The following is a 144,179-nucleotide window of genomic DNA, read 5'->3' as shown; positions in this document are numbered from 1 at the left end:
ATTTAATGATAGACTCACCAATCAGGTGATTTGTTTTGCTTATAGCGTATTGTTTAAAAGAGGGACGAAAGATACCAAAGGGACAGTCAAACTCATAAATCTAAAACAAACTGACAACGCCATGGCTAAAAATGAAAAAGACAAACAGAAAAACAATAGTATACATGACACAACATAGAAAACTAAAGAATAAACAACACGAACCCCACCAAAAACTAGGGGTGATCTCAGGTGCTCCGGAAGGGTAAGCAGATCCTGCTCCACATGTGGCACCCGTCGTGTTGTTTATGTGATTACAAATCCGGTAAATAGTCTAATTCGGTAGGTCACATTCATGAAAGGGAAGGGGATTGTAGTTACGACGTAAGAAACATATCCGATATCATTTGTGAAACGGTTATTTCATAACGGTCAACCAACTCGTGATGGCGTCCGTAAAATTTACGAAGGGATGATTTCAACTTCACCATTTGGAACTCTTGGTTTAATAGCTTCCTTGTGAGCAGTAACCCTCTATCAAGAAAATCATGATAGGAAATGCAAGCACGGGAATATCGTATCAATTGGGAGATATATACCCCGTATGCAGGTGCTGCTGGAATGTTGCTACTTAGAAATGGAAAGTTCACAATTGGAAAGCTGAAATCATCTCTTTTGTCGTAAAGTTTAGTTTTCAATCGACCCTCATTGTTTAAATGTGCATGGTTATTGATTACCTGAACATTGTTTTAATCCAGTGCTAATTTTTATTGATATATAAGATTCTCTTCTTCCGGAGTGTCGAGCTTCGAATAATGTCATTTTCTGCATACAACATAAATATAAGCCAGTCGTATTTTATTTCACTTGCTTAAAGAAGGAGACTCGATACAGCAATCATTATCATTATCAACAGGTATATTAGAAACATATCTTAATCACTACTAAATAGCCTATCAAAGACATAGAAATTGATGTCACATGATGTTCCTTATCATTTTGATCACAGTATTGCTTAACAAAATAACGAGATAATTTAAAATTATGACAACAAATATGTATTCATTTAATGCAAACATCTTCACAAATGAATATCTAGTCTTTGGTAATGATATGCACGACAACACTGAAAAGAGCAAACAATAATTGTAACTGCTGACTGATAGATTATATGCAAATGTCATGCAAGTGAGAGATTTAGCTAGCTATATAACCAGGTTTAATCCAACATTTTCTACATAAGAAAATGTGTGTACCATTTCAGGAATATGACAGTTGTTATCAATTCGTTTGATGTGTTGAGCTTTTCCACGGAGTTCGGTATATTTTTTTATTTGGTATATTCCCTATACCTGCATGAGTAAACTACTGTCGACTTTAGTTAGTCCTATTGAGAAAGTTGAAATGGATAACAGTGTGTTGTTAATATACTTTGATATACTTAATCATATATTTAATAATAGTTACTAAAAGTTATAAACATGTCTCTTTGTATACAGGTATGATACAGTATTGAGTATTAAATATACAAAAATAGTCCTTATTATCGTTTCTAAACTTCTGAAAATTGATGTCTTGGAGACTTACTAGTTTTAATCAGTTAACAAGTAATGCCATTAATATGTCTACAGTAAATAAAGGTTTGAGTACTATGATTGTGTATGGATCACAGTGAATTGAACAAATTTACCACTAAAAATTTCCTCTATAGAGAGAAAAAGGACTTAATTTGATGAGAATACATTTTATTTAGAACCTTTTTTTTGAAGGAGTAATTTGTAATTAATAAATCGTCTCAAAGAAGGAATGGCATTATAGGTCGTCCATATAATCCTATCTCAGTTAGAGGTATGACTATACTGGTTGCACGATGTCATCAGGAAAGGTAAATTAGAAGAGGTCATACTGGGATGATGATCGATCAACTTAAATAGAAAATAGTCTTTTGGAGAATAGTAAATGTACCATAAATGCAATTACATTTAACGTCGACAAAATATTTTCTTATTTCCAATATCTTAAGCGAAATTTAACAAGGGAAGGTATATGAATAATGTTGATAACGAGGTGAACTCAATTACATATGAAAAATCTGTCCGAAAAGTTTGATATACCTTTTATAATTTTTTTAATGCAGAATACACCAAATATGTACCACATTTCGCCTACCGAAACATCAACATACTTTAAGCCATATTTGGACTACTTTCAACATGTTCAAAAATATAATAAACGGTCATATAATTTGATGCATATCGGAGTTATTATTACTAACGACGTAATTCTCAAACATATTTGATAATAAAACTTAATATAGATCATTACCTAAGCATCGCAATGCACGACACTAATGCAAATATTTTGTCCAAGGGTAGAAACTCCAATATATTTATGTTCGTGTTCTTTTAAAACTTTATCATATAAATCTGTTAGGAATTGTAGACTTGAAAGCTTTTTTTGTGCCTTTTCCTATGGTGGCACGATGTCGTTTGAATATAATTGATTAGTGCCGATTTTACAATTCGTTTCTGATATAAATGATTGATCCACATGTTATTTCAATCCTTAACAAATGTAGGTTACTGACAATGATATGGCTAAAAATGCCAACCAAGATACAAACAGTGATCAAAACACATGTTTTGAAAACAAGACTCGATATTGCATTGCAACTGTTTTAATGAGTCTTGTAGAGACAAACAGTTTACCTGGAGTACTAAATTAAAAGCACTATCTCTTCGATGATTATTATACCGACTTATTCAAAAACATACAAACGCTATTGTCTTATACCCCCCTAGGCCTTTGGTATACCTTGATTGTTGTATCGTGCCCAGTTTGTCTTCTCTCCACCTTGTTTCAGTTTCAATAAATACATTTATTCTGGCTAAAATAAACAAGGACGGCGATGTCTTCCACTTAAAAAACAATTAGTTAACAAATGAATAAAAACAACAGTAGTATACCTTGATCAAAAGTCATGAATCGATTAAGAGGAAACGGATGTGGGTAGAAAACCAAAACCAAGAGACACATCAACTATAAGAGGAAAACAACGGAACAACAGAAATACTGAATTGCAACAAAACCAAAAAGTAAAAAATATGTCTTTCGAGAAATAGGGATGAAAAAAATGTTTGATACATGCACTTTGTATGTTAAAATGTATCCTCTACGTTGATTGATATAATATGTAAACAGAAAAAGCGGACAAAAACGATCAAAATCCGTTCTTGTGTTTATATGCTATTTTTATAACGTTAAACTTGATTAACTAACAGAATAGTTTTGGGGATTTTTTTTCAAGGAAAGAAATTACAAATGTCTCCGTCAAATTTGACCTCAGAAAGAATAGGGTGTTCATTTAATTTCCCATTCATTTAATTATCCGGCAACAGATCTCCAAACTTTAAGCTCTATGCGTTCCTAATAAAATAAATCCAGAATTACGAATCAAACTCAACAATTTGGAATATTTCCCATCGAATATCTTTTGAATTTCTAAGTCATGTAAATTACATGCATCCGATTTAATATGCTGTACTTGTAAATATTCATTCATCTTACAACCCTTTTTTGTCACAAAGTCAAAATTATATCATACATGTTTTGACGAAAAGGCAAAAACTTTCTATCATTGTTATTGAAATATTTCCATACTTTTAAGAGAAATAAAAAAATATATAAATAAGACAGGTACAATATATTTTAAACATTCTAAGGCTATCGATTTGTTAAATTACAGTTCCATTGTATCGCCAACAATGGTTATTTCAAAGAGGTCGACTTTCTCCCGTTACGAGGACGGTTAAAATGTATTTGAAAATTGAATGTATTCTTTGCTACGAGTGAAATTGCCAGCAGGAGATTTTTATTAAAAAATAAGCCCACGTATTAAAGGTTATTTAAATTATCTGTTTGCTTAACATTTGAATAACTTAAAAACTGAATAAAAAGATAAATTTTCGATTTACAAGTTTTATGTCAGTTGATGAGAAATTCATGCAAGTTTAACCTACTCATACCATTATTCTATACATCGAAGAAACAGTATCCGAACAACTAATTTTGATTTTCAGAAGCTTTTTAAGTTTTAATTAGAAACATACAGCACATTTTATAAATAAAAATGAAATATGATTATCAAACCTTGAAGACAAATTTACGTTCTTTTGTATAAAATTACGGTGAACTGTAAATGCTATATTTATGGGTGTGCAGTTTGATTCTGTATTTATATGTGATAAAATATGAATTCCAGAATAATTAGGGGGTTTAAATTAGAATCGAGTTATCACGGACAGAGTGGTCTGAGATCCGTGATATCGTGTGTTTTTTGTGAGTAAAAGCTTATAGCTCAACTTGAACGTGTTTGCAAAGCTGTATTTTTTTTTATAATACTTCTGTTGTTCATTCGTCCACGAATACTCATTTTATTAGAAATGTATTAGTTTCTTGTCTGACTTAAATTTGTGAAGTTCGAAAAGATTTTGTTGAATTCAGAATATGGTCAGCAATACTATGTATTTTACCAGTCCCTGTTAAGATGGCCGTATAACCTTCATCGAGCAGTAACTGTCATGATATTATGTTCTAGGTTCAGTATATTGAATGTCCACGAGCTCCAAAACGAAGTAAAACATTCCAATGAAAACACTATGTACAAACATCAAACTGACAAAGTATAATATTCAGTGACAAACAATCACTTCTGAATTACATGCTAGTGACTTGGAAATTTGGCGGGGTTAGAATTATTTTGATTTTGAAGATTTCTAAACGATTTATTTACTTGGCTTCTCAAACGTATCGGATGAAAGAAAATCCAAAAATGATTTGTCATGCGCGTTAAAATCGGTTTCATTAATCTATTTACCTATAACATATGTCATTCTTTGCGCTAAAAATGTCAATTCATTAAAATATGCAGTATTACATTACAGATAAGATTTCATATTATAATTTTACTATAGCTGTGAAGCTTGGTTTCAATATAGAATAGTTTGTGAATCAGATAGTTCAGTTAAGTAAATTGATCCTTGATTTTTGTGTGTGTATAATTCATATGCTAAATAATCAATTGTTAGTCAAGAGGATAGAATTTTTATTTTTATTATTTTATTGCTTTTAAATGTTAATGCCTTTTAACATGTTTTATCAAACTTTCATTAATTCAATCATATCATTGATATCTAAATACTTTTTGTACTTCAACCACTTTGCATTTGAGTTTTATTTTTCTTATAAATCAAAAGTAAAAATAGGTTTTGCTTTGATGCCTACATTCAAATAGATTAGTACATTCCCAAATCCGAGCATTAGTTAAAAAAGGGGTATTACAAATATGATTAAAACAGAACAGAGCGCAAATTCCTTTAATATCTTTTAATTTTTCAACTTATAAACTAATTCTTTAAAGCAATTCTGTAATTGACGACTGAATATTAAACAAACTTTAATGTTTATGACAAAACAGTATAACAAAAAATGCTGAACTCCAATGCAAATACAAAGAGGGGAAATCCATAATAATAGACAAAATCAAACGCTATCAATCAACAGAACAAATGATAAACAACTGCCATATAGTTTGAAGAAGATTTTTGGTGCAATTTTTGTTTTCAACTGTAAAGAGCAGCAACATTAGGTGCATTTTGTCTTATCTGAATCAATCTTGCATGTTTGCCTTTTCAGAAATAACGTTTAAAATTATAAGATATAATAGTTCATTCAAGATATTGTATGAATCAGTTTCCATTTGACTTCCTTTCGTACAATAAGGAATGTAGTTAATAGGTATGAAAATTACAGCCTATTACAAAATGTATTCGTGATTATGAATCTGATCCTATGATTATAACAAAAAATAAGTGCAGGTTAAAACACAATTACAGGTGTTAATTTTGTCTGAACAGGTAAAACATTAAAAAAAGTCCTCAAAAAGTGTTCAAGTATCAATAAGGACAAATTTATTACAATTCGTGTTACAGAATAAAATCAGGGGTAATTCTAGAAATATACTAAGGAAAAACTATCTTACTCTCGAATAAGTTGTTGTTCTGTGTAATGAGCCAGTAGTAGTTATGTAAAACAAGTTGTTTATTTACATATCATAATTTATAAATAAAAGCTTTAATTATACATGCACATTACTAGAGCATAATAAAAGATTGATATTTCTTGAATAATTGATTTCATTGTAAAAGAAATCCTACCTGTTATCAAGGGACTTCCGGAAATTGTCAGGAATAGAAATGTCCGAAGTAGTGACATATTCAGGTGTAAATGTCCACCTGCAGTCTGTCTGTCACCCTGGCATGATTATATTGCACTATTACATAGATAAAATCCATTAATAAAACTATACTTTGAGGTATTTCCTTCCAGTATACACCATTCCCATGAAAAATTATTTACCTATGCAAAGGTAAACGAATTATTGTTAATCCATATACCGTACGTTTTCACAAGTCAGATGAAAATAATGTTTCATTGAATATTGCCATTCAAATATACTTTGTATATTAAATTTCAAATTCTTCTGTCGAAACCTGTCGTCTGCTCTTGTCAAATGAAACGGCCAGGTGACGCAGATTTGATCCATCAGATGATAATATTCCTGTACCACGTGCACGTATAATCAATATGTCAGTTTGATAGATATTGAATGCAAGTCCAGCCTCCAAATACGGTAATAATTTAACGAGCTTGTTTTATTTAATTATTTCAATAAAATTTACTATTCTAATGGGAAATTAGCGATTGCTCTACTTCATTACAGTTAAATAATATAATTTGAGTACCCCATGCACGTGACTCGCATAATATAAAACATTTTGAAAAAAGAAAGTAGTTGTTATATGAAATACGAATTATATTTTATAACTTATAAACAACATTAATCATAAAAATATAAACAACATTTATCATAAAAATTAAACTGTTTCTGATCAGGTAATAATTCAAATCATGTTCATACTCGGTCTTGAATTGGAAAGATCAACAAGATTAAAAAGCATCGGTTTAAAATTTTAACAACGTATTCTATATTTTTTGTTTTTTTTTAATTAGAAATACATTGCATAGAAGACAAAGTCTATCAGGTAATAATTCAAGTCATGTTCATACTCGGTCTTGAATTGGAAAGATCATCAGGATTAAACAGCACCGGTTTAAAATTTTAACAACGTATTCTATATATATATTTTTTTTTTTATTTAGAAATACATTGCATAGAAGACAAAGTCTGCTGTATGGGTCATTGCGCAGCAGTTTTCTGATTTTCAAATCACATTTAAGGAATGACTGTAATAATTTTTCTATCTATGAAGAAATAACATAAAAATGTGGTGCACACTGAATAACGCGCGTAGCGGGTTATTTTACAGTGTGCACCACATTTTTTATGTTATTTCGACATAGACAGAAAAATTCCTTATAATTTAATTCTAGATTCCATATTCAAGGAGTAAATCATGAAAAAACGTTGATGACGTCACAGTCAAATGACAAAATTATGTCTATGGGCTGATAAAAAAATTCTCACAGCCAATAGGAAGAACCTAGTGTTCAGTGGTTGTCGTTTGTTGATATGGTTCATAAGTGTTTCTTTTTAACATAGATAAGACCGACCGTTGGTTTGCCTGTTTGAAATGTTTTACCCTAGTCGTTTTGTGGCTCTTTCTATCTTGCAAAGCCTCCGTGTTGAAGGCCGTATTTTTAACCTATAAATAAACTCATCATAGATACCAGGATTAAAATTTGTATTTACGCCAGACGACCGTTTCGTCTACAAAAGACTCATCAGTGACGCTCGAATCCGAAAAAGTTAAAAAAAAAAGCAAAATAAAGTACGACGTTGAAGAGCATTGAGGACCAACCTTCCTAGTTTTGTCAAATACAGCTAATTGTTTACTTTTTTTTATAGATTGTGACTGGGAGGGAGAATTGTCTCATTGACACTCATACCACATCTTCTTATTTTATAACAACCGAGTTTGCATGAACTCCAAATTAATTGTCAGCCTGTGTTTACCTTCAACTACAAAGAAAAATGATCTAGTCTTCCATGTTGAATATTGAAAACACACACACACATATGCACAAATTAATTCAACTAGTAAAACACCATCTCAGTAATGTGTAATAGCAATGAAACCAGGTCAAATGCTTTAAAACAAGGCAGGTTCTTTTTAAATCTAGCAGAGTAAAAATAGTTTTGGGTAGAAGATTATTGGAGCCAAACAATCCACCCATCCAGAGAAAATTTTACTAAAACACAAAAACTGAAAAAATGGGATCTTCAATAAGACCATACGTAAAATAATTCTAATCAACAGTTATATAATGAAATGATTTAATTATCCGGAAAAATCACTGTTTTATTATATATATATCAACTGACTGCAATATTACTGACTTCAATCCATTATACAAATATTTTAACTTTTCATTGATTTTATAGCAATCACTTTCTAGAAATGAACACCAAGAATAATTTTTGGACATTTTGTCTTCGTGAATACTATAATTTATGAGCTATAAATGTTTATAAAATAACGAATAAACACACACATATTCCCCAAAACATATTTTCAATAAGTTTAACATCATACATTGACCTCCGCGGATTTTAGACATTACAGCGAATTTTTTGTATGTAGTTAGTGCACAGATTTGTAGATATTTAGTCAGGCAAACCATTTATTCGTCATTAGTATGTTGAAAGTGACATTGTTATATTCTTGTAATGTTGGTAAAAAATTTGGGGGGCTATGACAATCTATACTTTACCATTTGTGTATGTATATGAAGACCAATACTATATGATTTAATAATATAGACACGAACATATCAATTTAAGGTATACTACTGATGCCTTTATTTTACAATTTAAGTATGGAGTAGCTTTGGAGGAGACGCTTATCCTTTCAACATATCCCTTTGCAGCTAGTCTATGATAATCCGTCATACTTTTTTATTCTTTTAGTGTCTGAACATCATTGTATAGAAAAATAACAAAATTATCGAACACTAAGAAAATTCGAATCGAAAAGTCCCTCATCAAATGGCAAAATCGGTTAAACATTTTGATATCAGTATTTTTTGTTTTGTCGCATAAAAGTTAATGTATTGAATTTCATTTATCAATACGATTCTTTCAAAGTGATTTCTTATAAAAGCCCTGATCGTTTTCTCGTTTTTGGGGGAAAAAAACTTAAAGTTGAATAATGTGTATTATTGTAAAATAATCAAATCGATTTTTTAATGACAAGTATGCTCATTTAAATGCTTTAAGGACCTGGAACAATAGAACACATCAATATACGGTTACTCAGCATTAACGATGATCATAACAATAACTCTCTTTGAAATTTCTACATAGATTTACATATCAATTCAGAGCTAATGCTTAATTTAAACCATCACTTTGAACATACATCATATTGAAAAGGTGAGATTAATATCAGAATATAAAAAGGACAAACCTTAAAGGCAGCATTGGATTGAAATAATCGAACGCTGCTGTGGTTAATAAACTGCTTCACGTTTTCGATTTTCATTTTAATTTGCAATTTTTCATTGATTTTTGGTTTTTCTTTAGTACTTAAAAGAATAAATCAAAAGTTTCGATAATTTTTATCGTTTGCTTTGTCTGTGTCATTAGTATTCGTGAAAAAAGATAAAAACTTATCCGATTTTTCAGGTTAAACTTTGTTCTGGTTCCAAGGAAACTCTAAATAGTAAAATCACAAAAATACTGAACTCCGAGGAAATTTCAAAAAGGTTCATTAACTGACATTCTTATGCTGAACGTAGACAAGAACGAGAAGACCGTTTTCGTCATTGGAAGTGAAAATAAATTAACAAAATATAAATGAATATGCAATCTTCAATAAGGAAAACAACAACACAAGTTAAAATATTTAATTTGCTTGAAATTGAAACTTTGTCAAAGCCGGATGGGTTAAACTCACGAAGAGTATGAAAACTAAACTAAAGAAGTTAAAATATGGCAACAGTAATTTATCAATGCTAAAATCACATATATCGTCTGAAAAGATAACAAATTAATTTAACAAACAAAAACTAAAAGAGTCAAATGAACTCCAAAAAAGAGCGAGAACGGGTGTATCGGCATGATATTCTGTATGGATTACAGTCCATGTCACATACGGGGAAATAACGTATCTGACCTCCACCAGCATTGGGTATAAAAGTAGCGAGAAGAGAAATTCCTTGAAATACATATTCAAGTTTCATTATCATATCAGAGTTGAATAACTGAAATATTCCTTTGAGCAAGCAGAACATAACTCTAAATGTTGTCTGTTGAAATTTAAAGAAAGTTATATTTGAAAGTCTTGTCCGTGTAGGAAATGTCACAGAGGGTGAACTTCTTTCTTAACGAGATAAGTGACAATGAAGAAGCCCAGTCGATTACCAATAATCAAGGGCATAGATATATAGCGTTTCTCAACCCTGTCATATAGGATTAAATCAATCTTAAACTCGTATTACAACAAAGGGTAGTTTTGACAAGTTTACATGAATAAACGGTCATTGTCCATGGGTGGCTGTATTTGGACTGTCTGCAATGATTTTTTTAAAGTTTGTTTTGAGATTTGGGCGTTACATCTCTTCATTGAATTGGAGAAAACTATTTACATAATTTTATAAAATCAATAGTTCGTTTTAAAAATTTGCTACCTATCGTTTTCTGACGACAACATATTCTATGTTACTCGAGAGTTCCGAGATATTGTTCGCACGATTTTTCCCACAATTTTGTCACCTGCAGTTTGGTGTATGCACATTATATTACTTTGGCACGCGACACAGGACAGGTAACACTGCTGACCTCTGACATAATTACTGTATGCAAACATTGTACAATTTACGTTTTAATGTTATTATGAGAATCCTAGTTGTGGAGAATGGCGTGGCACGTGCCATAGCTCAGTGAAGCGTGGAATTGAATTGGCCAACCTGTTGACAAATTATAAATAGGTTCAGATCTGTATGCAAGAGTCTTTAAATATCATAAATATGGATATGATTATTTTTTTGTCAATAGAGTGGCATGTAACACGAAAACATGAATATAAATATTTTTTGTAAGTCTTTGTAAAAGGAGGTGAAATGTGTCATTACGATAAGAAAATTGACACCGGCAAACAGGTGACCCACGTCAAATACCAATTAAACTACAATATTGTGGTAAATGGAAACCAAAACAAGCCACTCCGGACAACAATGTGCAAATCAAAATGGTCCTAGTCATAATTTTAAACAATTTATCTGATAAAAGAAACTTCTGTTGCAATCACCCAGAGCGTGATGTCGTAAATGTGACCATTGAAGGTGGTCGTCGTCTTAATAATGTATGATATTACAGCCATAATGTACAAATTATCACAGCTATAGTTATTCTAGTAACTTGAATTCTTTTAATATGGATAAATTATTTCTTTCGTACATTTAGATGAATAAATCTGGGTATAATAAAAGATGAAGAACACTTAGCTATCGCAAGAAGGAAGGGTCAATTTGATCTCAATCTATTTCACACTAAGAGCATTTTCCATAAAACTTTCAATCTGTTCCCAAATTCACGGTATCTTAGATTGAAATGTGTACTTCAAATTTTTAAAAACATTTTGTGTATTCTTGAAGAGGAGACTTTTAGTATATGCATAAAGATGGTTCAATACTGCAATTTTAGGCAGATAGTGGCTTTTTTCTATTTATTTATCTAAACAAAATTTATTGGTACAAAGAAGACACCTGAACACAAACTGAAATTTTGTGAGAAGTAATGCTATTCATTGTCTTTTGTATATTATACAACTGATTTTGGTTAAAGACGTCCTTTGATGCAAATTTTACAAAAACTGGTAAAAATTGCAATATTGTTTTTCGATCATTTTCATATTTGCCATATGTAACGAATATCATGTCTATAGAGTAAGCAAAATTTTAAGTTTTCAGATTTTGACCCTGTGAATGAAACAAATAGAGGTCAATTGGTCTTAACTTTTTGAAAACGTTCAAACAAAGTTTACGGATCAACGAATTTTGGAAATGAAATTATAAATTTGTTTGTAAATTAATCGAATTATTCTATATTTATAAAACGTACTAAACATAAACCTTTTTGACGGCAATGTACAATTGCTGCAACTTGTCGGTTCTTGGTGATTTTTATCTGAGTTGCTGTTCAATTATTATTATATCTCTCCTCTTCTTCATTCTTCTTCATTTATCACTGGACGCGTAAAATCAGGATTTTTTCTTCCCTGGAAATTTAGTGTACAATTATGAATGGAAAGTGTCCTATCACTTTATGTATATGATATAATTCGTGGTTTTCGAAAATCCAATTTATCATCCTTAACTACTTTCAATTTAGCTTAAAAACAAATGTTTGCAAAGTAGAATATTAAGGCAACCAGAATATATGGGTAGTTTAAACGGAAGAAACAAACTAGAATTTGACGCATAACATATCGACAAAATTGATAAATTGAAAATATAGAACTGCTTTTGTTCAATTTGTTCTAATTTCTGTACTAGTATTTTCATTATAAAACTAGCAAGACTTAGTGTTATGCTAAAATCTTCTTGGTTTGGATATAACTTACTCTGAACCTTGTAGTAGCAACCATACAATTCGCTTTCCGTCTTTACTGGTGTTGAATGTTTTTATACTTCGATGTTTTTAAATAGGCAATTATGCCAAGCACTGATTATTTTTTTTATATTTGTTTTTCGATCATTTTCATATTTTAATGTTGTGAAAGACTACAACTTATCAATAACAATAACACTCATCATTTATACCCATTATAGAACCTGTATGAGTAATGAAGCTAATCAAACTTTAACTGAAATACAATATTTATTAAATATAACCTGGCCATTTTGTCTGTGGATATAGATTTGAGTCTTTTATATTAAATAATAACGTGTTAATAAAATCTGAGCATTAATTGATCAATCAATTTTCCTTTTGTATGGGTAAATCTTGAAATATGAAAACCTTTTAAATTCATTCTGAATCATAAATGGAAGCTTTAATAAACCAATACACTGTAAAAGAATATAAAACTGATGCAATTAGAAACTGCCTTTTATTCTTTCAATACTTTAGTAAAATAGCAATAAAATCCTCATAATAAACAATATTTTTCGGTTAAAAGAATAATGGACCATTACTTTGTGAATGTTCTAAATTTTTTAACTAATGATCATATCATTTCAATAACCAGATTAACCTCGTAAGAGAGTTTACTAAGCGTGAACTTTTCACTAAACCCCTTTCATCTCACTCCTTTTACGTGTTTCATTACTAAACCTCCATCGATGCATACTAAGTAAGGTTATAATTTTATAGTACTATTATAATTATTTCCTTATATAGTTTTATCTTTTTATCATCACTATAAATGCTCACTTCAAACTTCAATGATTTGAATACTCTAACGGTGACCTCCATTTTTTACATTTTATGTTCAACTAAAGAAATATTATTTTTAGAGTATGTATAATTCCTCTATTAACATCGGAATACAAACCTGTTTTTAGTGATAGAAATTTTGCCGTGGCAATACTACACGTAAAATTTATATCACTGGAGTCGGTTTCACCAAAGTACTTAAGATTGATCGTAATTCCTAAACAATTCAGTATACTAACGATCAATCTTAGTGGTAAGTTTGTTTTTTTGTGCAATCGACTCCGGGTTTCCTCGGAAGAAGAATCATCTCATCTGAGATAATCTTTTCTAAAACAAGTGCAGTTGATATATACCAAGGATTGGTATATACGTACAGGTTGTTTAATTGTTTATAGAACATAACAATTAAATACAAAAACATGTGCTACTATAGGGTGGTGAGATTTCTATTGAACAGACATTTTAAAAATTGTTGAATATTAACAGCAACATTAAATAATACTACTTAATGAATAAAAAATGTTGTAATTCTAGGCACCATGTATTGATGTATCTAATCAGAGTTCTGGTGATCGGTTACAATTTTGTGTCTGAGGAAACGACCCGCGGTTTTATATCTTAGGATGTATAGCTACGAAAGCTACACATACATTGCCTTTCTTTTCCAGATTCCTTTTGATTAAACCCTATAAAACTGCAGTTAAAATGGTTCTTGGAAATTGTGCATTAAGTTAAAGGATTTAAAAGATTAACATTAAGTATAAAAAAGTTGTGTTTGAATCTTAATGATGTTTAATCGAGCAGACATTCTTCTTTCATCAGTACAATTATCAACCAACATTTAACAGAAACATGCAATAAAATACAGAAAGTGACACGCGACTAACGTAAGGCAAAATAGAGATCTGCTGCCGTGGGAATCTTTAGATAATACGATGTCTTTGTGCTGATTTTGTGGGAAACTCAATCCCGTAATGTCACACGTTACCAGGTGCTCGTTCTCACCAACAAACCTCTTGTCTATCATTAACATTTTAATAATGTATTTTATGCATTTTGAATTTATATTGATCCAATTTTTTTAAGAGTCAGTCAAAATAATTTAAGCATCCGGGTTAGTTCTCCAAAAAAATTAGATTTTTAATTGTTTACCTATTTTGTTCACTGATGCATACTTATAAATTTTTACTTTTATCTATTGTATAGTCAATTGATACCATAGCTTGTACCCCTAAAACTTATAAATGTTTACTTTTATCTATTGTATAGCCAATTGATACCTTAGCGTGTACCTTAAAACTTATAAATATTTACTTTTATCTATTGTATAGTCAATTGACACTATAGCTTGTACCCATAATAGATATAGGAAGATGTGGTGTGAGTGCCAATGAGACAACTCTCCATACAAATAACAATTTAAAAAGTAAACCATTATAGGTTAAAGTACGGCCTTCAACACGGAGCCTTAGCTCACACCGAACAACAAGCTATAAAGGGCCCCAAAATTACTAGTGTAAAACCATTCAAACGGGAAAACCAACGGTCTAATCTATATAAACAAAACGAGAAACGAGAAACACGTATATATTACATAAACAAACGACAACTACTGTACATCAGATTCCTGACTTAGGACAGGTGCAAAACCTTATAAATGTTTACCGTTTTAAGTATTGTATAGCTAATCGACATCATAGCTAGTACCCCTCAAACTTATTAATGTTAACTTTTAGTATTGTACATAGCGAATCGACACCGTACTTCCCATATGCTAGTGTGTGTCCCTTATTATTATTTTTAAATGTTCTCTTTAGTGAAACGAAATATTTTAAATGCTCTATTTAAATTAATTATGTTGCTGTACTTGTTCGTTAAATCGGACGTTAGACCATGTCGATTACAATATTAATAATTCTAAACCGGAAATAAGAAGCTTTGCAAATATGAAAATTCAATTTTAGAAAATTAACTTATATCGTAATTGACAGCTTTAAGTTTTATAATATTTTCTCTTTTAAATATAGTCATAATGCAATGGAATCAAGAAGGTCCCCTTTTAATCATCTAAAGATGTTTCCTTTCGAGACTTGGAACTATCACTTGTCTTTTTTCTAACAAGATAGCCGTTGTCTAAGTGACGCGTTCTTAATTATCTGCATTCCCCTTTCTGCACTAGCTGTAATATCCTTAGCTTATTTTCCATCCTTAACAAATAGTAAACAACTTGTTTTTTCCGCATTTCTTAAATTTAAACCCTGACAATTCTAATTAGTTGAACATTTTGTGTTGACCATCAATGTTACTGTTCTCTATCAATTATTAATACAACTCTATTAATGTTCTTGTTTCTTGAACTATATACACTAAATCGGACAGTTTTATTGGATTAGTACACTTTTTTCAATAGATTATTTATACATTTGCTAAGAAATTTACAACCTTAACTGTTTGGTTTAATCGTTGAAGCAAGAAACAAGTCTTTTTTGTAGCTTATTACAATACGGTATGGGTTTTGCTTACTATTGAAGTGCCCTTTTATTGTTAAAATACTTTTGATCTTTGGTGGATATCTTTCTCATTGTCATAATACCATATCTCGTTATTCATACATAAAATCCCTCTTTTATGCAATATGAAAAATACGGAAATTCCATAATCAAATGGCAAAATCAAAAGCTCAAACACATCAAACTAATGGATAACAACTAACAACTGTCATATTCCTGACTTCCAGTGGTACATGCTTTTTCTTGTGTACACCACAATCTACAGTAATAAAAATCCGGAATCCTTGTGATAAAATTTTCAGGCATATGATTGCCTGTAACAAAACACATAATATCATTTCCACAAAGATGGCATCTGATGTAATTGACATTTTACCTTTGATAGAAGAGATACCAGAGGAACAGTCAACGGCTTTATACGACAAGCCGTTTTGTAACTATTCAATATCAAGATATCTGCTTAAAAAGCATATGAAATATCTTGAAATATCGTGAAATATCTTATTATATTTAATGATGTTGGTGAAATATCATATACACTTAATAAGATGGGTTAAACGATCCTGAAATAAAAATGAAAAACAATTCAAACGAAAAGATTAACGGCCTGATTTATGTGTAGAACAATGAAAGAAAAACTGATATTATCTACAGCAACAAACGACAACCGCTGTTTAACTGATAGTGTTTGTCGTTTGTAGCTGTATATATAATATTAGTTTTTCTTTCGTTGTTCTGCACATAAATCAGGCTGTTAGTCTTCTCGTTCTCGCCAAACATGCTCCTTAAGTTTTCTTGTTTTCTTGTTTAACATTGTAATTTCGGGGTCAATATAGCTGACTATACTGTATGGGCTTGTTTCTTTGTTGAATGCAGTACGGCGGAACTATAAGTGTTAATTTCGGTGTCATTTGGTCCCTTGTGAAGAGTTGTCTCGTTGGCAATAACACCACATCTTTTTTTTTTTTATAGTTATAGCTTACATGAAATAAATGGGATTGGACTGTTATCATCATCACAGCAAAGGAAGATCTTAGTAAAGCTTGACATCCATAAAGAAATCTGGAAAGTGAGAAGTCAAAGTTTTCACCCTTCATTCCTCCATTCTGTCCCCACTGTGGTGAACCAAGGGAATGAATATCTGAAACAGAAACAATCATCACATTAGCAATTAGATGACCAGAAGCCTAGCACTATGTACTGGTATAAAAAAACAGGCTCTCAAGAGCCCGAATCGCTCACCTGTATTTTTTACTTTAATCTTTCATCAATGATTAATATTGTTTTTCCATATATATTAATGAGTGGCTTAAAAATTACATTTAAATGTTTTGAGTATCCGTCATATTTTCTTCAACAATTCGGCGGTGTTAAACTAGTTTGTTGGCGTCTAACTTGAGAAAATGCCGTAACGGTAAGAACAAACTATAAAATTCATTTCAAAAGGACATAACTCAACAGATCGATAAAAAGCAGATAAAACATCTGACAAAAACACAGACCTGACGTTGCAGGGTATGTATTCATCCCCATAACAAAAACGACACCAAGTACAGATCTGAGAGCACTCGCAGTTACTGACAGCTAATAAACCAATACAGAGTCATTAAAAACATGTATCTAATATCAGCTTATTTTATCCTTAGATTTATAATGTGGCCAACATAAAACATATCGTCATCATACATTCTTTAAAATAGGTTCTCTCAAACAAGTGAGAGGTTTAGCTAGCTTTAAAACAAGATTCAATCCACCATTTTCTACATAAGACAGTGCCTGTACCAAGTCAGGAATATGACAGTTGTTATCCATTCGTTTGATGTGTTTTAACTTTTGAATTTACCATATGATTTGGGACTTTCCTTTTTGAATTAACCTCGGAGTTCAGTATTTTTGTGTTTTTACTTTTTATTGCTTACAAGAGTGATGTTCACTTGCATGGGTTTACTCATAATAGTTATAATGGGGTACCAAAAAGCTCTGTGTGGGATTATTTTTATCACATTTCTCAAACTTATCCGACAGACTGACAGGATATAATGCAGGATATCGGAAAAGATAAACAGCGTCTATCACTTTAAAGATTTCAGTAATTCCCCTCGTATATAAGAACAGAAGATGAGAGGACAGAATAAAACTAATTCGTAATATGAAACCTTACAAGACGGAGTATAAACCAACCTAGTATCGTCTACAGGGTATCTCTCCTTAACTGGTGCATCAATTTAATTTTTTGCTTTGTTTTACAATTCCAAAATATTAAGACCTTATAAAAATTTGAAAAAAAATCGATAAAGAATAACAAAGGCCCGAGGCACCTGACTTTAGACAGGCGCAAACAAATATGTTATTTATTTATCCCTTTCGAAATATATTTGATATTTCCTACTTTATTAATTCACAAATTTCTATCATTATATCAGTATTACTTATATTTGTCACCCCTATCCATATGTGAAACAGAATAACATATGTATCTATATTTTAAAATGCATGTAACTTTTGTGTGTGTGTGTGGTTTTTTTTTCTTTATCCATTTCTTCATTGTTCTTGTTTAGAAAAGCAACGTTTAGCGTATATTTTTCGTGACCTAGATTGAGAGTTGTCGTATTGGCACTCATACCACATTTCCATATAGTTTTATAATGTCGTCTGAAAAATTTGAAACGACATAATGAAAGAGCAAGTACTGCGCCTCAGTGCCAAATGAAAGTTGATACTTTTGAAGCGAATATCTTCTATACAATGGATCAAATTCTGATATTAAAAATATCAATATTAATCTAAATCTGTGTTGAGTTGCTATCAACTTAAGTTAGCTAACACGCCAAGCAATGAATTATTAACCTTTAATAGAAGTCATATATCATAGTTTCTGTAGCAATAATTGATTCTCCTTAATTATTAAAACATTCAATTTGCTCTTTTAAAACCCAATCAACAGCAAAGCGAATTTATTTATTGAAAATTTGATATATTTGTATTAATGTGTTTCATGTCAGATTAAATGTCACAATTTTCCTCTTAAAAAATCAGATGTTTTGTCAGATATTGCACCGCAGGAGTGATTTAAGAGGGTTAATTAATTCTCCAAGAGACAATTGAGAACCACTGCAGGGTGGCCAATATAAGCTTCAAGTTAAAAAAAACACGAGTATTATAAGTTTGCATTGCAATATTTGATGATAAAAAGCCTTGGTTAGTATTCGGTTAAAAATACATGGGTTTTAATCATAATTGTCAAAAGTCTTTTTGGGATGTAAAAATCTTGAAATGTACTTGACCTCTTAAGTCATAGATTCCTTTTGATTTAATAGACGTAATAAACGAATGTAGCACACAAATGCAGCATTAGTAACACATTTTAAGAGATTGAAGAGTTGACAATATGTTTTCGGGGTAACAATCTGCTCTATTAACATCTCATCTAGTGTTTCATATCTTTCATTGATTGATTGATTGATTGATTGATTGATTAATTGATTGGTGTTTAACGTCATTTCAACAATACTGTGCAATTTCGTGTCGGTCAGTTTTTATTGGTGGAAAAATCCAGAGGGCACGGAGATAACCACTGTTAAGTCTTCGCCAAGTTGTCTTTATTTTGCGCATGTCTATAGTATATTTTAACTTCCCCTCCTACGTGTTACCGGATACATACATATTACTTCATATGTAACAGTATCAGCTCTTAGCTTTACGTAATGTTTTAATCATCTTATATTTTGCTAATGTCACATTTTATAGCGACAAAGTACATCCGCACTCACAATAAAGCAGACATCTCATTTGACTTTTTAAAACCATTATAGGTCAAAGTACGGTCGTCAACACGGAGACTTGGTTCATACGGAACAGAGATTACTAGTGTAAAACTGTAATGTTTGTCTCTCATAATTCTTTTTAAGAATGACATTAATATCTATTTATGTGTTTATGATATATGTAAATATTGTATTGTGTTTATTAATGGTGAGACGTTAATAAACTATCTATCTATCTATGTTTTTTTACCATTATTTTTTTAACTACTAGTATGATCTAACACCTCTTATGTAAAAACATTGTTTTTGGACCTATTTTTCATACGCTACTGAGTAGCTATGTTTATATTCTTCTACAATTTCGTACGCTGGTATTTCACCAGCCCTAGTAGTCAGCCCTTCTGTGTTGACAGAAATTAATATTGATATGGTCATAATCATAAATCATCTGTATACAAAGTTTTGATTCTTTTAAAATAATAATGATTTTCTACCATTGGAATTATGGACAACCTTAAATGAATTAGACAAAACTTTTTAGAATTTTTGGTCCTCAATGCTCTTTTACTTTATCTTTATTTGACCTTCTCAACCTTTTTGATTCGAGCGTCACTGATGAGTCTTTTGCAGACGAGACTCTAGTCTAGCGTACATATTTCTAATTCCGGTATATATGATGAGATTATATATAAGTATGGAATTGGGGATTGATTAAATTCATCATCGCTGTTTCCTACAATTAAAATTGATAAATTCGATCTATGTCCATAGCTCTCCTTCATGAAGTCGCTAAAGTGATACATTCTCGCGTCTCTTGGTGATTAGATGACAGTTTTAATTTTTCGCGTTCTGATGAATCTCTGTGGTGATCTCCAACTTCAGAAAGATGTCGTTAAGGTTAATGTCTTTTAATTAAAGAAAGATTGATAGTGCAAATAAAGATGAGCATGCTTTAAAGGTTTTTTTACATATTCGGCGAAGGAATTGGTAAGTGATGCAACTCTAATCTTTGTATAGATTGAATATAAAAAACAATGATTTAGATTAAGCCTATAACACTAGAATTATCCATAAAAAAAGTTTTTATTTCTATTCGGCAATCAATGGACCATGATGGTTAATTGTATCTCGTTTCACTAAACCATGTAAACTAAATGCATTAAAATACTGAACATGTTTCGGTGATTCGTTTGTTTTACTTAAATTGTTGTTATAGTAAGATCAATTGACTAAAATCATATGGGATGATAAAAAAACATGTAGTTTCGAAAGACTAACGTAACTGGCGGGAGAGAGTTAATTTTTATATAGCTTTAAATATGTTTTTACATAGCTACAAAAGAAAGATTGTTCTTAACATTTCAATGACATAAAAACACATGAATTTTTCCATCACATAAATGATTAACGAACTATTCTCTTACAAAAATCGTGTTATATAAAAGTTTCAAATGATTCTTATAATTTGTAGTAGCTTAATCTGTAAGGGTTTGATATTCATGATCGTGAAAGATCAACACCACATTGTTTGTGATCGGGAAAGAGATTGTAAAAGATCTGTTTTCGCTTATTCGTCATTTCAAAATCTAGTCTCGTGAAGGATGAAATCGCTAGACTTTTAACATATAAGTATAAGTAAGGTATGTTCCTCTGTATAAATCAGCATAGCAATACTAATTGGATAGAAATAAAAGTTTTTTCAAGGTTTAGGGAAAATGATAAGATAGCCAATTACCAATTACAACAGCAAAAACAGTACTTTCTTTTATTAAGGTATAATAATCATCAATTGGCCAAAATTTTAGTTAAAATTCATAATATGAACAAATATCGAAGATGTTAGTCGCATATGTTACCGTGCGACGTTCAACCCATCTCGTTGGACTGTTTCACATTGTCATTTCGGGGCCTTTTATAGCTGACTATGCCGTATGGGCTTTGCTCATTGTTGACCTATAGTTGTTAATTTCTGTGTCATTTTGATCTCTTGTCACGGGAGAGTTGTCTCATTTGGCAATCATACCACATCTCCTTTTTTATAATATACATTGCTTTCATGATCAACATAACGGACGCATTGCCTGTCATTTTGATTGCAAATGAACTGAATCATTCTTTTAGAAATATAATCTTAACCTTATTCAAGGAAAATATAATTTCATTTTAATGAACTGTTTAACACACACAATATTTTGCTACAGATATATCAGAATTTATTGTAATGTAACAATTAAAGATCCAAAACTTTTGTTTTCTGAAATGATTCACATAGGGTTATGCGTTTGTGTTGGTGAATAAGTTCTGCATGATTTCTTTACCGTAGTGCACAGTTTGTTCGGGAAGTTGGCCCATGTTATTCTGACAGACATATTTTTTTGTTCCAATTTTTTTCACGTTTTGATAATACAAAAGATAATTTCATAGATTTTGAAGTTGAATTGTATTTGATTGCTTTAATAAACTCAAACTGTATACTAGTATTCATTAAGAAATAATTCTTTCATGCCGTTTATTATGCTCATTTTAACATGTTTTCGGATGTCTAAAATCTGGCATCAGTATAAAAAATAACGCGATGACGTACATATTGGTGGACTAGAAGAGGTTTGACCGATTCCGCGAGGTTGTCACTTGCTTGTTGATACCACATATTTGTCTGACATCCCATTCGGTTATACCATATACCTTATGACGGTTAAACTATCAAAATTGAAAAATCCGAGATCAATAAATAAAAATATATATTATCAAGAAGAGTTTATGTAGAAACTTCTCTTGAACGAATTAAAAGTTGACTATGTGTAGAGGATTTAACTTGTACCAGTGTATTCAACATAAGTTGAATTCATCTTTGTTATCTAAAAAGGTTCATGTGAATTGATGAGTCAAGTAATCATTTATATTACACATTAAGATTTAAGAACAATTAAGATTGAAGAACAATATGAATAAGTAGACGAATTGAGTTTACACTGACATTTACACAGCAGAATTTCAACCCACTGTCCTTGCTTGAGGGTTCAATATCCGTCTCTTTTTTTTATTTTGGTTTCAATTTGTGATGAAGATTCTTTTAAGGTCCGGGGGTTCTAAGTGGAAACTCTACAGACTGCGTCTAAAACAGGAATTGCTAAAACTTTGTTCTATTCATATATTAGTACCCTCTTATTGTTAAGAAGTAAGTATTTACTGACTACAAACTAATCCTTCACGTAGTGCAATAAGTGGAATTTCTAGTCATTGACATTTTCTGTAGGATTGCCTTAATAGAAATAAATCTATGTTGTGTGACAAGACTTGTGCATATCGACACATAGAAAGTGATGTATCTTGACGTGTGGCGCCTATGTTGTGTTGTGTATGAGAGAAACGACCCGTTATTTATGACAAGTTTATATACAATGAAGTAGTTATATAAAGAAACGAAGAAACTGAACTAAAGAACCTCAAATGGTTCCAAATAGGCATCGAAAACAAAAAAATCCCACAATTGTTTTTTTTTCTATAACTGTTACAGTGACTTATGTCCGGTGATTGTCTTGAAAACATCAATATGATTCTTTAATCAAAGTTTGGCTCAGATTGGCAAAACACTCGTTACATTAATTAATATGAACTTGTTGCAATGCGTTATATTTTTTAAAGTCTATGATTGGATGTTTGGGTGTTTATCATGATGAAAGCGAATATTTTAGGATCAATCCAGACAAATGTTCTTGATAAATAAAGGCAACAGTGTTATACCGCTGTTCGAAAGTAAAAAAATAAATTAAGAGAAAACAAATTCGAAATACAAACTATACGGACTTCATATACAGGAGTGTGCTCCTTACACAGAAACTGCTCCAACAAAGTTATGAGGAGGACAGATTAAAATTGACACTTCGTAAATTTTATGGACACCATCACGATTTGGTGGATCCATACGATGTGTCGTTGACAAAACTAGCTAAGGACATTTTTACCACATGGTAGATTGTGTTTTGTCATAATGTCGTCTAATCTTTTAATTACCAAACGTGACTTATTCCCTGACTGTGAACGTGACTGTTTTGCCGAGTGTGAACTCGCATTACTATAAGAAGTGGTACGATACTTGTCTATCCCAAATTCATGTAGTTAGTTTAAATGTTTAATGTTATATTTGTAATTCTCATCGGATTTTGTCAAATGTGTTGACGTCTTTTCTATTATATTTATGTGTTATGGTAAAGAAAATTAATCACCGCCTTCTTTTATCAGATTTGATTTCGTTCAACGTAATCAGTACGATATTTTACGTTTGAAGTTAGATTCAAAACAAACCGGACATAGTTTTATAATATAGTTAATTGCTACCTTAGTTTGATATTAATAAGTATTAAAATGTGTTTTGTTATTAAATGCAATATCAGTATGTAGTTCAAATAGATAATCTTAAATCAATCCTAATTCTATCTTATTCATTCTTATGTGACGTCATTTTTCATTTTTTGATGATCTGTTTTACAAATTCAAATGACGTCATTTTTTCGTCATTTTTCAGTTTCAAATAGGACGTCACTTGGCGTAGAGGTTTAAACTTATTCGGATGTGTCTACTTTTGTGTTTCAAATGTCTGGTTATGTAAATGTATTTCAGTTGTTTCCTGTAATTAGTTAATACTTCAGTTTTATCATGTACATCTTTTGAATATTAATTTTATAAAATTTACTGTTTGCAAAAGTATGAATTATTCTAAATTATAGGGATTTTCTGGTAACTAACAGAAAACCCTTGCCGTTTTTGGCACAACCTTTTTGATCTTTTGGTCCTCGATGCTGTTCAACTTTGTACTCGTTTCGGCTTTCAAACTTTTGTATCTGGGCGTCACACGTAGGTCTTGTGTAGACAAAATACACTTCTGGCGTATTAAAATTTTGAACTTGTTGCCTTTTGTTGGCTGTTGTTCGTGTGATTCTTTGTCAATTGTGTTCTCCAATTTATTTATATTGTAGTCCTGTGTTGTCATTTTGATGTTATATTTCACATGGCCATAAAAGTGCGAAGTTTGGCATGCCACCAAACCAGGTTCAACCCACCATTTTGTACTTAAGAAATGCCCTGTACCAAGTCAGGAATATGGCCATTGTTATATTATAGTTCGTTTCTGTGTGTATTACATTATAACGTTGTGTTGTTTGTTTTCTCTTATTTTTGAGTGTAAATTCACATTGCGATAAGACGTATCACGGTACTTGTCTATCCCAAATTCATGTATTTGGTTTTGATGTTATATATATATGTTATATTTGTTATTTTCGTGGGATTTTGTCTATGTGTGTTATATTTTAGTGTTATGTCGTTGTTCTCCTCTTATATTTAATGCGTTTCCCTCGGTTTTAGTTTGTTACCCCGATTTTGTTTTTTGTCCATGGATTTATGAGTTTTGAACAGCGGTATACTACTGTTGCCTTTATTTAAATTCGAGGAAAACACATCAACTATACGAGGAAAACAACGTTACAAATTAACACTGAAGTGAACAAAAACAAAGGACAATGCAACACACAGAAACACACTATAAGATAACAACTGACATTTTCCTGACTTGGTACAGGAAATTTTAAGATCAAAATGGTGGGTTGAATCTGGTTTTGTAAATTACTTATACTTCGTTTTTGTTATATTATGTTTTTTTACTTGCTTATTATTCTTTTTATAGAATTTATATATCACAAACTAGTCAAAACATTTACTAAATTTAATCATCGGTATAAGGAAATAATTCGTAAATATAACTCAGCATGCAGACATCTTATTCGTTCAGATATTTCACATCCAATCTTTTATGGTAATATTCTTTACAAAGCACAACAATGTCAGTATTCACCTCATAAGCTTACAAAACCTTTAAACAGACTGATTAGGGATATAGTTCCGATACTGCACAGGTCATTAAAGATTGCATATTTTGGCTTTAATATTGATTCTTTTATAGGGTCTTTGCATCGGAACTAAACACATTAATTTCAAAAACAGTTGTTGGCATGACACGGGTTATGTTCTTCTCATATATTTTATGATAGTATGATACTAAACCCCTAACGGGAGGGATTGTGCCAGATATTCATATGATGAAGACATACTCTTTCAATCAGTTTAATTGAGGTCTGGAGCTGGCATGTCAGTTAACTGCTAGTAGTCTGTTGTTATTTATGTATTATTGTCATTTTATTTATTTTCTTTTGTTACATCTTCTGACATCGGACTCGGACTTCTCTTGAACTGAATTTTAATGTGCGTATTGTTATGCGTTTACTTTTCTACATTGGCTAGAGGTATAGGGGGAGGGTTGAGATCTCATAAAGTTAACATGTTTAACCCCGCCGCAATTTTGCGCCTGTCCCAAGTCAGGAGCCTCTGGCCTTTGTTAGTCTTGTATGATTTTTAATTTTAGTTTCTTGCATATAATTCGGAGTTTAGTATGACGTCCATTATCACTGTACTAGTATACATATTTAAAGGGGCCAGCTGAAGGACACCTCCGGGTGCGGGAGTTTCTCGCTACATTGAAGACCCGTTGGTGGCCTTCGGTTGTTGCCTACTCTATGGTCGGGTTATTGTCGCTTTGACACATTCCCCATTTCCTTTCTCAATTTTATATATGGACAAGATACGTCATTATGCGCCATATTAATTGATTTATTATGTACAAAAAAGAACGTACATCTACGAAATGTAAGGAATATTTGCCTGTACCATTAGATCTGTCATGAATAATTGTTGATGTTTCGACTTTTTTTGTACGTATTGTGTCATAACATCTTATTTTTTTCATATGAAAAATTGTATCGATATGGAAAGTTTTCATAATAGAAACATGTCGCTCTTCTATTAAAAAACCGTTGCAGTCATATATGAATAAACTCATCATAGATACAGGGATTGAAATTTGATATTTGCACCAGACGCGCGTTTCGTCAACAAAAGGCCTCGAACAAAATAAAAAAATGGTTAAAAGGCCAAATAAAATACGAAGTTGAAGAGCATTGAGGACCAAACATGCCTAATAGCTTTCCCAAATGCAGCTAAGGTAATCTATTTCTGAGGTAGAAAAGCTTTAGTATTATTTCAAAAATAAAATTTTGTAAACAGTTAATTTATAATTATGAACATATCAATGACAACTCAAGTCAACACAGAAAATATAGCATTATTTTCCTATTACGAGTGATTATTTGGTAGAATGCAATACAATAAGTTTAAAGGCCATTACACTGTCTATGGTACCTTATATTCATAGTATTTCCCCCAAATGCATCTCATTTACAAAAAAAAATGTTGCTACACCACATGAGAAACAAATTCGGATTGAGTTTATACTGACATTTACAGGAGAGAATTTTAACCCACTCAACTCTCCTTGGTTAATGTTCCGGTATCAGTCCGGTTTTTGATTTCGGTTTCGACTTATGATGAAGATAAAATTGAGAAAGGAAATGGTGAATATGTCAAAGCGACAACCACCCGACTATAGAGCAAAGATGTCTATTAGGGTCAGGGGTTTCCACATTGGATCTAAAAAAAAAAGCATCGCTATAAATTGTGTTCTATATGTATATACCACCTTATTATTAAGATGCAGATATTTGCTGAATAGAAAATAATCCTACACTTAGAACAATGAGTTGAATTTCAAGTCATTGACATTTCCTGTATGAATTACTTTGCTACACAGAAACTAACTTTATGCGACTAGACGTATACACATCGACGACATACAAAATGACATTGTTCTTGATGTGTGACATATTTCTTTAGAATTGTCTATAAAAGCCACAAAAGCGGTTTTCATTTATAATAAGTTAAGATGCGCTGACATAGTATTTTTTTCTAGAGTACAATTTTTTCATATATATATATCGAAAGATGTAATTGGGTCAAGATCTTTAATTGTTTTTCCGTAGGCGGTAATTGTAACGTTTTTTCCTGTAGCTCAGTCCATATCGTTATTTTGCATATGTATGATAGCTCGTTTCGAAGCTGTGTTATTTTAACATATGTGGTTAAATTTTTGGGGCACGAAGTGAGATTACTTTTTCCGTAAATAAGCATAATCCCAACATCCTTTCGTGATGCGGCTCTTCGTGGTAAAAATCTCTTTTTTTAACACAATAAGTTCTTTAAAAAATTATACTTTGAACACATAAAATAATTTTTTACACATTTATTCTATGTTCCTATACTTTCATAATCACCACAAATGATTAAGCGCAGTCATTTGTAAAAAATAGAAGCATGTCCAATATCACTACACAGAGATTTTTTCTTTACACATAACTTTTGAGTTTCTCATTTCGAGGTGCATTAGGGATGTTGACCCAATCATTCCAATGAGAAAGGCTATAATGCCCGAACCTTATGGTAAAACATTGTGTTAAAGTTTTTAGTATAATATATTTATGACGAAATTGTACTTTAATAGTTTGAATGGTTCCTAATAGGCCTCGTAAATTAAAAAAACAACACAATTGGTTCCCTCCTATAACTGCTGCAGCGACTTGTTTCCAGGTGATCGACTTGAAACCATTCATATGATCCTTTAATCAAAGTTTTGCTCAGATTGGAAAGAAGATCGTGACATTTAAATAAGTTTGTCGTAATGCGTTGTTTTTTCAAGTCTTTGATTGGAGATTCTGGTGTTAATCATGATGAAACGGTAAAGTTTAACATCAATCCAGACAAACTGTCCCGATCAGTTACTTATACTTTGATTTTGTTCTATTATGTTTGTTTTCTTACTTATTTTTTTTTATGGAAACAATATCTATGGTTAAAATATTGTAATAATACTACCACATTCAGAAATGTGACAACGACAGAATAAGTTGATCAACATTTTAGATCATAGCTGTCCAGAAAACGACTATAGCAGGATCGCTCAGCGCTCCATTCATTGTGGAGTCAGAAAAACGTTTGTCAGTACTTTTTTCTTCTTCATAATGTTGTCTAAAAAAACACTTTCTTCAGATTAAATTAGCTAAGACATTCCAGATTAACGCTATAGCTTAATAGATTTTGCTAATTCAACTAGTACTGACATCGACGGACGCAAAATAGCTCAACAGCAAATGCTTAATTTAGTTATGTCCATACCGAGAAAACAAATTAATAGTGAATATAATTTTGCTTTCCTTTAACTATAAATACGAGTTTTTATATTTCCGAGTCTTGTCTCACATGTTTTTATAGCGAAGGATGACCTTAATGGAATACGAATGTTTCCTGTATTATTCTCTGGCTTTTTATAGCTGTCTATGTGGTATGGGCTTTGCTAATTGTTGAAGGTGGCTTCAAATTGTTAATATATCTGTCATTTGGACTATTTTGGTGATTTTTCTTATTGGCAATCATATCTCATCTTCTTTTTAAAGTGACCACAAGAATTTGTGCACTTCTTTATAAGTGACATTTTATTTATGGTAGCGTGTCTAATTCATATTATAATCACGTAATTATGGATCGTACGTCACGCAATATTTTTATTGAATTTACACTTAATATTGAAGTGTACTATTATATTGATATTATCTAATATAAACATATAATACTGATCTCAGTACGAACGACAATGGCATGTGTGGCCAGTTATGAGGGTATAAATGAGGTATGTGTCATTCTGTATTCTTTATATCTTTAAGGTGGCTTTGGTGTCTTCCTCCATCTTTGATTTTGAAAAAGCTGATAACAATTAATCTAGATCTTTAATGACATGGTCACATTTTAAAAGAGTTGTATGTTATTCATGTCCAAGCTTTAATTTGACTTTGTGTGTTGAAATAGAAAAGTAATCGTTTTATCAGAATTAAAAAAATAAAACAGAACTGTTGTTTGAATTTTGTCATATAAGGGGAACTCAGATAAAAGGAAATATAACCCAGATAAAGTAATTTTCATAAAAGAATGTGTTGTTAATTTACCTTCTTTATTGTGAAGCAAGACAATGAGTCCGGTGGGCTTTGCTCATTGTTGAAGGCCGTACGGTGACCTATAGTTGTTAATGTCTGTGTCATTTTGGTCTTTTGTGGATAGTTGTCTCATTGGCAATCATACCACATCTTCTTTTTTATATTATATTTTCTTTTGTCTTATCTTAAAGCATATTATTAGACCTATCTTCTCATATCTTATCTTTAAATTCTATGTTTTGTTTTCTTTTTATCACACAAATTGTTTTTTCATACGTAATCTATAATACAAAATCTGACAATTTTGTAGCATGAATAAAAGTTCGGTGACCCATACTTTTATTTATATTTTTTATAAGAGGCATAACATCCATTATATGGGTTTTAATTTAGACCCCCCCCCCCCCCCCCCCATTTTCCACCCATCTACCCTAAGTTCTATTTTTTCATTGTACTCTAATATTTTTTTATTAATACTTCACCACCCTTTTCTTCTCTATTCATAACGTTTGGCCCATTTTTAATTCATTATAATATTGCTAGTTATTCCGTAGTCTTGTTAGCACCTTATTATTCTCTATTCGTTATTTAAGCCTGTTTTATCTATACTATTCTTTTCTTTTCTTATCTTATTCTGTTCTAAAAAATTCTATTCCTTCTGTTTGGGCCAATCATTATGTATTTTTTAAACCTTATCAATACCCTCGGCTATTACAAAACTTAACGTCTGTGTAATGAGACTCAATTATACATAATCAGATAAAAAGACCATCATAAACAAATATTTGACAATCACAATTAATATTGTGAAATTGATGTTTATGTCATGAAATGCATAATAAAAAGGTTTTTTTTATATTTAGTGTCAACTTATAATTGCAAGCATACTTACACTCTGTTACACCTGTATCAAGTTATCTAACAAAACAAAAGAAAACCCATTATAGGTCAATGTACGGTATTCAACACGGAGCCTTGGCTCATACTAAACAGCTAGTTATAAAGGGTCCCAAAAATTACTATAGTGTAATACCTTTCAAACGGGAAAAACCAACAGTCTGATCTATATATAAAACGAGAATCGAGAAATACTTATGAACCACATCAACAAACGACAACTACTGAACATCAGGTTCCAGACTTAGGACAGGTGCACACAAATGTAGGGGGTTAAACGTTAACCAACCTTTACTCTTACCTGAAAAAAAAGTGTAACGTCAAAACATAGAAAGACAAGTTATAAAATATCAAATCGCAATCAAAAGACATATCAACACAAGTGAACATTAACATAGACTGAGCGAATAAACTTGACAATGCTTGATCTATAATACAAATCATTAAAATACGGGGTTAATGAATAAAGGTAACAATAGTATTCCGCTGTGAGATGTTAAATAATTTCAGAAAGTCAACCATAACATTGGACAAAATGCAGCCAAATATATTAATGTACACAGGTAAATGACAATAATTTTGTTGTAAGGTATACAGTATAAATGGAAAACAGAAATATGTTTTACAAAATAAACATTTTTGTTGTTCATAGTACGAGAACAGAAGTGAACATTTATAGTCATACTAAACACTTATCAAAGCTGGTATATATCAATAATATCAAAAAATAGAGAGACGAGATATAAACCTAATCAAGTAGACATTAAATAACAAAAAAACATTACAAATTGAATCAACAGGTCAAATCATCAAGAAAATACGATTTGAGAATACTCGTAGTAACCGATAGCTAGTCAAAAGCCAAAAACAATTTAAAAGCATGCATCAGAGACTCAAAGCAACTAATTTAAAACACATCCCACGGATTTATTATTGTTAGGCCATGGATAGTCAAAGAAGACATGCCTTGTGCAATGCCAAAATATAAAAGTATCGACAGGCAGGATAGATAGGAGTTAACCTCTAAGTAGAAAAATGAACGTGTATACATCCCGTTTCAAAAAAATTCATAAAAAATGCTGATGACAAAATCGAAAGTTGTGTCAATGTAAAGCAAGACTTTGGTTAGCTTGCTTGCTTTTTTTTAAATATTGGACAGCTGTAATTGGGATAATGTCCAATCAAATTTAAAATAAAATTTACAGGTTTGACTATGCCTATAAAAATTGTTTGAAGATGGCAATCTTAACTTCAAAGCTAGAGTAAACACTTATTGTGAACTTTCCATTTCTAAGTAGCAACATTCCAGCAGCACCTGCAAACGGGGTATTATATATCTCACAATTGATACGATATTCCCGTGCTTGTATTTCCTATCATGATTTTCTGGATAGAGGGTTGCTGCTCATAAGGAAGCTATTAAACCAAGAGTTCCAAATGGTGAAGTTGAAATTATCCCTTCGTAAATTTTACGGACGCCATCACGAGTTGGTTGACCGTTAAGGAATAACCGTTTCACAAACGGATATGTTTATTACGTCGTAACTACAATCCCCTTCCCTTTCATGAATGTGACCTACCGAATGAGACTATTTACCGGATTTGTAATAACATAAGCAACATGACGAGTGCCACATGTGGAACAGGATCTGCTTACCCTTCCGGAGCACCTGAGATCACCCCTAGTTTTTGGTGGGGTTCGTGTTGCTTATTCTTTAGTTTTCTATGTTGTGTCATATGTTCTATTGTTTGTTTGTTTGTCTTTTTCATTTTTAGCCATGGCGTTGTCAGTTTATTTTCGATTTATGAGTTTGACGGTCCCTCTGGTATCTTTCGTCCCTCTTTTATATTATTCACACAGTCATTTCCCCGATTGCTGACAAATTAACTTTCGCTGACATGCGCATTGGAAAAGCGCAGTACATGCCCACCGGTGATGTAGACAGATTGGAGCATTGCGTTCATCTCATGATAAGATAAGAATAGTTCGTCTCCATACTAACAATATGAATGAGAAATATTCTGTAAAGCTTTGACTACGGGGGTGTTTAACGACTGCCTATCCAGTAACAAAAGATTGCAATTTTTTTTTTAATTTTCTTGATCTGATTTTAATCCAAATAAAGGCAACAGTAGTATACCGCTGTTCAAAACTCATAATTCTTTTTTTTATATGAAAATTGACATATTTAATTTTAAATCAAGTAGTTTATGAGCCATGATGTCACATTTCTATAATTATGAAAAAAATTTAGAATCATTTGCGTGTAATTTTCGGAATTGCAAAAAAATAAAGAAGGAGTTTAACGGAAAAACAATATTGGTCCTTAAATCCAATGAATTAAAAAAGTTAAATCATGAGAACAATAGTAAATGTGTATTAAATAACAGCATGTCAACAATAGACAGAAGACCAAAATAATTACCAACTTCATACAATAAGAAAGAATGCATCACAATACTACTACTTATACAAGGAGGTAATATTGAAACCTGTGACCGGGAGTAGGATGGTGTATACACAGGCAAATTTTCTCACATGAATTTCACATGAATCTCACATGAATTTAAATTTACGTGAAATTGATGTGAGTGAAAGAAGTATGGCCAATTTCCCCTCAATTCTTTTCATTCGATAAGATAGTTAAATCATGTTAAAAATAGCCCGATAGATGCTAATTATAGTACATTAAAATATGTCAGATCATCTATGTTCATACCTTGAACAGGTATTCCAACAAAAAACAAGGCCAAGACTATTGTTTTTGTTATATTGATTTTATCTAATTGTTAACACCCTTTATGCGCACAAGGTACCATACCACGTAAATTGTCAAGAAGCCAAATAATATTGAACAAATTATAATGGGATGTTGTTTTTTCTCATTTTGAATATATGTATATCTGTATTTGTCCTGGTCTTTTAAGGTTTTATCGTCTGAAAGATAAGATAAGATAATATATATTTTAACCGGAGAACATCTTACATCAGCTGGCCATAGAACACCTTGTGTTACTAACACATGTTATATGGCCTTTTCTGACATTTTAACAAATCGGCCCTAAGTTGTGATACAGATGTAACAGCTTCTTGATGTTTTACCTACAATCACGATTTGTAGTGAAATTAATTTGTTCTATGGTGTTGTCTTATTATCTGATGACTTAGGTACCGGTGTAGGACGGTGGTAAGAATTTCAGTACTAGTATCTACACAGTTAGTGAATTTGCGACAAAACTGATTGCTGTTGACTGCATTTTTAAAAATTTAATATAAGAACACAAAAATGCAAAAAGTCTGAGCGAAATTCGAACCCTAGCTTGAAAACTATCTTTCAATTTAGTGGTTGTCGTTTGTTTATGTGTTACATATTTGTTTTTCGTTCATTTTTTTTTTACATAAATAAGGCCGTTAGATTTCTCGTTTGAATTGTTTTACATTGTCTTATCGGGGCCTTTTATAGCTGACTATGCGTTATGGGATTTGCTCATTGTTGAAGGCCGTACGGTGACCTATAGTTGTTAATGTCTGTGTCATTTTGGTCTTTTGTGGATAGTTGTCTCATTGGCAATCATACTACATCTTCTTTTTTATATTTCATTTGTAGTTCTATGCTCTACTGATTGAGCCACCGCGATACTTGACCTTATTATTCTTAATAAGGAGTTATATCGGTACAATTTATAGATGTTACACACTAAACCAATTTCATTTTTGAGAGAAAATGTAGTAAAAATTGCCACAGTCACGAAAAACCTAACTTTTGTTTGGTTTGAAATGTCCTTCTTGGGGGATTCCCTGTTTCCCCCACCAAAAAACACCCTAAATTCCGCACAATGGACTTTTATCCTTTTTGAGGCTTAAATTAAAAATTTACCACACATATCATAATATATGTTATTCGAGATATTGATCAAAAAGCATTTTTATTTTTTGTTTTTATAGTAAATTTTATTCTGAATGCACTTTTTGAAATTGGCCCTTCTGTGAAAAAAAATCAGGACAAATCGGCCCTACCTCAAATTTGCTTGTGAAGTGTGCCGAATGTGATAAATGGCAACATAGGAACTGTACTCACACATGAAATTTCATTCGAAACTGTGTTATCAAATGTATTATACAGTATTATCATAATCTAAAACATAGATAATCCCAATCATTTGACAAATTGTGTTTCTCACTTCTGTCTGCACTCGTAAATTGAAAATTAAGTCAAGCTTATAAACTTCTGTCAAGCATATTCTATAGATTAGTCTAGTCAATTTTACTGCGCTTAATTCAATTTTTGTCTGAAATTCAGGCCAAGTGTTATCCTACTTTTGCTTATATATATATTTTGCTTTTGTTTTGGTTTCTACATTTCACATTATAATTACTGCCATACATCTTTGTAATTCAAAAACACAGATTATTGCATGAACACAGACCTTGCTCATTTTTTCGATAGTATTACAGTATCACAAGATAAGTGATATCTGATATCATCAACATCTGTTATTTATTAATGTTTCCCTTTTGTATATATGTTCTGTACATGTATGTTTTGTTTTGTACTTTATCTCGTGTATGTTTGAGTGTCCTGTTAATTAATATATACGTCAGCTTTCGGTTTCAAAGATCTCTCCAAAGTATACATCATGTGCTTATGTTTCACTATATATTCATTATAAGTTTTGATAGTTTTGACTGATCAATGTTTTTAACATTAACCTGTAAATTTGTAAACTATACTATTATTCATAACATAAAAAGTAAATTCACAAAAATACTGAACTTAGAGGAAGATCAATTGGGAAAGTCCATAATCACAAAACCTCCCTATAATCATAAAATTTTTGTTTTGTCCTCAGTAGTATAATACAGTTTTTATTACTGGTTACTGGAATTGAGCAAAATCCAGGTCCAGATCAGAGTAACAAAAAGAATTTGAAAATAGTACACAATAATGTGTGTAGTTTACTTCCTAAGTTAGATCTCATTAACAATGGATTACATGAGTATGACATTATTTGTATATCAGAATCTCATCTTGACAAGTCAATTACTGATGACCAAATTAAATAAAATGGGTTTCATAAACCTATTAGGTTAGATAGAAATAGACATGGTGGAGGTGTGACCATTTATATAAAAAAAAAATGCTTACATTTTATTATACGGAATGACATATCTGTAAGCAATCTTGAATTATTTTGGGTTGAAGTGAGGAATTGTAGTAATGAAAAATTTTTAGTTGGTGTTTTATACCGTCCTCCAAGCTCAAATTCTAATATAAGGGACTTATTTAGTGAGTCAGTAGATAAAGCACTTGATTGTAATTTGCCAATTTTCCTTTGTGGTGATTTCAATTGTGATATGATGTCAAACTCTAGTAACTCTTTTAAAAAGTTACTTAACCGATTAAACTTGGAAAATGTTGTTTGGGAGTCTACCAACTTTACAACCCAAACTGGAACTTGTATTGATTTATGTGTGACTAATCGCAAAAACATAATTAAATCAGTAACTGTACTTACACCGATATGCAGTTCTCATTCTCCTGTTTCAGTCGAAATTTCATTTAAAACTTTTAAACAACACTCGTTTAAAAGACAAATTCGAGATTTTAAGCGTGCAGATTATGAAGGTCTGAAAAACCAGTTGAATGATACTGACTGGGACGATGTTGTTTTTAATTCAAATAATATAAATGATGTTTATATGAACTTTGTCAAAACATTCGAAAGTACTGTCAATAGATATATACCTACTAAAACTATTACAGTTAGACCAAATGATAAACCATTTATGAACAACTTGATAAGAAACAAGATAAGACATCGTAATAGAATTCACCACAAAGCGAAAACTTCAAATAATCCATATCTCTGGAAAAAATTTAGAGAAATTCGTAATGAAATTACCAGTTTGGAAAGAAAGGCAAAAGATGATTATAAGTGCAAACTGACATCACAACTTATTGACAAAGATATTTCTCCTGGTAAATGGTGGCGCATTGCCAAGTCTGTATCAAATTTTGAACAATCATTTTGCTGATATAGCTAATATTGATATAGAACCAGAAATTCCTGATAATAATGAGCCTCCTCCGTGTCATTTAAACAAATTTGTCATCACTGAGAAAGAAATTTTAGACCAGTTAAAAATTTTGAATGTTAATAAACCAGCTGGACCTGATGGTATCAGTCCTAGAATTTTAAAAGAGGTTGCTGGCTTTATTTCTAAACCATTAACTAAGTTATTTAATATGTCTCTATCAGTTAAACAGGTTCCACTGTTATGGAAAATTGCACATGTTAATCCTATTTTTAAAGGGAAAGGTAGTCCACATTCAGCTCTAAACTATCGTCCAATATCTGTTACTAGCATTGTTTGTAAGATTATGGCTGCTTCTTTGACTGATGACTTGGATGTTATCTCAAATTGGGCAAAATCATGGGCTGTTCAATTTAATTCTAAGAAAACTAAAAATATTGTATTTACTAGAAGGGAAAGGGAGCATCCACCTGTATTTTTTGGGATAAATGGCGAAGAGGTTGAGAAAATAAATATTCACTGTCATTTTGAGATAACATTTCAGTCATCACGCACACGCATATTGATATTATTTATAAAAAAGCATGCTCTCGTCGCTTCGTCAAGTCAAACACTTATTAGATAGGAGTTCACTTATACGTATTTATTATGCTTTTATTAGACCTATATTAGAATATGGTGATGTGATTTGGGGCAATTGCTCCCAGCATGAGACTGAGCTTCTTGAAAATATTCAGATAGAAGCTGCTAGAATTATTACAGGATTACGACGTAATTCCTCCAGACAAAAACTTTATATTGAATTAGGTTTAGAAACTCTGGAGAATAGACGTTATAAACATAAGCTTATACTATTCTACAAAATAGTAAATGGGATGACACCTGCATACTTATATGAGTTAGTCCAGCCATATCTTCCCAGACAAACCCCTTATACTTAGAGGAATGAAAATAACACTTTTCACCCGCCTCTTGCTAGAACTAGCTCTTATTTTAATAGTTTCATTCCTTCCACTATAAGACTTTGGAATAGTCTTCCTTTGAGTTTACAAAAATCACCAAGTGTGGGTATATTTAGAAGTGGACTGGATAAGTTTTATAGGACTGATGATATATTTAAACACACTTAATATAAGTCATTGTCAACTCAGAAATAATGCTAGCAACCTTAAATCTCATTTGTTTAATCAGTTCTTATCAGAGAACACTTTTTGCACAAACTGTAACCATCCTGTTGAGGATAACCAACATTTCTTTTTTATTTACCCTAAGTATAATGATGTAAGACAGATCCTTTTTGATTCCATCAACTCCATTGTTGATAATGTTGACATAAATATTATATTGAATTACTACTTTTTGGAAACAGATTATTTTCATATGATATGAATATTGCTATTTTTAAATCTGTTCAGAAATATATCAGTGACACTCATCGTTTTGTTTGAAACTTACTTAATTTTTGTTTCATCTAGTTTCATTTTTTTATTTTTTTCTACACCCCAATTCATTTATTCCACTAAGCATGCTTAGTGTGACTCTTTCAAGCCATAAATATATTTCTAATGACTTATAATGGATATTTGCATGTTTCAAGGTACTTTAAATAACTGATGATTAATTGCCTTTATCTTAAAATATACTTTGCATTTAGTAAGTAACACTGTTAATATATATTTGCTCGTGTGTGCTCACAAGTAGCATGCAAGTTCCACTATATTGCATTATTTTAAATACAGTTGTTGTGATTGAATTATACCTTGTACATGTAATATGGAGAGAGCTTTTATAGGCTGTTCCTGTTGCTCAATCCTTTTCATATCTTAATGAATAAAATATGTTTAAAATCAAATCAAATCAAATGTATTTAGTCGACTATTATTAGCAGTCCGAGACTCAAAACACAACCATTAACTTCAAGCAATTTTTAGTAGAAACACCAATTATAGCATATTTAACTTTAATGAAACAAGGAACCATAGAGTACTAACAGTCAAATGCAGAAGCATAAAAGACGAGACAATATAATTTAAAGCATCAATAAACTACATCATACCTGACTTCTTCTGTGGAAAAGAATTCTTGCTCAAATGATAAAAATCAGGAAATAACAGCACTAAAAATGTCCCAGCTGATTAAAAGAACGATAAGGGAACACTTAGTGGGGAAGTCTGTCCTCTTACACAAAGACACCATGTCAGAAGAACAATCTAGCCTAGACACAATCACTGGTCACAACTTGTGAGAAGTAATGAAAAAAATTTTACCTTAAAAACCAGGTGCTCCGCAGGGCGCAGCTTTATACGACTCCTGTGGTTGAACCCTGAACAGTTGGGGAAAACTTTGGTCACAATATTCAAGCTTGATTCTGTCTGAATTTGGATTGTGATCAAATTTTTGACATAATACAGGTTTTTGTTACAAAATTAATGTGGTCAGAGATCTAACAAATCTATTGCACAATAATGTGCAATTGAAGATTTCTTCTTGAAACTTTTAAAAATTCAAAAAAAAGGAAGACCCTCCCCCCCCTCCCCCAACTTTTTGAAACCCCCTTGGAGCAATAACCCTTAAACTCAATCCCATGCTTTCCATTGCAGTATTGAACCTTGTAGTACATTTTCAGAGAGATCCATACACTTAAACACATGAAACTAGAAACATGCTTCTTTTTGGCCCTTTTTTGGCCCCTAATTTCTAAACTTTGGCCCCATAACCCCTAAAGTCAATCCAAACCTTCTACTTGTGGTTTTAAACATTGCGGTATGATTTCAGAGCAATTGAAATACTTCTACACAAGTTATTATCCTGAAAATAGAAAAATGCTTTTTTGGGCCCCTTTTGTGCCCCTAATTCCTAATCGGTTGGGACCATCATCCCCAAAATCAATCCCAACCTTCCTTTTGTGGTATTGAACCTTCTGAAAAAATTTCATGAAGATCCATTTACTTAAACTAAAGTTATTATCCGGAAACCAATGTGTCTTCGGACGACGACACAGACGACGCTGACGACGCAGACGACATCATACCATTATACGATCCCAAAATACTCAAGGGTCATTTTACAAGCAAATTATAAAATGAAATGCTTAGATGACTTATAACTATCTTTACGAAAGACAGTGAGTAGACACACGTGAACCATTTTAACTAAATACTTTAACTGTGTTAAGTTCCGTATATTAGGAAGTTCCGGACTTTGGTTTTTAGTCAGACCAGCAAGTGGCGGGAATTGTTATTCTTATTGCACATGGAGTTCGAGCAGGGCGCCCGACAGATACAGACACAACTTGGTGAGTCCATTACTATATAGAATTGACTTTTAATGGTAGCAGAGCGTAGCGATCATAATGGCAACAAGTTTTAAGAATCCACCTACGTTTGACCCGAGGTCAATGACGTACGAAACATGGAAGAATGAAATTTCCGTCTGGCAATGGTAACTGATTTGAAAGTTGACAAATAAGCACTTGCTGGTTCACTTACACTTACGGGAAATGCACGGGAAGTGGCTATGGATGTCCCGGCTGCCGATCTGGCCAAGGGAGACGGCATGGCAAAACTGATAACACAATTAGACAAGGCCTTCTTACGAGATGATAAGGACAAAGCATACGAAGCTTACAAAAATTTTGATACGTTTGTAAAAACTGAAAATTTGTCAATGTCAGACTACATTATTGAATTCGACAAAAGATATAGCAAATCTAAAAAAATATGACATGACACTCCCAGAAGCTGTCCTTGCTTTCAAACTATTAGATAATACTGGCTTGTCTTCCAGAGACAAACAACTAGCCTTAACAGCATCTAGTGATGTAAAATATACCTCTATGAAGTCGGCATTGCAACGTATATTTGGTGAACGAATGTCTGGACCTTCAGAGATTACTGGTAATGTTCCAAGTATAACAATTAAACAAGAACCAGTATATTATACACAACATAATAAAGGGGGTAAATCAAAAGAAAAGGGCACTAATCCTTTAAACAAGTTTGGAAAAAGAACAAAATGTGCTATCTGCCAGAGTGTTTTTCGTTGGGGTAAGGACTGTCCTGACAAAGTAAATTCTGTTAATTTTGTTGAGTCTGAAAGTGAAATTGTAGAGAATTGTAACATAACACTTTTCACAAAAGAGCAGCCACCTGTCAGTGAAATATTTGTACTTGAATCAGCATGTTCAGCGATCATATACACTGCATGTACTCGGTACTGTGTGTTGGGAAAATTGGTTTAAACAGAGAGAACTGGGGACATTACTACAGTGACAAGTAGTAGAGCATTTAAGTTTGGTGATGGAAAAGGAGCTAACACTTTTATGCGTGCCACTATACCTAGGCCTGCTCAGACAGGAAGTTCCAATTGCAAAATTGAAACTGAAATTGTAAAAGCTGATATCCCTTTGTTACTCAGTAAGGCATCATTGAAGAAGGCTGGTACTGTACTGGACTTAAAGAATGATAGGGCAATCATGTTTAACAAACCAGTGGAATTAGAGTTCACATCTAGTGGACATTATTGCGTAAATATTGTGAAAACAAAACCTGAAATACAAAATGTAAATGTTAACATAGAGGAGAATGTACTTAATATCACAGATGACATGAGTACTGCAGAGAAACGTAAGACATTGGTTAAAGTACACAAACAATTCGGACATGCCACATTTAACCGTTTAATCAAACTTCTGAATAAGGCTGGAATGACCAATGCTGATACAATAGATATTTTACGATCTGTTTGTGAAAATTGTGACATTTGTATGACCAACAAAAGACCAAGTTCTAAACCTGTGGTTGGACTGTCATTGGCAACAGAGTTTAATGAAACAGTAGCGGTTGATCTGCATGAACTAGAACACAATGTATGCTATCTTTATATAATTGATGAATTTACACGCTTTAGTGCAGGGAGTATAATGAAAACAAAAAAAGGATCAGAATTTGTCAAGAAATTTTTGGAACTTGGATTTCAATACATGGTTCACCAAGACGTCTTTACAGTGATAATGGTGGTGAATTCAATAATGATGAAGTACGAGATATGGCGGAGAACTTTAACATTGAAGTGAAAACTACTGCAGCTTATAGTCCTTGGAGTAATGGGCTTCTAGAAAGACATAATCAAACTCTTACAGACACCTTACTCAAATTGAAAGCAGATAATAATTGTGACTGGGACATAGCTTTAAGTTGGGCTCTCATGGCAAAGAATGCTTTAGATAATGAACATGGGTATAGTCCATACCAGTTAGTTTATGGACGCAATCCAAACCTACCTAGTGTTTTAACAGATAAGCTGCCTGCCCTTGAGGGTACCACCATGAGTGAAATTGTTGGAAAACATATTGAGACCTTGCACTCAGCTAGAACAGCTTTTACCAGAAGTGAATGTTCTGAAAGAATTCGCAGAGCATTAAGAAAACAAACTCGTCCGAGTGGTATTATTTACTAGACAGGTGATAAAGTTTACTATAAAAGACCAGATAACAAAGAGTTGAAAGGGCCTGGCGTTGTGATTGGACAGGATGGAGCTGTTGTTTTTGTAAGACATGGTGGTATGCTTGTAAGAGTGCATCAGTGCAGATTAACAAAGGTATCAACAATACCTGAAACAGAAGAAAACAAAAATACTGGTAATTTTGAACAAGAAAAAGAAGCTAAGAAGTCAATGCCAGTTCATGAAAACAAATTTGTAAATTATTGTGACAGTGACACTGATAATGAAAATGACAGTGATAGTAATGTTGAAACGATTGAAAATGGTAATAATGAAGGACAAGATGAAAATGCAAATAATGAAGGACAAGACGAAAATGCAAACAATGAAGAACAAGTAGAAAATGCAATAGCAGGAACAGAACGACCCAAACTTGCAGATATGAAAACAGGACAAACCGTGAAATATAAAAATGCTGAAAGTGGTGAACAGTGTGTTGCAAAGGTTACTGGACGCGCTGGAAAGGCAACAGGAAGTAATAAAAACTGGTTTAACCTGCAATACTTGGAACCTATCACACTAAAAGGAGCAGAAATTTCAGTTGACATGAGTAAGTTTAAGGAATTAGAAAATGTTGCTAGAGAAGTAGAACTTCCTAGTTCTGATGACGATAGTGTTATGATTTTTGAAGATGTATCATTCAGGGAAGCTAAACTAAAAGAACTAAATTCATGGAAAAACAACAGTGTTTATGAAGAATGCACAGATACCAGTCAAAAGTGTATTTCTACGAGATGGATATGTAGTTTGAAGGACACCTCAGAAGGAACAATACATAAGGCAAGATTAGTTGCGAGAGGATTTGAAGAATTTAACAGAGATGATATACCGAAAGATTCACCCACTTGTGGATCAGATTCCCTAAGATTAGTTCTAGCTATTCTAGCTCAAAGAAGTTGGAAAACACGAACAATGGACATTAAAACTGCTTTTTTACAAGGAGCTGAAATAGAAAGAAAGATTTATGTCAAACCACCAATGAAATCTCAGTGCAAAGATATTATCTGGAAACTTCGCAAATGTGACTATGGTCTGTCAGATGCCTCTCTTAGTTGGTATAATAGAGTAAAAGAAGTTCTTGAACAATGTAAAGTCAGTGTATCCAAGGTTGACCCAGCTGTGTTTTTCTGGAAAAACAATAAAGGCAGCGTAGAAGGAGTACTTACTTGTCATGTTGATGACTTTTTATGGGGGGGGGGGGGGATCAAAAGAATTTGAAGAGAAAGTTATAAATAGCATAAGATCAACATTTTGTGTTGAAAAAGAAGAATTAGAGGAAAATGGGTCATTCCCATATGTTGGAATAGAATTATCAAAACATGAAAATGACTTGCATTTAAGACAAAACACTTATCAAAATAGTCTCAAGTTTATTCCTATTGAAAAAAGTCGTTTTACAATCTAAAATTGGACAAATACTTTGGATTGCAAGACAAAGTCGACCAGATGTGATAATTGATGCATCAAACCTTGCTTCATCTCTTAAAAAGGCAAACATACAAACGTTAAATGAAGCAAACAAAATAATCAAGAACCTTAAATCTGAAACTGTCACTTTGAAATTCAAAAAACTTGGAAATGATAATGCAATTAGACTTGTAGTATTCAGTGATTCTTCCCTTGGTAATTCATTTGATGGAGGCACACAAGGAGGACATTTCATTGTGCTTGTTGGTGAAAATGGACTTTTCTTGCCTATAACTTGGCAATCAAAAAGAATAAGAAGAGTGACAAGAAGCACTCTAGCAGCAGAAACTCTGGCTATGGCTGATGATATTGACAGTGGTATTTTTATAGCTTCGCTGTATACAGAGCTTATGTATGGTAAAGCTGATCCAACTCAATTGCCAATAACTTGCCTAACGGACTGCCATTCATTGTGGGATGCTATTAAATCAACAAAACAAGTATCCGACAAAACATCAACTTGCTGATTGCTTGACTAAAAAAGGAGCTTCATGCCATAACCTGCTCAGGGCACTTCAAGATGGTGTCTTAGGGAACAGGTGTTTGGATGAGTAACTTTCTAAAGCCAGATTTGTAAATAGTGTACATAGACTATGTGCATTGTATTAATGAGTTCAAAGGAATTGAACATCTATTTTTATTGACAACATTATTGAACAGTTAGTTCCTTCAAAAGAAAGAAGGGGAGTTTGTTAAGTTCCGTATATTAGGAAGTTCCGGACTTTGGTTTTTAGACAGACCCGCAAGTGGCGGGAATAGTTATTCTTATTGCACATGGAGTTCGAGCAGGGCGCCCAACAGATACAGACACAACTTGGTGAGTCCATTACTATATAGAATTGACTTTTCAAACTGTACCGATAGAAACTATGAATCAATACCAGTCTCAAATAACTGAATTGACAAGGGATCCAAACTAAAACCATGGAAATAAGTACCACTGTTCAACTTATTCAATTGCACAAATCATCGTAAATAACACAAAAGAAGTGATTACCATAACAGCAACAAGATCAGACAGATACACGATATAGAATAAATGTACAAGAAATGCTAAAGGAATCCTTAACAGCAAAATCTGCACCAGAATATGCAAAAAAAGCAGCACCAAGACTAACAGATATATCTCAGACATCAATAGACACTGAAATACTGCCTGAAAAATGGTCGATGCAAAAATCTACTATGTATTCAAAAATTGAGGTAAATACACAGCTGACTATTACAGACCAGTTTCAATAACTTATATATCTTTCAAACTAGAAGATTGGGCAAACAACTTAGGCAGGCGATTCTATGCTACATCCTGATCATTAAAAGCAAAAGCCATAGATATCATGCGCTTACTGAATACAAACTCCATTAAGTTAAGAACAACACATTCCATTGAATGCACATATCAGAAGATTGTTGTGGACCACATACATAGCAATGATACTTGTGAGCACACATAACAAAGGAGCATCAATAGCAAATTGAACTCTTTTTCGCAGAATCTAAATCATACCCACAGTAATGGAAGAACTCAGCACACATTTTAATTGTACGACCAACATAGGATCCACACAGTGTAGTGATCTAGACGAGTATACAAAATTAAAAAATAAACTATAAGCCCTTCACAGCAAGAAATTTCGATAACTTAAAATCTTCAAAAAATTTAAAACAACAAAGGAAACACTATGCGTTTTGATATGCGCATCAATCTAACAAAACATTCACCACTCTTTCATATATCATCTGCAATACCACTCAATAAATAATACAGAACCCATTTTGGTTTTTGTTTGTTGGTGTTTTACAATATAGCCAATTGTCATACGATCCATCAATGTTAAAATAAAAAGTCTCAATGAAGAATGTTTTATATGTTTTGTTTATATGCATAAGCAAAGAGGGACGAAAGATAGCAGAGGTACGAAAGATACCAGAGGGACAGTCAAACTCATTAATCGAAAATAAATTGACAACACCATGGCTAGAAATGAAAAAGACAAACAGACAAACAGTAGTACACATAACACAACATAGAAAACTAAAGAATAAGCAACACGAACCCCACCAAAAACTAGGGGTGATCTCAGGTGCTCCGGAAGGGCAAGCAGATCCTGCTCCACATGTGGCACCCATCATGTTGCTCATGTTATAACAAATCCTGTAAACAGTCTAATTCAGTAGGTGTTGATTGTTAAGTGATCCTCATTTTGTTGAGACATACCCAAAACTCTTTCCATGCATTATTCATAATTCACTTAGTAGAGAGATCATAGGTGTAAATGTAGTTAAGAACATACATCATTGTTTTTTCAGATTTCTAGACAAATGTGACATGTGCTATCAAACCAGTATCATATGTTTCACCAGAATCATGACATCAGAACTTACAAAAATGTAAGTATAAATGATTTGTGGTTTCATAATGCATGTATAAATAAAAGAAAATATCTCCAAGAACTGTTTAATATTAATAAATAAATGTAACTTTTATCACACAACTCAATATATAAAATGTAAATAAGTTATGGATGGAATTGTTCAATACAGAGATCATTGATAAAGTGGACGGTTACATAGAAACTTGAGGAATGTTTTAAAACTAGTTTTCATTGATGCATTACTTCATTTTTTCTGCATTTATACCTATATAGGTAATTTCTATCTTGTTTAACACATTTATATGCTTGGTTCATCTGCCCTCACAAATATGGATGAAAACCAATACCACCTGAACAATAATGAATCCAGAGTATGTTATTTATAATCAGTCATAGAAATTGGGGTTTAGTATTTACTATACATATCCAAATTGATGATTCTTCAATTTTTTCTCAGGAATGTATTACAAAATTAACAAAAATTGACAGAGTATATTTTTCTGGACATGTCGTATCTGTCCTGTGCTAAAGGACTATAGTATAAATTTGAGAAAGTATGCCTTAATATCTATGAATTCTGGTACATCACTATCAATTAACATATCAATTTTTGCCATATTGTTCTCTTACCCCCCCCCCCCCCCCCCCCTCCATGCCCAACACACTGGGCCATTCTAGTCAACAAATAATATTCTTGTGCAAGTATTAATAATTGATGGAAAACAAAAGAGGGGGAGAGAATAAAAGCAAAGTTCAAAATGAAATATATAAGTTTGCATTCAGTTAAGACTATGTGAAAACTTGTTAAAAACAACTAACTATATACTGAACAGTGCAAATCATAAATACAAAAATAGCATAGGAATAAAACAAAAACATACAAATAACAATCATTAATATATACTGGGTTTAATGTCTTGTCAACATGACAAAATTACAGTCAATATATAGCCATTTTAGTGATTTTTTTTGTATTAAATAAAAAGAACATTTAATTCAAAAATCCATTCAATGTATTATGAAAACAAATATAAATTGAATTCAGATCTCAATATTTAAGAATTATGATATATAGTTTAAAATATGTCAGACATTGAGTAAAATTTTGACAACAAACATTATTTTTTTAAATTTCAGTTCACAAAATGTTCAATACCACTTAATTCAGTTTACTTCCATCTTTTTACTTTCTTTCAGCAGTTTTACTATGGAAACTTGGGTAATTGTTATACGTTAGACAATATAATTCAGAACACATGTTGCTTTGAAAGTAAGTTAAATCATGAGAAACATTAAAATGAAACACAACAGTGTTTATAACAGTACACATTGTTATCAGCTTATGAAAGCTTTCTACCAGCATAGAACATCCTGTCAACCTACCATCATTTGGAATCAATTTCATGCACTTTAGGTTGTCGCACCCTGAGATTTCTGCTAACACCATAGTATTATTACAGAATATAATTTAAATGATAAATACAATACCACTCAGCAGATTGTCTAATGAAGAGTCTGTGTAAGCAAAGGATGGATTGGAATACAATTAAATCATATAGTTTTTAAGGATTGAAAATGCAATATATCATATGTAGCAGATAACGATAAAAAATCTATTCTGAGTACATTTAATTGTTATCCTTTAGAGGTTTTCTATGAAGGAGATTTATGTGATAATCTTTCCTAATATTATTTACTATACATTTCTTTTAAGGGACAAACCAATGCACTAAAACATGAGACTGACTCCCTCTCCCTTTCTTAGCTGGGACATAATAATTAATTTTTTTTTTCTCTTTAATGATTACATCATCATCTAACAAAGTTTTAAGACCACAACAATTTCTAGATAACTTCAAATTGTAAAAAACGTCTCCATGTTTGATCAATCTCTTAAAAAGTTCCCACAAATAAAGCATGCATATAGCTAATATCATTTTAAGTCATTCATTAACACTAGGTAATACATAAAAATGTTGTATAAAAATAACTTTCAAATAATTTATTCCAGAAAAATAAATAATTATATATAAATAAATTATATCACAGAATAAACAACAGGTTTCTTTGAGATGAACAGTGTTTGATAATACTTAAGCATACTGAAATAGGTTTTCATTAAATATGCAAATGTAAATTATATTTTAACATAAAAAAAATAAAGTAATACGATGTACAATGCAGTCAGTAAAGATACAATAGAATTCAAAAGTGGTATTTTATGTGAAATTACTTCAAGGATTATTTACACTGTACTAGCGAAAACTCTAAAGGAGTGTTCACTGTTTCTTAGCTTATAATCAGAATAATGCATTTCTTCAACACTTGTCACATGAACTTAAAGCAAAGCAGTTAGCAACAAATATCCTTTATTTTCTTATGGTTGTAATCAGTTCTATATATATCTTCATAACCTTGTTTTAAGTTTGCTTCTTTAAATTCAGGAACCATCAATTTTCTTTGCTTTAATTATTTACCAATTTCTAGCAATACCACAAAAATATTTGGTAAAATTTTAATAGAATTTTATCTGCAATACTGTGGCCTTTGTATTAACAGAAATGTGACTTTATTACTGCTACTTCTGGTAATCAATATTATAATTGTACATAAGGTTCATGACAGGAATTCAATAACAAACATAACTTTTGAACATATTATGACGAATGTATGATAAAAACGCCTGATTTAATAGCAAAAGACAAAACAAAAAAACTTTAATTCTATAATATTTTCAAAAAGAATCAATATTAGGGACGTCTAGTTTTCAAATTTCTTGGCATTCAGTATTTTTGTTGTTTTACTTTTTACTAAATAAATCAGAATTTTCAAAAATACTACTGTGGATTTATTATTATTCGTTGGATACCAATTTTCATGGATATCTTGGTTGGAAATAAACCACAAATTCACAAATGTTCAACAAAGTATTGACTTTCTATAGGCTTGTATGCAGGGATGGGGTAATCGTAATCTGTAATCGTAATCGATTGTAATTGATTACATTTTTTCAAGTAATCGACAGTAATCTGTAATCGAAGACATTTTCGATTACATGTAATCGTAATTTAATCGATTACAGCAAAAATTTGGATGTAATCATCGATTACTTTTCGATTACATTTCGATTAAATTTCGATTACTTTAGTAAAATAGCTTGATGAAAAATAACCTATTTCAGAGAAAAATATATATGTTATCCCTTTGTAGTACAGATACAATATTATGCATCAACAATACTTGAGAGTTAAGCAACTGCCTTATTTCTATCTATTGTCTCAAGCTGCATTATGAGCAACCAGATCCCCTACTTAATTTAATTTATATCTAGCTTTGGAAACAAATGGATGTACTATGTGCTTGTCAATAATTCAAGAGTTTTGATATTGAAATAAGAAAATAGATTTGAAATAAGAAAATAGATCTTAAATAAGAAATGTGTATGTCTTTCGTTAAGTTCTGTACTACATTTTTAAAAGTAGTCAGCTTATTTGTATTAAATTTCCTGAAAACATCATATTCAATCTGAACACAAAATTCTTTTAACAATGAACCAATAGCAATGCATTGTAATTCTTTTAAGAAATAGATACATGTATCCTTTTGACACTATAAATATATTTTGTATATAATTTTATTGGAGAAGTTAACTAATCTTAACAACATTCTTGCCTTTACTAATGAGATGATCAAAGTCTTCTAATCAATAACAAACGTACTTTGTTTTTATTTCAATTATCTTATAAATGTTATACCTAATAAAGAAGGAAATTTACAATATTTAGCCCCAGGTTATAAATTGTACTCCAGTGGCAGTTAAATAATCTGTAATTAGGGTGGTTATCCAAACAAAATGTTAAAATCATGCATGTCATTATAAAAATAATTTTTTATCTTAAAAATTAGCTGAACTAATTAATTATTCTACTTTTTTTTGTATTTCCTTAATCATTATAATTAACTATGCAAAAAAAAAATGTTTTTTATTTAAAGAGTAAAAACAATTTAGCCAAAGTAACTCAGTAAGAAAGCAAAATTTTTGAAAAACAATTAGTTACGAATAAGTGATTGTTGTAATGGGATGACATCTTTCATTTATGTTGAAAGTCAAAATTTCAAGATTTTTTAAATATTTCTAATCTTCATTAAGAGATTTGATCTAAAAAAACAGCTATTTACTTATAATTAAATTTAGAAGCAATGCTTTAAATGATACATTTGGTAAATTTCTTAATTTCCACTATACAAATGTTGAGCAATATAATTGTGTTTTACTCATGTTATTTTTTTGTTGAAATGTTGAAGCATGTAATTGACAGTAATCGAAAAGTAATGTAATTACTTTTGATAAAGTAATCGATTGTAATCGATTACATACTAAAATTTGAGTAATCGATTATTAATCAATTGCACAAAAATTCTTCATGTAATCGATTAATAATCGATTACATTTGTCAGTAATCGTGCCCATCCCTGCTTGTATGCAAACTTTAAGAAAACCACAAAATCAAATATCAATAAAAAACAATTTTCCCCCAGAGTCCACGAAGATTGATATCCATGAAAATAAATGAGTCCACAGTATTTGAAAATGATGGTTTATCATGGGTCAATCTATCGACCAGGATGTTTCCATTCACCAATATTTTTTTATACTCCCATTCATATAAATTGTTCTAATTGAGATGAGAAAAAGCCTTTGATGAACTATGAACTGTATGTTATACATACTTTTAGTTGAATATATGTGAATCACCATGCATGTATATTAGAATAAAGAGGTTGTGGTATGATTGAAGACAGCTATTTACCAGACACAAAACAATGTGGATGTAGGCAGCTATATATCACTCTACAGCTTTCCACAATGATCAAAACTTATACAGTTTATTAAGTTTATACTGTCCAGGCATGACAAAATATGAAACAATTCAAACAACAAAAACAGCCTGGTTTATGCTAAAACAATTAGTGAAAAACAGTAATGCATGTCTTCTGGTCGTTTGGATATGTATAAAAGAACCTTATACAGCGAAGTAAGTAAGATGAAACACAATCTACACTTTGCTTATGTACAATAAACTATTGAAATCACTAAATAAATTGTAATAAAATTCAAATCTAAATCAAAATCTGCTAAAACACTGATCAATAAATATGATATGAATTGAGTCTAGTGAAATGAGTTGAAGTGTTTAGTGTTTCAATAAATGTATGCAATTGTGCAACCTGTGTAAAAAAAATTCACTCTTTTTAAAAATGAAAATGCTAGCCCCACCCCCTCCAATTTTTTTTTATAACCACAAGATAAACATCTGTAAATCCTTTTTCAGCATATAACCAAATAGTTTTCTAGCCCCGTCTTATTATGTGGAATGATGTTTTGATAATATTTCACATTGTCCTCCAGGAATCAACTTGTCAAAGAAAAACATCAACATCTTGTGAGCCTGAAAATATAAAACATAACTTTATGTGTCATGAAGTTCAAAGGAATGCAAAACTATATTATAAAATGGTCATACTACTCTTACCTCGGTTTTACTCTACAGAAAACTTCTTTTCTCAAAACATTGACCTCCAGAGAGGAAACTGATAATAAGTTTTTATCAAAACAAATTCAACATTCAGTTACTTTTTTCGGGTTCTTGAAATACATATGGTTGCGGGGTACAATTCCAAAAAAAGTTTTGATAGAAATTTGTCCTAGGGAATCTCCCAATCCATAGCTTCTATGCACCAAAATTATTATTATCTTATCTTCCTAATCCATTATACTGTTTTTTATATTGTCATGAACTGCATTTTGTTGTATTTTCTTTTGTGTACCTTTTGTTAATCCACTGTTCAAGATTAAAAAAGGGACAGGGTTGAAATCTTAAACTACAATATGAACACAAAGAACACAATGCATTATTCATATTATCCCATTCAAATGCACAATGGACAATTAATTCTAAATCGCAACACATGGACAATGAATTCTGAATCGCAACACATGGACAATGAATTCTGAATCACATCACATGGACAATGAATTCTGAATCGCAACACATGGACAATGAATTCTGAATTCCAACACATGGACAATGAATTCTGAATCGCAACACATGGACAATGAATTCTAAATCGCAACACATGGACAATGAATTCTGAATCGCAACACATGGACAATGAATTCTGAATCGCAACACATGGACAATGAATTCTGAATCGCAACACATGGACAATGAATTCTGAATCGCAACACATGGACATAGAATTCTGAATCCCAACACATGGACAATGAATTCTGAATCGCATCACATGGACAATGAATTCTGAATCGCAACACATGGACAATGAATTCTGAATCGCAACACATGGACAATGAATTCTGAATCGCAACACATGGACAATGAATTCTAAATTGCAACACATGGACACTGAATTCTGAATCGCAACAAATGGACACTGAATTCTGAATCACAACACATGGACAATGAATTTTAAATTGCAACACATGGACACTGAATTCTGAATCGCAACACATGGACACTGAGTTCTGAATCACAACACATCTTAAGTCTAAATTCCCCAAAAAATTAAATCATAGCAAAAAAAATTCTCAATTTATATTAGTCTCCTTTTAATAAAGTCACAACTTTTAAAGATGTTAGAGCTGGACACATGTCTTTTTTGTAGACCATGTAAAAACCAATATATGTCTTTAAATTTATCAGTTTTGTTTTTGGTCCCAATCCAATTTCCTTAGAAGGCTTTTGACAAATTTCTTTCTTCTTATATTTCAACAAAAATCTATATATATGTACTTGTAAAAACAATTCTGATAACCTTTTACCAGAGATACTTCATTAACAAAATATGCAATGTAAGACAGATTTCTATGCTTTCATAGTTGTACAAGAGGATGTGTGAATTTTTTTTTGTAAAAAAAAAAACACACTCTGATTGCTTGAAAACCAAAAACTTTTGAAGCATGTATACTTTTCAATATCAACTTTAATATTATTCCTGTCATTAAAAAAATTAGTAAAAATAAACTAACAATGACAACAGTTATCAATGACAAGCAGTTTTTCTTGTTCAGCTAGAATTTAATGACATTGAAACACCCACATTTATATTTATAAATAGATTTTTTTATATCAATGTGCATTGAGCTTGATTATGCAATGTGTAATCCCATAACAATAATTTATCATTCCAAACGTAGTTTCAAAACCTTACATTTTTTACAGAACATTCACAAAACAAAATTTCAAAAAGTATATTCATAGCAACAAGTTTACTAATGAATTTCTACAAGTTCATCAATAACCATAGATCCCATGGTATGTTTTAGCCATTTTTCTCCTATAGGCACAGCAATAATAAATCTATTAAAAGCTTGTGAAGATGAATTAATGTGATGAAAGCACTATATCTGGATGATGTTTGAACTGTAAATTCTGTCATTTTTTATTAGTTATTGTCACCCCTGAGGGCCTGTGACCAATAAACCAATCATATCCAATCTATTCAGACAGTAAACAGATATCACATAGGATATATTATTAGATTATTTACTCGTCACTTCACGTCAGATATGTTTTCATTCATCATATGATTTGGAGAATAATAAAAATGAGATCTGGCAAAGCATGAATCCTTCTACAACTAACAATAGGTGGAAAGAAAAGTAGATAAACTAGAGGCTCTAAGGAGCATGTATGTCGATAAAGGCCATTTTATTACCTATCTAAATTATGTAATCACCTTGTTTTGGATGATATCAAAGGGTTCTTGTAGGGTATTTCAACCTGCAAGAACCCTCTGATATCATCCAAAACAATAAATAAAGAAGGTATGCTTACTACATGGATTCATCATTATTTGTTGGATATCACATTTTTGTGATTTTGTGAATTTAAATGTTCATTGAATTACAGATACTCTATAGGCTCGGCATAACCAAGAAAATAGGTATCCACGAGAATGCAAGTTTTCCTTTATCCACGAAATTTGTAGCCTCAAAAAAAATTAATGCCACTTTTTTGGTCCCCTGGAATCGAAAATCAAATAATATTGTAATCTAATCAATAGAATCCTTATGATGATCCTGATAGTTGTGAAGTTTGCCTAGTGTATATATTAAATATGTATGCATTTATACTTCAAACTTTTAAATCTAGTTCAAATCTACAAAAACTGCAGAAATTACCTCATTTTGAGATTTTGTCATTAACAAAATTGTGCAAAGGCTATACCCAGAAAAATATTTTGCTACATTTTTTTGTTTTTAAAAAGGTGTTCATGTTTGTAGAATATCTTCTGTGTCCGACCTAAGCTTAGACTATTTGGAAAAAAATATGTAAAACATGCTGATTTTGACATGTTTAAAACATCTTAGTGAGACCATAAGTGATCTTTTTACACAAAACTGTCCTATTCCATACTATATTGATCACTTAATTTGTCCATAACATTAGCATTATTTTGGAAGTCTTGTATAATCTGATTTTTTTTGGTAATACATGTATCAGGGGCCACTTAAATGTAGGCTCTTATTGTACCTCCTCTTTATTTTTGAATTATTACCAATGTTGTTCAAACCCCAGGGGCTGGGACAATGTTCCATCTCTGGTGGATATTCCGCAATCAACAAATTAAGATATTACATTTTGTATATTCATCTTTTTGCAAGTACATATATATTTTTATTTAAAAATTTGGAAAACAAGATTTGATGATTCAGCCATTGAAAAATTGAATAAATAACTAAGACAATTCTATATTTTGTAAAAAAACCCAAACTACTGATATTGAAATAACACTGAGAAGAATAAGGGGAATACTTCTTTTCCAAAACAGGCAATTTGACCACCCTGTAAGAAAGGCTAGTATTTGAAAGAAATTTCCATATCTTTTATTATAGGGAGATTTCCACTGATATATATCTGAACAGTTAACACCTACTGTAAAGTCAGAAATTATGGCATGCATTTATTATTGCAATTTTTGAAAAATTAACAAAAAAAAGTGTGATTTTAATTGTTGCGATTTAAGGAAAAGCTTCTTACAGAATATGTATTTGATATCAGAATGCCAATTGTAATTATTGCAATACTCAAGTTGTCACAGTATTCGCATTAAAAAACCTCACAATAATTTCTGAATTTTCAGTATTTACGATTTGACAAAATCATTTTATTTAAATTTAGTAGTTTCATATGATATTTTACGTGACCTTGTACCTTATTTATGTTATGTCTAGTCTACAGAAACTGGGTTTGTATTAAAACAAAGAGTGTTGTTTTTTTATCACAAAAATTGTTGTTTTTAATTAATTCTCTTTACAAAAACAGGAAAATGTTATTCTGTAGTACCCATTAATCATAAGATATTATGGAGTTAAAGTCAAGGTTGATAAAAAATAGGCTTGGGAATTATCATGAATTCTATTTTTATTCAGACAATACCTGATCAAACCAGAAAAGTAAAACTGAAATGTAAGTTAGTGTCCATTTTTCACATTTAAGAGTGAAGCACAGGGACTGATGCATACAAAGCAAATCATGTTCATGGGTTGTAATAAAGGATTTTTAAAACCCCAGCACTGTTTTTAGGTGGACAGTTTCATAGATGGTGGACAACTAATAATTTTTGACACAAAGAATCGTTTTGGAATAGCTTATCTTATTCACACATTGATGAAAATTTTAATCCTAGCAAAACAGATGTTTCTCAAGAAATATTTTTCTTTAACTCTTTCCTCCACTGATTTTTTTTTTTTTAGATACTTGATTCACATAGGATTTTTTCAATATAAAAAAAAATCGTCAGATTAAAAGTTTTAATGTATTGGGAAAACAAATATTTCATCAATGAAATTCCAGTCGTATATTCTCATGATTCATGATGAATATCCTTTTTAAATTAAATGCAAATTTTTATTAAGTCTGATACAGATTTTTTGTAGGAGAATGTTTTAACTGAGGCACTACACAGGTGTCAAAAGGCGTCATTATGGAGTAAAGGGGTAGTGTCAAAGGCGTCATTATGGAGGAAAGGGTTAACAAAAGCTAAGTTTTTGACCACAACTTTGACATTAGGGAACAATTTGGAATGCATATCATACCTGAATATTAATTTGTGTTCAAATCATTATACAAAAAGGTGTTCTCAAAATAGGATTTTTTCAATATAAAAAAAAATCGTCAGATTAAAAGTTTTAATGTATTGGGAAAACAAATATTTCATCAATGAAATTCCAGTCGTATATTCTCATGATTCATGATGAATATCCTTTTTAAATTAAATGCAAATTTTTATTAAGTCTGATACAGATTTTTTGTAGGAGAATGTTTTAACTGAGGCACTACACAGGTGTCAAAAGGCGTCATTATGGAGTAAAGGGGTAGTGTCAAAGGCGTCATTATGGAGGAAAGGGTTAACAAAAGCTAAGTTTTTGACCACAACTTTGACATTAGGGAACAATTTGGAATGCATATCATACCTGAATATTAATTTGTGTTCAAATCATTATACAAAAAGGTGTTCTCAAAATGGATTTGTGTTTCAATCATAAATTTTGGAGTGTGAGGGCCATAATATAAACTCTGCAAACCAAGAAATTTAAACTTGATCTGTAACTTGCCATTGTAAAACTATATACCAAATATCAAATCAATATCTTCAAGCACTAAGAGAGAAAGTGTGGAAAACTGATTTAACCTGTAGTGCCTTTGTGTAAGCTGATTACTGGCCGGCCATTTTCAAGCCCTACATTTAGCCAATAAAGTAGCTGTTGTAAAACTTCCAGGACACTTGTTTTCATTTCCCTTTAGGATGTACCCAATTATTTGATCAATACAGTTGTACCAGAAGTAAGAAGTAATGTCTGAATAGCATATAAGACTTCTAACTTTCACCAATTACAATAGCATAGGGTATGATTTTAATCTTAATTTGACAATCAGAAAGCTTTTTAAAAGTGAATAAAAATAATTTCTTCCTTTTAGAACTATTAGACTACAAATTGTAAGATAATTACAATGTTTTTCCAATAAAACATTTGTCTGTTCATGAAGACAAATGTTTTTCCATGTTTTATCTGCCCAATCTATTACATGAAGGAAGCATGTTAATTAAGCTTACTCTAAGTTGTTTTTCATAACTATCTGAGTCACAAATTCTATTGGAAATCCTGTTTAATGGTCATATTAAAACTGGGTAATATTACAACAGTGGTTTACTATAATTGGTTCTTATTTTCCAATTAACTAATTCTTTACACACTTATCTCTAGAATTAATATAATTTGTAATTAGACTGCTAAATTGTTTTCAATTGTGGTTACAATAATAATACCAGATATATTGATATTAATTGGAGACAAAAACAAGATTGGTAAATCTATTTCAAACATTTATTTGGATCAGAGCCAAATAATGCAGAAGCTAGTTAGAATTATGCATTGTCTTTTTTTCTTCTTTAAAGGAAAGGGTGTGTTCTTATGCTGTGTTGTTACTTAACTGGCCATTATTAGGGGAGAATTTGGCACCCGCAAACACATTTTACCCTGCCACATTCTATATATACCTGTCCCAAAGTATGGCACATGTATTTCAGTGGTTGTCTTTTGTTGGTGTATATTACATTCATTATTCATTTTTTGTTTGTTAATTACATATAAAATCAGGTCATTAGTTTTCTTGTTAATATTGTTTTACATTTGTAATGTTGGGTCCTTTTATAACTTGTTATGTGATATGAGTGGAAAGTTGTTTTATTAGCAATGATCATATCACATCTTCTTATACTTTTATTGCATATAGCCAAATAAAAAAATACAATGTATCAAATAAGATGTGTAAGGTTTAATACATTTAAAGTCAAGTTACAGTAAATGAGCTATGTAACAGATTTTGGTAAAATTTTGAATACATCTGGCCATAAAAAAGAATAGGTTTGTTTGCCCAAATGCTACCTACCAGAAGAAAACTGCCTACTCAAATTCTTTTATTGTCCTGATTTGAAAAAGTTTTTTTTTTAATCAGATATGCATGAAGACTAATAAACACCCGATACTTCAATTTCTCTTTTAGAAAAAAAAAAGAAAATATCTACCCACTGTCTCAACCTTTGGGTAGGGTTTGGGCAAACCAAAATATTTTTAATTGTGGCCTCACTTTGGTTCATTGAACAATAACTGAAAATCGAAAAAATAATGGATTTATCAGGAAAACCATGAAAGATGTCAAGGATAAGGATATTGGAACACCTGAAAGTGAATCATTCATATCTTGATTTGGTGTCCAGGGCAGTAAAGTAGGATGATTTTCATTCCATCAATTCATTTATATGGGTTCAGTTTCCTAGCAGTGATACCTAGTAATAGATGAGGAATGTCTAGGGACTTTGGTGTATGCAATACTCCTTATTATAGCAATAACATTCTAATGGAAGTTAACTAATTTCCTTATACAGGATGTTGACTAGACAGAGATTAAGGAACAGAAACAGAATACATATATAATAGGTCTATGAAGTACTGTACATAGTTCTTCCAAACACCCAAAAGCTTGTTGCCTTTTCATATTTATTCATATAAATAAGAAAGAGATTCAGAAACATATACAACTCATACAAGTTTTATTTTAAATCTTCTCTATGCATTAACTTTCACATCCAGGTGCAAGTGAACACAGTTAGTTTTGGAAACAAAAACATTGTTCCATTTTCATTTCACTTAAAATAATTTAATTTCATCAGTGAAGATATGATTTTGAACAAACTAATCATTCATTGCTTAAATAAATAGTTGTGAAACCAGCCAAACATGAAACAACTTCATAATGACTTATTGATTGATATCCAGTATTTGTTCAATCAGGTCAGATGTACACTACCGTGCCAAAAGTGAAGATGATTTTACGACGTCATGTCAAATGTGGGTTGGAAGTGACAACTTTAAAAGCCGTTTTCTGTGTAAATAAGTTGGAGTTATCTCTCTTTTTGCACAATATGAAAGTTGTGAGGTCAATCATTGACCTGATACGTCACCGGAAGTTTGGAATCGTCTGCTTTGTTTACATTTCGAATAGTTTTGAGAATGGCCCCAAAAAGCAAGGAACTGTCAAGGAAAATTGTTACAATCACAATATACTTTAAAGCATTTATATATCATTGTTGGCAATTTTGTTTGGCCTGTTATTGCTTGTCAATTCCCCAATGACAATTACATATACCAAGATAACAATGCCCCAGTTCACAGAGACAAAATTGTGAAAGAAAACTTAGAACAAAATTAACTTCATGGTATGGCATGGCCAGCACAAAATCCAGACCTTAATATTATTGAGAATATGTGGCGTAAAATTAAAATTGAAATGCAAAAACATGCATATAACATCACTACAAAGACACAAATGGAGACAGCAATTCGGAACATATGGACCTTGGTTTTATGGAAATTTCTTGTTTCAAAAGGGGTCATTGTACAATAATTTAAAAACAAGAATGTGTCCTCAGTACACGAATGCCCCACTCGCACTTTCATTTTCTATGTTCAGTGGACTGTGACATTGGGATAAAAACTCTAATTTTGCATTAAAATTAGAAAGATCATATCATAGGGAACATGTGTACTAAGTTTGAAGTTGATTGGACTTCAACTTCTTCAAAAACTACCTTGACCAAAAACTTTAACCTGAATCGGGACAGACGGACGCACAGACCAGAAAACTTAATGCCCCTCTACTATCGTAGGTGGGGCATAAAAAAAAGAGTAAAAGTTTAATCACTCCTGTAAAATCAAACTGAGGTTATAACATATGAGAATATGAAGACAAATAATCATACCAAGTATGAAAGCTTTATGTCAAACGATCACCAACTATTTTTTAGAGGGAGAAAGGGTCAGTTGGAGACCCTTTCAACTTAAATACAAAGCATTTTTTTGAAGCAATAAAACAACCTCACAAAATAAAATAAATTCTTACCTGTTTTGTGTCTGCTGGTCTAAAGATCATCTCACCATATTTACCTATCAAAGATTCTGCACCATAATCACTGTAATAAAGTAAGGTTTTAGTTAACATATATACTGGAATATCTTATTTTGGATGTAACAAGTCCTCTAATTGGCTGAAAGGTATTGTCTATCAGCTCATAGATATAATTTTGTCATGTGTCTGTTTCCCAATTAATGTTTTTTCAACCCTTCATCCTTAAAAAACGTTATTTTGAAATAAATATTAAGGAACGATTTTAATATTTTTATGTCTAATAGAAATAACCTCAAAAAGTGTGCATTTTTTATGTTATTTCTTCATAGACAGAAAAAATATTAGTCATTTGAATTTCTTCATTGCATTATACAAAAATAAATCTCATTTACTTTATTAAAGTAAAAGAATATTGATATTTAAGCCATAAAAAAACATGAGACTAACTAAGTTATGGACTGTTTCAGAAAATACTATGGTAGTCACATTTTATGTTAACACGACCACCCACAGAAGATAATTAAATTTTAAAAAACAAACACCAACAGAATTTATGTTAAGACCAACAACCTATGGAATGACCAATGCCCATTAATTATTTCATAAAGGCCATTAACTTTTCAAATTACCAAAGATACAGAGGAATTTAAAGACAAACAAGAATGTGTCCCCAGTACACAGATGCCCAACTCGCACTATCATTTTCTATGTTCAGTGGACAGTAAAATTGGGGTCAGAACTCTAATTTGACATTAAAATCAGAAAGATCATATCATAAGGAACATATATACTAAGTTTCAGGTTGATTGGACTTCAACTTCATCAATAAACAGCTGCGCCATGAGTGCATGATACGCCCAACGTCTTGTGTGGAAGTTTTATGCAATAATCATAAATAGTTTCTGAGAAAGTTTTGGGCAATTACCATTTATTGCTTTTGAGGCACGGCGGGACATGTGAAACCCCCCCCCCCCCCCCCCCACCCTGTTTTTTTTTTTACAAATATCACTAAAATAAAATTTTGAGTCATCACCAAAAAGTATACAGATCTTTAGATTAATATAACAAAGAAGTGTGTACAGTTTCAAGCAATAATCATAAATTGTTTTTGAGATACGGCGCGACATGTAAAAAAAAAACTCCCCTTTTTTACAAAATACTCAATAACTCAAAAATAAAATTTTGAGTCATCACCAAAAAGTATACAGATCTTTAGATTAATATAAAAAAGAAGTGTGTAAAGTTTTAAGCAATAATCATAAATCGTTTTTGAGATACGGCACGACATGTAAAAACCCCCTCCCCCTTTTTTACAAAACACTCAATAACTCAAAAATGAAATTTTGAATCATCACCAAAAAGTATACAGATCTTTAGATTAATATAACAAAGAAGTGTGTAAATTTTTAAGAAATAATCATAAATTGTTTTTGAGATACGGCGCGACATGTAAAAAACCCTCCCCCTTTTTTACAAAATACTCAATAACTCAAAAATGAAATTTTGAATCATCACCAAAAAGTATACAGATATTAAGATTAATATAACTAAGAAGTGTGTAAAGTTTTAAGCAATAATCAAGAATTGTTTTTGAGATACAGTGTGACATGTGAAAAAAAAAACACCCCTGTTTTAGTTACAAAGTGCTGTAACTCAAAAAGTTTAAATCTTATTTAAATTTTGACGGGCTTATAAAAACTACCTCAACCAAAAACTTTAACCTGAAACTGGACAGACGAACGAACAAACGGACAAACAGACGGACGAACTGAGCCACAGACCAGAAAACATAATGCCCCTTTACTATCGTAGGTGGGGCATAAAAATACAGAAATATGTGTCAGAAATATTGACATCACATTCAAATTATCTAGTTTTATAGCAATAAATCATGTTTATTTGTCTCAATATTTGTAGCAACTAAAGTTTATTATGCTCTGAAGCAAGCTTAAATTTTAGAAGTCATTGATGATTATGGTCTATATACTGAGGCCCTGAAAACCATTCAATAACATGGCTGACAAATTGTATTTAACATGTCCATTTCAATTATGGAAAGACTTTTGCCCAATATTCCTGAACTGTTGATCAGCAATAAATATATACATGCAATAACTTTCAATTTTTAGTATTTTATCAAGTAGGAAATCCAATTTTACATATGGTTTTATTCAGAAACTGTTTGAGTTGGATATGCACTTTTTATCCTTTAAAAGAAAGATAAGTCATCTCTTTTTTCAGCTTTTTTTTCAATGATTTTAATCCAATAATAAAAAAATCATTGTATGTATGTCTGAAAAAACTCTAAATGCCACCTTGAAACTTTAATTTAGAAATCAGTTGCTAAAAGTATACCTATCATTGAAGGTAAATAAACCAACTTTTTGCTAGGAAATACATTTTTTTTTTGGGTATAAATTTATACTAATGCAAGAAACTTCAGTGTATAAACAGTTAGCCTTTGAGTTGATTGTACTACTCAGTGCAGAAATTGCTTATTAAGAATGACCTTGAAAAAATTCCAAGATACTGTTAAGGGAGCTTGAGGGTATAATTTTTTTTTTCAATATAGTATCTCGCTATTTTTTTCTATAATGAACTTTATCATATACTTAATAGAAAAAATAAAATAAAAAAAAAGGGGTCACCCTTCATTTATGGTCACACAATCTGCCTTCGAAAGAAGATTGCATTTTTGTTAAGGTGCTTTTTTCTGTTGAACTGATAGGAGAAATAGAGGTAATACTGAAATAAAAAAAAAAAAGTAAATTACAGACATCTCCTAAATTTTACAATTGTTTAGTTTTAGTACAGCTTATTTGAAAATAAATAAAAAAGATAAGTGACTGATGAGTTAAAAAAGATATTTCAATTTTAATGCAAAAAATGCCATTTTTGCCCATCTTCGCTAGCCAAGGGTTACTATCCACTTCTCTCCTCTCCACCCTTAGCGGACTGAGATAGAATTTAGGAGACACAAGGTAATGATTTCCATTGGTTGCAGTCGAAACTCGCTGTATCCAATCAAAAAACACCTATAACATGCTTTTTGTGTAACAAGTCTTTACATCCCTAAACATACGACTATATTTAGTGACAACTTGAATGTTTTTAATCAACTAATAGAAGTTCCTGTGTATGTTTCTTGCCCAAATGCATGAATGTCAACGTATATTTTCGTTTCCTACTTTACCAAGTGTGTAGAATCTAGATGCTACCGTTTTTTTTAACCTCCAAATTAAAGTTCAAATGCTACCATTGGTCAAGAATACTGTATTCGGAATAGGCGTGACTTTAATCTACCGATAGATGGCACAACATTGTTACCACAAATGTTGGCTTAATCTGCCAAGGGTGGAGAGGAGGGAAGTGGATCGTAACCCTTGGCTAGGGAAGATGTGAGCCTCCTTAAGCAGGATTTTAAATAAAGCCTAGTTTCAAGAGCATTGTCGATTACAAAAATGTATTTCTTGGGTGAGTAAAGAGAGTGCTGTGAGATTGTTTCAATCTTTAAATGATCATCACATTACTATTTTTCTACTTGTTACTTACCTTCCCATGATAGAATCAAAAGCCAGGATAGCATTATCTCTCTGTAAGCTCAATACAATACATGGTCCAGAGGTTAGCAACGGTACCTAGAAATTAAAACAAAATTGTGGAATTTCATATGTATATTCAAACTAAAATATAGTTTTGGGATAGAAATTAAAACTTTTCAATCTAGAATAACACGTTGATTTCTATGGACAACAGTGTATGTAACCAGGAAGAGCACCTTTACTTATTGCTGTTAACAGTTTGCTAATTGTGGAATTTACATCTAGACTACCTTTTTATTACATTTCTGTCCTTTCGAACATCAAAAATGAAAGTACTACTGCAACCCAAAAGCTTTTATATTTCAGTCATAATTCATCAAAGTGATTGACTAATACAAATACATTAATATAAAACATAAACCTGTAAAAACTAATAATGCTAGTTATACAGACACACATTAAAACTACCTGTTTAAAGCTGCCAGCATCTATAACATGTAAGAAATGTTCTGCTTGATCCTGAGTAAACCATACCATTCTACAGCCATATATTTCAAACCTAAAATAAATTTACATAATTTCTTAATTACATGCATCAATAATTAATTTCTCTAAATATCAGAAAAATACTAAATTGATATCTTTTTAATCAACAATTTCATTGATTCAAAGGCAGGAATATATATAATATAAGAGAAAGGCACATACTAGGTTAGTTGTACATATATAACTATAGATTCTACCACTATATCAAGTGTTATATGATACTTATCCATTCGAGACAATTATGTTAGGCTTGCCAAAAATTTTAATTTTTTAAATTTAACTGTTGAGAGAGGATAAATATCATGTGGCACAAAATTTGGTGGTGAATCTGTTTCTCTAATGATTTTTAGACAATATGCAAACAATCTTAATCCTTCTTTTTGATTGATATGCAAAAAGATGTGTTCTTTTCATGTGACATCATTAGACATGTTTTTGTTTTTTTCATGACGTCAAAATAGGAAAATTCAGAGGAAAGCAGGAATATTTAATGTCATAATCAAATTTTGAGCATTGAATAACTGAGATGAAATGAACCACAGGTTAAATCAAGTAAGTATTAGAGAAAGATACACAGGTTAAATCAAGTAAGTATTAGAGAAAGATACTATGGATTCAGGATTTTTCGTTGGATACCAACTTTGTGGTATTCATTTGGAACAGGTGAACCATGAATTTAAATGTTCAATTAAGTTAAAATTTTCCAAAGACTTGTATGCAGACTTTAGCAAAACCAAGAAATTAAATGAATCAAATCATTAAAATTGCCACATACTGAAATGAAACAATATGATATTTACCCATGAGTAACTAATCCTTCAATAAGGTCAGCATAGCCATAAGTACCATCTCTTTTGAATGTGATTAGTGGTGGTTTAAATACCAGGCATGTTGTCTCCATCAATATGTAATCAGGGCAATCTAGAAAACAAATGGCAGTTCTAGATTTATAGCAATAGTAGCTGATTTTTTTTTTGGATGTCTATAAATAATTTTAGTGCAAAATTTCGCATGTTTACATTGGTAAATTACCAGTTGTAATAAGATGAAAGTTTTGATAAATTTTATATTGTAAATAAACTGCAAATTAAATTGATTGTTTCAAAAGAAAACAAAGCAAGACAGTATTAGTTTGTTAATATATAAGAACTTTTATTCAAAGGGAAATAACTCTATCAGATATAAGAAGTAAAAGGGAGGTTATCTCCCATTCAAACATGTTCTAATAATAATATTCTAGCCGAATGTTGAACATTTCAAATTACACAGAATGCAATTGTTAAAAAGAAATGATAATATATTAAACAACTCTTATTTCTCCAATTAATCAAGTTGATATCACACACACTGTTAACAAGTAGGTATAATATACTTTGCTGGTGTGGATTTCCTACCTCCAAATTTTGGGAGAAATAAATCAAAATAACAGAATTATACCTGGATGTTCTGAGGGATCATGGACAACAATTTCTCTATTCAACTGATATTTTATATCTAAAATACTGTCTTCAGCTGGGCAGAGGATCTGAAAACATAAATTTACATATACTATCAAAATGTTAATGATATGCAATATTTTCATTGTTCAATTTTTGTTTTGACATATCAAATCAAAATAGATATATACAGTTATTAATTGGTTTATGCAAACATTGCAGTATTCCAAGTTTTATACACTAAAGAAGTTTGTAAGACATTTCACTTTGCAGTTGTGTAACAATGATACATTCTTTAATTTTGCATCAATAATACTTTTACTTTCTTTATGTTACTTTGTAACAAACAACACATGGTTTGATCATATATAGACCTCCATTGGTTAAAATTAATTTGACATTTGTACTTTTGCCTTAGAGACAGCATAAAGAAGGTACACATAATTGGCTTTAGAGGATCTGCTCATAACAAGAACATATTTGTCTTTTAGATCTAGTAAAAGACAAAAAGAACTTCAGAACATAGAAATAGAGCATTTTCCAATCTTTGTAAACAAAACATGAACACTGGATTTGTGTTAATAATCCATATTTTTATACCTGTTCACTGTCTAAGTATTCTGATGATTTACAACAAAGTCCATCTGGGAAGAATGTCTTCTGATCTTCTAATGCTTTGATATAGTTCATGGATCCTTATAAAGAAAATCAGCACAATATGAGTATTCTAAAAAGTGAGTCACACAATTGTGTGCATTATATAAGTACACTAAGCAAAGATATTGGTTATACCAATAATCACTTGATGTATAAAGTAAATAATACAAAAATGTAAAGCACTTGGATGATTTGGGAACAACAGAAAAGACAGTATGACTGCAATCATAAGAACATTATATTACTGCAGGAATCATAATCAAAAGAGTTATTTTACAGATTACTTTACTTTTCAATTAGCAATATGTATCATCTCATTGTTATCAATGGCAACCCATTTCTAGCTGCACTTGCTATATCTTATCAAATCATTATGTAAATTATTTGAGGCCTTGCTGTATCAAGTCAAGGTTATACTTAGGATACTACATCTTCATAAGACTACCAGTACAGTCAGCTAAGAAATGTACCAAGAACATAGTAGATATTCAAATGTTAACTGAAAGTAACTAACATCTATTCCTTTAGAGATGAGAATTCTAAAAAGATTGTGAAAACAATACTAAGGGTTTATAGTAATACTAGATAAGTTTTTGTTGTGCAGAAACTAAGTGAGTAATTTTACATAACATTCATGTAATAATATAAACAAATATTGTATATTATACCATTAAAATACATTTGAACTGATCAAGCAGTAACAGTTATATTAACATACATAAAAATATATGTTTTATCCTACTAATAATGTGGATTCATTTATTTTCGTGGGTACCAATTTTGGGATTAAGGAAAACTGACATGTTTGTGGATATTTTATCTTGTGGTTCCTCTGTACCAACGAAATATACAAAAATTGGTATCCAAGGAATAATAATGAATCCACACTACATTAGATTCAATGTTTACCATGGAATGCATTATTGACTGTATCTACACCAAACGTTCCCCTCCATAAGAACTGACTTTGTCTTCTGGCACTGGACGGATCTGAAGGTCCCAGTAAGTCTAGCAACTTCTTCACAGCATTCTCTCTTTGTAATACTAAACATAAGCTTGGTCCAGATTTTAAATAGTCCACGGTCTTATCTGCTATTTCTGAATCCTATTTTAAAAAATAAAATTAACTTTTTATATTAATTTAAATTAGGAAAAGTGAAAAAATTAATTAAATACCATTGAAAAAATTAACTATTGACAATAAAACATGGCAAAGGCCTAATATGGAAAAGGCCTATTTTTAGTTTCAATTATTAAGGTTGCCATTTCCATTTTTTCACTATTGGATATCAATTAGGAATAAACATGAAAAATGTTTCCTGGCAATCTATATATCACATGATCTGAAATTGACAGAAACTCAATAATCAGCTGATTTTGTTTTCAAAACATTAGCAACCTATATAACAATAAAGAAATAAAGTGACAATTATCTTTTTTCCTTAGTCAGCTTAGTTGAATTCCTGCTGACACATCTAGAAATGCAAATTAATTTCTCTTTCATCTTTCAGTGAAGAAGTAACCTAATATTATGTATGGTTACCAAATTTTCATCAGTTTTCAGAATATAATGAATATCCTCATCCAGCAGAATCTGGAACTTCATTGCTATAACTCTGAATCCCTCCTGTATTATTTTCTTCACAATTTTTGGTAAGTGACGTTTGACTGCTCTGGGTTTAATGATGAGGTGTGTGGTTATTAGCTGTGGTCCTGCTGTCATCACATGGAATATAGATTCCTTCAACGCTTCTGACCTGGTTATAATACTGTCATTTGATGCCCTAAAATAATACATTTCTAATCAGTTATAACTGTAATAAAACTGTAATTATTAGACCATTGTTATACAGCAGACACAAAATATGTTAAATTTTCTTAAAAGCTAGCAATCTTATTTTCATTTTTGCAAATAAATTTCAGGGCTGGATTGTAAAAATCTCAATAAACATTAAATGATGTTTAAACTTAAGGTTTTAAACAAATCTATTGTCTTTCTAAATGATTTAGTCGAAACTTAAATTCTAATGATGTTCAAGTTGCTACCATGATATCACTGTGTGGAAATTTTGACCCTGTTTACTTTCCACCTGTAATCATAACGCATTTGATATGTGTATAGGTGTATATAAAAGTTGTTCTTTTATTTGATCTTCATGTGCAAATGTTCATGTGTAGGATGTTCTTTTGCACAGTTATGGCTCTGTCAACTCTGTCTGTATGTACCTGATTATCAAAACTCCTCTGATTTTTTTTTTATAGATATACATGATAATTGATACATTTATAGATCCTCAGATGTACATGTGTTATGTTCTGATGAATTAAGATTCAGCCCCTTGAACAGTTTTTATAACAAAGATTTACACTTACTGTGTATGGACAACTTTACTAAGGGGTAGGTATGGTAACAATGGTCTAGAATGTGGATCTCCATACAGTTCTTTGTCAGTATAGAATGCTCTTGTGAAGGAATAGGCCTCCTCTGCTGTTCTAGACATTAGATAATCCATGTGTCCTGACTTAGGGTCTGGTCGTGGAATCACTTGCTCCATTCTTTTAAATGCATTAATGCCTCTCAATACTAGGACCAATGCAGGTTCTGTAATGAATAAGGTAAAATTTTGTTATAACATTATGTTTTCACACAGATCAATAATAACAATTTTATTTTAAAGAACTTCAATGTATTCAACCAAAAAGCTAGTGACAGAAAGTATGAATCTGCATAGTTCTACAATCCTTTATTACAATTTCCAGTGTTGTACATACTAGGAGATAATACATACCAGTTGTAAGAGTATGAAGATTTTCCTTCCAACCTCTGTCTCCTACTTCATAGGGTGTCACATCTTTTGCCTGAGAGATGGATAGGGATGGTACCCATTTGATTCCCAGTAATTCAAATCCTTCTTTAAGTGGTAATACTGTGACTGTTTTACTGTATGGCACCATGTGAAGTAATTTTCCTAAAATATAACCAAATGTTTTCTGTGATTTTTCATTTTTTTCAACCAAAAACAGTTGACAACTTTAATCATGATTAAACCTATAATACTGATGTGTATAATGATCAGAATACTTAGTCTTGTCATGTGAGAAATAATCTAAAGCTTTCAATATAACAGGAATAAAAAAAAAATCTGTCATACAAGTGGTAGGTTTAGCTAGCTATAAAACCAGGTTTAACCTTCTAGTTTCTTCAGAAAATATCTGTAACAAGAAGGGAACATGTCAGTTGGTTTTCACTTGTTCTGTTAATTGATTACAATTGATTTGGTCAGTTTTAATGGAATCTGTCTTTGAATTCCGTTTTTTTTGCAATACTTTTTTATTTACAAGAAGTTTAAATATAACATTATAACTTTCTAAGATTAATTTTGATGTGATATTTAACTTGTGTGATAAAACCAACTTACCAATAAACAAACCACATGACTTCAATATCTGGTTACCAAGCAACAAAAGGACAACAATCTGTTCTACTTCTGGATTGGTGTACAGTTTAGGAAGAATACAACTAGGGTTTACTTGTACATCAAAATCAAAGCACTGAAAAAGAGTGTGTACAATTGTTATACAAATTGTTTTTTATGACGTTCACAATGAACATTTGATTTATTTTGGCATACTAGTATTTCATGCTAATTTTTTTTTTTATTAATTTTTCTTTTTTTTTGGAATAGAATCTTTGGCAGACTTTACCCCCGAAAAAAAAATTAGTATGCATATCTTTTCAGATAAAAAGAACCTTGATAAAAAATTATATTTAATTTTGATTTGAATTCAAATTTTGTAATAAAATAAGTAAAACTTGTAGTTCATATTATTCCTTTTTATCTGTCATATCTAATCTTCTGTATGTACATGTTTTGTTTTGTAATCTAAATCTAACATGTGTTTTTCTTTCGTTACACCTACCTTAGAAAAATCACCACCCAGTTGAGACAGAAGTGAATCAGAGTATCTTGCTGCATGGAACATATGTTTTGAAGATAAATATATACTGGCTTGTTGTTGTATTGTACCTGTAAATAAAGAGTTCATATGTCATGTTTTAAAATACTCATACATGCGATCTTTCAGAATAAAGATGGTTCTTATAGTAACTTAAGCAGGTAACTTTGTAAATATATGTATACCTAAAAACTTTGTCAAGCTATGGTGATCAACAGAAATAATGATAAAGTTACACTTCAGAACTATACATCTATATTCAACTTCAAAATTACGATGATAACTAATGCCATATAAGTCTTACCCATAACACCTTGTAATGTAAGTTGTACCATACAGGCCTCTATCAGACTGGCCACTCCATGTGAAGCATTTTCTTTCTGTAGTAAGATCAGTGTACAGGGATATACAGATTCTATATGTTTACATTGGTCTGTGACTACATCATTATGTAAAGCTCCAGGACAAAAGGTGGGAACAGTTTCTCCAGAAATACCTGTAATAATATCATAATATCTGTAAATATCTACAATGAACTTACAATGATGTTTCAAATGAGCTAACACAAAAAAGTTGTTACAATAGTTCAATAGAAGTTTTTTAAGATTTCAGATTTCTTCTCTGTGTTATGTTACAGCAAAAACCATTCAAATGCTTTCTTAATCTTCTACGAAAACCTTACTTCAAAAACATCACAAACTCAAATCAAATGTACTAAAAAAAACTTGGCAAATCTAAGGCATAATTACAAAAAAATTAAAAAAACTGTAGAATTTGAAAAATGATTGGGTTTCAACAGCAAATAATGTTTAAAAAAACCTATTGAACAATTTAAACACAACAGGCTTTCTCAGCTTTCTTCATTTTTTTCTGTTCTACAACTTGACTATAACTATAAGATCAATTTAAATCAAGACTCAGTCTTACCCAGTAAATTAGCCTTCTTTGAGTTAAGTTTACTCCTCCTCACTCCTCTAATCTGGTACCCTCGTCTCTGACAGGTCGACAACACTATACCCATACATTTAGGTGGCACATGTGGTGATAGCACTAAGAAAATGTCATTTTTGGTTGTAGCTGTTAATGCCGCTGGTGGCCTATGTATTGTAGCATTTATATCATTGTCTTTAGTGTCTGATAAAGAAGATTTTCTACCTTTTCTACCCTTGGGACTACCACTTCGATATGTATCTCTACGAGTATAGGGCGTGCCTACATCTACACTGCCACCTGGTGGAACACGTCCCCCAAACCATCGACTGAGTTCAGTCTGAACACGAGAGGCATTTCTAGGACAAAACAATAAACACTCATCTCTAGATTCTCCCCCAAATAATGCACAAAGAGAATTAGGATCAGTCCTTCTTGCCAAAACTGGGTCTGAAGGTCCAACAGCATCAAGCCATATAGACCTTGAAAATGTTCCTCGTAAACTTATAGCTAATACTGGTCCAATACTGTTTAAAACATCTGTTTGTGAATTGTCATTAGATACACTTGGTCCTGAAGCCAGACTAATCAATTCTGATGTAGGATACAACAGTCTGACACCAGCTAAATCTAATCCTTCTTGTAGTATCCTGTTACATATTCCCATCATAGCCCGTGGATCATAGAATATTTTTCTGTATATTAACGACATTGTCACTTGTGTGTCGTAATTAACCTCTCCGACATTTTGATCACAGAATGCTTCTTCACTATCAATGGTCTGCCAGAAGAAACCGACGGAGGAATTGAACACTTTCTGAGCAGCCTGTTGATCTGGGTTCACCTGAATGAATGTTGACAATGGTTTCGTTGTAATGTTAGGTAATGGAGGACGATATACATATGTTGGTTTCTCGGTGGTATTATCCACCTGTGAACAGGGAACTTCTACTGATACCATATCCACTAGCCAGGGACACACTGAATGTAATGTATTGGTAGACAGAAACTTGGTTATAAAGTGTTGGAATGCAGTACAACCTTTCATCTCATCCTTAACCTGAAAATGAATACATTTTTAATTGTTTTTTTAATATCTAACATTTATCATATATATAATTTTTTTATAAGCTATAAATTATTCCAATGATGTCTATTAAGTCTTATTTGATTGGTGACCATTATTCATGGAATAAATCTGTTTTGTGATGACATGAAATTGAATTTCGAAACAGGCGAAAAACTTTTCAAAATCACATTTTTTTTTTATCCATACAAAATTTTCAGTGCATTTCTTTAAAATTATAAGTATCAAAATAAAGGTTACTCTTATGGTGTGCATTAATGTGTTAATTCATCCTTTCATTTACATCATGTACATATATATCTAAATATCTTTAGAACTAGGTTCTGTTCCACTTGAGCATTTTCAGTTTGAATAACTGCAAGTTTGATAAAGACCTCTTTTATCAAACATATAATTGTCTGGTCTTAAAATTAGGTAAAAATCTGTATTTTTATTTGCGTTTTGGAAAAAATTGAAGTCAATTAACCATTTTTTTTTCAATCTATTAATTAGAAAAGTTAAACAAATGACTTTAATGTATCAAAAAAGAAATACTAACTTTTTTAGCTTAATTCATTAGCCCAACCTAACAAAATACTAACTTTAGATTTTTTAGTTTTGAGATTCATTTGTTTATCATAGTCTCTTGGTGCTGCTACAGCTACTTGTAGACACAACTGTTCATCCATACATTCCTGTTGTAAACCAAGAACATAGAATGGTAGCGGAGTGTTATCTTCCTCTTCTTTCTGGAGGAACGTAAAGTCATGTGGTACCAGGGATAGTAACCATGACAATAATACTGTATAACTGGCAGAAAGACCAACACCTGTAAATCAATTAGGAAATGAATATAAAATTTGTTTCCTCACAAAACCAATAAATTGTAAGTGAATAGTTTAACAATAAATATACAGTGTAGAAAAAGTTAAGTAACATTTTTTGACAATATCAAGTTACACATTAAATGGATGGACAGAGGTAAAGCAGTGTACTCCTTCATGTATTATATAAAGCACAATTAAAAAAAATTCTCTAATTCTAAAATCTATAACAAACCTGTATCTGCACTTCTGCTTTTACCACGATGCAGAATTATCTCCCCATTACTAGATAAATGTATTGTCAATAACAAACATTTATGGTCCTGTCCAAGTGTTGGTGGCAGAGTTCTTGGTGCAGGCTCGTAAGAAGCTTCCTAAAACACAAACAAAACCTTATAGAACAACATTCTGTATAACATAGTCAAGAAGCTATGTTTCTCTCATCAACTAAAAAAAGTATGAAAAAGTTAGGAATTATATCAAATTTTGATTGGATAAAGATCTTTTATGAAGACTGTCTTCATAAAGAAAATCATGTGACCTTTACCTTTCACCTCTGAACTTCAAATTTACAAGGAATTCATTTTATCATGATCAAATATTGTACAATATCTATAATAGATTGTCAAATACCTGATCTATTGCATCTATATAAACTTTTTATTTCTGTATACTACAACCTAATGACTCTACTTGAAAATAAAACAAGATTTATTCTTTATCCATTGTACCAAATTCGATAAACATGCTATTTCAAATTTCTTTAATGACTTAAATATTATTGTTGTGCTGTAAATATTCCTTTTTGTTTGGCAATAATGTACAGAACCTATTTCTCCTTTGGAATTTTGGAATTGGAATAGCCTTGGTTAATGTATTGTTATTAAACAGGTGGACTTACGATATCAAAGACGACTGGTGTACCCTCAGCACTGTCTTGTTTACCACTGACAGCTGCTGAAGGGCGAAGGGCTTCTAAACGTTTGGATAACCTTATCCTGGCTTGTCTTTCTGCTTCTCTCTGTTCTCGCCGTTTTCTGTAAACAGTTATAAACATAAAATCAAATTTTATAAGCATTTCTTAAAGCCATACTCTGGATCTTCACATTCACCTTAAAATTTAACAAAGCTCTTTTTTTCATTATGCATGGTATTTTATTATTGTACCAACTTTCATAAAAATTTTATCCATGTATAAACTTTCATGTAAATGTGATATAACTCTATCCTTATCCAATATTTTCTCTAAAATTTATGCTGTTGATATCACGCAAACCAATACTTTTTCCTTGATATTTAATTCCTTACTGTAAATTCTAAGACTGCACACACTGAAATGTCTTGCCTACTTTACTAATCATATATATTATGTCCTAAATATAAAGTTATATTACAACTGTCATAAAAACTTAACATTAACCAAAAAAACTTAACTTCGACCACTGAACAATGAAAATGAGGTCAAGGTCAGATGACACCTGCCAGCTAGACATGTACACCTTACAATCATTCCATACATGTGCCAAATATAGTAGACCTATTGTATAAAGTATAAGAAAAACAGACCAAAACACAAAAACTTAACTATAACCACTGAACCATAAAAATGAGGTAAGGTCAGATGACACCTGCCAGTTGGACATGTACATCTTACAGTCCTTCCATACACCGAATATACTAGACCTATTGCTTATAGTATGTGAGATATGGGACTTGACCACCAAAACTTAACCCTTTTCACTGATACATGAAATAAGGTTGAGGTCAAATGAAAACTGTCTGACTAGCATGAGAACTTTGCAAGGTATGCACATACCAAATATAGTTATCTTATTACTTATAATAAGAGAGAATTTAACATTTTTTTTAAGTAGTCACTGAACCATGAAAATGAAGTCAAGGACATTGGACATGTGACTAACGGAAAGTTCGTAACATGAGGTATCCATATACAAAGAATGAAGCATCCAGTTCTTCCACCTTCTGAAATATAAAGCTTAAAATAGTTAGCTAACGCCACCGCCGCCGGATCACTATCCCTATGTCGAGCTTTTGTCGCAGGCTCGACAAAAAATTGTGAGGTTTTTATTATTGCCAATAACGCTGCATAAGTAAAAATAAGAACCTGCAGTCAGAATCTGATGCACATTACAAAGGAAGATTTTCTTGAAATACATATAAAAAATCTTGATTATTTTTGTTCTTTCTTCAAAAATTGCAAAAATAAAGGCATGCAATAATTTCTGAATTGACAGATTTATTTTTACAATAATCAACACAGATTGTAAGCTAATGAGAGTGAAGGATCTGACAGAGTATTTGTTTTACAGATTATAATCCAGAATTTCAGCTTTATAATATTCCCATATTATCAACATTATGACATTCTTGTTTCTCTATGCACATATTTTCATTAGCTCTCAAGATTAAATATACCGGTACTTGTATGAACACTTATTACTCCACTTAACAAAATGTACCTAGCCTCTTCTACTTTTCTGTGTTTCTCTTTTTCCTCTTGTTCAGCCCTCAGTTTAGCTTCCATATCTTCCTCTGATAATTGTTCTGTTTCTATGACGACCTGTGGTGCTGTCCTTGCACGGCTGTCTATTACATGGTCAAGGTTTAACACTCTCTGTGGCTTCTTTATAGGTCTGTCAAATAAAACCAAAAACATAAGATTATTTAATTCTATCTTAACAATATATGATATTTTTGTTTTAAAATGAGTATTCATAACTTATACATCATATTCATTCCTTTCTTATTATGTTAATATCACCTATATTCTTTGATTATGTCAACTTTAATACAATAAACATCTATCAGACATGTAAGAGATTTAGTTAGCTATCAAAATAATGTTTAAGCAATCATTTTTCTTCAGAAAATACCTGTACCAAGTCAGGAATATGATAGTAGTTTTCATTTTGTTCTGCTGAGTGTTAAATTGTCTCAGGATTTTATAGATTTACCTATCTTTTTTTTTTTTTTTTTTTTTATATACTTCAAGTTTTGTATTGTTGTTAATTCATTTTTTCACATAATCAAAATATCAAAACTATGATTAACATACCCATGAGGTGTTGGCTTGCTTGGTAAAGCCTCTGCCTGAAGACCTTTCGATTTCAATGATTCTTTCATCTTCTGTCTTTGTTTCTGCCAAGTATCTACCTCATCATCTGAATCATCACTTGAGTCCCTGTGGAGATAAATATACAAACTAGTCGGGGAGGATGATCAACTTCTTTTGCTTTTATGTAATAGGGGCAAGTAGATATTTATTTTCTCTTTTAATCTTTGGGACTTTGTCTGCCACAGACGGCTAATAACATTAGGAATGGATTATACTGTAAATTATATACAATGTGAACTATTTCCTTTTAATATCAGCAGAGCAGTTATTGCTATAGAAAAATTATCCAAATTACATGTTTGTCATTACTTCTTGTATTACTTACAAATTGTAAGAAAGCAAAGCAAAAAAGTATTGGACTGCAAAACAATGTTGAGAAATAATTACTTATAAAATGTCATATTGATAGAAGTTTTCATATCGAAGTCATAAATTTATAAACCAGTTTTCCTTACACCTTTGTAATAGGGTAGTTGTCCACTTTTTCACACTTCACAACACAACACAGACCATTTTTTTCTGGAATTGCACTTACTTCATACTTACAACTTTTTACAGAAGAAATAAGCTAAAATTCTTTACAAGATGATAAGTTGATTACAAATTAAATTGCAAAGAATTCCTCTCAAGCCAATGCTGGATGGATATCCCATATCCTTTGTTTTTATATCAAATGGCAATTAGGTAATTAATCTAGCAAATTTGTATTGAGAGAGGACAAAGCCTTTCCAATATGATGTCATGAGAATAAAAACTGTATAAATACCTGTCACCAGATACATGAAGTATTCTTTGTACTCGTTCTATACTTTGTTGTTGTTCCTGTCGGGTCTTCTCAAAATCTCTCAGATCAATAAATACTGTACTGGATTTATGGGGTTCTTTCTTGACAACTATAATATACATATTAAACTAGGATTGTTAGTGCACTCACAAGAAAATCATGATAGTCCCTGTCTCTTGTTAATATTGACATATCAAATTTAGGACATTTGATTATCTCCCCTTTAACAATGTTAAATGTTTGACCAGGATTATATTTCTTCATGCATATTATCCTGAAGTATTAAATGTTCTATAACTTTGTAAAGTTTGAAATTCTGATTAGGGCTCTTCTATAAAATCATACATGGGACCCAGGGAAGGCAACATAAATTTGATGGGTGGGTGCGAAATATTGTGTTTAATAGGCTTTAAATGTATGCAGGACTCTAAAATTGCTTCTATTGGAGGTCACTGTGTTTTTAAAGTGCCTTCCCTGGGTACCATGTATGTTTTAATGGAACAATCCTTAGTTCCAAAATTGAGTTGAGAATTTTTTGTTTTATGTGTTTGAGCTTTTGATTTGGCCATATGATTAGGGATTTCTGTTTTGAATTTTCCTCAGAGTTCAGTATTTTTGTGATTTCACTTTTTTTTTGGAAAGGATTTATCTCCCCCCCCCCCTTTTTTTTTAATCTTTAAACTGTTTTTCCTTGTAGTGAATATTTTTAGTGATTAACATTTAATTTATATGTAGTTTTGGGTACTAATTGAATAGATGGTGTATTATTATAAGGAAGGAGTTAAGTTAGTGTATGTTTCAATATTTCAACAATTTATCTTGAGTTATGGCTATTGATTGTAAGTTTTTGTGTAAGTATTGAATGACTGAGTGGGGTGTTATAGAGAGATGTTTAATAATCTTATAGTGTATTACAAAATTACCTGTAGGTTTTGTGACTGGTCTAACAGTTGGTGTAATAATTCTAACAGGCATATCACTAGTGTTGGTTCCACAACTAGATGTCTGCTTTTTCTCTGGCTCTATTGATTAAAAACAAAATTAAACATCTAATTAAAAGAAATCATGCTCCACACTATCTTTACAAATAATTTTTTGAAGTTTGGTATATTTTTTTTAAGATGAAATGCTAATGATTCTAAAGAAAGAAATGTCAAATATGAACCAAATGTATTTTCCAATTTTCATTATATTCAAAGCGCAAATTTAAAAAAAATTATTTGAAGTGCTACTGTTGACTCATTACTATTCGTTGGTGGATTTAGTGGGTACAGGGGAACCACAAATTTAAATGTTCAACGAAATACAAATTTTCTGAAGGAATGTATGTAGACTTTGCCAAAACCACGAAATTCAATATCCATGAATATGCAACTTTTCCTCTATCTAGGAAAATTAGTACCCACGAAAATAAATGAATCCACATTATATGGGGCAAAAAATAAAGAGCACATTTAATATTCCTTCAGCTAAGCATTAATTTTATTTCAGACTTGAGTTAACTAGAGGCTCCAAGGAGCCTACATTTTCCACCTCTTGTTTTTGCAATAATTAGAAACAATGCAATAAAAATATTTGTGTTGAAAGGAAAATGTGCTTTAAACGTATTATACATGCCTGGCTGTGATGGAGGAATAGGTTTCCACTTATTAATGACCTGAGGAGCCTCCTCTATAATCTGTTGTTGTTTAACTCCAGTCATAGGACAGACATCAGTCAAATCTTCTCCTGATACTCTGGTGGATATCAGTGCTAATCTTTGTATCAAGGACAAATTCTGATTTTGTTCTGTTAGAAATATACATAAACAAATCAAAACTCTGACTTTAAAGTCAGTCACATTTTTTTTCATAAACTATATAGTCAATGTACCAAAAACATAAATTTTTGGCAATTTAATGTTATTTTCAGACACCTGCACTGTTCAAGCTACTTTACCAATATATTGAGTTTTGTAATTATTTTTTTTATGATAACCTGAAAAAAAACATGCTTTACCATTCCATTTGCTACTGTTTCCAAAGTTTGTGTGTGAATTTGTTTTCTGTATATCTTATCTTTCAAGATTTTTTAAACATACCAATAAATTTTGTATGCTATTTTCAAGTTATATCAGTAAGAATACTCTTAATTTCATACATTTTTTAATCTCATCAATTTAAAAGAAAGAATTACCATTATTTTCAATTTGATTTCCTTCCCCTGAAGCATACAAAGCTTCTAATCTTTGCTGATTTGATCTGTTGATAGGTGGGGCAAACTGATTATCTTCATTTAACTGGTTCAATAATGTATCTGAAAGAAAAACATCTATTTTTATAATATCTGAAATAATTTATAAAGAAATCATAAATGTGTCCATCAAAATTCATAAACAAATAATGTGTCTGACAAAATTCATATGGAAATCATTAAATTGGCTAAATAAATCATAAAGAAACTATCTTTAGTAAAATATTTGTATAAACAGTATGATAAAATTCAACTGTTTCTTACTGCATGATGATCACAAATCATTGAGATAGGAATCATCAAAAAGATTCACATGTTTAATACAATTTTGATAATCATGATTAAAGAATGTTTTCAGAATTAAAAAAAAGAATGATAAAAAAATACAGCTTACTTTTATAAGTTGTAAAATGTTTCAACTATTAAATTAGGTTCAATTCAGAACAATATAAGGTAATAGGACATGTGGAGAGGTCTCAAGAAAACCTATTCTACACATGAATATTTGTTACATATTAGTTTGATAAAAATTATGAGATACCGTAAATACTTGAATGAGTTTATAGAAAATTATTTAGAACATAGAAATACCAGACAGAGCATGTTATTACCTATATTAGAAGGATCAAATCCTGGAGGTACTAATGTAGGAGCTCTAGGAGACAGTATGCTATGAGCTAGTTCTCTCTCTTCATCTCGTCGTACTTCCTTCCTCAGCATACTATTCATCTTCTTATCCCCGACATCTATCGCCTCCCATGTAGAACTTTTCTTTTTCTCCGTCTCAGCTGTTGATTCTCTTTCATGTTTTTCATATGAATCCTGCATCTGATTATTTAGCAGTTCGTTTTCCATATTTTTCAGAGCTTCGTTTAAATTCAAACCCTCCCCATTATCAGGACCACAGCCTACATCATGTGAGGTGACCTCTTGTTTATCAGGGGGAGTAACTTCAGGACGATTCTCAGCTTCCATCACTATTTCAGTCCAGCTTGAAACTGTTTTAGTTGGAACTGGTTTAGGTGATGATTTCATCACTGCACCTTGTTGAAGCTGAAAAGCTAGATCATTGTCATATATATCTGTTAAATCAGCAGGTTCAAAAGAGACACCACTTAATGAAATAATGTCTGGATCATCAAGGCTTGTATCCAAATCTTTGTCATCATCAAATATGGACGATTTTAAATTTCTGTGAAATATGATTGGTTCTTCATTATCAGAACTCACCTGAAAAAGATCAAAAAAATGCATTAATTCGTGTGCACTAAATATTACAGTTTCACTCTTTGAATCACTATGAAAATGATGAAAATATCAAACAAAACAAAAAAATTGTATAAAACTTGAATTAATACTTTTAAAGACAGAAAAGGTATGATATACTTTATACTGTTTTCATATGTACATGTAGCTTATAAAAAATCATAGACTTTTTATTTAAATGTAAGATGAAAATATGAATTTTTGCTTTAAGTGCTTAACAAACACTATCAAAAATGAGCTGTCTTAATAAAAAAATACATGGTATCCAGAGAAAGCACTTTCAAAATTGGGTAACAAACTAAAGCAATTATAGAGGTAATTTTAGAATTTCACTAATATATTTTTATTATACAATGCCATTATACTTTAATATGATTATAAAATGCCTTGCCTGGGTACGAGGAATGTATAAAGTACAGTCCTAAGTATATGTTAAAGTAAATAATGTATGTTGGTCAGATAGAAATTCAAATAGATGTTCCAGTGAAAAAAAAATCTTACATCTGAAAGGTCAAAATCAATGGAGGGTAAATTTTTCTCCACTTCGGCAAAGATGTCGTCTAACTTTGGTTTGAGTTGTGACTGTCCTAGAAGAGAAGACATTGTGACTTCACTGTCACCTCCCCCGTCATCACTTAACTCCATCATGGTATTACTATTTATTAATCTGGAAAAAAAGAGAAATAGTTTATAGCTTATATGGTAAACATGGTAAAGCATGGTATTAGTTTTCTTGTTTGAATTGTTTTACATTTGTCATTTTAGGTCCTTTTATAACTGACAATGCGATATGGGATTTGCTCATTGTTGAAGGCAGTACGGTGACCTATAGTTTTTAATTATTGTGTCATTTGGTCTCATGTAGAGAATTGTCTCATTGGCAATCATACCACATCTTCTTTTTTATATGAAAATATAACTCAATTGAGATACATGTACAACTTCTAATCATATTATATTGAAAATTAATTGTAACACCATAAATGATAAACTGATTAAAAACATGAAAAATAACTTCTATTCTTTTTAATTGAACGTGAAAGGAACAGATATCTTGCTTATATACATGTACATGTATAATATCTCTTTTTATGACAATTTTTTTTAAATATTACTGGTTATTTGGTAATCATGGTAATAGGCATTTCAATTTAGATTTCAATTCTACTCTATAGGTCTAACTCAAATAGCAAGATGACCTACTTATATGGGCATCTTAATGCCTATAACTTACAATCTACAAAGTTTTGGGGATTATATATGTCATTCAAATATTTTTTTACAATCTAGCTTTTCCTGTTAGACTTTATTGTATGAAATTCTTATAAACATGGCATCCAAAACATTTCGAATCAATGTAAAATTTTTTCAAATCTCAGACACTAAATGGACTGGGAAAATCTTTTATTTCCACTCTGGAATATTGCAATAGATCTGGATTAACCACTTTTTGGTATGTATTTTATACTGAGAATTGGGAAGGGGGAAATACAAGAAAATATTTGCAGCACTATTTACATGTATTTTATAAAATATAAACTTAACACACAAAACAAATTTACGTCCCTTTCTCTATTCAGTATCGCTTACCTTGCATTAAAGTTAAAACTAATTGTGGTCCATTTATATATTATATGTAAGATATCTTATTTTGCTATGACCTCTGTATTTGTACATATATACAATGTACTAGATTTTGACAGGTTCCACTGGAAGTGTGCCAGGAAAACTTTTAACATGTGTTACGGTTTAATAAATCAAAAAACAACATATTGATTTAAAAAAAATGATAATCAATGCATTTTAATCCAAAGATATCCTTATCTCCAAATGATTTGATTTAAAAAGAAAAAGCACATATTAAACAACATGAACAAGGACCATGGATTAATGGATTGTGAAATTTTTTATACAGTTTCAATTGCACTCTGTATTAACATGATTAAAGTATATCTACATGTATCTAACTTTTAATTGGAAAGATTCAACATTTTTATACATGCTTGCTAAATATTTTAGAATTGAATAGTTGGACATCATGTACATTTTATCCGGAACAGCATTCATGTATCATTATTTAAATAGAGAATGAGACACTGCACAAATCTCACATAATTATTATTCAGTCCTTTGCAAAGTCATCTTGCTAAGAAAGGGAAACACCAAACATTATTTGGACCATTACACAAAAGAGGAGGTGCACAATAACATAATTTTATGGTGAAGATTGCAAGGAAGTTGCAATAAACTGTACTAAAGGGGTGTAGAGACAGTTGTTGATATAAAATGAGTACCCACCAAATAAATCATTGGAAAAGTACATGATTATATATAGCTAAGGAAAACTCCAAAAATAATTTGGACCAAGCATAAAAAAAGACGTGCACAATAGCATCACATGGTTAAGATTGTGATTTTTTTTTTATTTGACCTTTTCCCTAAAGCCAGTGTCTGCTCGTACCCGCAGGTGGGTAGGAATAGTAAAATTGCCGTTTTGCAGGTTACGCGTACTGACATCCGGTTTTATAATAAAATGCCATCGGATCGGGAATGAAACGTGAAATATATACGGAATTTGTCGCAATTAGTGAATAAATATGATTAAAAATACTCAAAAGTTTTATTAATATATATAGGTAAGTGAACAGTTTTTTTTTTTTCAGTTAAATATACAAAATGTACATGTGGGGAAGACATTTCATAGTTATCATGAATTAGAACAGTCGATTATTTTTATACAATTGAATAAAAGAAACTCAAAAAAAGAGAGTCAATTGCAGCTGCAGAGAAAAGAAAAACTGGAAACACAAAAATTAAAGAGGAATTAAAGTTTAACAGAATATATTTTTCATGTATTCACGGAGACAAAAAATTCCAAACAAATTTGATAGGAAAAAGGCCTAATACAAGGTATTAGTTTTAAAGTGTAGTTTTAAATTGAAATTGACGTGTTTCATTTATTAGTCAAGTCTGAGACTACTATGTGTTATAGTAGTCTCAAGTCTAGTTTTTTTTTTTATGTCGATTACTTCTAGTTTTCCTAAAAAAATTCCGATTTTGAACTTTAACTGGACTTGCAACCAGAAGTAGTCGTTTCCTTCACGTATTTTGATAATAAACACGATCAGTTGTTCAATTTTTGAAGTTCGTATTTTAGCTCCAAATGAATATTAAAAGTGAGAAACCTGACAATCAATAGTCCCAGATTGAGGAAACATGCATACACTTCGAAATAAATGGCATTACGATGACCTCCAAATATATGGAGTGCCATTAAAGCTTTAGATTTGGTAGATCATGATATTCTTCACTGGGGTAAAGCTGATGACCGTAACTGCATTCACGGTCATCCCAAGATGTCAGCTGAAAAATTAGGTCAGTATTTTTATTGTCTGTTAAGGTGTTTCTACATCATTTTCTTTACAAAGCATACTTTGATACGATGTAAATTTATAAAAGATTTACACGGAAGTCACAAATCTCTACCGAGGAACGTGTATAAAACGGGAATTTGGATTTGAAAAATTCGCTAGGATGACCGTAAATCGTAATCGAGATGACCGTAACAGGGTTAGCGATTCATAACAAGGCTGACCGTAATTGGTTAAAAGATGACCGTAAATTGTTAATGATGACCGTAATTTATAAAGAATGACTAAATTTAAAAGGATGACCGTCAATTGAAAGAAATATCCATATTTGTATGCATTGTTTTTGTTGAGTTTGTCGCAAGAGGGGCTCGGTTAGTTCTTTTTTAACTATTTGGCGTATTTTGAGTTTATATGAAAATGATAGTAAATAGTTTAATCGATGTTGTGAGTAGTTTTGATTTAAATGGACAATAGATGGACAATAGACACCTGCAAACAATAGGTGATTTTAACTGTGTAACTGAGTGGACCGTATCAAATGAAACTCGTATGTCTGTTTATTTTGCTATCTTCTGTATATTAAAAAAAAAATGCAACTCAAAAACCAGCTAAGTTAGTTTTTTTTCTCAAACCGCATGATAGACTTTATATAACTTTTACATATCTAAAGGTCCTGCCATGCTTTAATACTTTCCTAGATGCATCAGTGTCTGTTCTCTTAATAGAGATGTGTGTGTAAAAACGGCTATATTTTTCAATTCCCTCAGATGAACCGTAAACATTATGAATATCCGGTAATTGAGCCCATGTGTATGGTTCCAGAGAAGCAGAATAAAATCTTGATTTGTCTTGATATATAAAAAAAAACAATTCTGTTTTCTGTTTATACAATTTACAAGGCTCCCCTTTGAAATTCGCTATTCATACAAGACTATTTTAAGATCTATTTTGCTGGAGCTCACCTTCACTAGTTTGGTCGGAGTATTTTTAAAACATTTTCTGTTATTTTACTTACAAGATAAAATGGAAGACCAATCAACAGAGACAATGGATGTGGTAACTCCGAAATGTACGGACCGATATGCAGTATGACCAGTGTTTTCATCCAAAACTTTCTTCCTAAAACTAAATGTTTGTGGACCAACATGATTGTCTATAGTGTGTATTAAAATGCTGTATACATTAAATGAGGTGAACTTGCAAGTGGAAAATTGATAACACATGTACGTATCTGAAATAAAAAAAAAAAACCCATCTGCAATGGTAGTTGAAACGATATAATATAAATGGGTGTTCATCCGTTGCCTTTTTGGCATTTTTAAAAAGCTGTATTTATTATATAAAATTAATAGGAATCTCAGAAATAAAAAAAAATCCTTTGGCTTGTAGTTGGAAGCTACATATGACGAACCATGTATTTGAAGCATGTCTTATTTTTGTCTACCTTTAGGATAATGTTGTCTTATAAATACGTCTTACACCAACACGATTAATTATTTGATACAAAAAAGGTAATACAAATACGGATATTTCTTAGAAATGACGGTTATACTATGAAAGGTACGGTCATCCTTTATAAATTACGGTCATCCTTTCGAAATTACGGTCATCATTTTGCCAATCACGGTCATCCTTATTATATGTTACGGTCATCTTGAAAATATTTTAAAGATGATTTACGGTCATCTTATCGAATTTTTAAAATCTAATTTCCCGTTCTATACACGTTCCTCGGTAGAGATTTGTGACTTCCGTGTTAATCTTTTATAAATTTATATCGTAAAAATGTATGCTTTGTAAAGAAAATGATGTAGAAACACCTTAACAGGCAATAAAAATACTGACCTAATTTTTCAGCTGACATCTTGGGATGACCGTAAATGCAGTTACGGTCATCAGCTTTACCCCAGTGATTCTTTGTTTAAAGCTTAAAATTTATGGATTTAGTGAGGCTTCTTTTAGTTTTTTCAAGTCATACCTCAATAACAGAAAACAGCAGGTAAACATTTGTAATGTTTATTCTGAACAACAACATGTAAAATTTGGTGTCCCCCAAGGTTCTATACTTGGTCCCCTATTGTTTGTACTATTTATAAATGACCTTCCCTTATGCATTGAAAATTGTGAAACAGACCTATATGCTGATGACACCACTCTTCATAAATCTGGGGAAAACATAGAAAACATACATGATGATGTTCAAGAAGATTTATGCAGGGTTGAAAAGTGGTGTAAAATGAACAACATGTTCATTAATGCAAATAAAACAAAATGTTTGGTTACTGGAACAAAACAGAAACTATCAATTCAGACCTGTAATTTGTATGTGAGGGCCTCAGGGAAGATTAGTTTATTGTAACTGAGTATACCCTCTTTAAATAAAGAATTTATTATTATTATTATTATTATTGATGCCAAATAACGGTGGTCTGGTTATGGCCGTAATATAACAGCCCCTGCATTACAAGGGTTTATATTAAGGATATGCCTACTTTTGATACATTTCAAATAGAATTTCCTTTCCACTTGGCGTGACTAAAGATGGACAAAACCTGATTGCGAGGGAAGAAAAAGGTTTATTTGATCATCATCATCTTCTGTTTTACATTTTACTAAAAGATTATTTTAAAATCTCATGGGTATTTTTCAAATTCAGTAAAATTTAATTCTTTAAATTTGCATATACATTTTATAAAAGTATTAATTTTAATCATGTTTTTCTTTTTCATAGGGACTGTACAGTGTCATTTTCCATCAGTGCATTTATTTCAGAGTTCACAAAAATAGTCGGTCCTATCGGTCAAAATAAGGCTCGGACCAGGATTTTGAAAGCAAGTGCCAGTCATGATGACTGATGTAAAAACGGCCATTGCAGTGCTTTTTTTATTGGTAATTAGTTGTACCGCAACTAATTTTAGTACGTAATTACATAGGTCATCAGATGAACCTGCTGCTAATTTCCTGTACTGGTTTCCTAATATAAACAAACTAAAACCAAATTGACTATGATCTACACGTGGCTTGCTTAATTTGTTCATGTGACATGTAGCCATCCCAGGCAAACAATCTGTGAATGAACCTTCGATCAGGATAACAAATTCGGAGAAAGTGATTCAGATGATGAAATGGATAGCGAAGATGTCTTTAAATAAGAACAATCAAAAGAACAGAAATGGTCCTATATTACTGTTAATTTGTCCTTGGCTGTGAAAAATAAAACCGTAATATCAATAAAGTTATTTTTCGATAAAATATGTTACTATTTTTATTTCAGTATCAAATTGACAGAAGTTTTAGGACTGGCTAAAATTTTGTAGGACTGACAAATATTCTGGCTTTCTCGGTCCCATGACCAACGGGTCAAAAAGTGTTTTTGGGAACTCTGTTAATTTGCAATGTTTCTTATGTATTATTACAATCAGGGGTACTACTTGTACAAGTTATTTTCAAATATACACATAAGTAAATAAATAATGTTTGAATAATCTCCCCTTAATTTTCTAAAAAATTTACTTGTAAAAGTAAATTTTTCTTACAATCCCATGATAGTTGTCAAGTTTTGAGATGTAAATTCATGCCTTTAATGATTTTTCCCAGGTTTGCTAAATTTTTTTTTTTAGAGTTCAATGTTTCATCTCATTAATTTAACAAAGAAGCTGATTGCGCAAAGATCTTAAGTATTTGTGCAAGGCCTTCAAAAATTGCTCCTTGGGGGCTTGTAAATGAGCAGTGTTTTGAAGATAACAGACAAATGGGATTTTCATTATCCATGAAATTACACTTAAATGATTATTAAGACATCTGCAAAGGGCAGGTAATTTAAAATTCTAGTAGATCAAAGAAATCATAAGAATTCAATAAAAGAAGATAGGATAACTTTTTTACTTCTACAAGTAAAAAAATCTGAATGTCTAAGGGACATAACTCAGCCAAGTTTTTTTTTTACCTATACAAGCAAATAAAATTCACTTGTATAAGTATCCTACAAATTTACTTATATAGGTATATTAATATTATACTTCTTCAAGTAATTAAAAATAACTTGTACAAGTACATTGTAGTACCCCTGACTGTATTATTAAACAAGTACAATTTCAAAATATAATTTTTCCTACTCTTCATGCTCTTCACTCATTCTACACAAAATTCCCATATGATCGATAATTTCCGCTTATGGTTCATCATATCAAATGGACAAATATGGCCATATTTTCAACTCAAAAACTACTCTGTGTACAGACTTACCTGTGCTGTTTGGAAAGATTTAATGCCTAGCATCCACTAGATATAAAAAAGTTAAATGCATTTTGTATTTAAGAAAGTCTTTTTTTGTTTTTGATGGGCATTTTTTTTCCTTTCTGCAGAAGGTGTAAAAATAAACAAACATCTGAATTACTTTGATACTGTCCACTCACTGACTCAGATAAACTCTTTAACTCACCTATAGTTGTGAAGATACCTTTGGTCCATGTCAATTAAGGACAATAAAAAAAATACAAACCGTTTTTTTTTTTTACCTGAGAGAGCATCTCATAGTTGTACCACAACTTAGGTAATTTTCACACCTTAACTGTGACACAAAATGCATTTAACTTTATTATATCTAGTAGATGCCAGGCATTAAAACTTTTCCAACTTCACAGGTAAGTCTGTATTCAGAGTAATTTTTGGCATGTAAATACAGCCATATTTGTCCGTTTGTTATGATGAACCTTATATTTTACGTTTCATTCCTGATCCAATACACCTTATCGCTATTCCCGGCTGACCCGTCCGCTTGAACTTTTGACGTCAACAACAATCACTTTTCCATTGTGGCGTCAGACATTTTGTTTTATGACGTCAAAATTTTACGGGAACCTGTGTGATTTCCAGCAATGGCGGACAAATAGCGATAAGGTGTATGGCTTACGATGGCAATTTGACTATTCGTACCCACATGCAGCTACACGCAGACACAGCCTACCCTAAAAAAAAGGGGGGGTATTGGTAAAAAACTTGTTCCCAAGCTGACCTGTTCAAATGTTTGTTATCATGTTGATCTTGTTTATTGTTTATTGTTATGCTATTTTAATACATATTTTCTATGTTTAATATAACGTTTCGTTAAAAAATAAAAGATCCAGTTATTCGTGAATCCATGGTAATTGTGTAAACTATGCAGACGCTCCGTGGAATATCATTGGGATAAAGTGACATTGTAGTGCATCGCACTCCCTCTCATACCAAAATGATAATCTGCAATTTTTTTATAACTTGATAGCCATCGTTATTGAAAATATAAGCTGATGTCAATTCAAGAAGGCCCTAAACACGATTTTTCGTGTTTCGGCGTTCAACATTCTTCCCCATAACAGTTTCCCGGATGTCTACTGGTACTTCTGTAATTGTTTACCTATTTCCCCCTACCGAGGATATTCCATCCAGAAACAAGTTACCAGATAAAGAAAGCTGTGTTTGGTTTGTTACCTGAAAGAATGCAAAAAAAAATACAACCAAATACTAAAAGTTCTTCCAAATATTAAATAACCCACAACGTTCAAAAACTAACAACAAAGAACTTAGGAAATTTTCAGCTAATACTCAACTGATTACATAAATGGAGGAGATAAGAGTCTTTTCAATGCAATGTAAACTGCATTTTATATTTCAATCGAGCTTATATTTAACTTGTGTAATCGTATGTGACTCTTTAATGTACATTGTTGCGCTCTATTGATGCTGAACGATATAAATTATGTTTATATCTTACATGTAACTGTCGGTTAATAATCTTGCTAGAACTTTATTAATATTTTTCGTTCGATTACATCCCTTGGCATTAGGAAACTTGGATTTTTCTTCTTTTAGATTGTAAACAAAAATGGTAATGTGTTTAATCATAAATATTCCTGATCAAATAACATAAAATCTATTGGTATATGAACTGTTAATTGATTATGAGCTCGAGACTGACCCCCTTTTTTTTCTAATTTTTCTGTTTTGTGTTGGATAATAATATTTTATTCAGTTAATATTCTTTTAAACTGTAACATGTTTTCACTTCTTTGACCGAATTAGGTGTTTAAATCTTGCTGATAGAACTAAAATTTGCTAAGTTGGTCTCATTGGGGTCTAAGCGTTGCACAGGATTGCCGAATTTTTGTAAGTATCCTCCACTCCCCAAAGTTCGTCCACCTAACGAATATCGCGGTGCATTTTCAGATACGTTTCTCGTATATTCCCGATAATTTGCAGTAATAAAGATTCAATAAAATTCTAATCTTTGGCATGAAAAAGAATCAACAGAAGACCGTAGTATAACGGAAATGCAAAAGTGAACACTTACTTGAAATCAATGCCTGTTCTACTTTCGCCCCTCAAGTTCGTCCACCAGATGTACAACCGTGTTACGTCACACAGGTTAGGCCAAACACATTGCATTTTCGCATTTTTTGTTCAAAGTTAATTTAAAAGGGTAAGTATTGAAAAAAATCAACAAAAATTAAATAATTAACAATAAAATTTTCAACAAGTAATTATAACAAGAAAATTTGGCAAAATTGTCTATTCCATGTCCTTGCAATGCATGCAGTAAAACTTGGTATTTCTCCTCACAGCCCTCAATTCTGTACAATATTTCAGATGTGTCCAGTGCTTGCACCTATAATTGTCACACTGCACCCATTTGGTACTTAAAGTTCAACACCAACCCCAAGTCTAATTTGTTTTGGGGTAAACTGTTTACACACACAGCATAATTCGACTTCTGGAATGTCTTCATCGTCTGTATCGCTGAAGTCCATGGAATCATCAATGTATATGTGACTAGGTCCTGGTTTTGGAGACTTGTGACTAGGTCCTGGTTTATTAGTTATGTTGCTAGGTCCAAGTTTGGTGTGGCTAGGTCCTGATGTAAGTGATGAAGCAGAAGTGGACGTATTCTTTTTATTTTGTTTTCCAGTTTTCTTACAACTCTGGTTGCTTGGTTTATTTTTTCCTTGGTTTTCAACGTGCTGTTTAACCTTTTCTGCTACCTCACTTTCAGTTATTGGCATACCAGAGACAATCTTTCCAAGTGTTTTTCTTTCTTTCTTGTCATTTTCGGACTTCATTTTTTTTAGTTTGTTTATTCGTTCCGCAAAGAAGTGTGGTACATCAGTATCATGGTCTTGCATATCTTCAACAACATCAGTCACAGTCACAGCACTTTCAACAGCTTCTGTTACTTCTCTATTCATATCAACTTCGACTAATTCGACTTCTTGCATTTGGATCTCATCTGTTTTTGGTTCATCTGACCAGGAACATATATATTAACTGGACTTGACACTACCTAATTATCGCCGGTTTCCTTGTCGTGTAGTTAATTAATAAATGACATGATACGGTAACGGACATGTGATAAATACGTATTCGCTGTTATGGTTGATAATTAACGGCTCTACATTTCCTATTTGAATCAGCTCAAAACTATCATGACTATTGGTTTGGAAACTTGTATTTCTTCATTCATTGAAATAGGAATATAATGAATCACTATTATAAATATACAAATAATTAAAAAAGAGAAATATTGGATAAAAAATGGCAAATTATTGTTATAATCGTCCTCCCTATTCAAATTAAAAACATTCAACAATTAAATAACATGAATAAATAAAGTTTTTTGACACGTTTTTTTTATAAAATAAAAACAAACCTCTTCTAGAAAATCGTTTTATCTTGAAAAATAACTTTCTTGTTCTTAAATGATTTATTTTAGTTTCCAATTGTTAAATTAAAAAGCCATGGATAATTCTTTTAAATAAAGAAGCATAGTGAATAATTACAAATAAAGCTTGACATGCTTGAGGAAAGCATAATTCTAGTGTTTGAATAAAAAACGTATCTTGTTTATACAAGTCCTCATTAAATTTAAGGTTCCAATATAAATAATTGTTTTCATTAAACTGCTTTTTTAGCTGATTAAAATGTAACTTCGAAATTGATTGTGGATCAAAATATTTGATTAACGCAATTAAAACAATTATTTATCGTAATTAAAAATGATGAAAATATTATGAAAAACACACCAAGCCGACCAAGAAATCTTGCTTTGATCATGATTCCTCAACATTCATGACAAAATTCACACAAGCCTACAACATCGAGAATGAACTTTGTAAATCCAAATAATTCATTTGCTAGCCATGTACGACACAGAGAACTTCTTATCTTGGTCTGATGATATCAACCTTGATGCTCTACTCGAATGCTTCACAGAGTCTGAAACTGCCGAGTTTTCAGATAAAGATTTTGAGCCTTCACCTGCCTGAGTCAATGGTAAAAGTCTACAGATTGCTTAAAATCAAGGAACATCTCAGATTCTTGAGATTGTCTTGCTTTAAATGGTATAAAAAACAAAAAAAATGAATTCAAACAACTTTCCAATAAGTATAAAAAAGAAGATGTGGTATGATTGCCAATGAGACAACTATCCACAAAAGACCAAAATGAAAGGTTCTTCTCATATAAACATTCATGTTTCCATATTTCCCTTGACTTGTATGCGTGTTTTTAACAACACGGAAAATCAGAATTAAGCAGTATTTATATTTAGTGTTTTTATAAATTTAGAAACACGTCAGAGGGAATTCCCCAGTTTTGATAACATGCAAGAGTTCTTTGAATTCCAATCGATAAATCTATTTCTGTCATATAAGAACTGAAGTGGTGTTTTCTTATGTCACCGTTACTGATGAAACTGATATTTGATATTGTACTTCCATAAAGAAATGGAGGTCGTTTAATTAAAATTTGATTTACGTTTTTACTACAAATCACAAATCCAGGGTTTGTTTATGTACATTAAGCATGCGCAGGCGTATATTTTTCTTGACTTGTAGGGGTATCAGATTGAATGGTTGCTCTGGATTCCCCACTCCTGGCATTGATTAATTTGAAACTCACAAGATCCTTTCTATTGTCTTGTCTGCTATTGAGGGTTATTGTTGTTGCATAATTTAAATCATATGCATTATTTAAATTAAAATAAATGTAGTCCACAACGTAAAGGTTTAACTAGAACACCCATTCAGCCAAAATGGAGTCTTCCATATTATCGCTTCGAATTTGTCTTCCTTCCGTAAGTAACTTTCGTCAAACGATATGTCGAGAAAAATTAACTTGTTCTGTCGATAGACGTCGTATTATATTAAAACCGATCGCAATTTAAACAGAGGAATGTGTACGGAGAGGAGTCATGCCCACTGACCCAAAGGAAATTAAATATTTAAAGAGTTAGAAATGGGGTTCCACCTAGAATTCATGTAGGAAAATAGGTGATAAGGTACAAAGTGAAATACCTTCTCTCACTCTCAGTGACTGCTGTGGAAAGTAAACTTGGAATTGATAGTACAAAAATAAAACATAATAATTGCATTGTTCATACACTTGTATCGAGGATTGGCTTTTTTAAAGTTGAATAACTATTCAGATTACGTAAACTACATTTTACGAACATTTTACATGTGCAGTTGAATTATTTATGAAAACAATGGCAATCGTGTCCCTCAGAGCAATCTGCTCTTTGATTATTTTATAATGGTTAAAGTCAGGAAATTATCCAAAATTTTGTTGGCCAAAATGTATGAAATGTGGATACATGAGCATTTTAAATTGTTTCTTTCAGGATTTTTTTGCCATTTGGATAACCTTTTTAGCATGTTATAAATTAAATATCAGAATTTTGTTTAAGTAGGTGAATTTGATACCTAATGTTTTGCATTGTTTAATATTTATTTGAACATGTTGAAACTCATATACTTTCCTTTATTTTCTAAATAATTTAATATTATATATTAAATAGATGTAACCATGACAACAACAGATGCCCAGTTTGAAGCATCAGATGAGTCCTCAGAAAATGAGCTGTTAGAACGTAGTTTATCTGTATGGCATGGCTGGGATGTCAAAGATGAATCATCAATACCTCTAGATCTTCATACAGCCTCTAGTATAGGCCATTATGACAGTGTTAAGTCATTTATATCCAGGTAATCTCAATACAGGTACTGCTAGATCTTATAGATATAACCATGGTGGGTAAAAAACTAAACTTATCACCTGGATGGACCCTTAACATAAATTAATCAACATGCCTGGAATCATAAGTCTACTCATTAATATCAGATTTTGTACCCCAGAAGGATGATACAGTGCACGTGTATTACTATATTTGGTATTTTTCTGCAATTTATTTGAAATATACTCAAGCATGATGTCATTGTATAAAGTATGCAAAATTAACAGACTATTTGGAGCATTTTGTTTTATTACTTTAAAGATAATGCCTGTTTCAATCTCAAATAAGAATTAATGTATTTTATTTTAACATCAGTTGGAAATAATATTATATAATGGATCTAATTGATTTTGGGCTGAAATTATGTTGATGAATTTACTTTTATTAGAAATACCAGAGACAAACTTTTCTATGAGCAACAAAAGTGGGTTTTTTAAATTTTTGAAACAACATAATTATCACTGAGAGTTTCTAAGAACATGAAGGAATCGATAAAACAAATTAAAGCAAGGCCAAAGTACTGTTTTGGAGTAAGGAACAAGTGTTAAATATTTTGATTTCTTTACATTTACAGAAAGGTTGATTTAGATAAGAAGAACAGAGGAGGATGGACACCATTAATGTATGCATGTTACATTGGACATGACAATATAGTCAACCTTCTGCTAGAAGCCTCTGTTGGTGTCAATGAACAAAACAATAAAGGACAAACTCCACTCATGTTAGCTGCTAGCTGTGGAAATGAAAGTGTTGCTTACTTTGTTTACCAGGTAAGATAAGATCCAAGATTTGTTAAGTAATTAAATGCTTCAGAATACTTGTGAATAAAAGAAGAGGCAATGTCAATTTTGTGATTAATGTTCTAAAACAACTTAGTTTTTAAGTGTCACATTTTGGAAGGTTTATTTATGAATGCACAGTTTTGTATACATTACCAGTATTCTCGGGTCATAAAAATATTTGAGAGAAAGCACTGTTGTACAAAAAAACTTTTTAATTAATTGATTACGTAAAGTTATTGAATAAGGACTTATAACTGATATTTACATATTGCAGCAAGGAGGCGACTTAGAGGCTAGAGACAGAAAAGGATGGACAGCTTTATTTCATGCAACATATGCTGGACATCAAAATGTGGTCAAATTTCTCTTAGAACAAGGAGCTCATATTAATGCTGTGTAAGTTAAGGCTGCCTTATCGAAAATACAAAATACAGGTAACTGTTGTTGTATCAAACGCTGTTGACTCTAAAATTTCTGATGAGTATAAGTTTTCCTGTGGTCCCTAACTTTGTTTCATATAAATATAAGTATTTAGACTTCTGACGAGCTGAAATTGGATGGGTCTAAATTTTGGTTTACAGTCCTAAGGGTAAACACATGCATTCAAATTGCATTATTTAACAGGAACTAATATACATATGTTAAAACAATTACATATGTATGAAAGTTTCTTGATAAATAATTGTAATTACTAATTCTTTCTAAGATGTTTAAAACAACTTGTACTAATAATATTTTTATGCCCCATTTATCATGTTTATGGGCATTATGTTTTCTGGTCTGTGCGTCCGTTTGTCCTTCAGGTTAAAGTTTTGGTTAAAGTTTTTGGTCGAGGTAGTTTTTTTTATGAAGTTGAACATGTTGAAGTCCAATCAACTTAAAACTTAGTATACATGTTCCTTATGATATGATCTTTCTAATTTTAATGCCAAACTAGAGTTTTTACCCCATTTTTCATGGTCCACTGAACAATTTAGAAAATGATTGGGCATCCGTGTACTTGGGACACAATCTTGTTGTCACTATCAAAGTTACCTTTAATCTCTATCGTTCTCTTAAATTTAATGTACTGCCCCAGACTTATTAATTTATGTAATGAAATGATGTAAAAATTCATAAAAACTATATTTTGTCCATGCTTCTTATTGATTACTTTAATTATCTTTAAAACACAAAATTACTGATATAAGTAACTAGAAAACAAACTTGTTTGAGTAACGCCACTGACTGAACTAATTGGTCCAAAACCTATGCAAAATAGCCATTTTTGACATTTTTTGATCTTCAGAGTGTCAAGATTATTTTACCTTATTCATTCATCCATTCAATTAACATGATTTTAAAAGAATGGATTTTATGCAATTCCAGTGGCCAAATAATGGCTCCTATCATCCCTTCTACTTTTTTCAAAACCATATCTCATTGTTTCTTTACAGAGAACCAATTCATGGATTAACTCCCTTTATGGAGGCTGCAGCTGAAGGCCATGAAAAGATTGTACAGTTATTTCTTCAACATGTATGTAAAACTTATCATAAAGTTTCATACCAGTTAAGAATTGGATATCACTTGATACCAACTTGAGTTAAATTTTGATATAAATATAAGTCTTCGGCAAGTTAATAATCATTACTTAAATTGAATAACCATTGTTGATATCAAGTGATAGCCAAAATTTAAAAGTTGTCAAACCTAATTCTCTTATGGTCAACACTCACATTGTGTTGAATTAAAAATTGTGTGAATTGTTAATCTAGCCTTTTTTCACATACTTGTATGCTGTCATTTGTCCTGTTCCTGCATCTGTCTTTAACATCAGACATTTAAAAAAAATTGAATGCTTAAGAATAAAAGAATTTACAAAAAGAAGATATTCAGGTGAAAATTGTGAGTTGTACGTTGTTGTTACCTTTCATAGTTGTCATTGTTGTTACAAATAGACTATGGGTATGTTGTAATTCTAACTCAAGCCATTCAAATAAATGCAAATTTTGTATCACTTTTTTTTGTATCACACTTTGAACTGTGTGATAGGAGAAATATTGTTTAATGCAAGAAAAAGATAACTACCCACAACAATAAGAGAAGGTTAATTTCTGTATAGATAAGAACACTGATGTGTAAAGGGTTGCATATGCAGGACTAATTATAATATTATAAGCTAGGCCCTATTCATTGGAAACAAAAAAGTGTAAGCCTTGTCCATCCCTATTTGACAACATTGGTATTCATTCTTTATCTTAAGTTCGACTAGTTTAGACTTATTTGTTAAAAAATTTGAAATGCTGTTCAGCAGAAAACAACACAGTTGAAGCTGAATTTGACAAAATTTTGACGAAATTCAAATTTATAGCTTCATCAAAAAAAAATCTTCCAAATAACAAGGAAAATTAACAAATTTCAGGTAAAGTTCTAATCTTGACATATTTTCACCACTCACTTCATGTCTTGGATTTGTACTTGGTCCCAATTATACAGGTCAGCCTCACTTTCATAAAAAATCTTTTCAGGCATTAATCAGTGCTAAGATCAACAATTCAGGACAGAAATACATACAACCAAATGTATAATATGAACTTCATAACCTTTTTTATGGCTCTGCTTTGAATACCTTTTGATTGTTAATTTCTTTCAGTATAAATTTTAACTTCAATATATTTCAGAGAGCACATATAAATGCCAAGTCCTTTAAGAATGAAACAGCAAGATCATTAGCAATGGTATATAACCATGTAGCAATAGTCAACTTAATAGATAATGCTATGCGCCCTGGAGTTTCATTACGTTCAGAACCAGGTAGGTAGATAGATAAAAGTTTTGGAGTTTCATTACAATTTAAGCCAGAGAGGCAAATAATTCTGTATCACCAAGTTTCATTACATTCAGGCCAGGTAGGTGGATAGATATGAGTCTTTGAGTTTCATTACATTCATTAGCGAGACAAATAATTCATGGAGTTTTATTACACTCAGAGCCAGTTTGGTAAATAAGGCTATGTGTCCTGGAGTTTGATCTACATTCAGAATTTCAGACCCAGGGAGGCACATAAGGTATTATGATATGTTCAGAGCCTGGTACACAAAATTGCTGTAATAGTGTTTTGGGGTTTTATTTCCTTCAAAGCCAGGTATGTATAACACATTGTATGAAATTGGTGTTTTTAGGGGGGCATTAAGTTTTGCCCTTGTTCGTATCGATGTTCACAGGTACCTCTGCCTCTATTCAAAATGTGAAAAATCTACACAATACTTATTACCACCTAACACAGATTAGTTGAATTTGAGTAGCCTCATTTTCACCAATCTTGTGGTATGTTCCTTTATAAATGGAAATTGGTGAATTTTAGTAAGGTTTACAAGCAGGGGCATCTGTATACCATGGACACATTCTTCTTTTATGTTTTCTCAGTTTTGCTTAAGGGTAAGACATATCTGATTAACAGTTCTACAGAGTAAAATGTCTTATGAGAATGTATAAGTTGTAAAATTCATATTATTTTTGTTAAAATATGCAGCAGACTTTTAATCAAACACTTTTTTTCAGGTTTGGATGGAGATTTAAGTTCATCTGATGACAATTTGCCTGATAGAAGAAGACGTCAATCTAAAAGGTCTAATAATAAAGGAGGTCCAAGTATACGAGATGGACCTGAGGCAATAGCTAGGCTGATAGACAGATCTCGTAAACCTCCAACTAGTACAGGTGGTAAGTACAATTATAGTATACTGTATGAGAGATGGACCTGAGGCAATAGCAAGACTTATAGACAGATCTCATAAACCTCCAACTAGTACAGGTGGTAAGTACAATTATAGTATACTGTATATGATATGGACCTGAGGCAATAGCTAGGCTGATAGACAGATCTCGTAAACCTCCAACTAGTACAGGTGGTAAGTACAATTATAGTTTACTGTATGAGAGATGGACCTGAGGCAATAGCTAGACTTATAGACAGATCTCGTAAACCTCCAACTAGTACAGGTGGTAAGTACAATTATAGTATACTGTATATGATATGGACCTGAGGCAATAGCTAGGCTGATAGACAGATCTCGTAAACCTCCAACTAGTACAGGTGGTAAGTACAATTATAGTATACTGTTTATGAGATGAACTTGAAGCAATAGCTAGGCTGATAGACAGATCTCGTAAACCTCCAACTAGTACAGGTGTTTAGTACAATTATAGTATACTGTATATGATATGGACCTGAAGCAATAGGTAGGCTGATAGACAAATCTTGTAAACCTGCAACTAGTACAGGTGTTTAGTACAATTATAGTATACCGTATATGAGATGGACCTGAAGCAATAGCTAGGCTGATAGACAGATCTCGTAAACCTCCAACTAGTACAGGTGTTTAGTACAATTATAGTATACTGTATGAGAGATGGACCTGAGACAATAGCTAGACTTATAGACAGATCTCGTAAACCTTCAACTACTACAGGTGGTTAGTACAATTATAGACACAGATTAATCACATAGTTCCTACCACAGTCTTCACCAAATCTTTTTCAGCTACTAGTCCGAAGACCAATATTTGGACATTTTTCTTATTGCTCCAAAAAAGTTTTGAAAAAACTTACTAGTCCAAATGAAATTTTACTAGTCTGGGACATCATACAAGTGGCTAACTGTGCAGACTGCTAGTCCGAATGAAATTTTACTAGTCTGGGACATCATACAAGTGGCTAACCTTGCAGACTGCTACCAGGGGCCTCGGTGGCCAAGTGGTCTAAGTAGTTACTACTGTAATCACTGAGGTTGTGAGTTTGAACCCAGCTCGTGCAGGTGCACTGGACTCCAATCTTATATTGACTAGGATTGTCAGTTTTCCTATCAAAGGTCAGTGGTTTTCTCCAGGCACTTATGCTTCCTCCATTAGTAAAAACTGGCTGCCATGAAATATCCCAAAAGTGGTGCTAAAAAGTGGTGTCAAGACACAGAAAGTTTAATCATAGTTTATACCATTGTAACATACTGGTAGGTCTGTTATTGAAAAAGGATGAAATACTTGTGATGGGCCTTAGTTTACTTGTAGATAGGAAAGTTAATCCTTGTTATTTCCATGGTTGATGTATTTTCTTACACTCCAAATAATGTCATGTATTAATCTTTCTGTTAAAGAGCTTGTATGTATCACTTATGTACATTGTTTAGTCAATATATTATTGTGATTTGACCTTTGTTTCATGTTTTATGTTTTGATTTTTACAGTTTTATGTGGAACTGTAACTTATATTGACACATTTGTCAGCATTGTTGCTTTTCAAGTAATTTAATAGAAATGAATAAACTCTTGAGGGCTTATATTTCAATTATTCATTTCACCTTGAATTTTATTATAGATACCTGTGTACCCAAAGGTTATGTTACTTTTCCTCCACCTGCAGAAGAAACAACACCACAGTTATCCTATAGAGATGTAACCTCTCCTATCAACATGCAAGATTATGCTCTGGATAGTTCTGGGGGTCGAGGTAAGGTTCATACAATGCTTTTTTAAGTAGTATTTTACTGATAAATGTACTCAGTAAATTGTAAAGGGGAAAAGTAATTACAACATCAATGAATAGCTAGTATTTATATCTTCATTTTAATTTCCTTGAATGTAATGAATATTGGACATAATCAAGAATTACATCTGAAGATGGAGAAAATGTTGATTATTTCATACTGACAATAGTAAATGCAAGAATTGCTTAAACTCATGTGTGTTACTTATAATTTGGTACGCTAGAAGTGCTACATAAAACTCATCAGTGAATCAAAACAGTAAGAAAGCAAAATCAAGCAATGCTTTTAATGTACATCATTATCCTTTTTAATTTCTGTTTCATTCTTATGTTCATATATATATAACTTGACGGCACCCAAATTGCACCTATTTTGACAGTTTTTTTCAACTACGTTTTTTTATGATCAAGACAAAAATTTCCATTTTGTGTTTATTTTGTAGCCGTATCCTTCTTTATTATATAGGTATACCAATTTGATTTTCAATTCATATGAAAGTCATAGAAAAATTGGTCTGAACTAACCTCCAAACCATCAATGATTCTGTAATGAGGAGTACCAAAATTGCATCCATGCTTAAACTAGCATCGTCAAAAGTCGAATAACAGAGCTTTTTGGTTATTTTTTTCAAGTATTTTGAACAATTGGATATTTGTCCTTGCTTACTCTCCTTTTTTAAGATAAGGATACTTGAAACATATTGTTTTTGCTAACTTTTTATTAGATGACGTTTTGATGACGTCGCATGGCGACGTTTCGATACATTTTTCTTTTTCAGTAAACACTTCATCTGTTGATAGATATAACTGTGAATGTTTTGTGTATATCTAAATATATTTACCTATGCTGAAAGACGTGCATAGTATCAAATCATAAAAATACAAATTGTTTAGTCTCTAGGAGATCTTGTAAGATTTTCGCTGCTATTTTTGCTAAATAGATGCAATTTGGGTACTCGTTGCAATTTAGGTACCGTTACGTTGTTATATATATAGTTGCTATTATTGTATGCATTGTGATATATATTTTCCTTCAATTTTATATGTTAAGCGCTTAGAGTATTATGTTTATTAGATAGGCGCTATATAAAAGCTATGTAACAATAATAATAAAAATCAAATACAAAGATGAAAGTTTAAGAGCATAAAAATCAGGGTTTATTTTAATCTGTGAGAACATTTTGTTCAAATCATTTGTCCTAAAAAAAAATTTAAATTCCAGATGTGTTTAAATGCATCTTTGCAGGTTAGTTATTTTTTCAAGTCAATTGCTTGAAAAAATTGCAGCTCGAGATACAATTTTCCCGAAAGCTTTCATTTTTGATAGAATTTACAATCTTGCCTGGAACTTCATTTAAATGTGTGCAGTTTTGGAAGACATAGATTTTAACATTTTGGGTCACATGAGTCCTAAACCCAAAGAAAGAACAGACTTGTGTGCTTGTACGAATGTATATTTTTAACACAAGTATGTCGGATTGATAACATTCAGAAGGAATTTATACTTCTATGAAACCATACAAAGTCGGAAATATTTGTGATATGACATATAAATCTTGTGTTTTGTATTTTCTAAATTTGTCTTTGAAACAAACTTTCTTCTGCAAACATCTCAAATTTTTGAGAAAATATCCAAATTTGTAGACTGTTATCGATGCGTGTCATATGCAGTTATGTAAAATGAACAGTAAAGGAAATGCTCCTATCAAAATCAATACAATCTAATTTTATTTTCCAGATTCTTGTGATAATGATCCTGACGATGACGGAAATGCTTTCTCAAAGACTGGTGCCCTGACCATAAAGAGCAGCTCTGGTTCCTCTGGTGGCCTCATGTCAGCGTTAGGATTAAGTCGTGATAATAGTGTTGACAGTGATGACTACCAGCCTCACAGCAGTATATCATCACATGATGGTAGTATAGGGGGCGCTATGGGCAATCTGTCACTAGGAGGCAGCACTGGTAGTTTAAATGGAAGTGCTCTTTCACCAGCTTCAAGCATTAATTTTGATCTTCAACAGAGTAAAGATGTCAGAACTACAAATGTATCTCAAGATAATAGTGCATATAAAATGACACCTAGTGATATTCTAGCAAATCAGGGGAAGACAACTTTGGATAATCGAGGCAATGTTAAGCCTAGGGATATTGGTATAAACTACAGCAATCAGAATGTTGTAAACAATGGTGCTACTATTGATGATTATAATAAGAAAGGATTTCCTAACATTGGTGCAGATTTTGGCGCTCAGCTTGGGCAGTTATTTCCACAGAATCCTGCTGTCAGGTCAGACCAACCATTCTTCAAACAGCAAGAGGTAAAATTAATTATGGTCATTTGCAAAGTACCTGAACTAGTCAAATTATAATTCAATGTTGCCATCTAAATTTGTACATTATAAGTCTAGAAAAAGAATACAGGTTAAATATCTAATGTATCAATTCCAATGGCAACATTTTTTGACGGGTATAGGTCTTTTGCAAATAGCCATAAAAGTTGCAACCTGTCAACTACAAAAGTGTACATATGTTGTATTTAAATAATTGGGCCTTAGAGGCAGAGTTGTCACAAGCCTGTCTAAAAAAAATATAGTTTTTTTCAAGTAAATGTGTGATCTTTGACAAACTTAACAATTATAGACCCTAACTGGGAACATTATTAAAACATTTAAAGGGACATTAGCTACAAGATATGAAAACAATTAGAATATGATTTAATTTGTTTGAATCATTATTGAAAGTGAAATGAGGAAACAACAGTTCACTTTTAGTAGCCAATTTGGTTAAATTTTGTCAAAATAAACAAAGAAACATGGCTGTGGAATTATTCACTTGCAAGTGAGTAAGTGAAACTCATTGAATGTGTATTTATGTGACTATTATTTAATCCATTAGCAAGTGATTGGTTACACATGTTTAAATGTTAAAAGGGAAAGAGTGTCAACATTGAAAGTGAAACCATTTTGTTGACTGATTCAATAGAAATAAATAATCTTATACAGGTAAAAACAATAAGTAACCTTTTTTTTAACCTATAACATTAAATCAAACAGACATAAAAAAAATCTGATTGCATGAGGTCCCTATCTATATATATTTATGTTTACATTGTATTATGTGACTGTCATCAGTTTTCTGAGGTCATCACTATAGTTAATTAGATGGCTTGTAGACTGAAATACACACTAAATTCTGATAAAAATGATTGAGTACATGTATTGTTAACTATTTATTTCAGACTTGCTGTAACTTGGATATACATATATAGTGTGTTTTAAATCAAATATGAGAATTTAAGTCAAATGGGTGAAAATGACAGCTAATGGTCTTTAAATCTGACTAAAATTTTGACTTTATATCTTTGTTTCAAAAATTCCAATTGGGAACACATATTACATTATTCAATATTGACTTTATATCTGTTTGGTACTTTCAGGGTAATAACACAGACCATCCAGAAGATTTACATACTTTATTAGAACAGCTGACTTTGACTAAATATTTACTTTGATCTTTCAGGGTAATAACACAGACCATCCAGAAGATTTACATACTTTATTAGAACAGCTAAGTCTGACTAAATATTTACCTGTATTTGAAGAACAAGAAATTAACCTGGAAGTGTTTCTGTCCCTTACAGATAATGATCTCAAAGAAATAGGTATACAGTAAGTATGAACAAATGCAGACATGTTTACCTGTCAGGTGCACTTAGTAACATTGATATTAATCTATAGCAAACAAAAGTGGACTACTTATTTTTGCGATACTTTGCCATTAATAAAATCCTTGCAATAATTTCAAAATTTACAGTAATTGAAAATTCTTTTTATTTGTATCTGTATATATTAGTTATGGGTTAAAGGTATTTCTCACTGAAACATATTAATTTTTTAAACAGCTCATTTAATTTTGAGTTTCAATAAAATGTTTCCATAGTAACTACAGTGTATTCTGCCTGATCTGACACACTGTGGGACAAGAAAAAAAATGTCGGAATACTCGGGTATATTCGGCAAGGATAGACATATTTTGGGACCATGAAAATGTGTCAGTTAAAGCAGGATGTTGGAATACTCAGGTGTCAGATTAGGCAGGTCACACTTTATACAGAAAGGCAGTGAAAAGTAGTGATACAAAAACTACATTGAATTTATATTGTGTTAAATGTAAAACTAAAGAGGTGGTACCTATTTTTTCATCTGGAATTTCAACCCAGTATGTTTACTGTTTAATAACATTGACAGGTTATTTGGACCAAGAAAAAAATTAACCAATGCAATAGCCAGATGGCACAGTCAGGCACCTATGGCTATAAGTAACCAATTAGAACAAGCCTATGCTGATAGACTAGAAGGACAATTACAAGAAATGGCTGTGCAGTTACATAAGGTAATACCATAAAATTCCTTTGTACATAAGTGGTGTCAGTATGTGAATAAAATTACAAGTGGAATAATCATAAAAAAAATTAAGAAATCAGCCCATGATACGAGTCAAGCAAAATAGATGTTTAAAGGTCCCTGTACAGCATTTAGGAAAGGACATGTGCTGGTAATGTAAAAGAAACTCTGAATTGTCAGAATCAGACAATACAAGTAAACTTAAGTCAACAGGGTTTGAATAAATAGGCAAGAGACAGTGGTAAGATTCCTTGGACAAACAATTATTTTTTGGCAGTCATCTTTACACATTTACACTGACATTAGCAATTGGAAAGGAGAATTGTCGAATAAGCAATGAATAAAAGATGTGTTTTATTATTGTAGGCTTATGAGCAGGTTGAGACTGTGAAAGCTCAGGTTTTACAAGAACAACAGATACGTAGTGTTACAGAGACGTGTTTAACTGAAGAAAGAGCTGTCTGGCATCATGTACAGAGACTTATAGTAGATACTCGCAAAAAATGTGAAGAAATGAAAGAGTCGTTACGGAAATTAAAGTAATTAACAGTTAAAGATGTCAGATCTTCTTGTTTGGTTGGAACTTCCAAATTTTGGCTTGAAGTATCTTATTTTTAATTTAAATTTCAAAATAATTTGTTTTCTTTGGCAATAGTTTTTTAAAGGGTTGAATGCACCCAAAAAAAATGTTTTTAATAAATAAAGTATGATTTATAAAATATTTACTGTTACTATAATACGGTGTTATTATCAAGTGTGTAAGCAAGGAATTCAGGACAGAGGGATACAGTTTTGAGATGATGGGCACAGAAGTGTTTCTTACTCAGATAAAAACAAAATTAATGCATTATCTTAATTTGCAGTAGTTTGAATTTTTTTTATATGTACTTGAAATTATTATTTTTTTGCATTAAAAGTGATGATTTCCTTCAAAATCGCTAGATTTATAGAGAAGAAAGCTGCATAACAGCTAAGATCATACATTTTTTAATGTGAAAGATACTTATTTTATGAAAAATCATGCACATAAATATTTTTTTTTTAACTAGTATACGTATGAATCAGTGTTTGAATAGATGCTATATTCTTTCTTTCAGACATATTCAATGTGATATTAAAGCCAAACTTTTACCTGATTGGAGGGATGACAAGAAATCTCAACAAATAGTACAAGGTGATATAAATTCTAGTGACCAAAGTGCAATAAGAGACAATTTTTCATTGGATGATAGGACTAGAACTTCAACCAATGACAGAGCAAATACTGAACTGTTGATAAAGAAAACAGAACAGTATACTAAAGAACTTCAAAAAAGTATATCATCAGTTACCATGACAACAGATAGATTACTTGGAGGAACTTCACAAAATAGGGAGGGAGGATATACATGACATAAACCCAATTTTTAAAAGTATGAATAATTAGATAATCAAAATTTTTGAAAAATATTCACAATGATATCGATTATTTCTACAAAATGCAGATCAAAATTGAAATTGGGTGGTGTCACTTTTACTGTTCTTGATTTATGCCCTTTTAATAAATGCAAAAAAACTATCACTCATAAGGATTGTGTATAGGTTTCATTATTTTATATAACGGTCAGGTCTGAACTACGTGAATCCTGCATCTGTATGTGGAAGTTGACGCATGATTTACAAGTGGGGGCATTTGTGACCGATTAACACATTTTCAATTTAATTGTGATCTTGTACATGAAATTTTGATGACCTTAAATATATCTCATCTTTTAAGTTTAGGTAAAGTGTAATGTATATTGATTGGTAAATGCTATTCTATTAAGCAATTGCATTCACCAAAGTTTCATGCAGGTCATGTGTAATTACTTGTTTAGCAAAAACCACTTACAACATATACAATGGGTATAATTCCTTGCTATATTAAGGTAATGTAAACTTCATCATAGTGAACTGTAAAATATGTACCATTTAACAAGATGTCCAGAAATTTTACATTACAGCAGAATGCATTGAGTGTGTAGTTAAAGGTTATATCTTTGATAAGCTTGCTTACTAGCTGAACTGAGAAGTCACCATTATGTTTAAAGTAAACTACCCTCCTTTAAGAGTAGACTAGTCCGACAGATAACCAATCTATCAGTCTGTAGAACTAGACTACTCTGATTACATCATGATTGAATGTTCTGCTTGCAAGAATAACTATATGGCATAGACCCAACTTTTTCATTACATTTTATAAACTGTGTAGCCGTCCAACTTGTTTTGTTATATTATTTACTTTTAAGTATTTTATTTTTTATGTTTTTAAAATTTTACAGTTTAATGGGTTTAACAAATCCATTTTTTGAAGAAAAAAGTACAATGAATAGCAGTATTTACCTTTTTTCACTGACGAAATATTTTTAATTACATGTAACTCATGTTTAACTCTTCATCATGTTTTCACTGAATAAGAAGCAAAAGGCTTATTTAATGTTGAATTACATTTTTTGTTGAATATCCACTGTTTGATATGTGTAATCCAATAGATGTGTATCAACATCTATATTCATTTCTTTTTTAGTTGCCTTATAGACATTATATCTGTTAACATTTTTAGAAGCTTTTATTATTTACAGTTACATAAAAATTATTTTAATCCTTATCTATATACTATTCTTATGTTGTGAACATATATTTAACAATACTAGAACAAGGATTTGTATAGTGACATAGTATAGTGTATAAACGGCAGCAGTCCTTTTGCGCCAATTACTGTTTTTCAGGGGTATCATTTGCGACAAATTTTGTTTTCAAAATGTATCAGTTGCACCAATAATCGGAAGTCATTTGCGCCAATTTACCTGTACACATATCTATCATAAATATTAACGATTTAATATTTATTCTTATGTTTGGCTTAAAAAGTATCATACGTTCGGAAATATTTCACCATGAAGATGAGCATCTGGAGAGAAATGACTTGAAATGCATTAGACAGTCCATGTACAGAGAGAGAGAAGAAAACATATTGCTTTGCTGAATATTTAATACAAGATATGCCAAAAGAGAAGAAAATAGAAGTTTTTGCTGAATAGGTTTTAGCCACATATGTTGATGACACAGTGATGTGTTCCCACCACCCGTATGGGCTGAAACTCTATCTATCAGTAATGAAACAGAAGCATTCCACAGGAATTATTATGAACTGTTTATGCATTTCATCCTTTAATGTTTGTCTTTTTGGACAATAAAGTGAAGTTGTTACAAGCTACTACATACATTAAATTGGGAAATACTCATGCAGCAGCAGTAAGAAGAAAGTATGTTTCAGAAAAGGAAACATTTGCAGTGTAAACTGCCGGTTATCAAGACTGAATAAAGGAGGAGGGAAGTTGTTTTTCTTCTAATTGGCGCAATTGATGCCATGTAATTTTAAAACAGGTGGCGCAAACGTAGCATTGGAGAAACAAGTGGTTGTGCAAAAGGACTCATTTTTGGCGCAAAGGGATCTCTCCTGTATAAAAGCCAACTGTTCCTTTTGATCGATTTAGGTAATTATCACTTTGTAATTTAAGAGAAATAAGAATTATTTTATTGGTAAGTCTCTACAAAATATCATAAATAGACTGTAGCTTACCATAAAGAAAGAAGTTAGTGTATGTTCATAACATTGTCAACCAAGCGATAAAACAGGATATTTACACATACAGGCGAGAATGCAACTTTTCATGATACCCGCAAAATAACAAGATACTGCGAGATTCCAATCCTTGTCACTATACAAATCCTTGACTATAATTAATCATTTTTGGGCAAAGGCATATATACAGTATACACAGTATATTTCTCAATTCAGAAATTTTAGTCTTCAAAAATCATCATTTTAATCTCTTATAAAGCAATTAGTTTTAATTGACAAAAGAGGATGGAAATAGTTATTATTCTGAATGTTACACTAAAAAAACTTATAACCTACATGCAATAAAATAATAATATTTTTGTTAATCTTATAATTAAATGTTCCCTTAAAACCATGACATCTTTTTATATGGTTACCTTGCCAGGTTATAGTACACAGAATTCACAAAGAGAATATTTTTTTGTAAGATGCATTTTAAACCAGTGTTCTTGTTAATGTGTTATTGTTTATTATGTAGAATGTTGAATAAAATATTAGTGAGAAAACAAGTTTTGTGACCATTATTTACTTTACTGCATTGTTACTGTCTGATACAAAATACATATTATATATGGTTCATACGTGTGGCAGTATCCACTAAAGATCTTATTATAAGTGGTTCATACGTGTGGCAGTATCCACTGAAGATCATATAATAAGTGGTTCATACGTGTGGCAGTATCACCTGAAGATCTTTAGTCAACTAAAGACTGAGAGAGGAATCAAAATTACATTAAAGTACATGTAAACTCATTTAAAACTAGATTTTCTAATAAAGTTCACTAATGACAAGTAGAGGTATCCATTAGGTCCTCTTGTGCTTAAAATACCTCATCAATTATTTAGTTTTCTATTTAATTATGACATGAAAACTGAGCATAAAGGATTTAACATCCATCACAATTTCATGATGAAATTTCAGAAAGTTTTTTTCATACATGCTAGTTACATTTGGTAAAATGGTTTTAGCTGACCAAGCACTATTGTTATTAACATGAGAACTAAGTTAGAAAGCTAGAAACATTACACAGTTAAAATGATTAACAATACAAAATATGTATTATTTTGAGGTGAGAGGTTCATGCTCTTAGGAACCTCTGGATTTATAATCCATAGACGGTTAATTTTTTAAGTACTGAAGAAAAAAAACAAGAAGAACCGTTGGTGCTTTATTTTGAGTGTAGGAGGTTTTTTTCATGAAACAAATAGGTATTGGTGCTTCACTGCCAACACACAACATAAAAACTGGTTGTCTCAATGACAAGTATAATGTGTCTTGGAAGAAGAGATGTCTTCCTGCATACTGTTAAACTAGCAGGTTACAGGTCAGACTCAGTGTGTCTTTTCAGCTGGTTTCAGGTACTACAAAAAGGTTGGTAAGTTTTTTTAATTTTTTCATCGGCTGAGTCTACCTTCTCATCAATTAAACAACCTGGTGGTATTGTGGGAGCATCTTCGCCTTAAGTGAGATAGGTTGTGGGTTTGAACCCTGGCATGGTCCAAAGACTTTAAAGTTGGTATTTGCTGCTTCTATGCCTATTTTACATGTTAAAGTTTGTGATTCTTTCAGTTTTTATACGACCGCAAAATAATTTTTGCATCGTATAATGCTATCAATCGTCTGTGTCGTCGTCCGAAGACGCATTTAGTTTCCGGACAATAACTTTAGTTTTAGTAAATGGATCTTTATAAATTGTTACCAGAAGGTTCAATACCACTAAAGGAAGTTTGAATTGATTTTATGGTTATGGTCCCAATAGTTTTGGAATTAAGGGCTAAAAAGGGGCCCAAAATAAGCATTTTTGTAGTTTTCAAACAAATAACTTGTGTTTTAGTGTATGAATCTCTCTGAAATTATACCACAAGTTTCCATACTATGAAGGGATACTTAGTATTGATTTTGGGGGAATGGTCCCAATAGTTTAGGAATTAGGGGCCAAAAAGGAGGCCCAAAATAAGCATTTTTGTAGTTTTCAATCAATTACTTGTGTTTTAGTGTATTAATCTCTCGGAAATGATACCACAAGTTTCCAAACAATAAAGGGATAGTAAGTATTGACTTTGGGGTGTTATGACTCAAAATGTGTTGGAATTGGGGGCAAAAAAGGGGGAAAACTAGGTTTTTCTGATCAATGGACAACCCATTAAGACAATTTAAAAGCAGAGTAAGGGAGGTAATTCAAGAAAATTTAACATACAATGTTGTGTATGTTCAAATTAACCTCCCTTGCACTACTTGTAAATTATGTATAAAAAAAGGTCAGGTTTTTGAATAATTGCAAAAAGAGGGGTTGGTAGTAGTTTTTTTTCCAAATTTCTCAAATTTCAAATTTTTGAAAAGTTTGAAGGATAAATCTTTAATTGCACAATATTGTGCAATATATTTGTAAGATCTTGACATTTGTTTTGTGTAAGAAAATCATAGTATGTAAAAAATTTGACCACAATTCAAATTCAGAGCTGTATATATATCAATCTTTAATGTTGTGTCCATACTTGCCCCAACTGTAAAGGGTTCGACCTCTGCGGTCGTATAAAGCTACGCCCTGTGGAGCACCTGGTTAAACGTTGTATCACTGATGGTAAGTCAATGATAGTTGGTATGCGATTGTATTACCATTTGTTATGGCACATCCTACTTCCATGAAGATTATTTGACCATTTCCTCGCAGTCATGATCTATATATCGACTTTGAAACGTTTGTATAGTTTACAAAGATTACTTTTTTTAATTCAACATTTGCATTTTACTATCAAATAACAAGAAAGCCATATCTGAGCCCATATCTCGATTTGTCTAATGTTTATTACAGTTTAGACTTTTGTTGTACTGTTTCACCACTGTCTACGTAGACGGTTAGGGGAAGGTAAAGCAGCACAGGCACTTGTTTCTATCCATACGAAATTTATATGGATAGTCGACCTTCGTATGGATAGAAACAAGTGCCTGTGTAAAGCAGTTACAAATATGGTTAACTCCGCCAAATTTATTTGTATGTGCCAGTCAGAAACCAGAAGCCTTTAATCCAGTGGTTGTTGTATACAATATGCGGTTTTGCTGTTGTTGAAACATAGACCTAAAGTTAGCATCGTTGTCCTTTGTATATAATGGTAAGCTGTATTATTGACTATCATACTAACAAGCTATTTTATATCCATATACGAATCATATTAAACATGATATTCTTCTGATTATTTGTGTAATATTTGCCACTGGACATTTCACAGCTATCATTTTATCGATTTGTGGTTAAGAATTCAGGTCCGAATCCTTTTAACTCGATAAAGAAGAATCTCAATGTTGAATAGAGCAGTTTTGTACAGAATATAATATTCAGGTAAATTTTATACGATCTTTATTCAAAGGTCAAACTGAGATCAATGGTTCTAAGTAAAACTGAGATCAATGGTTCTAAGTAAACCTTGAGATTTGAATAAAATACGCACGAGAATAAAATATGTTAAGGTCAATGATCAGGAGTAGTGACACCTTCTTCAATAGGTATAACTAGCAACCAAATCTACTTTATGAATCTATTTCATGTAATTACTGAACAAATTGTAAAAATATGTCAATTTTTTTCGGTACATGTATATGTCTTCATCTGTCACAAACTTGTCAATGGAATTTATTTTCATTAATTTATTCCTTTAGATGATCTTCACTTCGTTCAAAGGAAAATAAGTGTATATGAATATCAATTAAAAGTTGTTTCAATAGATTTCATTAGATGATTATTTTTTTTATTCCTTTTCACTTTTTTCTTCCTTTATTTAAGGTTACTATAATAAATCTGCATGCTAAATTATTCTGTAAATACTGTTTTAAATTCAGATCAGCAAAACATGAATTTTAAAAGCCGTAGAAATTCAGTATTTTCAATTAAATTTTCTTCTTTTTTCAGATTTTACAAATAATTATTGAGAACGTGTACACTAAATAACTTGAAAAAGCCCTAAAAAAAACCTATCATCAAAGTTAAAAACATAATCTTAATAAAAAGATCTGTGCCAATTCAATTCACATTTTATTACAAAGTTTACTTGATGTTATTTTTTATTACATTCATTGGTAGGAGTAAGGCAAAGCAATCTGAATACAGTAATGGTTTGTGGCTCAAGGACACATCTTACAGAGCAATTGATACTATAATCAGCAATGTCGTACATACAGTTAGTTAAAAAAAAAAGCAAAAGGAATTGACCTATAAAAACCAAAGACTGGAAAGAAATTCTTCTTATTTTTAGAAGGAACACAAATATTTGAATATCACAAAGATGTACACTAGTTATCGTGATGTACAACCGTGTCATTTTATTTTATTTATTTATGTATTGGCTTACCTTGTTCAAAGGGCCAGTGTAACAGTTTGCCACCATTACAATATGTCAGTAGGCGAAGTATATATATATCATCCGTATACTTTAACAAACATATTCTCTGGTTTGAAACCATAAACGGTCATTTGCACCAAAACGTGTCCACAATCATAATTTAAATATCTTGTTAAAAATGGTTATGAAACTGGCTGCCATCAAACATAGACCCAATGAAAAAAAGAGCATGGGGTAAATTGAAATTATTGTATACCGGTATTATCGTTATGGATAGAACAGACCGGACACGGCTGAAATATTCATAATGTAAAGATCTGCCAACTGCATGTTTTTTTTTAACCAAACTTGAGTCAAAATGACCGAAATACCCAACCTTCTCCTCTTCAGTTATTGCCTATTAAAAACATTTTATTTCTCACATTCGCAGCGATACAATAGGTTCTGACAGGTTAAAATTGCGAAAAAATAAGAGAAAATTGTATATATTCCAATCAACAGTATAGAGAGAAACTCAGTAACTAGCAAATCAAGATCTACAAATAATAACAACTGTGTGACTAGCCTTTTTCTAATACATCATGGAACTGGTCGCTGCGAATTAATACTCCCTCGACAATATTTTCAAAAGCTTACACCAAAAACTTTATGATATAATTAACATATAAATATAACGTTATCGACATTGGATATTTAACCAATGATAAACAAGATTTTGATTTTGGTGTACGTATAACGAAATTTCCCACTGTACATCCTTAAAATTTTGAAACGGGAACTTTATGGACGGACATCAATCAAGTCCATATCTAGAATGTCAGTTGACCTTTCATACATTGATTCTAATGAATTATCATTACACGAATATCGATTCTTAGGCCTGTCCGTCACTGCATGTCAAGCAATACACAGGCAAATTTCACTCACATCAATTTCACGTGAATTTAAATTGATGTGAATCTCACGTGAAATTCACATCAATTTCACCTCAAACGAGCTTATACGTGAAACTCACGTGAAATCAGTTTTTGTGAGTTTCACGTGAATCTCATGTGTATTTTACGTGAAAATCGCGTAGATTTTTTTCATGCGAAATTCACATAATTTTTTAAAATAGAGTATTTCAAATAATATCTAAATTTTCAAATTGAATTAAACTAATGAAAAATATCAAAAATATTTTTTGTAAATTTCGCATGAAATTCATGTGAAAAAAATCACACCAGATTCGTGTGAATCTCACTTCACGTGAAATTCACATGAACATTTTCACGTGAGTTTCATGTATAAGCTCGTAGGTAACAGTGTAATTATAAGTATCATGCTAGATATTATAACAAATGTTGACTGCTGTATCCCTGTTTTGACATTTTATCTATTATGTATGTTTGTTTTGTTCACACAACGTTGTCAATAAAATGGAATTTTATGCGATTGTCATACAAGTGAGAGGTTTAGTTAGCTATAAAACCAGGTTTAATTCACCATTTTCTACATAAGAAAATGCCTGTACCATGTCAGAAATATGACAGTTGTTATCCATTCGTTTGATGTGTTTGAGCTTTTCATTTTTCCATTTGATTAGAGACTATCTGTTTTGAATTTTCCTCGGAGGTCAGTATTTTTATGGTTTTACTTTTTAGCAACAATACTCTAGTGATAAATATTTCCGATTTTAAAATATACGAATTTATAAAATTTTAGAATGTTGTGATTCTGTGGTCAGTTTCGTTATCGGACAAGGCGTAACAATAAGTACTCACTAATTGGTAACTTTAAGGCTTTTTTTTTTATAAATTTTTATTCTATAAACGTAAAAATGATAACAATTAAACTTTTAACTAAATCATGAAAGTACATAAACACTGGTTACAGCAACATACTATAGTGTCCAATACAGAATACAAATACATATTCGTCCCATCCAATATCAGGAGATAAATATTTTTATATACAAAAGTAAACAAAATCTCTAGCCACTCCCCCCCCCCCCCCCCATAAAACGAACAACTATTGGTGATCCCCTAAACATACAATTGAGTGGTCTTGTCAAGATGTCAAAACTGACAAACCAACAAGATATTACAGAACAAACAAGTGCTTTCAATTAGCGTTATTGGTTGTTTGTTTTCCACATATCGACTGATCATTCCTTGTCGTTGTAACACCTTCCACATATCGACTGATCATTCCTAGTCGTTGTAACACCTTCCACATATCGACTGATCATTCCTTGTCGTTGTAACACCTTCCACATATCGACTGATCATTCCTAGTCGTTGTAACACCTTACACATATCGACTGATCATTCCTTGTCGTTGTAACACCTTCCACATATCGACTGATCATTCCTAGTCGTTGTAACACCTTCCACATATCGACTGATCATTCCTTGTCGTTGTAACACCTTCCACATATCGACTGATCATTCCTAGTCGTTGTAACATCTTACACATATCGACTGATCATTCCTAGTCGTTGTAACACCTTCCACATATCGACTGATCATTCATAGTCGTTGTAACACCTTCCACAAGAGGATACTCAAAACATTCATCAACAAAGAACTGTACGCCAAGAGTGCGGGATACGCCCGTCAGGGAATCAGAAATTTATAAATCAAAAGGGAACTTATGTCAATACATAAACAATTCATCAAAGTTAAAGAAAATTGCTCAAAGCATTTTAGCTATAGTCAGAAAACTGGAAAAATGTCCAATCCACATTTTGTATATGAATAAAATCCCATAACTCGGAAACGTAAAATCTGAATTTAAAAAAAAAACGAAAGGGAACATCTACAATTCACCAATGCTTCATATGACGAACAGACGAACGGAAAGAAGTTCCATTTGAACATCGATTTACACTATGAGCATGATAGGTTAAAACGCGGAGATCCATGGATTAATCTTCACAACTTTGAAATATATTCACAGGTGACGTGATCTTTCAATCGAGAAAAGTAATAGATGCAATCGACCTAGGAAAGAAGGTGTGTGCTGGTGCCTTTGATGGTATTGTTTGTCCTGAAAAGGGTATCCCAGACTGTATAAACTTTGTAGTAAATTTCGCCTTCGCTGGGCCTAGTGGTGCTTGATTGTACATCCCGACGGCTGATATTATTGTTGGTATCTTTGCACTCATCTTCCTAAATAAAAGAAGACCGGGAAATATCAAGGTATATATATTCCGTCATATTGCACCGCTTAGCTGCGTTAGAGGTAAGGGATATAAAGAATATGTTCAGCCTGTGAAAACTTTTATAAAAAATGTTTTACATTTATATCTTGCCAAAATTATGTGCGTTTAGTTTGTACATTATGTTTGTGAGAGAGAGCTAGAGAAAGAGAAAGAGAGATATGTCAAATCCCTTATAATATATTAATGTGAATTTTTTAACTCCATGACTTATTTTTCAGTAAAAGATATATGGTTATAAGACTTACATGGCCGCTAAAGCTTTTGCTACACCAACACCAATCCCACCAATAATGGCTGCTGTAGCTGCTACCCCAGATACTGCAGCAATGTAAACGGGTGTGTTATCTGAAACTAAAACGAGAGGGATTTTCTTATCTTACTTCTGATATTTTAATAACAAACAATATTTTTTTTTAGTTTTGCTTGTTAAAAATGGAAAATTTAATTGAGAATGGAAACGATGAATGTGTCATAGAATCAATAATCCGACCTAAAAGCTGAAACACTGAGCCTAAGGCCACCAACGACAAACAAGACTTACAAAACCAGAGCTTCCTGACCTGGACTGACCCAAAACTTAGTTCAATATCTGTTGTGAGATGTCAACCTCCCCTTAATAATGTGAGCCAGTCTGGAATAAACAAACACACAGAATTACGATCTGCAGGAACAATTTTATGATAGAAATGTGACTTAAACCAAAATAAAAGTTGAAAGTACGACAAATATGAAAGAAGCAAAACATATCCGGTGCATCAAGTTTAAGGACAACTATAACAGTGTTTGTTTTGAATATAAAGAAACTGCATGTTAACCAATATCAACATTGGATTGAGCATACAATATATATATATATACCTGTCCCGCTTGTGTCTTCCTCAGTACTGCTGGTATTAAACACCCCACATTTATCTACTGCTGATTCTAGTACGTTACTGTCTACAAATCAAATGAATACGGTATTAAATAAAAAAAAATAATTGCAATAGAATGCATGCCGCTTTTTCAATTTGAGACTCGACTCTGTTTCGTTCATACAGCATGGGAACATTTCGCTACGGCGTAGCAAACTTGTTTTAATATCAATTGTGAATGTCCAAACGCAAGTTTTCAATTTTGGCCAAAGTTACTGACTAAAAAGTTTTGTTTGTTGCCTTAAAATGTTTTGCAAGAGTTGGTATATTTAGAAAAATACTGAAAGACGAGATAAGAAAAGATAACTAACTAACGAAGAAAATGAATTGATCACAGTACCGACGTCGACGATGTTTAGATTTTATTTGTCCCTGGCAGTTTCATACCAGTATATATAATAGAAAATAAGTGTTGTTACACTATATGACAGAAAGACAAAGGACATAAAAGTAATGTTGAAAATTCCCGTTTTTGACTTATTCTAAAAATAAATACCTAGCTTTACCACCAATTCTGGTACAAGTAAACACAAATTTGAGAATGTTCCAACTGTATTAACATAGTAAGAGTCTGGATCTGAAGCAATAGATTCTAGTTCTGTCATCGATGAAGTAACAACTGAACCAATGCCAATGGCATACACTTCAATCCCAGCATTTTGTAGTATGCTGGCTTGTGTACTCGTTTCTGCCGTCTCGGTTGATATTCCATCTGTTAAAACAACTACAGCTTTTGGCACACCGCTTCGAGAACCATGACCTGACGTAAAGGATGAACTGTAACAAAAGTCGAGAGCATCGTGTGTGTATGTTTGTCCTCCTGGTGATCTCGATTTTACTGCTTCAATGGCATCCAGGAGATCAGATTTTGATGTATAGTCATATAAATCAAATTCTTCTGTAACTGTATTTGAAAATGTGATCACAGAAATTTGAAGTTCGTCAGTGGATGTTCCAATTGTCAACCATTTAGTAACATTGTAAAGAAAGTCAACAGCTTCGTAAAAATCTTCGTAATAGATGCTGCCGGATCTATCTAGGACAAACACAACATCTACAAAAAAAGTAAAATAATAAAAATAATAAACTCCGACGAGGAAAATTCAAAACGGAAAGTCCCTAATCAAATGGCAAAACCAAGCATTCTAAACATTGATAGTTCTTATTGTTTTAAACTTTAAAGAAAATGGTACACAAACGCTGCTATATAACAAGTTCAAAACAAAGTAAACAAAACAAATACGCTTTATTTATGTGTGTATGTATTTGTTTCTTTTTATTGCTATTATGAATTGAGATGTGGAACATACGCCAATTAAAAGAGACAGAATGACAAACGAACGAATGGATGGAGAAGAGGGAGTATAAAATTAGGAACGTCGTAAGAAATAATGCTTTTAGTCACAGTAAACAAGGTGAATACTGAAATCGAGCCTTCGTAAACATTGTTTCTTGTTGGAATGCCTCATTCAAATTATAAAAACGGGAAATCTTACAAAGCTCATGTGCCACTAGTATCATCCATTCTTAAAAGACCAAAAAGAAATTCAATTTTGGAAATGCGTTGATAAAGATATAAAAGACACAAATACGCATACAATTAAAACAACAAACGTAAAACACTAAAACATTTAGTCTACATATTTCATGTGTTTTTACCTCAGTTTTTTCCATCAAATTATTACGTGTTTTCGGGTTATATTTTGCCCTGGCTAAGTTAACAAGTTACTAGCATACAATTCTTTTGAAAACGCCTATTGTTTTAAAAAAATAATACACTAATTGATTTAAGTTACCTCTTGTGTCCGCTGTGGTTCTTTTAAAATGAAATAATACAAGAAGTATGAAAATTTGACAAATAACATGTAATCTCATAACAGAAAATATAGAATTCACATTCCTCTACATTATAGTTATACCACACGGTACATTTAAAAAAAAACACCTGATAATATGCATATAAGCCGTTTTAAAATTTAATCCTTTGCGAATTGGTTAAGCGACTTATAAGGTTAAACAGGGGATGGGTTGTCATTAAACAATGTCACTAGACCAAAACTCAATCAGTCCAAAAAGGACAAGTAAAATTCATTGATCATAATTTCCGTTCGAACACTTTTACATCATTAAATTTCGTTCTTGTATAAACCCAGTCAATTTATTGATAGGAAATAAAAAAAAAGAAATGTGCCGGATATGGGCGCTGCAGAATTTTAATTTTTTTCATATCAATTTCACTGAAAAGAAATCTGGTAACTTCATGAAGAAAAAAAATAAATACAGAGGCATCATGGTTTTAGAAGACATTTTTGTTTTACTTTGAATATTTTAAGATACCACTAATTACTTGTTCCTTGTATGAACTTGTATGGTATCTTGAAAAATTATTGCAATCAGCTTATAATAGATTAATAGAGGGTAGTAATGGGGGTACCTTCATGGCGAATAACGGTAAAAAAAAATCTCATCAAATGATGTTAACGGTAATTTATGGTGCATGACGATAAAATGTACTCTTTCTTCAAAGGACATTATTTTTTTTGAAAATACAATGCAGTTTTCAAAATTTCAATCTAATTGAAATTAAATCTCTCACTCTCGCAGCGACCAAGAATAAAAAAAATAGCGAGTGAGAGATTTAATTTCAATTAGATTGTCAAAATTTAAGATTAAATATAAACATTTAAGACTGTTTCATCTCTTTGTATCAAGGATGTACTACAGAATTGTCAATAGAATATTGAATAAATGGATTTTAAACAGCCATTTTATAAAAGAACCATGAGAATTTTAACCTGGGAACTAACATATTTATGTTCCTGTTTTAACTCGCTGGTTTGTAATTAAAATGACAAAGAAACCCCCAAAAAACATGATAGTCACATGTATTGAAGATTTGGTGTCTGAAAGGCGGAAAATATAGCTATACTTCATCACGGTAAACCATCTAATCACATGTTTTCTCAACAACTATCAGTCTATAGTGATACGTATTTTTGACATTAAATAAAAATGGCTGAATAGGTTAATATAATTTATTGAGTTCATATGTCTTTAAAAGCAACTTTTGTCACGTTGTAGTGTTGTTGTTCCAAATATAGAAACCGAAAAACACGCCACAATGCACGCGTGTGCAGTGGAAACCAACGTCGAAATGTGGTTGATACGAAAACATATGACACGACGATACTTATTGTATCTCAGTAAGAAAAAAATGCCTTAACGTTTTAGTATTCTAATATTTTTTGTACAATGATAAAGATTGATTAGTAAAAAATACTCAAATAAATGTAACGTTAGTCATATATCACTATGATTCTTTCATTTTTTTTAATTCTCATATGAAAGCCAGTGTCACTCTCTTTTTTCTTTGTACAATTGTCTGTTTTATTGTCTATTATCATAAAGTCCATTTATGACTGCTTGGCACAGTTGTGCATCATGTCTTAAACATTTATTGTAAATGTGAGCTAATAAATAGTGGGTATTGTCGATGAATAAATCTTTTGGACACTGAGAACTTTCAACTTTGTATATGCACATACATTTCATAGATATGTACATTTCTGTAATTTTATTACGTTTAGGACATCGACAGGCACGTGTCTCAGATTTTTTTTTCTATATACCTTAATTTTGTATCAGAGACATATTATACAATTATATTATTGTATTATATGTCTCTGGTTGTATTAAGGTATGTATAATAAAAAAATATTCTGAGACAAGTGTCTGCGTCACCATGGAAGATCATGGAAGATTAGCTACATAGTTAACTGGTTTTTTTTTACACGGAATTTATTTTTCCGTACTGGTTCAAAAATTATAATGTTCATTTCCGGCATCTTGAACAATGGCCGACGATTTACAAACAAATTTGTCTACGTACAAACTGCAATTACAACAGGTAATTAGGCTTTGAAATGCATAAAAAAAACATAGATTTCTTACATATTTTATATGTGAATAAATTAAAACTAAGTGTTACTAATAAATGTACGATGTTGACTGGTAGGCCGAGGTCTCGGATATTTTTTTTGCATGATCACGTTTGAAAATTATTTTGTGTCCGGAATGATATTCTGATTTGGCCGTTCCAAGAGGAATCAGATTTTCATCGCAGATCGTATGCTTATTGATGTTTCTAAATTGCTTGTTGGCTGACAGTCTTGATCCTGTCTTATTTGTGTTTCTTACAGCTTTAAAAAGGGCAGGGTATTTTTTTTTCTCAGAAGCGCAATTGGCTACATTTTATGCGGTAGGTCTTTTCACCAACGAACACCACCACACACTGCTGAACACTACCAATATATTAAAATACCAACTTACACACCTAAATATATTGTATTCATAGTGATATTAGTGTTTCCTACAGCTTGTGAAACGGGCAGGGTAATTTTTGCTCAGAGGGGGATCCTAGTGCGATTGGCTACATTTTAAAACCTTTTGCGCAGAGGACTATTGACTTTTTTAGAGCCCTATTGTCATAGATATTAAGGCACGTTAATGGATAGGGATTAAATTGAATATACATGAACCTTCTTCTTCAGTCAGAGCTCAGACATAAACAAGTCTATTAGCTCTGTTTTTGACTTAAAGAAGTCAAAACATGTACATGTATTCTTTATAAAAATGTGTTTTCAATTTTAGACTTATCTAAGTCACAAAATGACAGACTTGTTTAGGTCTATTTATGTTGATGAAAAAACTTAACTTGACTTGGTGGCCAAACTACACCACCTTTGACAGTAAAAACCTGTCTGAGAGTTCACAAGGACTTGATCTATCTATATTTAATTATCTAATTGAACATCCTTACTAAACACAGATGTTTTACCTCATTAAGTGTGGATCCAGGTGGTTGCATTGTAAGGTTAATTAACATGATCCCCGATTTTTCAGACTCTCATTCATATTTTTCTTTAGAAGACAAGGCATTGGCTTTCAATGTTGTCATTAATATTTGATTTAGATGCATGACCTTTTTATAAGTATGCGTGGGTCTTGAAGTTGACCAATTTTGGTAACTTATCGACTTGTAGGAGTTGATATTTGCAACTTTTTGATTCTGGTCAATCATTTCTTGCTTAACAATATTTGACTTATTTAAGTCGTATTTTGTCTTGCATTAAAGGGAGACAAATCCTAAAACTTACAAATTTAGACATCTATAAGTCAAAAGCAGATTCAGACTTATTTATGTCTGAGCTCTGACTGTTCTTGTGTCCGTATAAGCATCCTTTATAAGGATCACCACCATAAGTTATGGCGTATAAAGGAAGCATTTGGAGCCTGTATCGGTACAGTTTAATGTGAGCATTTGCCTACCCAATTCCCCAGCCGGGCCGTGACGGGTCTTATTACCAGAAAGTTAACCGTCCCTAAACATAATAAAATATAACAAAATAAAACATACCAACTCACACACTCACCTGATTCGCTCAGTCCTCAAAGTATAAAAAGTGTATTTTTTCTATGTATCAAATATCCTTTTTAATATCTGTGTTTTAAATGGGAAAGGGTCACCCCGGATGCCCCACAAATGCCTTGGCAAAATACGTCTAAGGTAATAACGAGGATCTATCAAAACTGACACTACCAAATGCCCTGCTGTATCAAGGTAGAGGAAAGCCGAAAATCCTACTGAAAAGGATCTCGGAAAGAAACTACCGATCCATTAGGAGAACAGCAAGAACTCTCAGACTTCAAATGATAGGTCTTATAGTTTCCAATGGAAACTACTAATGGATCCCATATGGGCAGAGCACATGTCTCAAACATACTGAAAATATCTGCAGAGGTTTTCCTCAACAAGAAAATAATGACCGAAATTGAAAGTATATAATGTATGGATGATAAAGTGCATCCAAGAAAGCAATTTAGAAGACTAATTTGGATGATGTTGATGGATTCTCTCTGCAAAAATTTCACGTCCGTTCTCATCGACACCCACCGGCTCACCCTTTCAATTACCATTGTGTCCTACTTATTGGTAAGAAATGAAGATTTGTGTATTACATTGTATTAGGTTCAATCTGTTTTGTTTTCTAGGTTGAAGCATCATTAACTACAGATCCAGATAATGAAGATCTATTGAAGCTCAAGAATGATTTACAGGTGGGTTGTTATACTGACATCTATTGTATAGTAAGAAATGCCCTTTTTCATTGAATTTATACATTAGACATGTTAGATGAAATTAAAAAAAATATAATTTAATATATTTGAATACTTATCACTATTTATGTATTCTTAAATTTCAGCAATTAATTTGTATTAACATGAAAAATATTTTGATTGAAGAAAAACTAAATTCCTGTACATGCTGTATGAACAAAAATAATTGAAAAAATATCATAAAACATAATAGAAATGTAAAAGTTGAAAACGTCCAAGCATTACAACAACTGTCAGTGTTAATGTGTGTATAGATTTATATTTTCTAGACAAGACACAACAGCTCAGCTGTACAAATGTATTGCAAGAATAAGTTTGGATCGTAAGTAACAAAGACACGCACACCAAATAGATATACAGGCTGTTAAAGTGGTAAAAATTGATTCAGGATATCTTTTTTAGTCAGGTTCAGGATTATGAAAGAAAGCTTAATTGATTCTTTGATTTTTTTATTATCATCAACTGAAATAAGACAAAAAATTAAAGGGTAAAAAATAAATTTGTAAAATTTTAATTTATTATTACTATTAGCATACAAGCATTTTATAAACTAGATTCTGTGATTGTTATTAAACAGAAACTAATCTGGCACAAATGACTTAAAAAAAGGAAGCATGATAAGGCTATCACACATGTTCACACTTTTTTTATATAAGCTAAAAAATACCCTCAGAGTGGACAATACCTATATAAAACATATTGGGAATCATTCATCAGAGATGATCCATATTTGTATTTGACGACAAGTTTTAGAGATGTAATATCTGATTTGGTACATGCATGAAATGTTCTATGCACAAAAAACATACAGTATTTGTGGACGTATTGGGGACAAAAGTGTTATTTGCATATTAAAACTATGAATTTAGGATTGCTCTATATAGCTAATATTACATGTAATGTTCTATGCACAAAAAACACACAGTATTTGTGGACGTATTGGGAACAAAAGTGTTATTTGCATATTAAAACTATGAATTTATGATGGCTCTATATAGCTAATATTACATGTAATATAAAACTATGTGCAAGTTTTTTTCACAAATTTGTATTCATCCATATGTCCTAATATTGTGTGAAAAAAGCAAGTTATTTATCTTTATGAGTGTTATATTCCTTTTTACTCAAATACGCTGTATTTGTATATTTAACAGGAAGTTATAGACCTGACTGTGGACTTGATTGGTACCAAACTACCTCCTGAGGCAACAGAAGTACTCAAATCTGACGCACCAGATGTATCGTCCTATAATTGGAAGTCAGGTGATCCATGTATGGCTATCTGGTCAGAAGACGGACAGTAAGTCACTCCATTACACAGTCATTTATAAACTCTGTGACAACAGGGTCTATATGTTCATTTTATATGTTTTAAGTGACCAACACCACACATTTCAGAGCCTCTTTTTCACAGAATCATTTAAGGGGTGTTAAGTTGTAAACATCAAGGCTGGTTGGAATATAAATGCAAGTAAAAAAATCGATCTGAAATGTTTTCAGCATATTGAAAGTAAATGGTGACTGAAAAAGACTGATGATTGCTGGCAATGGACTGAATTAGATAGATTATATGTCAACTCTTGCTTTTTATACGACCGCAAAATTTTTTTTAGTCGTATATTGGTATCATGTTTGCGCCGTCTTCTGAGTCGTCGTCATCCAAATACTTTTAGTTTTCGCACTCTAACTTTAGTAAAAGTGAATAGAAATCTATGAAATTTTAACACATGGTTTATGACCACAATAAGAAGGTTGGGATTAATTTTGGAAGTTTTGGTCCCAACGTTTTAGGAATTAGGGGCCAAAAAGGGCCCAAATAAGCATTTTCTTGGTTTTAGCACTATTTCTTTAGTTTAAGTGAATAGAAATCTATGAAATTTTAACACATGGTTTATGACCACAAAAGGAAGGTTGGGATTGATTTTGGGAGTTTTGGTTCTAACAGTTTAGGAATGAGGGGCCCAAAAAGGGCACAAATAAGCATTATTCTTGGTTTTCGCACAATAACTTTAGTATAAGTAAATAGAAATCAAAAAAATTTAAACACAAGGTTTATGACCACAAAAAGAAGGTTGGGATTGATTTTGGGAGTTGAGGTCCCAAAAGTTTAGGAATAAGGGCCCAAAGGGTCCAAAATTGAACTTTGTTTGATTTCATCAAAAATTGAATAATTGGGGTTCTTGGATATGCCGAAGCTAACTGTGTATGTAGATTCTTAATTTTTGGTCCCGTTTTCAAATTGGTCTACATTAAGGTCCAAAGGGTCCAAAATTAAACTAAGTTTTATTTTAACAAAAAATGAATTCTTGGGGTTCTGTGATATGCTGAATCTAAAAACTTTCTTAGATATTTGATTATTGGCCCAGTTTTCAAGTTTGTCCAAATCGGGGTCCAAAATTAAATTTGTTCGATTTCATCAAATATTGAATAATTGGGGTTCTTTGATATACCCAATCTAACTGTGTATGTAGATTCTTATTTTTTTGTCCCGTTTTCAAATTGGTCTACATTAAAGTCCAAAGGGTCCAAAATTAAACTAAGTTTGATTTTAACAAAAATTAAATTCTTGGGCTTTTTTTATATGCTGAATCTGAACATGTACTTAGATTTTTGATTATGGGCCCAGTTTTCAAGTTGGTTCAAATCAGGATCCAAAATTATTATATTAAAGGGATAATTCGCGATTTTTCACTTTTCATCTTATTATGTTCAGGTAGCAATACACAGTTAGGAAAAAAACTTAAAATTGACACTCATAATTTTTAAACACCCTCTTTCCCCTCCTGTCTAACAAAGAAGGCTTTATATGTGTGTTATGCATGTATATACTTGTAGAAAGAAAATCTTCCATAGATTTGATTTCTAATGGTCATAAGGGTGAAATATAATCCCTTTTGGGTGTAACAATGGCAACATTCTGCATTTCTTAGATACAAAATATAGCAAAAAAGGGGGGTGAACATGTCACAAAAGTCTCCAAAATTTAGTCTAAAGGAAAATTTCAATGAATTACAGTGGTACCTTTCCTGAATCCATAGGTTTATATCTATCAAGTGGTCCAAAAAAAATCATATGCTTTCCTGCTCGTTTTTCCATAAAATTGAATTGAAAAGATCGAGCGCAAAATCTTTGTTGATAAACACTACAATAATTTATGGACCTATGAACGGTACGGATAGGAAAATACGGACTGTCAATCATAGAAATGGCCTATAAAACATGTTAAAATCAATCTAAATGTTCATATAAACCCACTAAGAAGGCTGTATTATTCTTCAATTATCTAAAAATCAATTTTATTGTACAAAAACTTTCATATTTAAAAAATTCACAGGGGCCATAATGCGAAACTAAACTTCTAACTGTGTATTGCTACCTTAAGGATTAACATTTTTTTCCCCAATTCCACTTTAAATGGATTTCTGTTTTCTACTAGTTAAAACGAGCATTTTCGCCTGCTTGTTTTGAAAATCGGTTCAGAAATAAATATTTTATGAAGGTTAGCAGTTGACACTGAAATGCAACAAAAAAGTGATTTTATGAAACATGCCATGTCAAAGTGCAGTTTCTCCTTTTTTAGTCAATTTTCTAAAACTATACCTTCTTACCCTGTCTTTTCTTGTTTAAAAACTTAAATTAACCTTAAGAGTAGACAACTTTTACAAGTTAAAGCTATTTTAAAGCTCTAGAATGTCAATTTTGTTGTGTATTACCATACCAAAGCCTTGGTTAAAATTTAGAAAATACTGAATTTATCTATAACAGCGGGAAAAAATTTCGGCTTAATTCATGCTAAATTGTGACTTTATACTTGCTAAAATAATAAATTTTATTTAGTCGCATGAAAAAATATAAAGCGTTCCCTTCTAAGGTTTCTACATAACGCGCAATCTTCTTTTCCAAGGGGTAGCCAATAAAGTATCAATTTATAACGGAACCAAGTCTTTGTGTCAAAATGTCTATATTGGTTGCGAAGGACAATAAACAACAAAACTAACATATATTGTCATACTAAAGGTTGTTTCTCCCTTAGAATTGTATCTATAACATAAATATCAATAGTTTCGTGGTATGTTTGTCTAAAAAAACAGCAATTATTTGCTTTGTCAAATGCCATAAGGTAGCAAATACACAGTTAGGAAAAAAACTTAAAATTGACACTCATAATTTTTAAACACCCTCTTTCCCCTCCTGTCTAACAAAGAAGGCTTTATATGTGCGTTATGCATGTATATACTTGTAGAAAGAAAATCTTCCATAGATTTGATTTCTAATGGTCATAAGGGTGAAATATAATCCCTTTTGGGTGTAACCATGGCAACGTTCTGCATTTCTTAGATACAAAATATAGCAAAAAAGGGGGGTGAACATGTCACAAAAGTCTCCAAAATTTAGTCTAAAGGAAAATTTCAATGAATTACAGTGGTACCTTTCCTGAATCCATAGGTTTATATCTATCAAGTGGTCCAAAAAAAATCATATGCTTTCCTGCTCGTTTTTCCATAAAATTGAATTGAAAAGATCGAGCGCAAAATCTTTGTTGATAAACACTACAATAATTTATGGACCTATGAACGGTACGGATAGGAAAATACGGACTGTCAATCATAGAAATGGCCTATAAAACATGTTAAAATCAATCTAAATGTTCATATAAACCCACTAAGAAGGCTGTATTATTCTTCAATTATCTAAAAATCAATTTTATTGTACAAAAACTTTCATATTTAAAAAATTCACAGGGGCCATAATGCGAAACTAAACTTCTAACTGTGTATTGCTACCTTATAATACCATAAAAAACATATTCCCAAAGTTTTATTTCGATATGAAAAGTAATAAAGGAGAAAATTGGGAATTATTAATTTTATTTTATCAAACTTCCTGACTTATGTGACGTAGTTTAAGTCTTTGAGCATGCCGGGAGTGAAATTAATCTCATTTAAGTCTTGTTCGTTAACCATCTAATAACGCTATTTAAAGCGCATCGACGACTTTTGGTGTAGCTATTAACCAACGAAAAGTAAGTGACAGCCATGCAACTTTTTAAATTAGATTGTAGGATTCATGTGTGGATTTTATATACGAATTCTAGTAATTAAAGTAATAATAATACAATAAAACATTTTTTATGATTTTTTTTCTTCAAATACTTTAAACAAACATATGAAACTGACACGATCGATAGTGTATTAAAAAATACATGTTTGTATTCTGAACTTTTTGCTTCATTCCAGAAAACATTTTCACTTGCTTGTACTGTGGAAATTAAATGTGTATTAATTTGTGACACTTAGTAAATGTTGAATGCGTAGTTAAACTCAAGGTAATTAAAAGATTAGCATTATGTAATTCTAATCTTTTGATCTTCATTCAGTGACACCTAGGCGTCACAGTTCAGCATTTCAGGTGTGAACAACATTTCGTATGAATGATATACGGGAGTCAGTTATAGTTATAGACACAGAAATGTAAGAAAAAGAATTAAAATGAATTTACGGGAGAAATAAGGTCGCACAATAACTGGATAGCTGTTGTATATTTTTATATATTTTGCATAAGCTCACTTTTAAATGAATTATGACTTCTGATTAGTTTTGTAACGATAAAATACTGAATTATTATACCCCCGCTTTAAAAAAGGGGGGGTATACTGTTTTACCTCTGTCTGTCAGTCCGTCCGTCCGTCCATCAGTCCGTCCGTCCGTCAGTCCGTCCGTCAGTCAGTCAGTCCGTCCCATGAAACTTTCGTCACATTTTTCTCAGGAACTACACATCCACCCTTTCTGTAATTTGGTATCAACATTTATATATGTCAGCCACACCGTGTGATGCGTTTTCAGATTCATCACTTGACAACTTCCTGTTTACCGAACACTTGTCTGATTTTACACATGATAGCCAAGTTGAAAATTTTCGTCACATTTTTCTCAGGAACTACAATACAAGGATTTCTGAAATTTGGTTTCAGGATTTATATTAGTCAGCTATACCGTGTGATGCGTTTTCAGATTCATCACTCGACAACTTCCTGTTTACCGAACACTTGTATGATTTTACACATGATAGCCAAGTTGAAAATTTTCGTCACATTTTTCTCAGGAACTACAATACAAGGATTTCTGAAATTTGGTTTCAGGATTTATATAAGTCAGCTATACCGTGTGATGCGTTTTCAGATTCATCACTCGACTACTTCCTGTTTACCGAACACTTGTATGATTTTACACATGATAACCAAGTTAAAAATTTTCGTCACATTTTTCTCAGGAACTACAATACAAGGATTTCTGAAATTTGGTTTCAGGATTTTTATAAGTCAGCTATACCGTGTGATGCGTTTTCAGATTCATCACTCGACAACTTCCTGTTTACCGAACACTTGCATATTTTTACACTATTAATATTATCCACTTGTGGCGGGGGTATCATCAGTGAGCAGTAGCTCGCAGTTTCACTTGTTTTAATTGAATAAAGTTATAAATAAAAATAGCCTTCTAAACACGAGTGTGTGTACCTTTTTAAATTAAAATCGCCAACCTCTTATATTTCAAACAGATTGCAATTATATAATTTAGACCATCCAAAGCGATCTTTATTTACCTATTTATGTTCTCATCAAAATATTTTATATCTCACAACGCATGCATGAATACTTCAGCTATTTGAAAAAAAAGATGTTTTAAAAAATTGACAGGAAATTTAAGGATCCTCTTGGAATGGAATCGAAAAATTACGAATAGAAATTCTTTTCAAGTGTGAAAAACGTCAACCAATTTATTCATAATCGGGAGCGTCCTTATATTAAAATAGTCTTCTTCTCACAACGAATAATACTTTAGCTATTTGACCAACGATGTTTAAAAAAAAAAGACGACGAATTTAATGTCATCTTAATATCCCTATTTTTGAATGTAATTATAAGTCTGTTCAACTGGCAAGAATACCCCTAAAGCAGACAAGCAGTTTATTCTTTAAATTGCTGTCATTGAATATCAAGAAAGAAAATAAATCCTGAAATCAATTTGAAACTTTAATACTCAAATGTTTTCCTAGAAAATATTCACATCCCTTGGGGTTTATTAGTGTACGTCCAGTTGCATATGTTTTACATGAATGTCGGAACAATTGTGATGATGTCGAATTTCTTCCTTTCATTGGAGAACGATCTAATTGATATATAAATTTGTGATTTTACTATGTTCATAACTTCGATGAACCGAAGCAAGTTATTATATCGACCTGTATTTAAATCAAATTGGTCCTCTTCTTCTTCTTCTTCTTCTTCTTCTTCTTTTGGTATACAATAGTCTATGGAATTCGATGATTACATACTGTTGGCATACGTGGACTAGTCTATTTACAAAACTGTTACCCCAATTTACCCAAAATGTATGTTTCTTTCTTATGTTCAATGTATACATGTAATAATTTTAAATTGCGATATAGCTCCATAACTTTCTATCCAGGCGTAGAAATGAATTGTCGACAAGTGCGTACATTTTTTTTAAATCAATATTTCTGGTATGTTCCAATCTGTCCTTTACTATTGACAACGAGTATATATTACATTTTCCCAAATTAAACCTTGGAAAAAAAATGTAAATAGATTTTTATTTTATCAAATCTTTTTTTTTTTGGTATTATTTATATTTTTATAAATAATATTCTTTACACCAGTAATGTTATATATAAACAAGCGTATGAGTTTAGTAATGACTAGTATATTATATCACTTTCGGACACGCAAGACAGAGATGTATATTATACACCTGATAGTTCAAAATGGAGAGTTATAAGTTATAGGCCGTGTACACTGATCAATACCTACAGAAGTGAAACGATGCATGAACTTGCAAGCCTGACAGGAAATCGCTTGAATACCTGGACGTGTCACCTCACACCCCTCACAATACTTTTGGGAGTAATACCTTCAGTCATGCTGGTGATCAGATGAGGGAAGATCCGAATTTATTTGAATAAAATTTATTACTTTAAAGAATTATAAACGAATTAGATTTACGAAAACAGTTTTCACGGAACACTTATTTATGATTTAAACTTTGACTTTTTAACTAATTCCAATATTAACAGTTTAAAAATAACAGACTATGGTTATTTAAAAAAAATAAGAACATTTTCCGTATCAAGTTAGTTTGTCAGATAAAACAACCGTACGATTGACAAGATATCGACACGCAATTACGACTACATCGGTTACTGTAGTTTTGGTCCTTTGTGGTTTATAGACATATCGTAACTTTTAATCAGGGAAGACGACAAAATGGCGGAACGCAGAGAGTTGATACTCTAAATTTAAAATCGATGGTGATCTCTTATCTAGCGGAATAAAACTTTAATATCTATAAATTTGAGCATTTCTATATAGAATGGACATAATATCATTTTTGATTTTTTTGCGAAGTTTCCCTTTAAGTATTGTGCAATAGCAAGAAATTTTCAATTTCACAGTATTCAGCAATAGCAAGAAATTGAATAATTGGGGTTCTTTGATATGCCCAATCTAACTGTGTATGTAGATTCTTATTTTTTCGTCCCGTTTTCAAATTGGTCTACAGTAAAGTCCAAAGGGTCCAAAATTAAACTAAGTTTGATTTTAACAAAAATTAAATTCTTGGGCTTTTTTGATATGCTAAATCTAAGCATGTATTTAGATTTTTATACGACCGCAAAATTTGAAAAAATTTTCGTCGTATATTGCTATCATGTTGGCGTCGTCGTCTGCGTCGTCCGAATACTTTTAGTTTTCGCACTCTAACTTTAGTAAAAGTGAATAGAAATCTATGAAATTTTAACACAAGGTTTATGACCACAAAAGGAAGGTTGGTATTGATTTTGGGAGTTTTGGTCCCAACTTTTTAGGAATTAGGGGCCAAAAAGGGCCCAAATAAGCATTTTCTTGGTTTTCGCACTATAACTTTAGTTTAAGTTAATAGAAATCTATGAAATTTTGACACAAGGTTTATGACCACAAAAGAACGGCTGGGATTGATTTTGGGAGTTTTGGTTTCAACAGTTTAGGAATTAGGGGCCAAAAAAGGGCCCAAATAAGCATTATTCTTGGTTTTCGCACAATAACTTTAGTTTAAGTAAATAGAAATCAATGAAATTTGAACACAATGTTAATGACTACAAAAGGAAGGTTGGTATTGATTTTGGGAGTTGAGGTCCCAACAGTTTAGGAATTAGGGTCCAAAAAGGGACCCAAATAAGCATTTTTCTTGGTTTTCGCACCATAACGTTAGTATAAGTAAATAGAAATCTATGAAATTTAAACACAAGGTTTATGACCATAAAAGGAAGGTTGGTATTGATTTTGGGAGTTTTGGTCCCAACAGAATAAGGGGCCCAAAGGGTCCAAAATTAAACTTTGTTTGATTTCATCAAAATTGAATAATTGGGGTTCTTTGATATGCCGAATCTAACTGTCATGACTGTGTATGTAGATTCTTAACTTTTGGTCCCGTTTTCAAATTGGTCTACATTAAGGTCCAAAGGGTCCAAAATTAAACTTAGTTTGATTTTGACAAAAAATGAATCAGTTAGGTTCTTTGATATGCTGAATCTAAAAATGTACTTAGATTCTTGATTATTGGCCCAGTTTTCAAGTTGGTCCAAATCGGGGTCCAAAATTAAACTTTGTTTGATTTCATCAAAAATTGAATAAATGGGGTTCTTTGATATACCAAATCTAACTGTGTATGTAGATTCTTCATTTTTGGTCCTGTTTTCAAATTGGTCTACACTAAAGTCCAAAGGGTCCAAAATTAAACTTAGTCTGATTTTAACAAAAATTGAAATCTTGGGGTTCTTTGATATGCTGAATCCAAAAATGTACTTAGATTTTTTATTATGGGCCCAGTTTTCAAGTTGGTCCAAATCAGGATCTAAAATTATTATATTAAGTATTGTGCAATAGCAAGTCTTTTCAATTGCACAGTATTGCGCAATGGCAAGAAATATCTAATTGCACAATATTGTGAAATAGCTAATTTTTTTTTTAATTAGAGTTATCTTTCTTTGTCCAGAATAGTAAGCAAGAAATATCTAATTGCAAAATATTGTGCAATAGCAAGATTTTTTTTTAATTGGAGTTATCTTTCTTTGTCCAGAATCAACTTAAATCTTTGTTATATACAATATACAATGTATATTCACTTTTTACTACCAACTGATAAATTAAAATAATCTTTACCATTCAGTGATAACAAGCAGTTTTTTTACATCTTAATATTTTATGATGTATTTGAATGAGTAGTTATTGTTGCAAACTCCATTAGAAATTTTAATTGAGATTAGTTTTGGAATAAGGGAAAGAGGGATGTGATTAAAAAAATTGGGTTCAATTTTTCTCATTTGAAATTTCATAAATAAAAAAGAAAATTTCTTCAAACATTTTTTTGAGAGGATTAATATTCAACAGCATAGTGAATTGCTCTAAGAGAAAACAAAAATTTTAAGTTCATTAGAACACATTCATTCTGTGTCAGAAACCTATGCTGTGTCAGCTATTTAATCACAATCCAAATTTAGAGCTGAATCCAGCTTGAATGTTGTGTCCATACTTGCCCCAACCGTTCAGGGTTCAACCTCTGCGGTCGTATAAAGCTACGCCCTGCGGAGCATCTGGTTGATTATTGGCCCAGTTTTCAAGTTGGTTCAAATCAGGATCCAAAATTATTATAATAAGTATTGTGCAATTATCAATTTCACAGTATTCAGCAATAGCAAGAAATCTTCAATTGCACAGTATTGTGCAATAGCAAGAAATTTTCAATTGCACTTTTTGCGCAATAGCAAGAAATCTTCAATTGCACAGTATTGTGCAATAGCAAATATTTTCAATTGCACAGTATTGCGCAAAAGCAAGAAATATCTAATTGCACAATATTGTGCAATAGCAAGAAATTTTCAATTGGAGTTATCTTTCTTTGTCCAGAATAGTAGTTGAATCAACATAAATCATTGTTTTATACAATATACAATGTATATTTACTTTTACTACCAACTGATAAATTAAAACAATTTTTACCATTCAGTGATAACAAGCACTTTATTTTACATTTTAATATTTTATGATGTATTTAAATGAGTAGTTATTGTTGCAAACTCCATTAGAAATTTTAATTGAGATCAGTTTTGGAAAAAGGAAAAGGGGGATGTGAAAAAAAGGGGGGGTAAAATTTTTCTCATTTCAGATTTCATAAATAAAAAGAAAATTTCTTCAAACATTTTTTTGAGAGGATTAATATTCAACAGCATAGTGAATTGCTCAAAGGCAAAAAAAGATATTTTAAGTTCATTAGACCACGTTTATTCTGTGTCAGAAACCTATGCTGTGTCAACTATTTAATCACAATCCAAATTTAGAGCTGAATCCAGCTTGAATGTTGTGTCCATACTTGCCCCAAATGTTCAGGGTTCAACCTCTGCGGTCGTATAAAGCTGTGCCCTGCGGAGCATATGGTTATATATTTTAACCTTTATTGTTTCAGATACTATGGCAGTAAGATAGATGAGATTCTAGAGGATGGAACTTGCACTGTAACTTTTGATAGCTGGGGCAACACAGAAGTCACCAATGTACGGCAAATTATCTTCTTGCAAAATTCATATACCATGTGTAAAAGAGAGCATCATTTAAAATTTGTTTGATTCCTCTCTCCTGTGCTTTTTTTCAGACGAGAGTAGGCTGTAAGAAAAAAATATATTTTTATGGTCCACAGAATTTAATTTTACCAGGTGACACAAGTTTGGAATGTTATACAAATCTAACCCTATTACTGGCAAAAGCTTCAGCGATATGTTAAGGGGGTACCCAACACCTTCACTAAAATAATTTGGCTCGTTTAATTTTCATAAAATTTTGACAAAGTATTTACTTCGACCCTTTGACAAAAATATATAAAAATTTCAAAAAATTTAGATCAACCATTTTATCCAAAAAATTACGCTGGTTATATATAGCAGTTTGACAAACACTAATTTTGATCATTGATAAGCTTAATATTACCTTCAACACATCATTTTAAAACGTTTAACTGATCTTACAGAGTTATCTCCCTAGGTACCACCTTAACAGACCAAAATTTGATGCTCACAACTGCAAAATTCATTTTATTTCAGTGGCAAATAGAAAAAAAAACCTGCAGTAAACTAAACAAAAAAATGATTAAAATTGTAATCAGGAACACAAATCCTATTGTAACTACCATACTAATAGCTTGTTATAAAGTGTGCATATTTGATTTAAAAAGATACAGACCGTGCAAGGCTGTATGGTAACCTATAGTTGTTAATTTCTGTGTCATTTTTGTCTCTTTTTGAGAGTTGTCTCATTGGCAATCATACCACATCTTCTTTTTTTTTATATGTATAGCCAGTCAAAGTCATTAAAAACTTCCATCGTTGTAAAAAAGATAGATATACAAGTTTTAAAATAGTAGGTATACAAAGTCCATAAAGTGAACCAGATTTAGGAAATAATAATTACTTTACACATAAGTAGAATTCATACATTATTACAACATATTATTAGCTCACCTGGCCTAAAAGGCCATGTGAGCTTTTCTCATCACTTGGCGTCCGTCATCGTCGTCGTCGTCGACGTCGTCGTCGTCGTCGTCGTCGTCGTTAACAATTTTTCAAACATCTTCTCCTCTGAAACTACTGAATGGATTTGAATGAAACTTAACATGATTGTTCCTTAGTATATCCTGCACAAAATGTGCGCTTCGATTTTTGATCCGTCAAAAAACATGGCCGCCGTTACTTAAAATAGAACATAGGGGTCAAATGCAGTTTTTGGCTTATATCTTAAAAACGAAAGCATTTAGAGCAAATCTGACATGGGGTAAAAATGTTCATTAGGTCAAGATCTATCAGCCCTGAAATTTTCAGATGAATCAAACAAACCATTGTTGGGTTGCTGCCACTTAATTGGTAATTTTAAGGAAATTTTGCAGTTTTTGGTCATTATCTTGAATATTATTACAGATAAAGATAAACTGTAAACAGCAAAAAAAATCAGCAAAGTAAGATCTACAAATAAGTTAATATGACCAAAATTGTCAATTGACCCCTTAAGGGGTTATTGTCCTTTAATGACAATTTTTCACAATTTGTTCATCATATTTGCCAACTTTAAAAAATCTTCTCCTCTGAAACTACTGAATGGATTTGGTTAAAACTTAGCATGATTGTTCCTTAGATTATCCTGCACAAAGTGTGTGCTTTGATTTTTGATCCGTCAAAAAACATGGCCGCCGTTACTTAAAATAGAACATAGGGGTCAAATGCAGTTTTTGGCTTATATCTCAAAAACAAAAGCATTTAGAGCAAATCTGACATGGAGTAAAAATGTTCATTAGGTCAAGATCTATCAGCCCTGAAATTTTCAGATGAATCAAACAAACCATTGTTGGGTTGCTGCCACTTAATTGGTAATTTTAAGGAAATTTTGCAGTTTTTGGTCATTATCTTGAATATTATTATAGATAAAGATAAACTGTAAACAGCAAAAAAGATCAGCAAAGTAAGATCTACAAATAAGTCAATTTGACCAAAATTGTCAATTGACCCCTTAAGGGGTTATTGTCCTTTAATAACAATTTTTCACAATTTGTTCATCATATTTGCTAACTTTAAAAAATCTTCTCCTCTGAAACTACTGAATGGATTTGGTTAAAACTTAGCATGGTTGTTCCTTAGATTATCCTGCACAAAGTGTGTGCTTTGATTTTTGATCCGTCAAAAAACATGGCCGCCGTTACTTAAAATAGAACATAGGGGTCAAATGCAGTTTTTGGCTTATATCTCAAAAACGAAAGCATTAAGAGCAAATCTGACATGGAGTAAAAATGTTCATTAGGTCAATATCTATCAGCCGTGAAATTTTCAGATGAATCAAACATCCAATTGTTGGGTTGCTGCCACTTAATTGGTAATTTTAAGGAAATTTTGCAGTTTTTGGTCATTATCTTGAATATTATTATAGATAAAGATAAACTGTTAACAGCAAATATGATCAGCAAAGTAAGATCTACAAATAAGTCAATTTGACCAAAATTGTCAATTGACCTCTTTAGGAGATATTGCCCTTTAAAGACTTTTTTCACAATTTGTTCACCATGTTGACTTACTTTAAAAAATCTTCTCTTATGAAACTGCTGTATCAATTTCAGCCAAACTTAGGCTAAATGAGTTTCAGAGTTTCAGAGTATCTAGTATAAATTTTATATTTCATTTCCTTGTATGTCAAGAAACATAGCTCCTATGGCTAAAATAGAACATAGGAGAAAATGATTTTTTTTTGCTTTTGAAGAAAATAGGACGATTCAAAGAACATTTAAATAAATTGAAAAGCCAAAATAATCATTGATGAGAGATTAAACCAAAAAAATTCAGGTGAGCGATTCAGGCTCTTGAGAGCCTCTTGTTTAAAGTCATAAGAAACGAGTGACCGGTGAAAAATAATGTTCTTCCAATTCTTTAACCAATGCATACAAACATCATAAACTCAGTCTTCTGTTCAAGAATTTTTCATTTTTTTCGCATAAATTTCGTATAATCTTCAATTTTTTTTCAATCGGTCAGTTTTGTTGCGAAAATATGGCAGGTAATTAAAGTTCGTGTTTTGAAGCTGAAATTTAACGATTGTCACCTGTCAACAATCACCAAAAAAGCATGGAAATTGAGCATGTGTTTAACATGTAAATTCATATAATAGTTTATTTTAAGGACATCCATGCGTATTGTGATCACCGGATTTTTACGAGATGGGTCACACTGAGGTCACTTTGCATATGGAAAATATGTCGGGGGGAATTGCTTCCTGGAAGGAAACAATTAAAATAAAGTAAACTTCTTCTAAATATGAATGAATTAAAGAATTTTCTTCAGAAAAAAGTTTATGTACATAAGTTTTAAAATAAAAACTATCCATTGAGTTTTAAAAAAACATATGCATTATTTTTTTAATTTGAGGTTTCTTATGACTTTAACACAGAAAACGCAGTGAGCTACAAATAAAAAATCTTGTCTTGTTGAAGAATGTATCCAAAATAAAAAATAAACAGACAGTTCATCAATTGGTCAGATGTGTTGTAAAAATTTATGTAATTTATAATTACAGTATATAAATGTGATGTACAGTGTTCTAATAAAAACAATCACACACCTGCAAAAATGTCTTTCTGAATAATAAAAAAACCACCTATCGAAAGCATAAAATCAACACATTGTTTGGTATTAATGTGGCTAGGCTGCTGAGAGTCAGCATAATTTGTCTGAAAATGGTGATATCTCTACTTGCAGACTAGCACCTTGTAAGCTTACATGTTTAGAAATTTTTACTTATAAAATATTGGGTATGATGGAACAGGCACATACTTGCAGAATGTGGCAGATTAAACATATAAGTGAGATCCCAACCCTCCCCTAACCTGGGACAATGTAATAGCTTGTCAGTATGTCAGTATAGTAAGAAGGGTAAATTTATCATTTGTATACCTCATTAACATGTTATAATGCTGGACATTAAGTAGCCATCAATCAATCCTTTATTTTGTTTACAGGTTACAATATTGAAGCCCATTGACCCTAATGCAGTACCAGGTTCATCTGATGACAAACACAAATCAAAGTAAGGCCAGGGTTTTTTAATTTGTTGGTTTACGGATTTTACCAATGAAAAAGTCGGGTCGGTCGGTCGGCAAAAAAAAAATAAAAAAATATGCTTTTTTGTCATCATTTCTTAGATTTTAGTTCGATGAAATCAGCTGTCATAAATATCGCATGACATTCTAATAATTTCCCGTAAACAAAAAGTGGACGGGGACTGCACGGAGATCGTCATTTCACAAACATGAAAAACAGATTCGTGTAGCTCTTAATCAATTCCCGATAACTTGGTGAGCTTGGTGAATTACGATCTTCAAGCACGAAAACTGATAAAGAAGAAAAAATGTAAAAACGTCGTACGAAAATAAGTTTCAACATACATGTCAACAAACGTAATGGACTCGTCCACTGGAAAAACGAGAATATCGGATTAATCTGTTGTCATGCATTCCCTTTTTTTTTGGCCAAATGGACGATATTTTTTTATGATCTATGAAGCAAGAAAATTTCAAATGATTTGTTAATTTTAGTACTTTAACTTGACGTCTTCTACCTGTCCACATTTGGACAAGTCTATTTCTATCAGATGATGCATCTTACGGACTGATGACAAATACGGTAAACGAATTGATTTTGTAATTGGTTTTAAACACAGGTTTCGTTTCGCAAAATTATTTGCGCAAACCACATTTCAAGGTCAGTTATAATTGATTTGTCTATTTTTAGAAACGTAAACTGAAAGTTTTATTTTTTTCACTACAGAAAGTGTTATCAATTTTAATAGTGATTAATGCATTTCATTTCATAAAAAAACGAGTATTTTAATTATTTTTTAGGGATAATGCATTTGTTACGGTCGGCGGGAATAAAAAAGCATGAAAAGTGAATTTTATTTTTATTCTGGAAATCGGCAAAATCGGATCGGCGGATCCGTAAACCAACAAATTAAAAAATTCTGGCCTAAGTTTATTACATTATTATAAATTAGGGAATTAACTTAATTCCGGCGCCACACATTGGCGTGTAGACTGGCGTGCACAATAACATACAGAGAAAATTGGCAAAGTTGGTATAAGTAAGTTGCATGCCAGAGGAACGCTAATCAATCGTTAAATGCACATTGCTTAAGTTTGAAGTACATCGAAATACAAAGGTATACATTTGGTGAGCGCTACAACTCGAGAATTTTCATCCAGCTTAAGCGTGCGTCGAGCATATATCTGTACGCTACACACATGTAATACATACACTTCAAGCGTGTTTAACGCGCTAGAAATAAGTTTGAGACACGTTTAGGGCACGTTTTATTTAATATCGTTCGACTTGAACTAAAACATATCCGGGTATGTTTGTAACAAACACCCCATAATAGAACATCCAAGATACGTCTGGGACTCGTCTCAAATACGTTCAAAAAACTTTTTTCCTTCGTAGCGTGCATTCCATCTACGTTAGACATGCCAGGCATACGCCAACATACGTTTCTTGAACACCAACATACTTTTCTTGAATGCCTGATAAATGCTTGGGTACGCTTCTTGAATGCCCAATACATGCTTGAAGCTCGTTGTTAACATGCTACAGATATGATTGACAGGTTGAATGCATCCAAAATTACTAGCCTATTGGCAGCGTACATAATTCTTCAACACTCCTGGCGTTGTCAGAGCTATACACTGATGTGTGACGCCAGTATAAAGTTAAACACATTTTGGTTGGACTATGTAGATGTTATTGTCTATTCATCAGTTTTGCCACTGGACATCTCAGGACAAATATTAATAGAAAATATATTTGGAATCTTGAAGGAAGATATATGTGCTGCAGTTCCATCCATTAAGTAGAGTAGCTATTGTAAAAGAATGTACAAATTTATTTTCAGACGAGATAAGATAGCAGAACAGAGAGAATACAAGAAAAAGAAAACACAGAAAAAAGCACAGAGGTTAAAGGCTCAGGAAGAAGAAAGAGAAACAGAGAAAAACAAATGGCTAGATTTTAATGCCAAAGTAAGTCAGTTATTGCAGGAATATAATATGGACAGAAGGTAGTTTAAAGTTCGTCATGGTTGTTCTTGAATTAAATGTTTGGATGGAGCAGAAATAACTATTTTAGAATTTCGAATAAAAAAAGGGTCAGCACCATCACTTGCTGATAACCATTCCTGAATTATTGTAAAAACTATTCAAAATCACAAAATAATGCTGTAAAAATGGTTTCAGAAAAGATATTTCCATATATTTTGGGACGTTTTTAGCAAAACAGAGAGGAGATGAGGGCTGCTTGAAAATAAGAAACTACGGTAAACCAACTTATTTTCGCGAGTAATTTATTTTTCGTGAGTTGACAAGTAATGCGAATATAAATTGTCTCGAATATGTTACATGTGGATCTTTCCTGATTAAACTTTATTAAGTTAATTAGAAAATCGCACAATTAAATTGTTGCGAAGATGACTATAAACGGGTTAATACGAAATAAAGTATCCATGTAAACAAGTTGGTTTCCAGTAGAACCCTTAAATTTGTAGATACATCAGGTGTCTGCCATTTTGCTCTAGGTTTCAATAACTAAAGCATGTCATCAAATTGTCCACAGAATTTAGCAGGCTTCCAAGACCTTGGTGTTTGAATTTAAAGCACACATTTATGAATGATTATTAATGTGATACCTATACATATTGTAATAAATTACTGTAAATTCAAACTTTCTTCAATCCATTTATTTTTGAGATTGTTGATCAATATACACAAAGAGATATATACACATATATTTAGCTCATTAAATCCTTGATATTGCAAACATGTTTATAAGTTATTTTTTGTATTTTTTCCAGACATTTTCCAAGACAAATAAAGGTAAAGTAAAGAAGAGTATATTTGCCACACCAGATCATGTAAATGGTAAAGTTGGTGTTGGTACGTGTGGACAAAGTGGTAAACCCATGACAAAGTATACACACCAGGAAAAATGGAAGAAATGAGCAATCTCAGACTATATACCACTCAATTTTACCCTCACATTGTTATAATGCAGCGAAAAGATAATATTTTGAAATCATGCTAAGTTGTCAGATTAAAATTCTGATTTAGCCTGTTTTTATGTCACAGAATAAGTATTGACTGAAAGATCATATCATGAACACTTCATCATTTTCATCTGATAACATTTTCATTTTATAAGCCAATCATTTTCATTTTAATAGACTTAAGTTTTACAATTGCTAATTGAAATGAAGACAGTTTGATTCATTAGTTGATAATTTTCAGTAAATTTTTATACATTGAAAACAAATATGAACATTTGTTTGAATGGTTTTATTTCTTGTTTCATACAACACATTATTTTGTAAATAAATGTTTAAACATGTAATATTTTTGTTTTTGATGTTTTATAAGAGACTTTATTGGTATTGTGTGTATGTGTAAAACACAATTTTGTTCACTTCCAAAAACATTCAATTATTTTCACATGATTGTTTCTTTTTCTAAGGTATTGTCTCAGTGTTAGTGTGCTAGCTCCAATTTGGAAGGTTGTTACTTAGAACACTAGCCAAGTAAAAAAAAGATGTGAAAACATTCAGCATTTAGGAGCAGTGTTCTCCCCAAGCCGTTTTAGCACAGCGCTTTTCAGCGCTTTTGCAATTCCCCGCTGTCCTATTGCACTGACCGCAGTGCTATCCAACGCAACCGCGTTGCTATATTTTTTTCGTATTTTTCGTATTTTTTAAAATTTCCCGCTTATTTTTAACTTTGGATCACGTGATCGACTGGTTTACGATTTTTGAATGAATTATTTCCGTTGTATTTAAGTAACTCTGCTGGACCAGTCTAATAAATTTTACAAAATGGCGTCATTGAAGGATCAAAATAAACAAACATTTCAACATTGACATCTATTTTTTTAATTAAAAGAAAATATAGATGCATATATGATTGAAATGAGATGAAATAAATTGACCGCATTTCCTGACGTCACTCATAAACTTGTTTTACGAACTTTGAACTAACGATGATTATAAAAACGATCAAACACAGGGGTTTGCTACAAATTATTTGCCGGGTTTACTATCCATACGAACCCTGTAAATGAGCAAGTTTTTAAGTATTAATTATCCCTTATTCGAACTGATATTTAGATTGTTTAGTCAGAAATTCTTCCATTTGATAACAATTTGAGAGGATATGATTAGAAAAACAAACCCAAAGCTGATACGACTTGAGAAATTTTACTTTCTCGATGTCCAACTTGATGAGGCCATTTAAATATAATAAAACGTTTAGGTCATAAAAATGAGAAATCTTTATGCTAAAAAATGTCAATTCCTGTCAAACGTCATAAAGTTAACAGTACACTGCTACAGTTGGTTACAAAACCAAACAGAAGCTGACAATGACTTTATTGAATATTGTTGGTCCTACATGTTCTGCAACATTACCTGATGGTGCTAAGAAATCTTGGCACAGGCAGTCTAGTGTAGATCCATCATGGAAAAAGACTTCTCCTTCAGTTTTATACATAGATAGTATGAGGATTTAATAAATGATTTTACAATGGAGAAAAAAAGACTCTTCTTCTATATCCAGACAATAACATTAACAAACAAAGCCTCATTAAGGGGTACGCTGTAACTTCCATGAGCATGACAAGGACATCATAACAAGAGGAAACATCAACAGCATGATACATGTATAATAAAAACACATAACAAAGCAATTACAAACACACCGCGCGCCGCGATAAACTTACTGAGAATTGTCGAAAATTACGCGCTTACCACAGCGCTATCCAAAAATCCTGGGGAGAACACTAGGAGTAAGAGCAAAGAGGTTTAAGAAGATGTGATAAAAGTGCCAAAAGAGACCTCCCTCCATCCAAGTCACAATTTGAAAAAAAAATGAATCATAATAGATCAAAGTATAGCCTTCAACAAGGAGCCTTGGCTCACACCAAATAACAAGCAATAAAGGGCCCCAAAATTACTAGTGTTTAACCATTCAAACAGGAAAACCAACGATCTTACCTACATAAAAAACAAGAAGCACTTATGAACCACATCATCAAACTACAACCTCTGAACAACAGGTTCCTGACTTAGGACAGGTGCAAACAAATGCAGGGAGTTTAAACATCAGAACAGTGTAGGATGGTTGACATTTCTATCAGCACACTGTCTCTTTGTGAATGACATTATAATTCTATTAGAGCATGTTTGTCTAGTTCAAATCAGAGTTCATATTCACATCACATTACATGTTCTTGTTTTTATATGCATGTAATATTTGCCACTGATAGGTAACTTCCCTACATCATCACAGTTATAATTCACTAGGTATAATTAAGAATGTTGCAAGGCATGCGTTAATAGGCCTGATATATATCCCATAAGCAAAACTAAAGTGCCAATCATTATCCAAAACCCTAGAGGTATTTGATTGCTAGACCAATAAACATCCTGGACTTTTATAGTCATTTGTTATCTGTCAATGTATTCACATTCAATTATCTTCTCCAAATCGGCAAGGTAACTTAGACCAAACTCTGTCTGATTCAAATACTGGGAGTTTAACATTTGGGTTGAAAACACTACCAAGCAGCAAAACCACCTTTAAATAAGGACCCAACAAGTAAACTGTCAATAAACATGCAATCCTCTCCCTTAACCTGTTGCAGTGATCCAACAACACAACACAAGAACACACTAAATAGAAAGAGGAATGGGTTATACTTATTAAATAGGTACTAAACATTGTTATATTACCTGCTTTTATTAACCTCATTCTAATCATATAGACAAAGCATATTAGCAAAGATGAAAGACAAGAATACAAAAATTATCATAAAACAATAAC

At 31.7% G+C, this 144,179-nt stretch overlaps 6 protein-coding genes across 8 annotated transcripts in view; 3 read left to right on the top strand and 3 right to left on the bottom strand.

Annotated features, from left to right (window-relative positions):
• LOC139524820 (cell adhesion molecule Dscam1-like) overlaps window positions 1-6,613 on the bottom strand; it is a 53,307-nt gene extending 46,694 nt beyond the window's left edge. Inside the window, exon 1 of one of the 2 annotated variants that reach the window (XM_071319923.1) lies at window positions 6,195-6,613. In XM_071319923.1, coding sequence (XP_071176024.1) covers window positions 6,195-6,252 — 58 coding nt within the window. In that variant the 5' untranslated portion in view covers window positions 6,253-6,613. The remainder of the gene's footprint in view (window positions 1-6,194) is intronic. The other variant, XM_071319924.1, reaches the window with a different exon arrangement.
• Window positions 6,614-35,897: 29,284 nt separating this feature from the next.
• LOC139525317 (uncharacterized) lies at window positions 35,898-37,200 on the top strand. Its single transcript, XM_071320520.1, has 2 exons — window positions 35,898-36,519; window positions 36,581-37,200. The coding sequence occupies exons 1-2, from the start codon at window positions 35,898-35,900 to the stop codon at window positions 37,198-37,200; spliced, it is 1,242 nt and encodes a 413-aa protein (XP_071176621.1).
• An 11,671-nt stretch (window positions 37,201-48,871) lies between these two features.
• Window positions 48,872-89,040, bottom strand: LOC139524818 (dynein axonemal assembly factor 8-like). Its single transcript, XM_071319922.1, has 27 exons — window positions 88,884-89,040; window positions 80,788-80,953; window positions 79,632-80,250; window positions 78,964-79,083; window positions 78,406-78,576; window positions 77,712-77,810; window positions 76,771-76,897; window positions 75,945-76,070; window positions 75,349-75,522; window positions 73,770-73,905; window positions 73,104-73,242; window positions 72,647-72,873; window positions 70,976-72,038; window positions 70,353-70,544; window positions 70,013-70,119; window positions 69,511-69,643; window positions 68,881-69,060; window positions 68,465-68,693; window positions 67,635-67,875; window positions 67,001-67,196; window positions 66,035-66,129; window positions 65,436-65,523; window positions 64,799-64,919; window positions 63,921-64,011; window positions 63,463-63,548; window positions 59,905-59,974; window positions 48,872-51,369 (listed from the first exon to the last, which is right to left on the bottom strand). Exons 2-27 carry the CDS (start codon window positions 80,932-80,934, stop codon window positions 51,286-51,288), a joined length of 5,061 nt encoding a protein of 1,686 aa, XP_071176023.1. The 5' UTR covers window positions 80,935-80,953; window positions 88,884-89,040; the 3' UTR covers window positions 48,872-51,285.
• Window positions 89,041-89,384: 344 nt separating this feature from the next.
• On the top strand, window positions 89,385-108,560 carry LOC139524817 (ankyrin repeat and SAM domain-containing protein 3-like). 2 transcript variants are annotated; one of them, XM_071319920.1, is made up of 13 exons: window positions 89,385-89,523; window positions 93,487-93,673; window positions 94,277-94,472; window positions 94,759-94,880; window positions 95,921-96,002; window positions 97,148-97,280; window positions 98,028-98,189; window positions 99,840-99,971; window positions 101,746-102,326; window positions 103,528-103,676; window positions 104,256-104,400; window positions 104,778-104,950; window positions 105,509-108,560. In XM_071319920.1, exons 2-13 carry the CDS (start codon window positions 93,495-93,497, stop codon window positions 105,801-105,803), a joined length of 2,349 nt encoding a protein of 782 aa, XP_071176021.1. In that variant the 5' UTR covers window positions 89,385-89,523; window positions 93,487-93,494; the 3' UTR covers window positions 105,804-108,560. The 2 variants fall into 2 exon arrangements, with proteins under 2 accessions (XP_071176021.1, XP_071176022.1); XM_071319921.1 differs by having other exon boundaries at window positions 89,458-89,523; window positions 93,487-93,688.
• A 5,611-nt stretch (window positions 108,561-114,171) lies between these two features.
• On the bottom strand, window positions 114,172-118,029 carry LOC139525316 (integrin alpha-1-like). Its single transcript, XM_071320519.1, has 6 exons — window positions 118,005-118,029; window positions 117,005-117,562; window positions 116,453-116,533; window positions 115,840-115,945; window positions 114,918-115,541; window positions 114,172-114,557 (listed from the first exon to the last, which is right to left on the bottom strand). Exons 1-5 carry the CDS (start codon window positions 118,027-118,029, stop codon window positions 115,343-115,345), a joined length of 969 nt encoding a protein of 322 aa, XP_071176620.1. The 3' UTR covers window positions 114,172-114,557; window positions 114,918-115,342.
• Window positions 118,030-120,306: 2,277 nt separating this feature from the next.
• Window positions 120,307-141,699, top strand: LOC139524816 (survival of motor neuron-related-splicing factor 30-like). The gene is made up of 7 exons (XM_071319919.1): window positions 120,307-120,415; window positions 122,560-122,625; window positions 123,840-123,985; window positions 134,202-134,289; window positions 138,282-138,349; window positions 140,210-140,336; window positions 141,164-141,699. The coding sequence occupies exons 1-7, from the start codon at window positions 120,362-120,364 to the stop codon at window positions 141,308-141,310; spliced, it is 696 nt and encodes a 231-aa protein (XP_071176020.1). The 5' UTR covers window positions 120,307-120,361; the 3' UTR covers window positions 141,311-141,699.
• The last annotated feature ends 2,480 nt before the right edge of the window (window positions 141,700-144,179 follow it).

Source organism: Mytilus edulis, chromosome 5 (genome assembly GCF_963676685.1).
Source record: "Mytilus edulis chromosome 5, xbMytEdul2.2, whole genome shotgun sequence".
Lineage (NCBI taxonomy): Eukaryota > Metazoa > Mollusca > Bivalvia > Mytilida > Mytilidae > Mytilus > Mytilus edulis.
The sequence above is the reverse complement of the archived record's forward strand: the minus strand, read 5'-3'. Positions and strand labels throughout refer to the sequence as shown.

What these genes read in the sequence shown, in the direction of transcription:
- LOC139525317 (XM_071320520.1), top strand. Translation starts at nt 35,898, where the DNA reads ATGTCAAACTCTAGTAACTCTTTTAAAAAGTTACTTAACCGATTAAAC. An exon ending in TGACAAAGATATTTCTCCTG is followed by an intron (nt 36,520 to 36,580) that starts GTAAATGGTGGC and finishes TTGCTGATATAG; the next exon opens with CTAATATTGATATAGAACCA.
- LOC139524818 (XM_071319922.1), bottom strand. Translation starts at nt 80,934, where the DNA reads ATGATGGAGTTAAGTGATGACGGGGGAGGTGACAGTGAAGTCACAATG. An exon ending in CACCAGTCGTCTTTGATATC is followed by an intron (nt 73,243 to 73,769) that starts GTAAGTCCACCT and finishes TTTGTGTTTTAG; the next exon opens with GAAGCTTCTTACGAGCCTGC. An exon ending in ATGCTGGCAGCTTTAAACAG is followed by an intron (nt 63,549 to 63,920) that starts GTAGTTTTAATG and finishes TTTAATTTCTAG; the next exon opens with GTACCGTTGCTAACCTCTGG.
- LOC139524816 (XM_071319919.1), top strand. Translation starts at nt 120,362, where the DNA reads ATGGCCGACGATTTACAAACAAATTTGTCTACGTACAAACTGCAATTA. An exon ending in GATGACAAACACAAATCAAA is followed by an intron (nt 138,350 to 140,209) that starts GTAAGGCCAGGG and finishes ATTTATTTTCAG; the next exon opens with ACGAGATAAGATAGCAGAAC. An exon ending in GGCTAGATTTTAATGCCAAA is followed by an intron (nt 140,337 to 141,163) that starts GTAAGTCAGTTA and finishes TATTTTTTCCAG; the next exon opens with ACATTTTCCAAGACAAATAA.
- LOC139525316 (XM_071320519.1), bottom strand. Translation starts at nt 118,029, where the DNA reads ATGATACTAGTGGCACATGAGCTTT. An exon ending in AGAATTGGTGGTAAAGCTAG is followed by an intron (nt 116,534 to 117,004) that starts GTATTTATTTTT and finishes TTTGATTTGTAG; the next exon opens with ACAGTAACGTACTAGAATCA. An exon ending in GCAAAAGCTTTAGCGGCCAT is followed by an intron (nt 115,542 to 115,839) that starts GTAAGTCTTATA and finishes TCTTTTATTTAG; the next exon opens with GAAGATGAGTGCAAAGATAC.
- LOC139524817 (XM_071319920.1), top strand. Translation starts at nt 93,495, where the DNA reads ATGACAACAACAGATGCCCAGTTTGAAGCATCAGATGAGTCCTCAGAA. An exon ending in CATTCTTCAAACAGCAAGAG is followed by an intron (nt 102,327 to 103,527) that starts GTAAAATTAATT and finishes TTGATCTTTCAG; the next exon opens with GGTAATAACACAGACCATCC. An exon ending in GAGTCGTTACGGAAATTAAA is followed by an intron (nt 104,951 to 105,508) that starts GTAATTAACAGT and finishes TCTTTCTTTCAG; the next exon opens with ACATATTCAATGTGATATTA.